Raw genomic sequence first — 108,486 nt, 5'->3', positions numbered from 1 at the left:
GCCTTGTGGTACACCAGTGTTGAGTGTGATGGTGTTGGAGCAGATGGAGCCTGATCGAACCTGCTGGGGTCTGTTGGTCAGAAAGTCCCTAATACAGTTGCAAGTTTTGGTGTTAATGCCCAGATCTACTAATTTGGCTATTAACTTGGATGAAATGATGGTGTTAAATGCTGAGCTGAAGATAACAAACAGCATACGTGTATAAGTGTTCTTATTGTCCAAGAGTGCAGCGCCATGGAAACTGCATCTTCTGTGCTCCTATTGCTGTGGTAGGCAAACTGGTGAGAGTCCAATGTGGGTGGCAGGGAGTCCTTCAGGTGAGCTAGGACCAGCCGTTCAAAGCACTTCATGACTGGGTGTCAGTGCTACAGGGCGGTAGTCATGCACAATGGAGGTGCATTTAAAGCAAGTGGGAACAACAAGCTGCTCAGCACATGCCCTGAGTACGCATCCAGGGATGTTGTCTGGTCCAGCATCTTTGTGTACGCTGATCCGGCTCAGTGCATTGCAGACATCTGTGGAGGAGAGTATTAGTGGAGGGTGGTCAGCCGAGGGTTTGAGCTTGGTGGCAGTTTCTCTGTTGTCTTTCTCAAAACGAGCATAAAAGTCATTAAGCTCATTCAAGAAGAGGACATCAGTGGCAGCGGGGGTGGAGTGGGAGGATTTGTAATCACTGATGGCCTGGATGCCTTGCCACATGCGTCGAGGGTCAGAGTTGGAAAAATGCTCCTCTATCTTCCACTTGTAGCAGTGCTTGGCCTCTTTGATGCCCCTCTTCAGGTTAGCTCTGGATGTGCTGTAGGCCTGTGCGTCACCTGATCTGAAGGCAGCATTGCATGCCTTCAACAGGAGGCGCACCTCCTTGTTCATTCATGGCTTCTGATTTGGGTATGTGATGATCTGTTTCTGAGTAGTAACACTGTCTATGGTGGTATTGATGTAATCTAGTACAGAGGAGGTGTAGCAATCAATGTCTGTGTGAGTGTCACTGGTGGCCTGAGATGCAAATGTGCTCTAGTCTGTGTGTTGAAACCTTTCCTGGAGTGCGAAATATGCTTCTTACCTTGATGGTTCTTACTGATGGCTTCACTCGATTGATGAGGGGTGCATATTTGGGGGTGATGAACAGAGAAAGGTAATCTGACTGTCCCATGTGGGGGAGGGGGGTTCACAATGTAAGCCCCAGCCATGTTTGTGTATACATGGCCTAAGGTTTTGTTCCCTCTGGTATGACAGGAAACATGCTGGTGAAATTTGGGGAGCATTGCCCAATTGAGTGATTAAAATCACCCGCAACAATAAACACAGCTTCAGGGTGAACAGTCTGTTATTTACTGATAGCCATATAAAGTTCTTTCATAGTTAGCTTAGCATCAGCATTGTTGGGAATGTAAGCTGCAGTTATAATGATGGAAGTGAACTCCCACGGTAGATAAAACGGTCTACATTTAACCATGAGAAACTCCAGGTTAGTTGAACAATGTCTCCCAACAATAACAGATTCGTGCACCAAGCTTTGTTGAAATAAATGCACAACCCATCGCCTCTGGTCTTATCGGAGCCATCTAATGTCCTATCTGCCCGGAGTGTGTGTCGTCCTGCTTGCTCAATAGCATTGTCCTCAATGACGCTGTGCAGCCATGTTTCCATGAAAATCATCACATTGAAGTTCAACAATTTCATGCTGTGAGTGATGGTGAGTCGAATCTCCTCCATTTTGTTCACCAGTGACCGAACATTAGCGAGAAAGATGCTGGGTAAAGATAGCCGGTAGCTTTCACTCCACCACGCTTGTTTACGGTCTCGATAACGCTTACGAGCACTTCCGCCCGGCCGGGTAGAATGAGCGGCCTCCGGTGTTCTGGCTATCTCAGGAAGGAGTTGCAGATTGCAAGTTGCAAGAAGCAATATCCAAAAGCTCATGTCGGGTGTACGATGTATAGGCACAGCTGTTCTGAACGAACAGACCCGAGATAAGCAGCAGAAATACCGCAAATTGCAGATTCTGGAGAGACCCTGAGCCTTAATGAACAAATGAGGATGATCTACTGTAAAAAACATCCCACCGTAACAATCAACAATGGCTGTTGTGGATAGCTGGAGGTAGGCCAGTGCACAACAAAAGCTCCGGGTTGATTCAGGTCTGAGTCAAACCTAACCCCTAGACCCAACCCTAAAGCCCTACACCTAACTCCCAACCCCTACAACTAACCCTAACCCTAATCTCTAACCCACTAGGACATGCTATAGAGAATAAATAAATAGATTACACAACCCTAAAAGTTCAAACATACATCATCATCAATCATAAAACATCTATTTCACACCTGCCCAGCCTAATCACCAAACAAGTGGTGGGAAGGATGGGTAGGTGAGCAGTAATATGCCCAGTCAGGCATAGGGAGATGACCTGCTCAGTCCAGCGGCTCTCTCTCGATCTGCTCTCCTTCACGTCCACTCTCATCTTTTAGGAGCAAATGATAGACAATAAATAAATAAATGAATGATTAAATAAACAAATAGATAAATAGGTAAATAGTTCAATAAATCAATAAATACAGAGTAGATAGTTAGTTTTTGAAATAATAAACTTCTGATTGGGCATGGGACACAAGCTGAGGCTTGATTGACCTGCGGCTGGCTGCCTCAGAGGAGTGTGTATAGTGACTAAAGGCCGAAACATGAATCTGAGGTACATTACTGAGGATGTGTCCTGAAATTCATAAAAAGACCATTTAATAACCTTAAACACCTTAAATAGGCTTATAATACTAAAATGAATTCTTAAAAATAAATAAATAAATAAGCAAACACACCTGGTCTAAAAAACGTTAAAACTTGTTAATATCAATATTGGAGACTGACCCACTCAATCCTGTGGCTCACCTTAAAAGCCCAGTGGGGACTCAAATAAAACAAAGTATCGCTGACAGAGAGATAGCAATGCAATAACATGTGCCAGCCGGTGCCTTGCCCTTGGCTCCCTGTACAACCACGCAGGCTAAACCCTGTGATGGGGGAATCATTGTATACTTCCAAAAACCTAACCCTAATTCATAACCCTAACCCTAAACTTAACCATAGTCCTAACATTAACCCTAGCCCTAACCAACCTAACCCTAACAAGCTTCTCAGCATTAGATAAAGATAGGATATTTCATCTGGTTTTGAAAAGATATGCAGCTGTGTATCATCAGCATAACAGTGGAAATTAATCCCATGCTTTCTAATGATGTTTCTCAAGGGAAGAATGTTAAATTGAACATTGAATGCAGAGGTCCTAAAACTGATCCTCGGGGGACCCCACAATTAACTAGTAATAAACTGGAGGATTCTTCCTTTACATCTACAAAATGGTATCGATCAGACCGGTAGGATCTAAGCCAACTTAAAGCCTGACCTTGAATACCTGTGTAATTTTTTAAGCGATCTAGAAGAATGTTGTGAGCTATAGTGTCCAATGCAGCACTGAGGTCAAGTAGAACTACAGTAATAGTGACATACAGTACAGTCTTGGTCCGAAGCTACAAGTCATTTGTAACTGTTTCTGTGCTATGATGGGGCCTGAAACCTGAATGAAAATCTTCAAAGATATTGTTTTGCTGTTAGAAGGAGCTCAGTTCAACAGGCACAACCTTTTCTAGTCTTTTAGACAAAAAGTTTAAAATGGGATTTGATAGTTCATTAGGATCTAAATTAGGTTTCTTAATGAAGGGACTTGAAGAATTTAGGGATGTGACCTAAAGATAACAAGGAGTTAATAGTATAAAGAAGACGCTCACCAGCTTTATGTAACACTTCTTTCAGTAATTTAGTTGGGATGGGGTCTAGTGAACAAGTTGTTGGATTAGCTGTAGTAATAAGCTTATCTAACGCTTCCTGTTCTGTACTTGTAAAGCAGTGTAGTTGTGAGTGTAGAGCTTTAGGTGAGACTGGGTCACAAGATGTTCTCTTGAACATCAACTATTTTGTTCCTGATGCTTTCAATTTTATCAGTGAAGAATCTCATAATGTCCTCACTACTGAACTGAGATGGAATAGTTTGTTCAGATCTCTGTTTTTTTGTTAATCTAGCCACTGTGCTAAATAAAAACCTGGGATAGTATTTGTTATTTTCTATGAGTTTGCTCAGGTGCTCAGAGCCCTAGCAGCTTTTAGAGACTGTCTATGGCTGGACATACTGTCCTTATAAGCAATTCTAATAATCTCTAATTTAGATTTTCTCCACTTTTGCTCAAGGTTACAGGTTGCTCTCTTGAGGGTGTTAATATGACCATTATACCATGGTGCAGGTGTTTTGTTTCTAACCTTCTTTAATCCGATGGATGCAACAGTGTCTAGTATGCTAGTAAAGATAGTGCCTATGCTGTTAGTCATTTCATCTAAATCATTTGCGATCAGGCTTTAGTGATCTGAATAATTTCGAGTCGATAATGTAGTGAGACTTTATAGCTTTTTTTTTTTAACATGAATAGTAAGAAAAAAAAGAACAAACACATATTACAAACTAAATACTTAAAAAAATAACCATTTTGTAGTAGGGGTATCCAATGAACAAACGCTGCGTCTGAAGAGTTCTAATGTAGTGTTTGCCATCAGATGTAGGGAGTGCCAAAAATTACACAACAGAGACAATGCAAGAGAGAAGAAAAGTAGAATGGAGGTGGATTAGAATATTGAATACTTTGGAACCTCTCGGCTTAAAGGTAGGGTCTCCGATATTTGAGAAATGCTTCAACTGAGTCGGGACCACAAGCTAAACAAAAATCAAAACAAACGTGTGGCCAATGAGCAGAAATGGGCGTGTCTTGTCGATATGGGCGGAGAGAGTGTTCAGTGCGCATATGTGACATTAGCAGAAAGTGGTTTTAGCATTGACATGGAGGATAAAACAAAGAAAGAAAGTGAAGAAAGGCTTACGCTAAGGCAAGAAGTAGGACGTGTTAATATAGGATCAGTTTTCCAGCGCTGGAGAGAACTGAAGGATCAGGAAGTTGGCCACATATTCACAGGTTGGAGTTTCCCGAGTCAATAACTCCTGAGCTAAACGCTGTTACTACACAAATAACACCTCTTTTCTATCGTAGTAATGTAGAGAGGCAGCTACAACCGCGTTTTGCTAATAACAGCGTTTAGCTCAGGAGTTATTGACCCCACCTTAAAATGAAATATAAATCAAAGAAATAAAATTTAACTACAAACTAGATCTGTCCATAGAATGGGTCCTGCACAAAGTTCCTCGCCCCCTACTGGTGAAGCATATGTATGATGTTAATGTTTATTAATGGATAAAGACTCTGGGAAAATGTCATTTTAATTAAGGAAGACCTAATATGGACCCATTGTTGTATTTATTATTTACTTATTTATATGGACTGTATTTTGCCATGACAAATTTTAATTTGGGGTTGATGATGTGAGGTTTTTCACTTTTAATGTGTGATGAGTCTTTAGCACTTAAACTAAAGTGATGAGGATACAACTTAAATACAATACTGATAGCACTTATAAAAAACAAACAAAAAGAAATTGGTCACTAACCGTAATGTGTCTGTGCATTTTAGCTTGTTTTTATTTATTTATTTATTTTATTTTCCCCCACAATATCTAAACTACTGTAGGATGTTGTATCCTTATTAGAACAATAATTGCATGACTAAATAACTTCTTTGACTACTACTAGTAGTATTATTACTACTATTTTAAAACAATAATCCATTTATCTTCACTTTAATCTGAAAATAAATAAATAATAACAACAACAACGATCACTTTAATTTGCCTCATGTTTCCCGTTTGAAAGCTGGAGCAAAATCATTTTTCGGTTTAATAATTTTTTACACCAGCTGTGAGATCAGGCAAAAAAGATCCCAAGGAGGCAGAGCAAAATAATAATAATAATATTAACAATAATAACAATAGTGAAAATAATAATTCATCAACAGTTTTTACAAAATTCCATTAGAAAGTATATGGAGCTACAATACTATCATGATAAGTGGTGGTGTGATTGTGTGTTGGAATAGTGAAAATAATAGGCCTTGTGAAGAGCTTATTTCCTCCAAAGAAGCACAAACATGACTTCCTTGGCTATATTAGAAAAAAAAAACTATCACAAGAAATGAAAAACAGAAGGTGTGTAGTTTAATGTATTTTATATAATGTTTTTTACATTTTTTTTTCTTGAGTGTGGAGAGGGATGAAATAGAGGTCTGTGCTCAGTGGAAATGTGGCAGCAGTCAGATCTTAAGGTGTCAAAATTGCCTGGAGCAAAATGAAGTAGAAGAAAGAAAAAAAGAAAGCAGAGATGGGTGGCCTCACACTGACAACTCGTCTTTTGTGGAAGACCAATGATTAAATGGTCACTAATAAATATAGATATATTCAATCAGTTTGTCATCTTGTAGTGATTGAGCCATTGTGGGACAAATAACGGTATATTTTATCTTATTTATAAACACAGCATTATCGGTATCTATACATGATTTTTTTTAAAGCTTACCCGTTATATATACAGCATGGAGTCATATGGATTAATTTTTTAATTATTATTATTATTATTTTTATGATTTTTTATTTTAATGATTGGAATATCACAGTGTAGTAGAGGTTGTTACAGTGCTCCATGTTTAATGTATTGTATATTGTGTAATAATTTATTTTACAGTATGTTATCTTTGTGTGTAGACTTTGCACTGTTTTAAAAAGCAGGGGAAAAAAGCTTTTTCATAAAAAGACTTTTATTCAATAAATTCTTTGTGTGTGTGTGTGTGTGTGTGTGTGTGTGTGTGTGTGTGTGTGTGTGTGTGCGCGCGTGCGCGTGTGTGCGCGTGCGTGCGTGCGTGTGCGTGTGCGTGTGTGTGCGCTTCACTGATATTTTATCAGCTGATCTTCGATTGGACCACAAAGGAAATAAGTCTTTGACACTTTTTTGTGTTAAATCGTGTATTTTAGTTTCTATTATTTTTTGACGTCATCATTCTCCACAAATCCCAGCCTTCAAGAACACCGATTTCCTTCAACATGTGTAAAGTGAAAGAGACTTTTATTTTGAAACATTTCCTCCCTCAATACTCTAAACCGGTACGGTTGCAGATTTCCGTCTGCTAATTCTAGCTGATTCACTGTAGACCTACTGAAGCTTAGCCCAAGTTCTGAGACGTTTTTGTAATAATACAGGTAACATTTTAAACTTATTTTTATTGTTGTTTCCTGTTATATTAACACTCAGTTTGTTGAGCTGTTTTAGTGGATTAAATTTTACTCCGATACTTTAGTACATCACAGCTAGTTACCGGTTAGCTAACATTCAGTGCCTTTGTTTTTAGCGAATTATAGAATATATAAAATATATATAGAACTATAGTTTACCCGCTTGACAAACAATAAAGCGCAGCTTAAATGTAAAATTCGTCGAGCATTCACTAGTCCAAAATTGTGTGTATATTTTAGAAAGAGTGTGTGTGTGTGTGTGTGTGTGTGTGTGTGTGTGTGTGTGTGTGTGTGTAAGAGAGAGTGTGTATATTTTATAAAGTGTGTGTAGCTAGTTTAGTGTATTAGGGCCTCGTGTACATTTAAACTTCTTTCCCACTAAATCAGATCATTTCTCCTGATGATGATGTTGATTATCTAATCTGTAGCTAATTAGCAGGTCATTTGTATGAACATTATTTATTCTCACTCTGATGTTTGTGTCTGTAGATTAAACATGGACCGGCTGCTGAGGCTTGGAGGTGGAATGCCTGGACTGGGACAGGTACGGTGTTCAAGTCAAGTGTTAACTGTAGTGTTAATGTTTTGCTCAGTCACTTGTCTGTCTGTCTGTCAGTCTGTCTGTCCGTCTGACTGACTATAACATTTAGCTGAATATTCTTTTATATAACTTTTATTTGTCACATACATAACCATACACTGTGTGACATGCAGTGAAATACTTTTTGACCGTCTGTCACACAAGTAGATTAAAATTGAATAGATAAAGAACATATTTTTTTTAATAAAAAATAGTAACCACAAAATAAAAATAGGTTACAAACTCTTACAAAAATAGAAATAGGATTATCTGTTAATTAATGTAGTTTTGATTAAAACAGCAATGCAGTTCTAAAAAATTAAAAAAACTAAAAAAAATTGTTTTTAGTTCATCTCTTTTTGTTTGTTAAGCGATGTTCTGTCTGACCTACACTTGTCGTTTCCTGGGAAGTCCGATTTAAGGATTACGTTCGTGAGCTGTTTTTAGTAAACAACCAAAAATCATTTTATTCAGCAGCATTTAAAACACCACACAGTTTCCTACATGAATCCGAAGGTGTTTGTTGATTTTCATTCTTTTAGTCCTTAGTAACATTCATGCTCCAGTCAGTTTGCTTGTTTGTTTCATTTATTTATTTATTTACTTACTTATGTTATTTGTTCAAACTGTTGTTTTTTTTTTCCCTCCCTTGTGCTGTCTTTATCTAAACAGATTACAAACCTAAACTGACTTGCATGTACGAAGGAACAACATGACGTCCGTTATTAATGTTATTCATCCTCGGCTGCTCTGGATCATGTCAAAATTTCAAGTTATTTTCATTTGCCAGTTTTCTGTTTAACCTTTTAACTTTTTGGCACTGCAGCCAGATTCTGCTATGATCACATTCGCGTTTCTTTTGCGATCCCTTCGAGCAGCTTCGACGTGTGAGGTCTTATTTTGCTTGTACATTATAAGCTCTGTTAGCGTTGCTTGTTCGGACCAAGGTTGCTTTGTGAGTCATATTTTAGTACCACATATAAAACTAACTCAAGTCTATTGCAAATCACACTGTCATGGAAGTAAGAAACCTGTATCATGTTTGAAGATAACTCTCAGATTTTGGCCACTTTTGCCTGATGTGTGAACGTAGCCCTAAAGACTCCTGACGTAAACATCAAATATTTGTCGAGTTCAGAATCAAGTGAGATCTGAGATGTTTCCAAATCCCTAGTGCAATCAAATCTTCCCTATGATCCACTTGTATGCCTTTCCTATTTGGAAAGCGTTCTAGGACAGAGTGTAGTCTTTTGAGTCTCTATTTATATTTGAAATCATTAAATGCTAATAACAGCAAACGGTAACATTATAGTAACGGTAACAGATCTAGAACGAAGGAAATGTAGAAAATGTTCTGCACTCTGCACATGCTAGTACGTTGAGCCATGTGATTAATGTGTGTAGAAATTGATATAATTTTTACCATTGAAAAAAAAATCCTTTCTTATGTATGCTGTAAGGGTTTTAAACTCTTTAATATTGTGAGATTTATTCCCCTCTTTTAAATCTGACAAGCGGTGCATGATATGTGAAGTGTCTGCTCCATATTAGTCAGTGTGAATTCTGTAATTAAACACCTTATCTGCCACAGTAGCAGTTATGAAGCACACAGATTCCCATATTTGACGTGACGTAAGATGTGCTATGTATCTAATTGTGCACAGGACCCAGAAAAGGTGCATTTGATGTTCTGCAAGTGCTAGACCTATATAATTTAATACCAGATTTATAAAGGCTGGTTTGTTCCTAACATTTTACTGTACTTAAGAAAGACAAAAGGAGAGTTTTGTAACAGGTATCAGTTACCACATATATATATATATATGGTATATATGGTATATATATATGGTAACTGATACCTGTTACAAAACTCTCCTTTTGTCTTTCTTAAGTACAGTAAAATGTTATAGTTTTTTATATATATATATGTATATATATATTAGTTTTCCCTGGGGGCTTCACAGTGACTTGGTTAGCATGTTTGCCTAGCACCCCCATGGTAGGGGTTCAGTTCCTATCTCCATTGTGTGTGTGTGTGTGGAGTTTGCATGTTCTTGCTATGCTTCAGGGTTTTCTCTCTGTTATCTTCTTTCCTCTGCAGTCCAACGAATTCCGTTAAAGATGGATTAAGTAGAGGAAGATTCATGTGGCTACAAATGTTTTTTTTTTGTTGTTGTTGTTTTTTTTGGTAATTCACTGTATCCTGCTAAAGCTAGTGCCAAAGATTGACGTGTTTGACATTATTCACATTGACTAACAAATGTCTTATATTTCTGGTTAGTTAACCTGGTCATTTGGGATGCAGCTAATATTTATTTATTTTTTTTACTTTATATGTAAGAATTTAGAAAAATAGCATCTTGCGTGTCTACATACTGCCTTATTAAAACCTGTTCATGTTCCCGAAACTCAGAATAACATTTATATAAAAAACACCTGATGTTAGTGGTCTCACTCTACTGTGATTATCTCTGACCGTTGATTACATTTGTCATGAATCGAGTGAAATACCATAACATATCAGTTTGAAAAGTTGCTCGAGAGCGCGTGTCTATGCTCTCATTCTCTTTTTACGGCCTGTGGTGTGGTTGTGCTTGGTGGGGAGGGAGAAATCTCCAAAACCCTCTCCAACTCTGCCAATTAACACCTCCAGTAACAGGCTGCCTCCCTCAGATTCACACCGCTCCCAGCCAGCCAGTTGGGGGGGGGGGGGGGGTCGTTGGGTAGGGGGAAGAGGAGGGGAGACTAACAGCTACTCTTATTTATTTATTTATTTCTCCCTTCCTCCCTGTTTCTACCCCTTTATTCTGTCTCAATATGCAATGAATCAGAGGTTAGGAAAGATTCTCAGTGATTTTTATTTATATATGTTTTAATTAAATGTAGATCCATGGGAATCTGTAGAGTATTTAGGATCTCCCAAAAATCAGGGTTCCTGACACACATTCACGCGCGCGCACACACACACGTTATTCTTAATCTCATTTTCAAACCAAGCCACGGTTAGCTGTATGATTTTCGAATTCACACATGTCCATATGGCCTTGCATGTTCATTGTAAGGAGCCAGGCCTGAGCGTGCCTCACAGCCCCTTTAATTGTCTCCTAGCAGCACTTTTGGTTAATAATATGCATCACATGATCTTCCGTTTTGACGAGGCATATGTCTCAAGCTTTCCTCTCTCTCTCTCTCTCTCTCTCTCTCTCTTTGTTCTCTTATTCTTATCCTCCACTCTCACTTTCACTATATGTGGTTCAGGCTCCTAAACCCCACCTTTTAAAAATGAATTTTGATTAGCCCCTGCTGACAGACAACACCACTCCAGGGTGTGAACGTTCACCGCACCTGCTGCGTTCTCTTTATAAATCTCCTCGCTATTCCACTGTGGTGCACTAAAAATGCAAACCCCCCACCACCACCAAAACACACCCCATCCCATGTCTTGTCATCATTAAAAATGTGTCGGTACAACAGAGTTTGTGTAAGAGGACAGCAAGTAGTGGCCCGAAAGTTTAAAAAGAGAACCTGCTGGTGATTGTGTAACTGATATGACTGCTCTAGACGTCACGTCTGGACGTGCCGGTCACACTCATTTTCACAAGTCATTAGCAGGTGTTTTTAGGGGTCTCATTAATGAAAGGCTAGCAGGCTAATTAATGCTGATTTCTTGCTGCTTGGGTTGGGGGCATGATTCGTTTATCTTTTTTTTTTGCAGTGTTAAATATGTTTTTTTTTTTTTGGTGAGAACAGCAGAAATTTCTGGAGCATTCTGGAGTTACCTAACCTGACACACCAAGGCTAAAACCCTCTGATTCAGGGAGTAACGAGGGGACTAGTCTTGGCCCTGTTTCGCCACAGTCTTGGCTGGCAGCACAGCGAATATGTGAGGTGTGGCAAAGAGGCACACGTCCAACTCGTGGTGCTTTTTTGAAAGGACTATTGAGGATCAACTATCCATCCGTCCATTTATCCGCCTGTTCACCCATGCATTGCCCCGGAGATTTGCTGATCGCCTTAATCTCTGTAATCCCCACAAGTGACCTTTGGTGCTGTTTTGTGTTTGATGCAGGGTCCTCCTACAGACGCCCCCGCTGTGGACACAGCTGAACAGGTGTACATCTCCTCTCTTGCCCTGCTTAAGGTAATTATACACACTCAGACACACAATTTAGGATCTGGAGCTTCTCCGCTTTGTCCATTTGACGTTATATCAGTTCCATAACATGAAAGGAAAAGGCCACCCAGAAACATTTAAAGCGTGTTTACATTTTATTTCCCTTTGACATGGTGCTGGTTACTAGCACTGATGCTGTAGGCATCACTGTTAATGTAGTTACAAAGAGAACATTCAGCAATCTCAGACATGAGGGGATAATTCAGGCTTCACTTCATAAGTAAGGTTGCTCAGAATTTTCAAGACTTTTCTTTTAATAGACAACAAATTTAACAAACAGACGTCTGAGCTGTTTGAGATTTATTGTAGGAGATGACGAGCACGATCAGGTTGCAGCTTTAGACCCTTATTTGTTTGATCAGAGTCCAGGTGAGCTGGAAAGACACATAGGGGCTTTTTACACCTGGGCACTTCCTGCGTGTTCTGTGATCCGATAGCTACCCGATGGTAAAAAGACCAGGTCTAAATTCCCTCCGAAACTTTTTGGAGACGGATATAAATCCGATGGTACAAACCCCTTCAGTAGGTGTTCTGGGATGCGATGAAACTGGACAGGTTTAAATGAATGTGGTTGTTCAAGCCACATACGTCAGCGCTATACTCCTCCCAAACGGAACTACGTCACTCGCAGGTTATCTTTCACCCAGGCATCTCGTCGGGGCTTAAAACGCGCTGCTGCCACCAGCGAAAACGCAACAAACAGTAAACGCTGTTTTTTGTAGCATTTTGTAGCATCTTCTTTTTGATCGCGTTCTGAAAACCGCATACACCAAAGTGTGTTCCGTTTCAATTACCCCGGAAATGAGGTACAATATATTTACATTTTGGGCGGGAGTAGAAAGATCGGATCGATATCCGATTCGCCGAGACGCGTTTATGTGGCCTAATGTAAATGGAACAAATCAGATAGCTATCGGATCAGAGACAACACATGAAGTGACCAGGTGTAAAAAGGCCCAATGACTGAGCACTTCTGCATCAGTCACTTCAGTTAGTTCAGTTCCCACTTTAACAAGGAATCAGATGGCATTGTGGGTAACGAGGAACACAGTAAACAAATCATACCAGTAAGAGTGTAATCTCAAAGATTAATCAATAACAAGAACTAAAAGAAACAAGGAAAAATCTTTTCTTCCAATTATTTAAAATTGTGTGTAGTTAATAATAATAATAATAATAATAATAATAATAATAATAATAATAATAAATAAAACCATGAAGGGGTAGACACACAAATTAGAACAGGAAATGTGAAAGGAGGAATTCAAGCTGGAAAATGAAGACCACTGTTGTGAGACTCTTCACTTCAGTCTCTGTGCTTTTGTTCTTCACTTGAAAGTGAAAAGTGAAATGAATAAGATCGGTTTAAACGAGTTCCTGTGTCGCATATCCCGTGTCCATTGGCAGATGCTGAAGCACGGCCGTGCTGGAGTGCCGATGGAGGTCATGGGACTGATGCTGGGCGAGTTTGTGGATGACTACACCGTACGTGTGATCGACGTGTTTGCCATGCCTCAGTCAGGCACAGTGAGTTTCTACACAACATTCGCACTCACCCACATACTCTCACCATGGCACAACTGCCAGCTCATAACATCGAAGTCAAGTTTAAGGTGTGAACAGTTTAGTAAATATTGTATATTTGCTGAAGACCACAATGCAGGCTTACCTGAAATTAGAACAATCACAATTTTAACCATATGTATTGTTTTTGAGTCATTTTTAGTCGTTTACACACTGCACTTTTGTGCTCCATTTTACATTTGTTTGTGGTTTTTTTCCTCACCATTCATGGAGGAGAAATGTAGCATATCTTTGTGTTTCATTAGTAAAGTGTTCTGCCAGTTCATGCATGCACTGATTCTTCTCTAGCAGCATGTCATTGTGTAATTAATGCATAATAACAAAATCAAAGCATATTTCTCCAGTGTGAACAAACTTAAACAGCATATTAGTGTTAATTTCGTCACCTGTTTTTAATTTAGTCTTAGTCTTGTGCCAAATGTCCTTGTTAGTTTTAGTCATATTTAGTCATTCACATATCTTTTTTTGTTAGTCAAGTTTTAGTCGACTAAAAGTCTTTTAATTTTAGTCTAGTTTTAGTCCAAAAAATAACACATTATTACTGAGATTGTTACTAATAAACATTTCAGTAAAAAAAGTTTCACACATATCTCAAACATTGGTTAAATGTCATAATTACCTGACAAAATACACTTGTTGAATGATTTTTGTTGAATGCAAATGTTAAACGTGTCCGGTTTTCAATTTCCGATTTAGGAGACACATTCACAAATGATGAACCAGTTCTGAAGAGTATTTTATTTTAACCCACACAATTCAAAACAGACTCCGACTGACAACTGAAGTTACAAAGGTTTTTAAAACTCTTTTGGTTGCCTTGTGTCTCGTGTTACTGTTCAAATCAGAAATAAAATAAATATACTCAGAAAAAACTGAAAAGAATAGGCCCACTTTACTGTTTGCTTAAAATACAACCTATTAACAGTCCGCGAATCACAAAAGTATCAGTGAGAAGTTGAGAACACTCGTTTAAACTGCACATCACATGTTTTACTTTATTGATACTGTTTTTAATCGTAATGTAAAGACCGGTCATCGGGACATAAGCTGTCATGTACAATAAAAGCGCCAGTGACAGGAAATTTACATAAACACCTGAGCCAAATTTAACACAAAAAACCTGCCTAGACGGTGGACTTGCGCTCAGGACTTTTTTTTTTTGTGCCGCATGTGGACGAATTCTTTCTACGCACACACTAAACAGCGCGAAGCCGCGAACTCGCTCTGAATATTTTTAAAGCTGATGAAAAAGCAGAGACAATTGTAGACGAAAATGAAGAGAGATTTTATCTTAGTTTTTATTTTATACAAAACATTTTCGTCCGGTCTTTTTTCGTCAACAATAATGCATGTTAATTTAGTCTTAGTCAGCGTTTTTGGACAGTGGTGCAGTCTTGTCATCGTCTCGTTTTAGTCATGAAAAAAAAAAAAGGTTGTTGAAGAACATATTCCGTCTCGTCTCGTCTGACGAAATTAACACTACAACATATGCTCGTGTTTATTAAAATAGAATGATCCGATACAGACCGTTGGTGCAATACGTTTACTTCCGCATAGAGAAAAAGCAGCTCAGAGCTTCATCAAATCAGTCCCGATGGTGTGAATTGTAAAGATTGACATGAACAAAAGGCTAATAAGATAATGGACTCATTTTTATTGCATCTGGACTTAAATGTGTGTAAAAGAACAGACTGCAGTTTTAAAGGATTTACTTCCAAATCAATATGGTTGTAAGACCTGATTAGGAATCATGTGTGTGTTTTTTACAGGCTTTGTGTGTAAGCATGTCCACACAATAACTCTAGTGCTGGGTAAATGTTAGGCAAAGCATATTTTTAGTTACTTAACTTAGGGTAGAATCGTGCATTTTACAAACTAACGCCGTGTTACATATTCTGCAGTGATATAAACCCAGCTTTATATAATCAAGAACGCTTTTATTTTTCACAACATTTAATAATAGAAATAATAAGTAGGCAGACTAAATTATATTAAAACTGTCAATATTCTACAATATATGTTTAAATTCATTAGAATTAAAAAGTAACACAATTTATTGAAATAAAAAATTTAAATTTAAAAGAAATGAATAATTTTTCGTACAAAGTTCCTTCCTCTTTCATCAACCTAGAGAAGATGAGAAATTGTGTCGACCTTAAAACATACAATGACTTTTTAATTAAAAAAATATATATTTCACAGCTGAAAACACCCACATGTCCACAGTAGTCAAGACTTTAGAACAACTGGAATCACGATGAACTTGTCTAGAAGAGGATGCAAATGTTTTTTTGCCCCCACACACACCGAGGTTGGATAGAGAGAAAAAAATGTCTCCAAGGATCACAGAGGTTTAAAGAAGACTGAAGCCTTTTTGCATCACCAAGACTCTAAAGCTATATAGACTCCACCTCCATGCCAACAAACAATCTTGAAGGTGCCAGGGTTCTCTGGTTAAATGGAGCATTTTGGTAGCAAAAGCACACAAGGCAGGTTTAGGTGTTTAAAATTTTTCAAAGTGTTCTCCAGAAACATCCCAGACCTATTTAAAAACCTGTAGTGTGTGTTTTATGCCTCTTTTCCACCAAAAAGAACCGGGTGCTGGTTCAGAGCTAGTGCTGGTGCTGGTTCAAAGTTGGTTCCACTGGCGAACCTTCTAAGAACTGGTTTGCCTTTCCAGCGGCTAGAGAGCATCACAGAGCCGAGTGTGACGTCACTGTATAAGTGTCACGTTACCCAGCGCAGCAACGTTAGCACAGCAGCGACAAACACAACAACAATGGCGGATGTTGCTTTATTGTTAATGCTCATGGCTTTGTGAACCTACATTAACATTCAAACGCGGCGAATCCAATGTGTATGTGCAGCTCCATGTAATCTGTATAAACGGAGGTTATAATTGAGAACGTACAGAACATACAGAAAAAAAGTTAGCCTTAGCATGTAGCTACCTACTATCATGTGTGCTGATAACTGATTATATTGCGGTACAGTAAAAGTGTATTAAACATTAGTATACTTAAGGTACATTGTCAAATGCGCTAACATTAGCCCCGCCCACAGCCCCTGACGCAAGTGGTTCTTAAGTCCAGACCAGCAACGTTTTGGTGCTACTTAAGAACCACTTTTCCTGGTTCAGAGCGAAACAGAAAGAACTGGTTCTAAATTAGGCTCCGAACCTGCACTCAAACTGCCTCGGTGGAAAAGGGGCAGAAGAGGAGAGGGCTTAGTGGTTAGGGTTAGCAAGGACCTAGAACCCTGCATGATGTGGAGTAATCCAAAACCAAGGAGTCATAAATTAATACATTCAGCTTTGGTTTTATTTTCATGGAATAGATTTATTGCAGTTACAGGGGAGAATTTGTTCACATTTTTTAGAACAAGGTGAACAATTTGAGACTTTCTTTCTTTCTTTCTTTCTTTCTTTTCTCTTTAATGAGGGTGGCAAAAATTCTTGATTATTAATGCTGATTGTGTCGACAGGGTGTGAGTGTGGAAGCTGTGGATCCTGTTTTTCAAGCAAAGATGTTGGACATGTTGAAGCAAACCGGAAGGTAAGATGAAACAAATGAAGAGTCACAGAAAATTAAGATAACTAATACAGATTTCTTACTAGGAGTATACGGCATGTTGGTGCTGCAACTCATGCCATATTTGTGTGTGTGTTGCAGGCCAGAGATGGTAGTAGGCTGGTACCACAGTCACCCAGGTTTTGGCTGTTGGCTGTCCGGTGTAGACATCAACACACAGCAGAGCTTTGAGGCGCTGTCTGAAAGGGCTGTGGCCGTGGTGGTGGACCCCATTCAGAGCGTCAAGGGAAAGGTACCTGTTAATACTCAATATTTTATGCATAGCTTAAAGAAGCAGTGTAGCACGCATGTATTCACACGTCCATTTGGACACTAATTAAGCCACAAGCATTGTAAATAAGGATTTTTGTCCTCTGTTGATCTGTGCTCGTTTCACTTTTCTTATTCATTCTTTCTTCTCTCCTGACCGTGTCCTGTACCCCCCCCCCCCCAACACTTTTAGTTTCACATGTATTAGTACATTTTGACTCGCCGTGTGTGTGTGTGTGCATGTGCGTGTGTGTCCCCGCATGCACATGTGTGTCTGTGTGAGGGAGAGCGAGCAAGAGAGATTTCCTGGCTGCAGGATTCAGTTCTATTAGCACCTTCTTTGAGCTGTATGAGGAAGTGTGAAGCAAATCTCTTCCTCTATACGGAGCATGTAGGGGGTCGTTGGGATAACAAATGGGGGATTCTGAAAAGGTTGGTGAGATTGGATTGGGACAAGAAGAAAGGAGATGCCCGCTGCACTCCTGCACACGCGGTATCTACAAAACCCCTGTTATTTTTGGGGAGATTAAATATACTTCATGCAGCAGACCAGATTACTGAACAAAGTCCAGTCATTTATTAGAAAATTTTATCCACTCAAGTTTACCTTAAAAATGGGGGTTTTTGTGTGTTGTTGTTTTTGAAAACTCATTAGTTATCCAGTGATTGGAGCAACACTTTCATTTCTTTTTGTGTCCCCTTATGCCCATTTAACCAATTGCTAATCTGAAATGTTAGCTGTCCAATTTGAAAGTGGGCCATGTCCTCGTTTGTCACAATTTAAACTTGTGTCCCTTCACACCTCTTGTGATTGGCTGTATGCAGTGGTGAAACGGTAGCAGTGCTGTGGGAATGAGGTGTGCTAATGGTATTATTGTAGAACAATACCAGCATTCGGTTTTCAAGCTGAAGGGTTTGGTGTAAACACCACAGAGAATTCAGCCTCTCTATGTGGTTTGCTCAAACAGGAGGCTCAACACGACAGCGCAGCGACAGCATGGCAGCCATGGCAGGCCAACATGCTGGATCCTCCGGCTCTATTTAAAACGCTCAGACTCACGACGCGAGCACAACTCTGCTGGTTTTCACAGAACTTCGCTAACGAGTCTCTTGGGCCAGGAGGTGTGGCTTTGTGCTCGCGCATCCGGTGACAGGATTGAGCCCTTTTTCTATTTAGTTTTCAGTGTGTCATCTGCTGTATTCTGGCTGGCTGTGAGTATTTTCACTTGAACTGTCTCATATTTCGAAGGGTACCTCTTATTTTACTAGATAGATTCCCAGGCAGGAGTTACAGTGCCAGCTGTATGTACTAACATACAGCAATGAAAACATACCGATGTGCTGGGGGTGTGGTCTGCAAGGGAGGGGATTGGGTCTTATTAAGGACATATGTTTTGTGGTAGATGCCACTTTACCAATATTTTCCCAATTTTTCCCATTTTACCAATAATATAAGTGTTCTGTACTTCACACCGGAGTAGGTTTAGAAATAGACCACATGGCCAGTGTACCAGGTTTTGAATACGTATACTGCTAACTTGGAGAGTTCAAGTAATGTGAGAAACACGTCCAGCAAACACCTGAGCCAACAGTTACCTAATTAAAAGTTATAACTAATTGTCTTCTGAAATAGAGGTCAAGTGTCAGGTCAGTATGGATGTACTGTACAGTCCGGTGACAATTTATAGGAAAAATAATCTGTTGTTCTGTGGAATAACTTTAGGTGGCATGGTTTTGCCGTCGATCTTCCTCGTACTGGATAAATATGTTGGCAGATTTGGCTTCTTTATACCATCAACCTAAAACTATATTCAGGGTTTGTTTGTTTTTTGTTTTTTATTTATTTTTATACAAATATAAAAGTACAACAAACAAGGAAAGTGCTAGTTCAAGTATTTCAGGAAGAAGTAGGTCTCCACTGGCCGTGTGAAGACATCCAGTGATTCAATTCAAGTTTATTTGTATAGCACTTTTTACAATAGACATTGTCTCAAAGCAGCTTTACAGAGCATAAACATAGAGCAGAAGGTAAACATAATTAATGATGAAGGAAATAACGAATAATAAAAGTAATAACGAATAATAAAAGTGACTCAGCTGTTCGGACGTCTAAGGGAAGTTCATTCTACCACCTCGGTGCCAGAACAGAAAAGAGTCTTGTAGTATACTTACCTCTTACCCTGAGCAATGGTGGGACCAGTTAGGGCAGTGCTGTAGATTTGAGGGTGCGGGGTGCAGTGCCAGGAGTGATGAGGGCTTTGAGGTAAGAGGAAGCTGGTCTGTTTTTGGCTTTGGTTTTTTTTTTATCTGATGCGTGCAGCTACCGGAAGCCAGTGGAGGGATCGCAGCAGTGTGGTGGTGTGGAGAACTTGGGCAGGTTGAAAACAAGTTGTGCATCTGCATTTTGGATAATTTGCAGAGGATTAATTGCATTCATGTGTAGATCTGACAGAGCGAGCTACAGTAGTCCAGTCTTGACATGACAAGAGAAGTTCCTGGGCAGCCTGTGTGGACAAAAATGGCTGAATCCTTCTGATGTTGTAGAGAAGAACCCAACATGAGCGAGTCACATTAGCAACATGCAAGGAAAAGAACAGTTGATTATCCAGGGTTACCCCAAGGTTGTGAGCTGTGACTGAAGGGGAGATCAGATCATCGTGTAGTGAAATTGAAAAATCTTGACCTGCGGATAAATCACCTGGATGATCGGCAGTTCCGTTTTGCTAGTATTGACTTTCAACCGATGAGACATCATCCACGATGATCTGTAAACCAGACATGTTGAGATCCAAAAAAAAGCCATGGCAACTGAGGGAGGGAAGGAGAATATTAGTTGAGTGTCATCAGAATAGCAGTGTTAAGAGAACCCATGTGAGGAAATAACTTCACCAAAAGCATGAACATACAGAGATAATAGGAAAGGACTAAGTACTGAGCCCTGTGGGACACCAGTGGAGAGTGGACCAGATGTCATCTTTATCCTAGAATAAAATGTTGTTTTTTTTTTCCTGGTGAGAGTGGTCTCTTCCAATATGACTCCACCCCCACTCCATCCACTGTGCATGAGGATTTGGAGAATGAGTGTGAAAATGACAAACCAAAAGCTTGGCGTTCACATTGGGAGATTTTAGCACTCTTCACAACCCTCATCAAAATGCCTGCTGTTGGAAAGGTTCCACAGATTTTTAAACTTTGTGCTAAGGTGCATTAAAGCTGTACTCATCTTTGAGGTAGCCCACAAGATTTAAAGTAGCCCTTTAAGATGTTTTCTTTTTTTTTACCCTGTAATTTCAGTCTTTTGTGGATACTCCAATTAAAGCTAACATTCTTCACATTAAACTTGAAGTTTAATTCAAGCTCAGTGTGATTAGGAGAAAATAGCATCACAATCTAAATACTCAACTTTGACCGTCCTAATTAGATAATGCCGTACTCCAAAGAAGCATTTCATTTGTCTTATTTATTTATTTATTTTTGTTGTTGTTGTCATGTCTTACTTATGGATAAAAACCCTATATGCATACATGTATAAATTCAGCAGTGCATTCACATCAAGTGCTTCTCACCAATAACATAGATGTGCGTCTGTACCCGTGTGTCTGTGTGTGTGCGAGTGCATGTGTGTTCAGCTAGCACAGAAATAGTTTCTCTCTCTCCAGCTAAAGTTTCAGCATGTGGCCATATAACTGTGTAACTGTTTTCCAACATCCCCGTCGGCAAACTTTAACATGAACAATTGCACCAGTGGGCGATGAGCATGTGCGTGCACCAGTGCATAGCCAGAGAGATTGAGAGACTTCCATCATGCTTTATTCTTTTGTAGACCCTGACACTTCTCCTCTTGGTGTCGTCGTCTAAACCTCATGAAATTACCGGAGGGCGCACAATGGTTCTGTCTGTGTACATGCACTTTGTAGTAAATAATGTTCTGTAATCTGATTTCTTTTCCCCCAGGTGGTTATTGATGCCTTCCGACTGATCAATGCTAATATGATGGTCTTGGGACATGAACCACGGCAGACGACTTCTAACCTGGGACACCTCAACAAGCCCTCCATTCAGGCACGTGCATAGATGAAGGCTAATTCAGCACTTTGTTTTAGAAAGCATGTGTGACAGCTTAGAAGTTTGGTTTGGTTTCCTTAGTGAAATGTTCACATTTTCTAAACTAAAGACTTATTATGCAATCTTGCAAATATTAGATTGATGTATGATATCTTAAAATTCAGATGTCACATTTATAAAACATGCTCTCACTGCATTGTTTAACTATTTGGACACAGTGATGTCTGATGGGTCTTCTGAGACTCCCACACACTAATGCCCATGTTATTCTGTGCTGGTACTTTTTTATGCTGACCCGATGTTTTTGCTTTGTTTCCTCAGGCTTTAATTCATGGACTGAACAGACATTACTACTCCATTACCATCAACTACAGGAAGAATGAGCTTGAACAAAAGGTTTCTAAACTCTTTAATCCCATAAAGTTGCTGGAAACGAAAACGTTATTCAACCTTTCCGGAGTGATCTGATCTCATGCTCAATTGTAATTCCTCCAGATGCTGTTGAATCTACATAAGAAGAGCTGGATGGAAGGTCTGACACTGCAGGACTACAGTGAACACTGCAAACTTAATGAGACCATTGTAAAAGAGATGCTTGAGCTGGCCAAGAATTACAACAAGGTAACGAGAAAACTGTTAGGTGAATTCTTTAGCAATTGCTATTTATGATGGAAGATAACATGTATGGTTTACCAACCAAAAGTACAACCAGACAACGGGTTCGTTCTATAGAGTCATACCATGATATGGCCAACCTGAAAATAAGTGTCCATGGCAATTTAAAACTTATACGTGAGCAATATTACAGTACATGAGCAAGAATGCAGTGATACTGAAGATCATTATGAATGTGATTCCCCACAGGCATCTACACTAACAGAGGTTAGTCAGGGTTAGTAGCACTTTAGTAACTGTTTCGAACTGGGAAGTGGTATTTTACATGGTGAAATCACACGAATGGAGTTGATGGAAGTCCCAACGCAGTTATAGGAAACATAAGCTGAAACATAGTTTAGGCACAGATATGCAAGTTTACTATCTATACAGTTCTTCAACACCGTTAACGTTGCTGTCTGTGATCCTTTAGGCTGTTGAAGAGGAAGACAAAATGACACCTGAGCAGCTGGCCATCAAGAATGTTGGCAAACAGGTTAGAAACATTTTCATTCATTAATTTTTCAGTCTTTCTCTCAAGTGTTTACTGTATATCACTGTAATTTTACATGTGCTTACACTGGTTTTTGGCTCCTTCCAAGACAGTGATTCTCCATTAATTAAATGTGATTTTTGTTTAAAAAAATATAATAATAAAATAATAAAGTTCTGTTATTCATCTCTATCTTTTTTCTTTTCCATAGGATCCCAAACGGCATTTGGAAGAGCATGTGGACGTACTGATGACCTCCAATATCGTGCAGTGCCTAGCTGCCATGCTAGATACTGTCGTGTTTCAGTAAATTGTCACTGTGCATAAACGTTAATATTCATTGTCTGTTGTCTTTTTAAGAAATAAACCCATACAAAATCCAGTTTTTTTTAAGTGTCTGGGTGTGTCTTAAGTCTACACGGTTATTTCCTTCTAAAGTACCACAAATCACATACAATTTCTGAATGCTGCATACCCTGCCTTTTGAACAAATGAAACATTATGACTTGCTGTTGGATCTATAGCTCCATCGTATATTTCTGTTGGTCCATATCAAAGTCAAACCAGAATCCGTTATATAGCAATATGTGCAATACAGAAATGTGGTGTTAGTCAAGTTAAATACCAAATATTAATTTCCAAAACCAGAAATAAGTCTGCCAGTTAAAGTTTGCTGATCTTCACATGCTCTGTAATTCTCTCTGATACAGCAAGTTATCACAGAAGTAATTAAACAAGCATTTAATCCATATGGTTTTCCATATGATCCTTCAAGTAGTTGTTGAAGAATGGTCGAAATATATGTATTAAACTTAGTTTCAACTATCAAACTGGTGTAAGTGATATCTGTAGCTGTAGCTTTGCCCTTATTTGTTATAATCTGCGTCACTCTTTACGTGCAAAAGTTCCAAAGAACTTGGCAGATTCCAATTAAATATTCAAGCCTTTGAAAGTAAGAAAATAAATAAACAAATCTCAGCGCAATGCTTTTGCACACTTCCCCAATTAGGGCACGGATCGACGTCAAGTTGCTATAATAAATCGAGCTGTGCTCGGTACAGCCGGCTCAGTGCAAGGCGCGCGCACTGCCTCTTCATTCACGAGGGAAAAAAAACAACCAAGAACTTTGGCTCGCTTCGAAGTAGCCGAGTGTATCAGCGTGATGCACCTGCAACACTGCACTTCGCCATCGGCCAGAAATGCTGCCAGTGACTTTCCAGACGAGTTGCTCACCGAGCACCACCCCGCGACGTCCTCCGGCGCCACCCCAGGGAACCACCCGGCTCTAACAAAACTCCCGGCCGAGCTGACCAGCGAAGAAGACAATAGAAGCGAGCGCAATACCTCCATTGGGTCCGACGCGCAGCGCACTTTGGATGGGAGCCACGTGGAGAAGCGAAACGCGCCTGAGACGAACCGAGTGCGCACGACGACCGCCACCATCTCCTCCTCGTCCACCGCGACCATGTTCTCATACGCGGCGCAACACGGACACACGCTAACGCCTTTCTCCATAACCAATCCGGGTCACTTCGTGGCACATCATACCGTCATTCCAAACGGGCCCTACGACGGAGTCTTGTCAGGTGCGCCTCGACAGAATTACTCAAGCGCCGGTTATCCTTACGCACAGGCTTACAGTCAGGCATATCAGAGTGGCGCGTTGTACCCGCTCTCTTCGGCGCACGCGGGACTCATGGCCGGCAAAGCACAAGTGTATCTTTGCAACCGTGCGCTGTGGCTCAAATTTCACCGGCACCAGACAGAGATGATCATCACCAAACAAGGGAGGTAAGGCTGGAATCTTTTTAAAATTAAATCATCAAACAAATTATTATTATTATTATTATTATTATTATTATTATTATTATTATTATTATTATTATTATTATTATGTTGTTGTTGTTGTTGTTGTTGTTGTTGTTTTTAGTATTATTTATTATGATTATGCCGAAGATTTTTAGAATATATAGTCTAATTAATGATTGCTCGCTATTTTTCTCTAGACGCATGTTTCCATTCCTTAGCTTCAACATTTCTGGACTTGACCCGACAGCTCATTATAATATTTTTGTGGATATTATTCTGGCCGATCCGAACCACTGGCGTTTCCAGGGAGGAAAGTGGGTTCCGTGCGGAAAAGCGGATACGAATGTAACAGGTAATGTTCTTGTTAAATAAACGCATCAGGTTGTATTAAGAGTATAAAAAATATTCCAGTAAAATTATTCCCAATTTCAAACTATGTTTATTTTCCCTATTAAGTTTATTTCCAATATACGTTTTTGTATTGTATTTAATGGCTAGATTGTATATTTGTAGGAAATAGAGTGTACATGCACCCGGACTCTCCAAACACAGGAGCGCACTGGATGCGTCAAGAGATTTCGTTCGGTAAACTGAAATTAACTAACAACAAAGGAGCTTCAAATAACAGTGGACAGGTAAATGTACAAAACGTTTACTGATTTCATTATTTGATTTAATTTAATGAACTTGGCGCGACTGAAACGTTGTTTCATTCTTAAATACCCGTAAAGTTAACAAAAAAGATTTTCTTTTTCTTTTCAAGCACCACTCTTCGTGCTAACTTCAATTATTTCGACTTTTACATTATGGTTAAGCCAGGGAGGAGGTTTCTAAACCTTTTTGGCACAAGTATTACGCCTAATTGGCGCTTGTTTGTAGTTTCCAGCCTCGCCGTCAACCTCTGGCGCCTTGTCAAGTGGCTGGGGATCACGCATGATGGATTTATTAACACTTCTATTCTTTTTTTTTTTTTTTTTTTTTACGGTTCGCCAAGATGGTCGTCCTCCAATCGCTCCATAAGTACCAGCCCCGAGTGCACTTGGTCGAAGTGAATGAAGACGGGACAGAAGACACCAGCCGGTCCGACCGCGTTCACACGTTCACCTTTCCGGAAACGCAGTTCATAGCTGTCACTGCATACCAGAACACGGATGTAAGGACAACTCTTCACATTGGTGTACTAATAGCGTACACATTCACACACAACACTGCCGTCACACTGTTATAATAAAAGGCCGGGCTTATTTTTGACATGTATTTTAGCAATGTGCGTTCAGTTGATGTAGCTTTAGTTCTGAATGTTTATGGAATTTTCCTCTTGAACGTTTTCCCCCTAATTTCATTGTATTTTATTGTATTTTATTTTATTTTAGATCACCCAGCTGAAAATCGATCATAATCCTTTTGCCAAAGGATTTCGGGATAATTATGACACGTGAGTACTCTCATTTTTATTATGACTGTTGCTTTTACTTTTACTCACACGCTGGATAAATACACACATACATACATTTAGATACAGCTTTGGATATATTTGTAGATTTACCAAAATGATCCATAAACTGGTCACATTTGACACTGACATTTGACATTTGGCATAAATATTTCTGTAATAAAAATGATGTAAACTATTTTACTCTTAATATTTTTTTTATTTCGTTTGCGTACATTTTTATTAATTGACTTCTTCCTATACACAGTTTCAGTGAAATATGAAAAGTTTATTTTCCTAAACGATTTATGTTCTAATAATATAGACTTTGTCTCTTATTAAATCAATCAACCAACCAACCAATCAACCAATCAACCAATCTATCTATCTATCTATCTATCTATCTATCTATCTATCTATCTATCTATCTATCTATCTATCTATCTATCTATCTATCTATCTAACTATCTATCTATCTATGTGTGCAGGATTTACACAGCCTGTGACACTGAGCGCCTTAGCCCGTCTTCCTCTGACTCCCAGCGCGCGCAGCTGATGTCGGCCCGGTACGCGGCTACCAGCTCCCTTCTCCAAGACCAGTTCGTCGGACATTATTCGGGTCCGGCGGGGAGCGTGGAGCGCGCGCTCTCTTTCACTAACAGCCTGGGGGGCTCGGAGCAACCTGAGGACAGATGGTTTAATAACAGATTAGATTTTCCCGCTTCGACTTACGAGGCAGCTGATCTGACTGGCAGCCTGCCCTCTTTGCTGCCCTACCCTGCCACCGCAGGGGTCAAAGGTCAGACGCTTTCCGCTAGCCCAACTTCTGGTCGCGCGCTTCCTGCCTACTGCGCCACGCAGGCCGGCTGGGAGCCGCGCGCTACGGGTCTGCCGAGCTGGATCACGGAGACCAATTTTGATCGCTCGTATTTGTCTGAAGACGGACTGAACGTGGAGAAGGACGAGACAGCACCGATAGTTTCCGAAACGAGCAAAGACAAGGACGCAGCGGATACAGGATGGACAGAAACACCTTCTTCGGTGAAATCCGTCGATTCAGGCGACTCGGGGATTTTTGAGCAGGCCAAAAGGAAGAGGATGTCGCCGCCCGTTTCGGAGGAGCCGTCACCGCTCAAAAGGGACCTCCATAACGCACACGACGGAGCCCGGAATATGAACTACTTCACTTTTTATTCTCAGAGTTAAACCAGAGACCTTGTGGCATGGATCATATTCACTTTATATTTTTGTTTAGGCCTATTTATTTATTTATTTGTTTGTTTGTTTGTTTGTTGAGGTCGGTGTCAGAAAAAATAAATCCTGATCAGGCGCAGTAGGCCATTTGTTTTCAGAAACCGTTGTGACTGAAGCCATAAATCTGTACGAGTCAAAATCGCTAACAGACGCTGATGAACCGTTTATATACATTTACTTAGGGTTAATAACTTAGGGTTAAATACATTTTGCTGTTGTGGCTGGAGGAGAATGATCTTGATCTTAAAAGGACTACGCCATGACACCATTTGATTTGCGTTTGTTGTCATAATTTGTAGAGAGCCAATGACAAAAAAAAAAAAACGCCGATTAAATAAAATCAGTGTTAATTAATTCAATGTAATCAGTGTCTATAGCGTAGACAGAGTAGTTTCAGGCTAATTAACCTTAACGTCCCTTGCAAAAAAAAAGTATATATATATTTATATTTATATATATATATATATATATATATATATATATATATATATATATATATATATATATATATACATAGCCTAATATGTACCCTACTAATTGGCTATTTAGTCTTATTAATTGTACTGTACTTAATGGACGTAATTAAATGCAGCATATTCAGTCAAGATATTCAGTCCGTTGTGGATGCCAAGTATTGTAATTGTCTATTTTTTCACTGCAGACTGTGCAGGATACAATTTCCCTGTCCATCAGAAGACTAAGTAGTAGTGGGTTATAGTCCTCCCCTAACTGGCGTAGAAAACACTTTCCAAATGACTATTAAAATGGGTCCTTATTGAATTGTAAACATCTGAATGTGCTTTAAACGTGAATTAAAAACGGAATGTCTTGTCGATTTTACTTTTTAAGTCTTTTTTATTTCCGTGCACGTTGATGTTAAATCAGGTGACTGCCATCTAGCGGCAGGTTGGAGTAAATGATGCATAGAGAAACGGGGTTAGATGGAGGCAAACGACGGGTCGTTCCTTGATATGAGAGGTTTATTGAATTTGAGAAACTGAATCATAATTTTGGTAATCTGAAAATATTTTGTGTCGGGATTAAAGCAATGTATACTACTATGAACAATGTTCAAACCAATTCTGTTATAGTGACCATTGGTAGTGCCATGATAATCTATTTAGCTTGCTACACAACAATTAAAAGCATTTTTAATTTTCGATTTTGAGATTTATCTAATGTTACTGGGGCACAGTGGACTTGCACCTTCAGGGATGGGGGCTGATTCCGTCTCTGCCTTGTGTGCATAGAGTCTGCATGCTCTCACTGAGCTTCCTGTGGATACTCCAGTTTCCTCCCCAAGTCTGTGTGTGTGAGAGATTGTGTGAGATTGTGCCCTGTGTTTTCTAGCACCCTGTCCATGGTGTTCCCACCTTGTGATCCAAGTCCCCTCAGATAGATGTAAGGTTCCTCGCAACTCTGGGTGGGATAAGCGGTGCAGCTAATGGATGGATGGAAACGTTCATATGATCATATAGCAAGGTAGGCAATACATTTTTCTACATTCAATTTTAAGCGATAGGCTATTAACCTCATAGTTCTACTGATATTGAGGTATAAGTGAATTTGAGGCATTTTTCAGTAAATAGATTAACTCCACCTTGGTGGCACATAGGCTACACTCTATATCAAAAATATGAACACCTGACATTGACACATATATTTCCTTTTGAGAAGCCTAAGGTATGGCATTAATATGGACTCCCCCTCCATTTTCTGTAACATCCACTCTTTTGGGAATTCTTCCCACTGGGTTTTGTAGCATCAGTGAGATCAGGCAATAATGCTGACGAAGGAAAATCCTTAACACACCATGTCTACATGTATGTCACTTTGTGCACAACAGCATTGTCATGCTGGAACAGGGTTTGTGTCTCTTAGTTCCAGTGAAAGGAGATCCTACAGAATACAAAGACATTCTATACAACTGTGTGTGTTCAATTTTGTGGCAAAATGTTTTGGGATTTTTGGTCATCCAAGACATTAACACACAAGTGTCAGGATTACATGAGCTACACTAGCCACAAGGTGGCGACAGAGTCGGTGTGTCACCAAATAATCCATAATCGTACAGAAGATGTGTTTATATATCCGTCTTCTAAAATGTTTTAATATATGTCTTTATGGCCACCAAATAAAATACAAAAGCCGTAGCTATTCTTTTCTTTCTTTCTTTCTTTCTTTCTTTCTTTCTTTCTTTCTTTCTTTCTTTCTTTCTTTCTTTCTTTCTTAGGATAATTGCAATCTGTTGTGTTGTGTGTTGTTGTGTCTTCTGAATGTAAACGCACATACTCCTAGAATAAGCTTGCACCTTATTCTACCTAATGACCAAATCCAGAGTCATGCAAAGGTTCCGCTTTAAACGTGTTGCATCTCGGTATAATACCCACGTGTTAAGCGAGATGCGTCACACGGGCGCAAGTTGCACGAGCAGGGAGCCACGGCGTGCGCGAGCAGGAAAAAGCGCGCGCGCTGTCTCGGAAAAAAAAAATCAGAGGTTGGACGACTAGCCAATGGGTTCAGTGTAAATGTGCAGCTGCTTCAAGCACATCGGTGTTTAACTCGATATATTTAAACACACAATACACATTCAGTGCACATTTCGGAAGCGAAAAGAATGGACGTAAAGGATCAAGGAGCGCAAATGGAGCCTCTTCTTCCGCCGGTAAGAAAGAAACGTTTACATCTGCGTTTTTACAGGAATAATAATAATAATAATAATAATAATAATAATAATAATAATAATAATAATAATAACATTGTTGCTTTTCTGGAGGATTTACAGTATGTCCTGATTATACAGCTTTAACAAAGCCTCAAACAAAAGAACGCGTTTCATTCATCTGTGTTTAATTCATTACTGAGCTATTGACTGATACAGACCTGATACACCTTTGTTCCTTGTCTTCTGTCATGCATACGTTAAGTATCCACATCCTCATTCACATCCTCATTCACATCCACATCCTCATCCACATCCTCATTCACATCCACATCCTCATTCACATTCACATTCACTTCCTCATCCTCATTCACGTTCACATCCTCATCCTCATTCACATTCACATCCTCATTCACATCCACATCCTCATCCACATCCACATCCTCATTCACATCCACATCCTCAACCACATCCTCATTCACATCCACATCCTCATTCACATCCTCATCCACATCCTCATTCACATCCACATCCTCATTCACATCCTCATCCACATCATCATTCACATCCACATTCTCATCCTCATTCACATTCACATCCTCATCCTCATTCACATTCACATCCACATCCTCATTCACATCCACATCCACTTCCATATCCTCATTCACATCCTCATCCTCATTCACATTCACATCCTCATTCACATCCACATCCTCATCCACATCCACATCCTCATTCACATCCACATCCTCAACCACATCCTCATTCACATCCACATCCTCATTCACATCCTCATCCACATCCTCATTCACATCCTCATACACATCCACATCCTCATTCACATTCACATTCACATCCTCATCCCCATTCACATCCCCATTCACATCCTCATTCACATCCATATTCTCATTCACATCCACATCCTCATTCACATCCTCATCCACATCCTCATCCACATCCACATCCTCATTCACATCCACATTCACATTCACATCCACATCCTCATTCACATCCTCATTCACATCCACATCCACATCGGGCCTTTTTACACCCGGTCACTGCATGTGTGTTCTCTGATCCGATTCCATTTACATTAGGCCACATAAATGCGTCTTGGCGAATCGGATGTCGATCCAATCTTTCTACTCCCGCCCAAAATGCAAATATATTTTACTTCATTTCCGTTTCTGGCGCGATGCACAACACTTGAGTCCCTTGCGAGTGACGTACTTCCGTTTGGGAAGAGTATAGCGCTGACGTATATGACTTGAACAACCACATTCATTTACACCTGTCCAGTTGCATCTGAAATGCGTCCCAGACCACCTCCTGAAGGGGTTCGAACCATCGGATTTATATCCGTATCGAAAACGTTTCAGAGGGCATTTAGACCAGGTCTTTTTACCATCGGATAGCTATCTGATCACAGAAAACACATGAAGTGACCAGGTGTAAAAAGCAACATCCAAATCCACATCCACACAGCTGCTTCCTGTCACATAGGCTTAAGATTAGTACGTGTGTAAAACAAGTGTCTAGGTTAAACAGCAGCCTGTAAGTTTAAACGTGTTTCCTTGAGTCTCCTCTGACATTAGAGTCTCATGTTGTCTTCCTGAATCTCTCTCCCATCATGGGTCTGGAAGAAGGTCAAATCAAACATGCAGTGATTTAACGAGTGCCAAGGCTCTCTAAGTCAACATGTTTAGCCCTGCCCATTTTCTGAAAACTATTACAGAATATTGCAAAATCATTATGAGACTCATGAGCATGTCTTTTGCACTGTAATTGTACTACTAGGGTATAGAAGCCACATTGCACACCTGCTGTAGTACATTTAGGACATATGGAGTTGGTGAAATCTCACAGGTTTTGTGTGAAAGGAAATCATCTCACTGCTTCACCATTACAGCCAAGAACAGGTACACTGTTTCACTCAGGGCTTCTGGACCAGTACTAACCATTGTCAACTCGCATGGCTTCTCTACAAAATGCCACTCTGGATACTAATGGTCCCATAAAATTTATGAAGCACTTGATCTGAGCTTGGTAGACAGAGACCTAATTTTTTTATGTGGTAACAGAAAAAGTCAGTTCCTGCTTAACAGGAATACTAATGCAGCCAAAGAGTGTGTTGTCTGTGAGAAACAAGAGCAGTAGGAGAACAGTGCAGTTACTACAAAATCTTTTAGATAAATCAACATGGCAGCATGTTTCCTTGTGGTTTGCTTGTAATGAATGAAAACGGCAACACAGTGCTGTCAATGGAAAAGCAGCTTTAGAGGTCTGTAGTGAGAAGCCCCTGTCAGCCAGCTGTCTAGAAATATGAAACTAATGATTCATTAATGAATACTTAGTCAGCTTGTCTGCTGCTTTTATTTTAGAAAACACATCCTTTTGGATTTTTTTAACAAGATCAACTAGGGTGAGTTGTGGGGTCTCCATGTGCAGCTGTTTAGTTATGTAATTAAAAAGATAGAGTTCCAGGCAGGGGGGGCACACCTGCCTCACACCTCCAGGGTTGGGGGTTCGATTCCTGCCTCCACCTTGTGTGTGTGGAGTTTGCATGTTCTCCCTGTGCCTCGGGTGTTTCCTCCGGGTACTCCGGTTTCCTCCCCCGGTCCAAAGACATGCATGGTAGGTTGATTGGCATCTCTGGAAAATTGTTCGTAGTGTGCGAGTGTGTGAGTGAATGAGAGTGTGTGTGTGCCCTGCGGTGGGTTGGCACTCCGTCCAGGGTGTATCCTCGATGCCCGATGACGCCTGAGATAGGCACAGGCTCCCCGTGACCCGAGAAGTTCGGATAAGCGGTAGGAAATGAGTGAATGAGTGAGAGTTCCGGGCAAACCGTATGCATAAATGTTTCACATGCAGTATACAAAAATATAGAGACTTTCAAAAGTGGAGGGCATAATCACTGAAGAGATGCTGAAGTTAGATTTATCTCACTCCCTTTAGTAATACCCTTTTCCTTGGATTGGGGTTCGTGGGGTGGTCTGGATATTGGTTTGGGATGTTTTTCTAGTTGACCAGATAGAAAATGTAATGTTGTCAATGCTTAAAGTCAAGCAGAGGAGGACAAATGGTGGATGGGGTTTGGAGGTGGTTTCATGGAACAGGAGATCCTGTCATGAACTGCCGAGACTGTTGATAACTCACATGACCTTAGACACATACAGCAGAGCCTGAGAGTCTGAAGCAGAGGTGTCCAATCCTGTCTTCAAATGGCCTTTGTTCGTGCAGCTTTTCATTCCAATCAAGCAGGAGCCACATCTGATTCCACCTAATTCATCAGTTGATCTAAGTTTTAGCTAGACCCAGGTGTGTTTTCTGCTTGTTTGGAATGAATAAGCCTGGACACCTTTGGATTAAGGAATTAATTGGTGAGTGTTTAAATGAAATCCAAGTGTATTTGACCCAGTCTCCATTTGAGTCTACAATTCCTTTGTTTATTGCAGAAGTATATTGAAGAAAATCTTCCTGGTTTATGGGTAGTAGGTATACATGAGTTAGCACTGAGTTCAAAAGATATCTATAAGAGAGCTTTAAAGGTTTTATTATGTAATGAATGCATGAGAGGTGGATTGTTACTCAAAGGAACATTGGAGGATCTGCCTGTTAGTTTGTTTAGCCTTTGTAAATGAGATCCTGTCAATTAGTTAATAGATTTGTTCATAATTGATGTGGAGCATATCCTATAAACACTAGCGGATGTGATGCCAGATCATTATAGGCCACTGTATACTGTACACACAGTCACACATTCATTCAGACCTATAGGCAATTTAGTGTACCATGTACACCTACACATTTATTGTTCAGAAGAGGTGCGAGGAAACCAGAGGACACCCAGAGAATGTGCAAAACTCTGTCATGACAGCATCTTGAGGTTGAACAGGGAATCCTGAGCTGTCTACATGTCTGGGACATGATCTGTTTTAGAAAACGTTGTTTTAATATAATGCATTATTAAGTGACAGAGACATGGTGACACAGCAGGTAGCGTAGCGTGTTACATAGACCCGGGCATATTACAGCCCCTGGGTCACATCCAGCCCTTTGGAAGTCTCTGTCCAGCCCGTGTGAATTCAGTGAGTAATTGGAAATCAAATGTAAATAAATGTACATCATGAACACAATACAACTGCATTGCTTTTATTTTGAAGGTTACTGCTACTTTTTTAACTTAGGCAAGTGTGTGTCTGCACACCTTCACAGTAATGTGTTGTACTCTCTGAGTTAGGTAAATATTTATCTACCGAAGTCAGATGTAAAGCCTTGTGTGAAATACAGATTGCTCTGTTTAAGGATCACAGTTTGACTGAAACACGCAGAGAAACACAAGACTGACGCACAGCATCGTCAGGATGGTCAGCGAAAGGGATGGCAGCCGGGAGGGAGGGAGGGATGTGTTCACGGGCACAATGAAATTTGTAAGTGACTGAAATTAAAATGGAACAGAAATTGGATTTTTTTTCATTCATACATTTTACATTCTCATATCATTCAACCAGACTTCAGTGCACTTGACAGACTGGATTTTTCTGACTGCACAAGAAAAAAACTGAAAAACATCAAGAACGCTTTTTTTTTTCTTTTTTTCTTTTTTTTTTTTACTGTAAATGAATTGCTGGTCTTTATCGCACTTATTTTCAGTATTGTTTTAAGTTTAAAAGTATGTTGCATTAAAAATAAAATAAAATAGTGATGCAATTATTGTTGTTTCTACTTTTTTTTATTGCTATATTTGACCTTCTCCACATTTTCATTGAGTTATTGTTACGTAGTCTAAAAGATGTAGCTAATCAAAGTGTTATAATTTAATGCTTTTCAGTGAGGCATTCTGTTTTGTTGGCTTGTTTGTCCATGCGACAAAATTCTCATCGGTGCAATATCTAAATGTTTGTAGCGTTTATAAGGGATTATATTGTAGCAGCAATTTTGCTGCAGCAAAATCGATCCAAAACGGGTCACATGGATTTTCTACAATAGCTTCTTATCTATTATATATATATATATATATATATATATATATATATATATATATATATATATATATATATATATATATATATAAAGGGTATGTCAGGCATACAAATCAAATTAGTAGCACAAAGGACTAGATTCCTCTGTGCTGAGCTCTGTGTGTTCTGTTATTACGGGTATCTGTTATTGGTCGAATTAAAATTATTCATGAGTCATTAATTGGCTCTGATGTGTGGAGTAACAAAATATTTCTGTACAATCTGCAGAGCTCACGGAAATATTACACACACACACACACACACACACCCAGTGTAAATGCACTCTGGGTAACGCACACTGAAGCTTTGATAAGTGAGAGAACAGTTTCACTTCACTGCACATCCTGTAGTAGGCACTGTTTCAGACTGCATGCATCATTAACACTTACAACTGGGCCAGGATTCAAGTTAAGAACATGTTGAAACATGTTAAAAGGGATGAAAATAGACATATATAAAACATTTGAACCAACTTTCAGGGTTAACTCATCCCATGTCTGCATATGTTCTGGTGACAAAGTGTGTATGTTGAGGAGTCAAGTAAAGTTCATTCATTCATTCATTCATTCATTCATTCATTTTCTACCGCTTATCCAAACTTCTCGGGTCACGTGGAGCCTGTGCCTGGCATCGAGGCAGGATACACCCTGGACGGAGTGCCAACCCATCACAGGGCACACACACACTCTCGTTCACACACACACACACTCAGACACTACGGATAATTTTCCAGAGATGCCAATCAACCTACCATGCATGTCTTTGGACCGGGGGAGGAAACCGGAGTACCCGGAGGAAACCCCCGAGGCACGGGGAGAACGTGCAAATTCCACACACACAAGACGGAGGCGGGAATCGAACCCCCAACCCTGGAGGTGTGAGGCGAACGTGCTAACCACTAAGCCACCATGTCCCCCCAAGTAAAGTTTTTCTGGTTAAATTAATCTGTGACTGAATGTAGAAGCTGCTTTGTTCTAAACACCATTTTTCATCATCTGTTCTGTGCATGAGTGTTGAGACCTGAGTACTGATGTGGTGTGGGGGGTCGGGGTGGGGTGGTGTAAAACGAGTCATGCAGGGTGAGCAATCTTTAATTTTTTTAATCTTTAGTTCAGAGAGGAAACTAGGAACCATCATGTTCCTATTTCTACTGTAATCAATTTGTTCCATGGATGTGCAGTTTTCTGACACATGGTACTGGGTTTTGGACTTAAGCCCTGCGTTTATACATCAAGCACAATCCCAGATTGAGTCATCTGAAAAGCATTAACCTTTATAATATAAAAACACAGACCAAATACATTGTGTGAGAATGTGTCTTTGCAAATCCTTCTGAGCTCCTTTAAATTCCCTCTGTGTCTTTTTGCAGGTTCAAAGCCCTGTGAGCAGCGAAGGGGTGAGTGTTCATACTGACCGTATCTGTGTCCGGCATGGTGCATGTTCAGTGTGCATGAGAGAATGGGCTTGTACGACTGCCGATTGATTTGGTTCACTGTATCACACCCGTGCTCTGCGGCTGGGCTTCAGTCGGATCGAAAATGCGGAGGTCACAGATATTTGCACAGTAACCATAGAGACAGATGTAAAATTGTCCTGATAATAATTATCTGTAGGGTTGCCAGACTGAGATGAAACCAGATAGATAGAGAGCGAGAAATAAGTGTCAGTCTAATACCAGTTTTAAACAAATGAAAAGTAACAACCTTTGTAAAATTATCCAATAAGCGTTTAAAGAAAGAAGACTGACGGTTAGTCTAACATTTATTGAGGGAATAGATACATACAATGGCTATATTTATCAAACATAAGCAAATGTATTTGCTCCAGAGTTTCCGTTCAATCTGTCTATTTTCACATAAAAATGTCTGAGTGAGGGATAAAAGATTGAGAGAGAGAGAGAGAGAGAGAGAGAGAGAGAGAGAGAGAGAGAGAGAGAGAGAGAGAGAGAGAGAGAGAGGAAGTGGGAGTGGTGTTATAATAGTGTTCGAGCAGGAGAGGTTGCAATTTTGGTCATTGGTAGAGCAAAGCTAGCCAAAGGCCCTGACAAACAGACGGCCACACAGGGGGAGTTTGAACTGCTCTTGTAGTCATGCTGATCTGGGATCTGTGTTAAAGATTTGCTCTTTTCTTTGTCACCCCAGCCCAAGGCTTTTAGTCATATTTACACATCAGTTATGTGCAGCTTTAAATATTAAAGTCATTATGAATAACTGATAATATTGTGCTGTGCCACAGCATTCTAAATAAGCATGTGCTACTTCTCTACATATCCCAGAGTGCAGTAGTTGTCTTTAAGGAGGATGCTAAGACATCAAGAAGGCACAAGGAGAGGAGACAGAGAGGAGGGAGCTTTGGTTTAGCACACACACACACACACACACACACACACACACACACACACACACACACACACACACACACACACACACACACAGAGAGAAACATTCATCAGACATACACACACACCAACAAAACACATGAGCTTAGGCTGCAGTCCACGCAGTCAGTGATGTCAATGCTTAAACGTCCCTCCTGATTGGTGGATGGAGGATTCTCGGGGGGGAAAAAAAAAACAGGCACACAGGCTGGAGATCACAGTCGGACGGGTTTGCTGTGCTGAAAGGCTTGTCTTGGCGTGAGGCTCGAGCCTGGTGAGGAGTGCCAAAGCACCAGCTCTGCCTGGAGTTCACCAGCCGCTGAAGCAGGCACCAGCGGGTACACAGCATGCAGCAGCGAGCCTCTGAGCGCAGCAGCTTTAACTGCCAGGTAGGACCAAAACCTCAGAGTTCCTCAGAACTGGTGGAAAAACTCTGACCAACTGACACAACTGCTGTGCCCTTGAGTGAGTTTATTTTTAATAGGTGGAAGATTGTGTACTAATGTGGTGCATCTAAGAGATTGGGCTGTATTGTTAGTTTAGTGTTAAATATGATAATATAGGATGACATATGCTAATGCATTCTGGGTATTAGGACAGGTTTATACAAATGTAACAGCTTAGCCAGAAACACAAGCTTTATTCAAAGCTTCCTTCTTTCACTCTGCTACTGTTTGTTTCTCCTCCCTCTGATGATCACCAGTCTGTGTCTTTCTTCTTCCTTCCTTCTGCCTGTCCTTTTCCATTTCCATACCACTTTGCTCTTGCTTGGTGAAAACATAACTGACAGATCGAGTACTTGATTCGTGCATTTACACATTGAGAAAGTTGGAGCTCCCAATTCCATGATCTTTAGACAAAAAAAACTAATAACAGACTAGACGATGCACATGTGCATGGATGAAACGACAGACAGAGATCAGAGCTTAAACAGCTTGTTACTGATTCATACATGGATGCTACGAGTTTCTATTCAGACATTAACAAGACAACATTGTTGATGTATGATTAAGTGTTGTGATTGTGCTGATTTGGCACAGTTTGAGTGTGTAAGCTTGACACATCGACACGTCATGCGTATGTGGCAGAGTGCTCCACCGTTGGCTCCATTAAAGGATACTGATGCTGAGCTCCTTATCGCCATGGCAACCAGGGCCATCTGTAGGGATCAGATCCAAGGCTTTCAGCCAATCACATGGCTTGGATCCTACCCCCTCCATTCCTGATAATCTCCTCCTTTTGCTTCATTTGGCTGAGGCTTCTGCACAATCACATAGTCCAGACGCCCGAAACACTCACACATTTACATGCTGTCACTTGTACACACACACACACACACACACACACACACACACACACACACACACACACACACACACACACACACACACACACACACACACACACACACACACGGAACAGATTTATGTAGGGGGAAAAACATTCAAATATGGACCGTGTTGCATTCTGTCACTGGTTATTTAGCTCTCCTTTCTGGGTTCTTCTGGTTTCTGCAATTTTAATTTGGCCTGATCATGATGCTGTCACTCATCTATGGAAATGAGCTTTTTGTACACATCAATCAGCCACACAATAATTTGCTCTGAATACTGCAGCACACAGAATTGGGTCACAAGGCTCATTTGTCCTAGAAAACCGCATAACAGTCCATGTTTCACTACCGAGAGATTAGTATGTAGGGACGGTGCACATGTATGAGAAAGAGAGAGACAGAGTTAGAAGGAGACTAAAGCTATTTTTTATTATTTATCACGCACACGAATACTAGACACAGACATAGATGCTGGCTAGATCTGTCTTTCTCAGGATTTAAAATATGTTGTCTTTGACTTTGTGAGCCTTTTTCTAAGATATGACATGTGTCATGGTATAAAAACACAAACAGCTGATTTGATATTATAACTTAACACCTAATCTTTATAGTTCACAAATGTAGAATTCCTAACTGAGGTATGCTGTAATGATCTGTAGTGTTGTGTAACTCTATACTGTTTCACGCCAAGCCACTGTAATGAGTCCTGACCTACAGTCATTAAGCCGTACTCTCTGTTCGACACAAAACGCCTATACACATTAAACTCTTATGATATAATAAAAGTCATTTAGCAGCTATAAATGAAGTCGAATTTTCATTAAGATTCCTGGTTAATTGTGAAGATGCCAATCTTGTGTTGAATAAAGCACTTAAATTCATATGCCTGCCATATTAGAAGCATTATATTGTATATATGTTTACACACAATGATCATTAGTCAGTAGTTTTTATGGTCCCTTGTGCTTGTGTACATGCCTGACTTCAGGGCCTGTTCTTAATGAGCCGACGGATGCTGATCTGGACCAGAGCATCACTGAACTACTCAACATTCTGAGGTGCAACTTAGTGGCCTTGGATGGATCGCAACATAATGTCCCAGAAGTGTTCTATTAGATTTAGGTCAGGCGGGCATGAGGGCCATGACCGCAATTATCATTGTGCACCAGGAGGAACCCAGTACCCTCTACACCAGTGTAGGTTCTATACTCTAATATACCCTAAGATACCTAATGGCAGTTAGGTTGATGTTGTCTAACCTGTAGAGGTATGTTTATCCCTCCATGGATATGCCTCCCCAGACCATCACTGACCAATCACATAACTGCTCATGCTGAACAATGTTAGAGGCAACATACAGTAATGTCCTTTCATATCTGTCACATGTGCACAGGGTGAACCTGCTCTTATCTGTGAAAAGCACATGGTGCCAGTGGCAGACCTGCTAATTCTGCTCTAAGTCAAATACCAATCAAGTCCTATGGTGCCGGACTGTAAGGAGAGGGCCCTTTAGAAAACGTCAAGCCCTCAGACCACCCTGATGAAGTCTGTTTCTGATTGTTTGGTCAGAGAAGTTCACACCAGTGGCCTGCTGGAGGTCATTTGGTAGGTCTATGGCACTGCTCATCCTGTACCTCATTACAGATACCAGTCCTGCTGATGGGTTAAGGACCTTCTACAACCCTGTTCAGCTCTTCTAGAGTAGCTGCCTGTCTACTGGAATCTCCTCCATGATCTTTGCTGGGAGACACAGCAAACCTTCTGGCAATAGCACGTACAGTATTGATGTGCCATCCTGGAAGGGTTGGACACCCTGTGCAATCTCTGTAGGGTCCAGGTATCACCTCATGCTACCAGTAGTGATACTGACCCTGGCCAAAATGCAAAACTAGTGAAAAAGTTAGTAAAGATCGGGAAGTAAAACATGACAGTGGCCTCCACTTGTAAAACCTTTCCTGTTTTGGCGGTCATCGTATTGTTGTCTCTGTTGTGTACCTGTTGTAATTGTATTAACTGATTAACAAGCTCCTCTGCTACTTAACTGACCAGATATCCCATGGTTTAATTGACTTGATCCTATATATATATATATATATATATATATTTAAATATATATATATATATATATATATATATATATATATATATATATATTTAAATATCTTTTATCATGAACACTGACCTTAACTGAGGCAAGTGAGACCTGCAATTCTTTGGATGTTGTTGTGGAGTTTTTTGTGACATCTTGGATGAGTCGTCTCTGTGCTCTTGAGGTAATTTTGGTCGGTCGGCTACTATTAGGAAGGTTCACCACTGATCCATGTTTTCACCATTTGTGTATAACGGCTCTCACTGTGGTTCACTGGAGTCCCAAAGCTTTAGAAATGGCTTTATAACCTTTTCCAGACTGATAGATCTCAATTATTTACTTACTTATTTGATCCTGAATTACTTTGGATCTCGACATGTTGTGTAGCTCTTGAGGATCTTTTGGAATACTCAAACCTGCCCACCTGGCACCAGCAACCACACCAAAGTCAGTGCTGATTGATGAAGAACTGAAGCTCTTGCCCTGTATCTGCATGTCTTTATGCATTGTGGGTCTGCTACATGATTGGCTGATTGGAATATTACATGAACTGTCTGTTATGACTCAGGTCACTGTACCTTACTGCTGCAGATGTTTAGTCTGTTTTGTAGGTTATGTATGCAAGAGATGGAGAAAGATATGCCTTCTATACAGAACCTTTGGGGAAAAAGAGCTTTTAAAACAGATGAGGCTGTATGGGTTGGTGTAGTGTGCATGCATATTTAATGTTACAATAGCATCAGAGCATGTAGCTTCTGTACATCCTGTGTCTTCAGCGCTACCAATTTAGATGAAAGGAAATTGATAGTATGAATAAAACAATATGAGCTTATGCTTTGACTTCTGGTTGTGTTTTTTGCATGGGACATTTAACAAACCTGTATCCACACTGCTGTCCTGCTGATATTTCCTTCATACAACAATGACCTTGAATATACAAGGCTGTGTGGTGGGTGTATGTTTTTCTGCACACTGATGAGTCTCTAAGCATTGTGAGTCTTTCCTTTATCAAAATGTAATGCTGTGGGGTCCTGGTAACATGATGTTGTGCGGTGCATGCTGGGTAGGACAAGAAAGGACAGAATGAGAGATGATAGAAAGGTTCTGCATGATGGAGAGGAACATGAGTGGCGGGAAAGTGTGAAGAAATGGAGGAAATATATAATATATGCTGGAGATAAGCCAAGGGTGCTTTCAGGTCTAATGTTACACTGTTTTACGGGAAGCTTCTTACTAATAGAATAATCAGACCCACAGAGTGTGTCATAAGTGTTTATTAAGCACTTGTGTGTTCGTGTTTGTGTGTGCTCATTGTTTAGTGCCAAACAGGTGTCTTCATTCTTAAACATAGATTTTTTTAAAGCTCTTTTGATGCTGTTTATGTATTAAAACAGCATACAGCACAGAGCGTGTCCTTCAAATCACCTCTGTGAGCTCAACTGAACGAGAGCTGAGGTCTCAGGCTGATGATGTCACTGACAGACTGGAAACGATTTCCCTAGGGTTTTTTTGGGTTAGGGTTAGGGCTATGTTTCCATGGAGATACCGGGTTCTCATTTATGGCTGTATCACAGACATGACAGCTCAAGGACCAGACATCTCAGCTGATACACAGTCAGAACAGTGTGAATCACATTAGCAACACTATGTTACAGCGACAATCTATTTTTCGATCCTTTGCAAATTGGTTCATAGATGGATTGGAGAAAAAAATTGGGACCACCACAAAAAAAAAAAACTCCAGCAGATATTTATGATCATTGACCGTCTTCCTACAGCGTTGCTTGAAAAACAAACAAATGCAGTGTGAAAAAAACACAGTGGTGTTTTTGTGTCCTGTCTATTTTTCTGACATTGACACAGATCACACAAATCTGTTGGTTTTTGTTAATATTCTGGTCCCAGTGTGTACATCTTCACTTCTAACACACACTGAAAAAAAGCTTACTACAAATGCATACATTGGTTCCATGTGAATGAACTAAGTAATATTAACACAATTTAAATTCAAATTCAATTTATTTGTATAGCACTTTTTACAATTCCCATTGTCTCCAAGCAGCTTTTCAGAAGTATAGAAACAAAAGAGAAAAAAAATAAAAATAAATGAATACATACATACATACATACAATTAAAGTTTCAAAGTAATTTAAAAATATTCATTTAAAATTTATAATACAGTGTATCTATCCTTATCACCAATGAGCAAGGAAATTCTTGCCAGGTTTCTCCGGGCGGCTCCATGCACAACAATCCCTTGCTGTTCCATGTTTTGGCCATTTGTGTATAACGGCTCTCACTGTGGTTCACTGGAGTCCCAAAGCTTTAGAAATGGCTTTATAACCTTTTCCAGACTGATAGATCTCAGTTACTTTCTTTCACATTTGTTCCTGCGTTTCTTTGGATCTCTGCATGTTGTGTAGCTCTTGAGGATCTTTTGTTCTACTTCACTTTGTCACTCAGGTCTTATTTAAGTGATTTCTTGATAGTGAACAGACGTGGCAGTAATCAGGCCCGGGTGTGGATAGAGAAATTAATCTCAGGTGTGATAAACCACAGTTATGTTTTAACAGGGGGGCAAATACTTTTTCACACAGGGCCATGTGGGTTTGGATTTTGTTTTCCTTTAATAATAAAAACCTTCATTTATAAACTGCATGTTGTCTTTACTTGTGTTATCTTTGACCAATTTTGTCATTTTTCTTGATGATCTGAAACATTAAAGTGTGACAAACATGTAAAAAAAATAAAAAAATCAGGAAGGGGGCCAACACTTTTTCACACCACTGTATAAAGTGAAAAGCAATGGGCCTAAAACAGAACCTTGCGGAACACCGAACATTACCATAGTTTAGAGTAATCAATATTTAGTATTGATCTGTCAAATAAGACCTGATCCAGGAGAGAGCTGTGCCTTTAACACCAACAACATGTTCTAGCTTATCAAGTAGAATAACATGGTATCAAAAGCTGTACTATGATCAAGCAAAACCAGCAAAGAGACACAACCCTAATCAAAGACCAGTAACAGGTCATTTAGCACTTTAACCAGCGCTGTCTCTGTGCTATGATGAGGCCTAAATCATGAACATTATTCCTATGTAGGTCTGAACATAACTGCTAAGCTACAACCTTTTCTAGGATCTTGGAGATAAAGGGAAGTTTGATATTGGCCTATAGTTGGACAGCTGGGTTGTGTCGAGGTCAGTTTCTTTAATCAAAGGTTCGATAACCGCTAGCTTAAAGATTTCGGCACCAAGCCAGTGCTAAGGGAGTAATTTATTATCTTTAAAATGGGTTGGATATCTACTGGTAATAACTGTTTAAAGAAATACATGGGTAAGGGATTCAGTATGCAGGCTGATAATTTTGAAGAAGAAATCTGTGACAATAAGTCAGTCTCTTGAAGGGGATCAAAACCACATCCTCTTGTTAATCCTCTCCTGAACCACAGACAACGTCAGAGGCGTCTTAGCTGGGCTCAGGAGAAGAATAACTGGACTGTCCGGTGGTCCAAAGTCCTCTTTTCAGATGAGAGCAGGTTTTGTATTTCATTTGGAAACCAAGGTCCTAGAGTCTGGAGGAAAGATGGAGAAGCTCATAGCCCAAGTTGCTTAAAGTCCAGTGTTAAGTTTCCACATTCTGTGATGATTTGGTGTACAATGTCATCTACTGCTGTTGGTCCACTATGTTTTTTTATAAAACCAAAGTCACTGCACCCATTTACCAAGAAATTTTAGAGCACTTCATGGTTGCTTCTGCTGAGCAGCTTTTTAAAGATGCTGATGTCATTTTCCAGCAGGATTTGGCACCTGCCCACATGCCAAAAGCACCAAAAGGTGGTTAAATGACCATTGTGTTGGTGTGTTTGTCTGGCCAGTAAACTCAGCAGACCTGAACCCTATAGAGAATCTTTATAATGTAATCTTTATAAATCTCTAATTTTTATGACAGCTTCCACAGTTTAACATGCAAACAGCTGAAGATAAAATCTCTGTCGGTGTGAACATAGCATTATGTGGTGGTATCTGATGATAACGAACGTACATATTAACATGATATGTATCAATTCTGGCTGTAAAAGAAAAATATTTTTAGAGGTAAATAATAATGTAATCATTTCTTTTTGGTGTTTGTGCTTGTGTGCATGCATTATGAGCTTGGTTTATGTTATTTTTATACAGGTCCTGTACAGTATATATACATGGATAAGTAAATTCACTAATCTCCTCACATACACGTATGTGTGTGGGTGTTTGTGCGCTTGTGTGTACGTGTGTGTGCACGGTTGTGTTTTTGTGCATGTGTGTGTGCAGAGAAATGATGAGGAGGCAGTGTTGGACAGAGGTGGGACTCGCTCCATGCTCAATACCAACTTTGAGAAAGAGGAGCTAGAAGGTAGAAATTAATAGTTCTTAAATTTTAATTTAAACTCTGTGTGTGTGTGTGTGTGTGTGTGTGTGTGTGTGTGTGTGTGTGTGTGTGTGTGTGTGTGTGTGTGTGTGTGTGTGTGTGATTTTTCTTACTGCTTTATCTCAGATGTATTTGGAATGTGTTGTGGTAGTCAGACAATCATAATTTCTCAACTTTTAAAAAAAAAATGTGTACCAGGAGACATCACTAGACATAATTTGCCATAAGCATGCATTGATCTTTATGACTGCTTTTTGTTGTAGGCCACCGTACGCTGTACATTGGGGTGCATGTCCCACTCGGTCGGAGGTCACACAGGCGACATCGTCACCATGGACACCGTCACAGGAAGAGGTCGAGAGAAAGAGACTCAGGAACTGATGATGGCAGAGAATCTCCATCGTACAGTAAGTGTGTGAGTGAGAATTCTGCACAAAATGAAAGGCTCGTTATGTTGCTTCTTCAAATCTCTTTTACCCCCCCACCAAATAAAAAAATCTCCCACCCCCCACAGCAGACACTCCATCTCAGAGGGTGCAGTTTTTGTTGGGGATGGAAGATGAGGATGAGGAGCACATTCCTCATGCACTCTTCACTGAACTGGATGAGATTTGTCTGAGAGAGGGAGAGGATGCCGAGTGGAAAGAGACTGCAAGGTACAACAATAAGCACACAAACACACACACACACACACAAGCGTGCATATACACACGCATACATGGACACACAGACACACGCTTGCAAGCATGCACACACACAACCACACACTTGCATACATACAGTATGCTTGCAAGCATGCACACACATGAATACGCACACAAACACACAGAAATACTATGAAGCTTAGAATTCTATGAGCTATATATAATTTCATGAGACATTGTTTTACTCTGAATGCTTTCTGTGGAAACGTTGCTAAATAAATGTCTCATGGAATTATATATAGCTCATAGAACTTTTAACGTCTGGCCTTCGCTTCAGAGCCCCAAATACCAGGCACCAGAACAGCTTCTTCCTCCAGGCAATTTACATCATGGACAGTGTAATGTTCCACCATTACTGTATGCAACAATAATGTGCAATAATCTTACATTTATTTGTTACCATCTCCATCTTAGTACATCTCTGCACTTCATTCTATTCTATTAAATCCTATCATCTATAGCACTGAGGACTGCACATACAGTGCAAAAATACAATTTATTTTTAAGTTTTTTTTTTTCTCTATTTGTATTTATTGTCTATGTTGTTGCTGTTGTCTCTGTGCACTGGAAGCATATGACACTAAAACAAATGCCTTGTATGTGCAAGCACACTTGGCAATAAAGCTGCTTCTGCTTCTGAAGACTGTTAGGGTAGATATTCAGTCTCACAACCTCACACTGCATTTATACTGTGAACATGTTTTATATATCAGATGTTAAATCTCACCATCTGTTCTGTTCTTTATTTTCGCTGCCTGTCTTTTCCACACTATGTGTATATTTAGCTGGATTTTGCGATTTTTTTTTTTTATTATTTATTTATTTATTTTTACATTATTGATGTTTGAGAATGCTTTTCTAATATAGTTTATCAGTACAGAGGTAAATGTTTTATATTAATGACTTACTTATGTATATGAATAATAGACGTGTGCGTTGCGGCTGGAGTTAATCCTCACCTGAGGATGGAGAAAATCCTGACAGATTTTTTTTTTCTCTTAGTGTAATTTGTGTAATCTAAAGTGAGTCATATTGCAGATTGATTTGTGTAATGAGCACATAGTACATTTTCTCCCCTCCCCATTTCCTATGGAAAATAAACAGAGTGGGGATTGATTTGCTTTGAACAATTGATCAGTGCAGTACGCTGGTTCCTGTGTGTCCGAGTACATCCTCTTTGATAAAAGCACAGTGGCCCAATGATCTGTTGTTACTCATATTTCACTGTGTGTTCACTGTGTTCCATTCACTTCTTCTTCACTTACACATTATTTTCATTATACTGTGTACTGTAGCATCGTGTACAGAGGAGGCAGGAAGTTTCATTCCGATGGACTGTAATATGCACCTTTACAAAGTGCTGAAGCTTTCCCCCAATTTTCTCCCTGATTTGGTCATCTGCCAATTGCTGCCCACTAGCCAGCGCTCCCCTATAACACGGTCACACAATTATTTATTTATTTATTGCCGTTGGGGACACGGTGGCTTAGTGGTTAGCATGTTCGCCTCAGACCTCCAGGGTTGGGGGTTTGATTCCCGCCTCCGCCTTGTGTGTGTGGCGTTTGCATGTTCTCCCCGTGCCTCGGGGGTTTCCTCCAGGTACTCCAGTTTCCTCCCCCGGTCCAAAGACATGCATGGTAGGTTGATTGGCATCTCTGGAAAATTGTCCGTAGTGTGTGAGTGTGTGATTGAATGAGAGTGTGTGTGTGTGTGTGTGTGTGTGCCCTGTGATGGGTTGGCACTCCGCCCAGGGTGTATCCTGCCTCGATGCCTGATGTCGCCTGAAATAGGCACAAGCTCCCTGTGACCCGAGAAGTTTGGATAAGCGGTAGAAAATGAATGAAAGATGCCGTTGATGATGATATTTTTTATTTGCTGTATTTATGACACTGCTAAATATATGGGACACTATGGACAACTTGCCTGATTATACTAACAGTGGACATTCAAAGACACTGCCACCTTTTCTAGTGTCTGTTCCTGTCTATATATGGTGTTCTTTTTGTCCGTTGCGTTGCAACAAGAGGAACAGGAGATGTTGAAAGAGAGGAAGCATCAAACTTAAAGCTTATCTGGCCTCCCGTGTGGATAATCTTGCCATTTGCTTTGAATAGAGGATACATGGAATATGGGAATTTTGACCTGTACTCTCAGAAGTACGGTTATCGTTAACTCAGAAAAGCTATTACAGACGGCGGATGTTCGATTTCATGTCCAGCCAAGTGATAAATAAGTTTGAACTCCTTTGATTTGACACAACAGTATCCGAGTATGATCCGAGGTATTAGCATGCCCACATACTAGACCTTATCATTTCACATAGTCTTCCTGTATCTGTCTCAGAAATAATTGATATTTGCATTTCGCACCACTTTCCTTTTATTTTTTGGATTTACTTCCTTTTTCTGTTATCAAATCTCCTGCTCCAGCCTGCAGCCACCGAACCATCACTTCCACCAACACTAGTTTCTACATACAGAACAAGTTAGGTTCTCCTCTGTGGATTTAATCTTCACTCTCTATTCCACCTGCTCAGGGAGTTTGGACCCCATTGCACCTTTCAATTTCAGACCTATGAAAGCCAAACCTGACCTTTAGCTTAATGATAGCACATGTTCCGTCAGTCTTAGTCTTTCTGACTACCATAATGGCTAAAAACCAAAAGATGCTAAATGAACGTACTTCTCAAGTACTTGATTGAAAGTAATTTCCATCAGCTTTAATCGTCCTAGGGTGTTATTTAATTCACTTCAGTCTGTTAAGAATCTGTCTTGTAATGTTCTGAAACATGTATCAAGGTCGACTTGTGATGAATTTCTCAATCATTTCGTTGACAAGTCTGTTCGTCTGTTAGGCAGAACATTTACACTACTTCTGATGCTCTTCTATTATGCCCATGTTTATGTTTAATATGTTTGAGCCAGAGTCAGTATCTCTCTTCTCTGAGGTGGTCCAGCGGTTATACACAACTAACTGTCCTTTGGACATTATTCCATCCAGTGTTGAAACAGGTTTTTAACATTGTGGGCCCGTGTCTCCTCTAGTTTATTAACAGCTGTCTTAGTTCAGGGTCTGTCCCAGATGTCTTTAACAATGCTATGGTCACACCTCTTCTCAAGAAATCCAGTCTTGATCCTGAAGTACTGTCTTACTTTAGACCAGTGTCTCAGTTATCTTTTTTTAATCTAAGGCTTTAGGAAAACGCTGTTTTTATCCAGTCACAGTACATATTCAAGAGGAATTCCAAGAGAACATGGCTTTAGAACAAGTCATAGCACTGGATACTCTCTTGAATACTGTCTACAGAATGACATTCTCTTGTCCCTGTGCTGCTCGTGATGTTGGATCTCATTGCAGCATTTGATAATGTTGACCACTCGATTCTCCTGAAGAGAATCAAGGTTCCGTACTGCAATGTTTCAGGTCACATTTAACAAACAGGACTTTCACTGTTTTGATAGGTGATCTCTTGTCCTCCCCAGCCCCTTTGACCTCTGGTGTTCCATTTTGGGCCCTGTTCTATTTTCTCTGTACAGTGCATGCTGCCACTAGGGTCAGTTTTTTTTCAAAGCACAATGTATTTCATTTCATTTGTATGCAGATGATTTACAAATGATTTGTGGAAAATTCTTTTGTTGCACTTGATTCCATCCTCAGATGTTTGCATGATATCAAACTCGGGTTGTCACAGAATGAGGATTAGAATGTATTCTGTTTGGCATCTCATTTTTCCCAGTTTAGATGCTGCTGGTCTGGAAGATGTTGATTGAAGATTATTGATACACTACTTATGCTATAGTCAATCAAGCTTGTCTGCATCATCTGCAAAATTCTGCAGTTCGTATGCTGAAAAATACTTGCAAACATGATGACATCACACCAATACTGCATTCCCTTCACTGGTTTCCGGTACAGTTCCAGAATCAGTTTGAATGTTGATGTTTGTTTTTAGTGCAATTAATGGCTTGGCACCTTCTTACCTACAGTATGTAAGAGAGTTAGGTTTTAACAAAAAAATTGAGTTTTACATTCCGCTGACCAAAACTCTTAAACTCTGGAATACCCTCCCCTCTGAGTTGCTTAATATCACTAACCTACCTTTAAATCCAAACTTAAGACTCACTTATTTAGAACGGCTTTTGGTTTATGATCATATTCTGGGTTTTGTGTATTTTATTGCCATTTGATTTGCCATCATATTGTAATAGGTGTTGTTTTGTCATTTATTTAAATGCTGTGAAGCACTTTGGTTCAACTGGATTGTTGTATGGTGCTATATAAATATATAAGTGATTGATTGATTGATTGATTGATTGATTGATTGATTGATTGATTGATTGATTGATTGATTGATTGATTGATTGATTGATTGATTGATTGATTGATTGAACAGCCTTCCAGGTGAAGGTGAATGATAACATTTTATTTCACATGAAACTTTTCAAATCAAAATCTCAGGGCAGCATAACACACTCAGACAAATGCACCATCTGTCATTTTCCTCGTACACAAACTCACAGATACCCCTGACTGATACACTGATTGACAGGGCAGAGTGAGTAATGCCGCACGTCACATTCGCAGCTCTCGTTGAGATTTGACGGCAATCCATGGAAAGCGTAAAACATTAAGTCATTGAAACCAACCAGTGCATGCTGGGAAATTAGAAGTCTCAATAATTATTCATGATCGTAAACAAAAAGACAGCTGTAATGACAGACATCCTGCGATGTGGTAAACAACAGATAAAAAGAAACAACACGAATAAAAAACAACTTGTGAATATAAAATTTAAAAATCAGGGCATCTAATACTGTGTGTCAGGGTTATGCCAATTATTTCTAAACTACATTACCCCATCATCCCTGCACATCACATGACCTGGCCACATCTCTCACTAGCACCAACACCTGTCCTTGTGTACATTCATTTTGTCTGCTATATGTTTGTTTTAATCCATTTCCTTCATTTTATCGTGTTATGTTGGTCTATGTAGGTGGCTGAAATTTGAGGAGGATGTGGAGGACGGAGGGGAGAGATGGAGTAAACCCTATGTAGCCACACTGTCTCTGCACAGCCTGTTTGAGCTGCGTAGCTGCATCCTCAATGGTATCGTCATGCTGGACATGAGAGCTAACTCGCTGGAAGAGATATCAGGTGTTGTAAACCGTTACAAGACTTCTTCCAATGGAAAAAGAAAAACACAATGATATTACTGTTTTATTCAGCTTGCTTTTGTCTCTTCTGAATGGACAGACATGGTTCTCGACCAGCACGAGATATCGGTCACAATCGGAGAGGAGGTGCGTAGGAAAATCCGCACTGCTCTTCTTAAACAGCACCACCATCAAAACCAGAAGAAACTGGCCAACCGCATCCCCATTGTCCGCTCGTTCGCTGACATTGGAAAGAAGCAGTCTGAGCCACACTCTATGGATAAAAACGGTACTAGTCCTCAGCTTAAGTCAACTAAATTCAGAAGGTGTTTATTTTGCTATAGAAAAGAGAGTGTACATGATCAGTGAGTCTGCTACAAGAACTGACAATTTTTGTCAATAGTACTACATTGATACAACTGATATTAATAATAATATTTTATTTATAAAGCACTTTAAAAACAGCCACAGCTGTAAACAATAAAATTAAGATAATAAATATGTAGTCAAATACTTATTCATTCATTCATTTTCTACCGCTTATCCGAACTTCTCGGGTCACGGGGAGCCTGTGCCTATCTCAGGCATCATTGGGCATCGAGGCAGGATACACCCTGGACGGAGTGCCAACACATCACAGGGCACACACGCACACTCTCATTCACACTCTCTCTCTCTCACACACACACACACACACACACACACACACACACACTACGGACAATTTTCCAGAGATGCCAATCAACCTACCATGCATGTCTTTGGACCGGGGGAGGAAACCGGAGTACCCGGAGGAAACCCCAGAGGCACGGGGAGAACATGCAAACTCCACACACACAAGGCGGAGGCGGGAATCGAACACCCAACCCTGGAGGTGTGAGGCAAACATGCTAACCACTAAGCCACCATGCCCACTGTACTCAAAACAGAAAAATATAATAAATCAACAACAAATACAATAAATGAACAAAAGCTATAGGACATAAGCAGGAATAAGAGATTAGACACTGCAGAAACAAAATGGAATAGAACAATCTATAGAAATAATTCGTGCCTATACAAAAGCCAGGAAATAAAAATGAGTTTCAAGTTTGGTTTTAAACATGGAGACTGTTGGCGACTGTCTAATGTGCGGAGGAGGCAGGTTGTTCCATAGCCTAAGGCCAGTTGCAGTGATGGCTTGGGCAGGACTGTAAAACAAATAAAAGATGGAGTAAGGCAAAGATTGATGTAATGTGGTAATTTTTCCTTTCTCCAGTTGCAGCATTTTGAACCAGCTGGAGATAAGAGAGACAATGAGACTGGTTTACACCAACATAAAGTGCATTTCAATACTCCAGCCAGGCATGGATTACCATCTCAAAGTGCTGCCTAGACATACACATAGACTATACAGGGAATGGAATAGAATCCTACTGTTTGAATTAGTCCTGATTTACAACTCCCACAGATGCGCTCTGACCCCCGACATGCCCCAGGACTGCCAAGCTACCACAGATTTGGCTAGTTAAGTACTCCGTGACTGCCAACCTTATTTACAATCTGCATTAAATTTTATACATTTCTACAAGAGTGTCAGAGTGCAGTGATAAAAACAGACCCAAATGCAGGATAGCCAAAAAAAAACAAACACAGACAAAACCAAAGACAACAAAAGACAAGGATTCCGTGGCACAGCTAAATAGAAAATGAGTGAGTGAGAGTGAGTGAGTGAATTACATCTGTGTAGCTGTGTAAGTAAAGTGCTATTATTTAATGGATATAATTTAAGCAGCTTCAGACCAAATTGTTCATCTGTATACACCAATCATCCATAACATTAAAACCATCTTCCTAATGTTGTGTAGATTGTACAGCATTTTGTTTTGATGATGATGTTTTTTTTTTTACAATCCTTCAGAAACTGATTTGTTCCTCACATTTGATGTCTCAATCTTGATTCTTATTTCTAATTATGGTTCACCAGGTATTTGGTGTGATTTTTTGGGATCATTTGAATGAGCAGTGTTCTTTGCTGTTCTCAGGTCAGATGGTGTCTCCTCATTCACAGCCATGCTGCACAGAAGGCCGAGGCGATGGCAGTCGAGAAAACAGTGCAGTAGACTTCAGTAAGGTAAAAGCCCTTTCTACACCCACACCGATTCTCAAGAGGAATGTCATATGAAACCCGAGACTGTGTGGAAACATAACCCAAGTGAAAACAGGAACTTGTCAGCGATATATGTAACTGCATCTTGTTTGCATTTTGCAGATAGATCTCCATTTTATGAAGAAGATCCCACCTGGAGCAGAGGCATCAAACATCCTGGTTGGAGAACTGGAGTTCCTGGAGAAGCCAGTGGTAGCGTTTGTGCGTCTTTCTCCAGCTGTGCTGCTCAATGGCCTGGCTGAAGTTCCAATTACAACTAGGTGTGGACCAGGAAGAACATGAAAACTCATACGAACACAAATATGAAGAAATGGGAGAAGTCACACTCTATACCAGAGGTGTCCAATCCTATTTGGAAAGAGCCATTTTGGGTGCAGGTTTTTATTCCAATCAAACAGGAGCCACACCTGAGTCTACTGAAAGCCATGATCTGATAAACTGATTAATTACTGTATTTGGAAATAGGTGTGTCTTTTCCTTGAATAGAATGAAAACCTGCAGATAAGATTGGACACCTTCGTTCTAAGAATACTGTATATATTTCTTGTCTTGAACCTTTAGAAATTAATTGACCTAAAATATTTGGGGACTATTGCTATAATCTCATTCAAACTGCTGTATATTTTATTCCTCTTTGTTGTTTCTACTGCATATTTGTGGTTATCTTCAGATTTCTGTTTATACTGCTGGGGCCGATGGGCAAAGGGCCTCAGTACCACGAGATTGGACGGTCCATTGCCACGTTAATGACGGATGAGGTGAGTGCCATTTCCCAACATTTCACCATCTTCCTCATTTGCCTTTGCATTAATTGTTCCATGTCTTTTCAAGGTGTTCCATGATGTGGCATATAAAGCGAAGGACCGTAGTGATTTGGTTGCTGGAATTGATGAGTTTCTGGACCAGGTGACAGTGCTACCTCCAGGAGAGTGGGACCCCACTATCAGAATAGAGCCACCCAAGAATGTGCCCTCTCAGGTAACACATAAAACATTCGCAAAGGTACGGTCTACACATCATTTTATAGAAAATGTAGGTCTTTTGGGGCAAACTGACTTAAAAGTTTAAAAGTTCAATAATACAAAAAGTAACTGTTGTGACATGAGATTTCTATATGGCATAATTTCAGTAATGAACATGGAATATGAATAAAGCATTGTGTTAGTTCAGGCAGGCCACGCAGTAAGCTGCATCAGCTGCTAATCAGCTGTCCACAAGGCGCACCAATCCAGCACGACTTCCGTAATTTCCCTCCTTTAAATCCTCGCCTTTGAGCGCACCTACGCATCACCGCTGCTGCGATCCAACACCCTCCTCCGTCCCCGACTCCTCCAGCTAGAACCTGTCGCCAGTGCCGATTAAATTCTTCACGTAAAAAATTCGCACAATTTCGGTCCTGATTCTGAGCTGTAATGGGGGGTCTATTCATTCCCCAGCGCTGCCTCCCCGCCCCGTCTGTGAACTGACTGAATAATGGTAGTATTATATATATATATATATCTATATATATATATAATATATATAATATATATATTATATATATATATATATACCGAGTCTCAAAGTGGCCTTTTTTCCCCATAGACTCCCATTATAAATTTCGGAGGTTTACAACTCTGCAAGCTTTCGAACTATCTACACCAAAGATGGCCAGCTCCTTTAGGGTGATACTCTGAACAAAGGTTTAAATTGGTGTATCGACTGGCCTTTCGGTTGTGCCGCAGCCCCGCCCACAAAATATGCAAAATCAAAAAACTTTTTACAACATGGACATGTGACATATCAAAACACTCAGAACAATGAGGGGAACTTCCTCAAGGGTATTCTGATGATGTCACATGATCTCACGTGATGTCATGTGGAAAAAAAAATCGCAAAACATGGGCATATGTTATATCAAAACAGTCAGCACAATGAGGAGAACTGCCTCACCTGTATTCTGGTCACATCATGTGACGTCACGTGAAAAAAATTAATTAGCACAACATGGACATGTGACATATCAAAACACTCAGCCCAATGTGGGGAACTTACTCAAGAGTATTCGGATGATGTCACATGCTCGTCTCCAATTACCTCTAAATGTTTTGGCACCCTAGCTTTCTGTCCATTTGCCTCCAAAAGTAACACTAACCCTTTTGTCCGTTCGCCTCCAAAAAGCACCAGCCTTTGCGAATACTTTGCCAAAGCCAACATCAAAGTTTGTCGCGACAAACTTTACAAATCTAGTTACATTTATGTTTACATTTACTGTATGGCATTTGGCAGAGTGTGTTACAGAAATGCTCTGAAGTCTGTATTAATGTACACATCCTGATACTGGTTCAGTGAGTTAGGGACTAAGATTATCATCAGTTTAAAACCTCTGCTGGGCAGAAAAATATATCTGAGTCAAGTAGATAGTACACAAAAGTCACAATCATGTAATACCAATAGGGAGTAGATTTAAGATAGAACAATTTAAAGCTCATAAACTTAGTCATTAGTTACAATTTGCATGGATTATTGTCCGTCTATAATTTCTAGTTTTTGTCCTACATCTGAAAGTACCTAAAAAAAAAACTATGCACAACTCAAAGTATGCAGTGAAATTCTGAATTCTGATTCCACTTATGGTTTCACTGTGAATGAATAGTGATCGAGGTTCATAAAATTGTTGTTCCTGCTCTATTTCTCTTATCTAGGAGAAAAGGAAAATTCCTCCCCTACCTAATGGAGTAACTGATCTGGGAGAGACAGAGGAACATGGAGGGCATGGAGGACCTGAATTACAGCGCACAGGAAAGTAAGTGTGTGTGTGTGCATGTTATTGTGGGGTGGATGGGTTTTGAGGTGGTTTACCAGCATTCTAGATGAGAATTCTCTGGTAAGATAAAACAACTCCAACTGTTCAGCTAAAATGATATGCAATACGAATGAAATAATTCGGAGAACATAGTCTGTGAAGCACTTCAGGAAAGATTAAGAACTAGAGACTTTCAATCATCACCTTGAAATATGTGCCAGGATTGGGTCTTCCAGCAGGACGTTGATCCAAAGCATGCCTAAGCAAAGTAAGAAAATAGCTTTAAGACAACAAAATATTGGAGTGGCCATCACAGGAGGCTCCCACAGAAGATTTGTGGATTGAACTGAAAAGCAGGACTGAACAAGCAGGGCACCAAATCTTTATTAGAATGACATAGAAGCATAGAAGCCTTTATTATCGCCACATATACATTACAGCACAGTGGAATTCTTTTCTTCACATACCCCAACTGACGAGGTTGGGGTCAGAGTGCAGGGGCAGCTATGATACAGCGCCCCTGGAGCAGGGAGGGTTGAGGACCTTGCTCAAGGGCCCAGCAGTGGCAGTTTGGCTGTGCTGGGCCTTGAACCCCGATCCTCCGAACAACAACCCGGAGCCTTAACCAGTTGTTGAAGCCACCACTGCCCCACATCTTAGTTATCAGAAGTAAATTAATGGATCTTCTGTAACAACTGACAATTATAGATTATAAATCATTGCCAGATAAAATAGTAAAATAGATAAAATGTCATCTACCTAGGAATCTAAGTTGCTTTATGTTCTGGGGCTAATGCTGTTTTGTTTCTACCAGGGTGGCATTTAGCTGCTGCCTGTTCTTTAGTCTATATCAGACCTTAAGTATTTTTCTGAGACATTAATTCTGAATAAACAAATATAAATGAAGTATTGAATGAATAATCAATTTAGTGTTAATGTTAGAGTTACTATAATACATGCAATGATGTATATCATTTTTCACTGTGGAAGGAATTGCTGATATATATAGGTTCTATCTGGTTCTTCAGGATTTTTGGAGGATTTGTCCTTGATGTAAAACGCAAATCTCATCACTACCTGTCTGACTACACTGATGCCATCAGCCTACAGTGTCTAGCCTCCTTCCTGTTCCTCTACTGTGCCTGCATGTCTCCTGTCATCACTTTTGGGGGCCTGTTGGGAGAGGCCACGGAGGGTCGAATAGTAAAAACACAATCTTCATTTGCTTTATTAGCACCCATGCCTATAGACAAAATGTAATTCACATTAATGATCTGTTTGTGTCTTTCAGAGTGCTATTGAGTCTTTGTTCGGTGCCTCTATGACTGGAATAGCATACTCTCTGTTTGCTGGGCAGCCTCTCACTATACTGGGCAGCACTGGTCCTGTTTTGGTGTTTGAGAAGATCCTCTTCAAATTCTGCAAGTGAGTAATGCTTATGTTTAATACCCGGCTTTAGGAATCAGAAAATTTTGGTTTTGTAATAAGGCAACATTCTCAAAATTTGCAAAGGAATAAACAATTTTTTAAATGTAATTGTTTATTTTCCATTTATGAAATCTTTTGCACAGTTGTAGTTTATCTTTAACTACAAATAGTTTTGTTAATGTGAGGTCAGGATCTAGTTAATCGTTGACTAGTATATGAGACATAAAAGTAATACATTTAATACATTTATATACCCCACTATTTCTAAGCAAACCTTTGCATGGATCATTTGTTATGGTTCATATTGTCATTCTGAGGAAAGGAACATCAATTTTAAATACCAGTATTAGGATAGAAACATTTTCAAGCCCTAATTGGGTGGTGTTGTTCAAAAGGAAACATTAAATTAATTTTGTCATGTATTTTCTCTGCCACTGTCCAAGTGCATTTTGTTTTGGTCCAAGTTTAATAAATTAATTATATAAGTGAGTGTCTTCATAAGTGTGTGTGCCCTGCGATGGGTTGGCACTCCGTCCAGGGTGTATCCTGCCTTGATGCCCGATGACGCCTGAGATAGGCACAGGCTCCCCGTGACCCGAGGTAGTTCAGATAAAGCGGTAGAAAATGAGTGAGTGAGTGAGTGAGTGAGAGAGTGTCTTCATAAGTGAAAATGTCCATATTGGACCCAATTGGCCATTGTGTCATTAATCCTCGGTGTCGTGTGACTCATTAGTGTTACAAGGTCTCATGTGTGAATGGGGAGCAGGTGTGTTAAATTTGGTGTTATCGCTCTCACTCTCTCATACTGGTAACTGGGAGCTCAACTTGGCACCTCATGGGAAAAAAAACTCTGAGGATCTGAAAAAAAGAATTGTTGCTCTACATAAAGATGTGCAGGCTGTCGAAGATGGCCAAGACCCTGAAACTGAGATGCAGGACGGTGTCCAAGACCATACAGTGGTTTAACAGGACAAATACAGAACAGAACAGAACAGGCCTCAGAACAGGCCTCGCCATGGACGACCAAAGAAGTTGAGTGCACGTGGTGAGCGTCATATCCAGAGGTGGTGTTTGGGAAACGTATGACGTTGACGTATGAATGCTGCCAGCATTGATGGTGTCAAGCCTGTGTGGCTGTAACCAGGTGCGGAGTACAAAGACAAGTGTGTCTTGGTTACAGTCAAGCATGGTGGTGGGAGTGTCATGGTTTGGTTCTGCATGAGTGCTGCTGGCACTGGGCAGCTACAGTTTATTGAGGGATCCATAAATGCCAACATGTACTGCAACATACTGAAGCAGAGCATGATCCCCTACCTTTGGAGACTGGGCCGCAGGGCTGTATTCCAACATGATAACGACCCCAAACACACCTCTAAGACAACCACTGCCTTGCTAAAGAAGCTGTGGGTAAAGGTGATGGACTGACCAAGCATGTCTCCAGACCTAAACCTTATTGAGCATCTCTGGGGCATCCTCAAACAGAAGGTGGAGGAGCGCAAGGTCTTGAACATCCACCAGCTCCGTGATGTCATCATGAAGGAGTGACAGATGACTCCAGTGGCAAACTGTGACACTCTGGTAAACTCCATGCCCAAGAGGGTCAAGGCAGTGCTGGAAAATAATGGTGGCCACACAAAATATTGACACTTTGGGCCCAATTTGGACATTTTCAGGTAGGGGTGTACTCACTTTGTGGCCAGAGTTTTAGACATTAATGCTGTGTGGGGTTATTTTCAGGGGACAGTACATTTACACTGTTATACAAGCTGTACAATCACTACTTTACATTGTAGCAAAGTGCCATTTTTTGTAACTAACCGAATAAAACCAAAGAAACCCGAGGTGAGGAGAAATCTATGCAGAGTTAACCCACTGAAGTCCGTTGGACCAGACAACATTCCTGGCTGGGTGATCAGGGAATGTGCAGAACGGCTAGTGGATGTTTTCACTGATATCAACATTTCCCTGAGCAAGGCTGTTGTTCCTACATGCCTCAAGACAACCACCATCATCCCCCTTGCCAAAGAAGTCTTTAGTTTCCTGCCTCAATGGATCTCAGTTTCCACCTTCACTGGATCCCGATGCCATTGCCACGACCCTTCATCTGGCCCATACCGACTTGGACATTTCCAGCATTTTGGCAGATGCTCTTATCCAGAGTGACTAACATTATCTCTTCTTTTTTTATACAACTGAGCAATTGAGGGTTAAGAGCCTTGCTCAGGGGCTCCAACAGTGGCAGCTTGGTGGAACAAGGATTGAACTCACAACCTTCCGTTTAGTAGCCCAACACCTTAACCACTAGGCTACCACATGCCCTACATATACATACATACATACATACATACATACATACATACATACACACACACACATACATACAGTTGTATGCAAAAGTTTAGGCACCCCTGACCATTTCCATGATTTTTATTTATAAATATTTGGGTGTCAGCAATTACATCTATCAAATAACTGAAGGACACTAGTAATATTTCAGTAGTAATATTTCAGTCGTGAAATGAGGTTTATTGTATTAACAGAAAATGTGCAATATGCGTCAAAACGAAATTAGATGGGCGTATAAATTTGGGCACCCCAACAGAAAAATCACATCAATATTTAGCAGAGCCTCCTTTAGCAGAAATAACAGCCTCTAGACGCTTCCTATAGCCTGTAAGGAGTGTCTGGATGAATGTATTTTGGACCATTCCTCCTTACATAACATCTCCAGTTCAGTTAGTTTTGATGGTTGCCGAGCACGGACAGCCCGCTTCTCATCACCCCACAGATGTACAATGATATTCAGGTCTGGGGACTGTGATGGCGACTGCAGAACATTGTACTTGTTCCTCTGCAGAAATGCCCCAGTAGATTGTGAGCAGTGTTTTGGGTCGTTGTCTTGTTGAAAGAACCAACTTCAACTTTGTGACCGATTCCTCAACGTTATTCTCAAGAATCTGCTGATATTGAGTGGAATATCACCATCCTTTGCCTCTCCAATATTTCATGTGGCCTGCCACTTCTGCCCTTAACAAGAACTGTGCCTGTGGTCTTCCATTTCCTCACTATGTTCCTTACAGTAGACACTGACAGCTAATACCTCTGCGATAACTTTTTGATAGATCAAAATAAAATTGCTGATCAAAACATGAAAATCATGGAAATTTTCAGGGGTTCCTAAACCTTTGCATAAGTCCTTAGCTCTGTTTTGTTTTATGTAGCACCATGGTCCTGGAGAAACATTGACTCATTTCACTATGTACTGCAGCAGCTATATATAACTGAAATGACAATAAAACCTTCTTGACTTGAGTTGAGATGGTAAGGATCTAAAGATCTCAAAACGAATGTGTAATCAGCCGTTCCACTGTCCAAAGATCATTTACAAGTGAAGAATATTGAAAACAACTGCCAACATGACCAGGTCAGGCCATCCAAGCAAATTCGCCCCAAAAGTAGATGACAAGATTTTGAAAGTAGTCTCCAAAAACACTAAAATATCATCATGGGATCTACAGCAAGCTCTTTAGATGTCAAAGTGCATGAATCTAAAATTAGAAAGAGACTGACCAACGTGAATTATCATGGGAGGTGTGGAAGGAGGAAACCTGTGCTGTCTACATTGAAGCTGAAGTGGAACTGGACCTTGAAACCTGACAATGACCTAAAGCAGTAAATCCACCAAGGGCTCACTGAAAAGTAAAATACTGAGAATTCAGAAACTGTTAGATGGCTATAAGAATCATCTCACTGTGGTTATTTCAGCCAAAGGGGGAAACATTAGCTATCAGGGCACAGGGTGTCCTAACTTTTTCCTCAGTTGAAATATTCATTTAGTTGATTTCTTTATTATTTACATTCAATTACATCTTTTTCATCTACAGGTACAAATTAAAACATGAACATGTTGACATTACTTTATAAAGAACTGAATATTTAAAGGGGCGTCCTAATTTTTTCACATAACTGTATGCATAATTATTATTATTATATAATAAATAATATAAGAATAATGATAGGTGCTGACCTGTCTTATCATTGATTTTGGGTCCCGATATTATTATTATTATTATTATTAGTAGTATTTGGTGAGCACAATTTTTGTAACATATATTAAAGCAAATAACACTTAATATTTGGTTACGTATCAAGTCAGCAATCCTCTGATGTCACCAAACTGTTGCATTCTTCTTTTAGGAAGATTATCCAAGCTTGTTCTGCAGTTTCATTTACAGTAATCCCTCGCCACTTAGTGGTTCATGTTTCGTGGTTCAAGTTTCGCGGCCTCGGTGCATCGCTGATTTTTCAAAAATATTCATCGAAAAATAAAAGTAAAAACGGTTTCCCAGGATGCCAGACAAAGAGAGAAACTCTCTCATAGGCTTTGTACATACCCACGGGCACTCAGACAAGGCACATGATTGGTTCCCGGCGTGAGATCTGAGCTGATTGGCTGCGCATCATGGCATCCTCTCCCAGCTTCTTCCCTTGTTGTATCTCGCCACTCTCGTTAACGCTGTCAACTGTGTCTCGCGTATTGTGTTTGTAATTAACTTTTCGTTAAGCCCTTACGATGCCTCCTAAGCGCCGTGCCTCTGCGAAAGATTCCTCTAGTGAGCCCAAGAGGAAGAGAACGATGATGACCAACAGTGAAAAGGTCAAACTTAGGGCCAATCCTACTTCGTGGATTTTCACTTATCGCGAGGGGTTCCGGTCCCCATTAACCGCGATAAATGAGGGATCACTGTAGCTCCTGTTTGTTTCTTCTAGTTCCTGCATGTTGAGGGTTTCTTCTGTCTCTTCTTCAGGAGGTGAACTGGATTAAGGCTGCTCAATTGGGTTAAGGTCTGGTAACTGCCTTGACCAGACAAAAATCACTTTTTTCCCCTTTGTTGCTAATGTGTTTTTGGTCATGATGCTGCATGATGCGTCTTTCCAATTAGATTGGATGCATTTTTCTGTAACTCAGAATGTTTCTGTAGACTTCCAAATTAATTTTGCTCCAACAATCATGAGTTACATCACCAATAAAGATTAATGAGAATGTTCCAGAAGATGCCATGCAAGCGTCTCATGACACAGGGTGACCTATTAATTAACAATCTATGTATTTGAGTGTATTTGGACAAGTCACACCTGTCAGTCACATGTTCCTATATTTTTGGACCGTACAGACTTATATCTTTAGGGTTAATATTTCTAAAGCTTAGTGATGTTTGTGTTTTTAAGGGAATATGGACTGTCCTACCTCTCCTTGCGTGTGTGTATCGGGCTTTGGACAGCTTTCTTCTGCCTGCTCCTTGTGGCCACAGATGCCAGTTCACTGGTGTGCTACATCACCCGTTTCACTGAGGAAGCCTTTGCTGCACTCATTTGCATCATTTTCATCTACGAAGCTCTGGAGAAACTAGTGCACCTGGGAGAAACATATCCTTTCAACATGCACAATGATCTCAACAAGCTCACCCAGTACTCGTAAGCGAGCACACACACACACACACAGAGGCAGACACACACAGGCAGGCAGACAGACAGACACAGGCAGGCAGACAGACACACAGGCAGGCAGACAGACACAGGCAGGCAGACAGACAGACAGACAGACAGACAGACAGACAGAGGCAGGCAGGCAGGCAGGCAGGCAGACAGACAGACAGACACACACACAGGCAGGCAGACACACACACACAGACAGACACACAGAGACACACACACAGACAGACACACAGAGAGACACACACACAGACACACAGAGACAGACACACAGAGACATACACACAGAGACAGACAGACACACACACACACAGGCAGACAGACAGACAGAGACACACACACAAACACACACACAGGCAGGCAGACAGACAGACACACACACAGGCAGACAGACAGACAGACACACACACACAGGCAGACAGACACACAGGCAGACAGACAGACAGAGACACACAAACACACACACACACACACACACACACACACAGGCAGACAGATACACACAGGCAGTCAGACAGACAGACAGACACACGCAGACAGACAGACAGACAGACATGAACGAACACGCAGACTACTTTATTGTCCTTTTTTTACTAGCACCACGATTCTCCTTTATATGACTTGTGTCTAAATGACAGTGATTCCTTTCAGCTGTGTGTGCACAGAGCCTAAAGACCCGAGCAACAACACCCTGCAATACTGGCAGGAAAAAAACATCACTAGCTCTGAGATTGACTGGTTAGGTCTGGATGTCAAGGTGAGAAAATGGGACTCATTCACATGTTCTCTGCCTTAATCATACTGGAAATATTTTGTTGTATGTGTGTATTCAAAAAACAAACAAACAAACAAACAAACAGTGATTCATGGTATCTTAAATCTGTAACCTAGTGATAATAACCAGTGTTAATATTCATTGATATGTTGATTCAGTGTGGAACTCATACAGCATAAAATGTAATGTTCAATAAATGATTTCATTTGTAATTAATGATGATAATAATAATTGTAATTAATTCACAATAAATATTTTTTCTATGGATCAGGACAGTCTGTAAACAAATCTTGTACTATACGTGACCAGAAGAAGCTTAAGTGAATCAGTAAATATTATTTAAAATATAATGACTAAAATGACCCTATAAATTAAGAGAGTTTTACAGCGGTGTGGTTGGATGCTTGGTGTTGTTTTGTGCTACAGAGCTGTGTGGAGCTCAGGGGTGAGTTCCAGGGCAGTGCATGTGGTCATCACGGGCCCTACATCCCCGATGTTGTCTTCTGGTGTGTCATCCTGTTCTTCTCCACAGTTGCCATGTCTTTCTTCCTCAAGGAATTCAAAACTAGCCGCTACTTCCCCACCAAGGCAAGTGTGTTTGTGTGTCACTAGTAGTTTTAGTGCAGTGTGGGAATATTTATGTGGATGTTTAAGTCTGTATCCTCACCTGTATCCTGCATGTGACTCCCTGCTACAGGTTAGGGCAATTATCAGTGACTTTGCAGTCTTCATCACTATCGTCACCATGGTGGGGATTGACTTTGCTCTGGGGGTTCCCTCTCCCAAACTGCAGGTCCCCAATGAATTTAAAGTGAGTCACCCAGTAATACAATGAAAAACATCACTAACTGGACTTTCTGCAATCACTGAGCTGTGTCTTGTGTAACTTCCTGTTAGACATCACTAATCGTATATATAAACATTGATGTATTTAGTTCTAAATCAATAAGTCTAGCTCTTAATAGTAAACACACACACACACACACACACACACACACACACGCATTAGCGTGATGTCTGATCTCCTGCCCCTTACAGCCTACCAGAGATGACCGCGGCTGGATCATCAGCCCTCTGGGACCAAACCCATGGTGGACAATCCTCATCGCCTTCATTCCTGCACTGCTGTGCACCATCCTCATCTTCATGGACCAGCAAATCACGGCTGTCATCATAAACAGGAAGGAGCACAAGCTGAAGGTAGAAAAAAGTCAAACAGCTCTATAACACATTGCTAATTAGGATGACTCTATTTAAAAAAAGAACTGCCATGTTTAATTGCTTTCTGTCTCGGCTACTAGGTGCTGGAGTATGTGGAGTATGGAGCATTATGTGTTTAGTGCATGTGTCTATCTGTGTGTCTTGACTTGAGATATTAACTCATCAGAACTTAGAACTGAGTCATGGTCACAGTGAAGTGAAATGTCTAGAATAGTTTTTTTTAAGAGCTTCATCCCTGTTTGATCAATATTTTGTAGGTACGTCAGTAATAGAAATCAGTAATAATGCGGGCTACGTAGTTAGCATATTTACTTCACACTTCCAGGGCTGGGAGTTTGATTCCCACCTTTGTCTACCAGGTACTTCTCTTTCTTCTCCTAGTCACTGTTGGCTGTGTGTGTGTGTGTGTGTGTGTGTGTGTGTGTGTGTGTGTGTGTGTGTGTGTGTGTGTGTGTGTGTGTGTGTGTGTGAGACTGTGTGAGACTGTGTGTCTGTCTGTGAGTGTGTGTGTGTGTGTGTCTGTCTGTTTGTGTGTGACTGTGTGTATGTGTGTCTCTGTGTGTGTGTCTCTGTGTGTGTCTGTCTGTTTGTGTGCGTGACTGTGTGTGTCTGTGTGTGTGTGTGTGTGTGTGTGTCTCTGTGTGTGTCTGTCTGTTTGTGTGTGTGACTGTGTGTGTCTGTGTGTGTGGTGTGTGTGACTGTGTGTGACTGTGTGTATGTGTGTGTATGTCTGTGTCTGTGTGTGTGTCTGTGTGTGTGACTGTGTGTGTGTGTCTGTATGTGTCTGTCTGTTTGTGTCTGTGTGTGTGTCTGTGTGTGTGACTGTGTGTGTGTGTCTGTATGTGTCTTTCTGTTTGTGTCTGTTTGTGTGTGTGTGTGAGACTCCTAAGGTGCCCCCTGCCTTGTGCCCCTTGGATAGACAGAAAACAGAGAGATGGAAATTAGTAATAAGATTTACTTTTTTTGCAAAATCCTTTCAGTTTGCTCTCTAAATATCCCATAATGTACCACAACAATAACAGCATTGATGCTAACTGTGTTCCCAATATGCTTGAGACATATTTTGAAGCCTCTCACCAAAAAAAAAAACAACCTCTCAGCCATTTTGCCTATAAATGTAAGTAGCATTGTTGCAGTTGTAGTTGCCACAGATTTCTTGAGTTTAACAACATTTAATTGAATTTTTGAATCTGTGATATCAAATCCATGTCTGATCTATGAGATTTATGACTTCTGTCATCATCTTTCATCAACATCTAAAATTTGAAAGTGTTCTTTTCAACTGCTAAAATTCTCTGTAGGTTTATCTGTACAGAGGTAAAAATGTCTGGCACTAAACAACAACACTATTCTGACTAATATTATATCAGATTTGTGGTGATTAAATTATTAATTTGTTTATACTGAATGAAAATGTCTGATAAACTGATTTCTATTCAACCGGCAGAATGGAAAGCCAGTATACTGGTAAAAATAATTAATTAATTAATTAATTCATTCATTCATTCATTCATTCATTCATTCATTTTCTACCGCTTATCCGAACTTCTCGGGTCACGGGGAGCCTGTGCCTATCTCAGGCATCATCGGGCATCGAGGCAGGATACACCCTGGACGGAGTGCCAACCCATCACAGGGCACACACACACACACACACACACACACACACACACACACACACACACACACACACACTCTCATTCACTCACACACTACGGACAATTTTCCAGAGATGCCAATCAACCTACCATGCATGTCTTTGGACCGGGGGAGGAAACCGGAGTACCCGGAGGAAACCCCCGAGGCACGGAGAGAACATGCAAACTCCACACACAAGGCGGAGGTGGGAATTGAACCCCCAACCCTGGAGGTGTGAGGTGAACGTGCTAACCACTGAGCCACCGTGCCCCCCATAAAAAGAATTAATTAACTAAAAAAATCTATTAGCAGGAAATGTTTTAATGATATGTAACAGAACAAGAAAATAATTACTGTATATAATGCACTTTAAATGACAGGAATGTCAGTGCTGACATTTTACAACAAGGGTCATACTCATTATACAGGACATAAAGTCATGATTGTCCTAATGTGTAATAAACCAGGGTCCTTATTAATGTCCTGAGTGAAGCTGAGTGAGACCCTGTACGTTAAACATGGGCTACTGATGAATGAGATTTTCATGCGCTTACTATTTTGTGTGTTTCTGCAGAAAAGCTGCGGCTATCACCTGGACCTGTTTGTGGTGGGTGTGATGCTTGGAGTGTGCTCAGTAATGGGGCTGCCATGGTTTGTGGCTGCCACCGTCCTCTCCATCACACATGTTAACAGCTTGAAGCTGGAGTCCGAGTGCTCGGCACCCGGAGAGCAGCCCAAGTTTCTGGGAATCAGAGAGCAGCGCTTCACAGGTCTCATGATCTTTGTCCTCATGGGATGCTCTGTATTCATGACTTCCGTCCTAAAGGTCAGTTACCTTTGACCTTTAATATGTAAATCCCATTACTGTCTTGTGTGACTGAATGTGTTTGTTTTCTCTGTAGTTCATCCCAATGCCTGTGTTATATGGAGTTTTCTTGTACATGGGGGCGTCGTCTCTCCGAGGCATTCAGGTAAATGTAACTCGTGCATGCAGAACAGTCACTTTTCACTTGTTCATAAAACACTGATGCGGTTTCTGTAGGTGTTGAGCTCTCGTCCCGATGAACTGTTTTTCTAATTAACAAAATGTATCAAATGAAGCAACACAAAAATACAATACACAATGAATTTGAAATCCAGCTACCCAAAGTCCCAACAAACCTGCCCGTGGTCTCTGGGTGGGATTGTGTTACTGAAGTCAAGAAGATTTTATTGTGATTCCAAACATATACTAATTCAGTACAGAGTAGTGACCTCAGAGCTACAAAAAACTGTTTAACTTCTTATTTTAATTTTCTTCTTATTTTAATTTTCTTCAACAAGTGTTATGTTGGGGGGCATGGTGGCTTAGTGTATATCACGTGTGCCTCACACCTCCAGGGTTGGGGGTTCGATTCCCGCCTCCGCCTTGTGTGTGTGGAGTTTGCATGTTCTCCCCGTGCCTCGGGGGTTTCCTCTGGGTACTCCGGTTTCCTCCCCCGGTCCAAAGATATGCATGGTAGGTTGATTGGCATCTCTGGAAAATTGTCCGTAGTGTGTGTGTGTGAGTGAATGAGAGTGTGTGTGTGCCCTGTGATGGGTTGGCACTCCGTCCAGGGTGTATCCTGTCTCGATGCCCGATGACGCCTGAGATAGGCACAGGCTCCCCGTGACCCGAGGTAGATTAAAGCGGTAGAAAATGAATGAATGAATGAAAGTGTTATGTTTAACTGTCCTTGTTGCTTTCTGAGATTTGCCTACTAAATCTCAGTGTATTGTATCCAAAAAAAAAAACCTTCACTGCCTTGTGGTTGCACCGGTGTGTTTCCTGTTCTGTTCACAGTTTTTTGACCGTCTGAAGTTGTTCGGTATGCCAACGAAACACCAGCCGGACTTCATCTACCTGAGACATGTTCCTCTGAGGAAGGTTCACCTCTTCACCATCATCCAGCTGAGCTGCCTTGTCCTCCTATGGGTCATCAAAACCTCCAGAGCCGCCATTGTTTTCCCCATGATGGTAAATCCAGCTCTTGTTTAGGTGTGAGAGCAGAGGAACCTGCGAAGACATGATGTTTGTTATGTTGTAAATGTGAGCCACTTTGTGTGCAGGTGTTGGCGTTAGTTTTCATCCGTAAGCTGCTGGACTTCATGTTCACAAAGAAGGATCTCAGCTGGCTCGACGACCTCATGCCTGAGAGCAAGAAGAAAAAACTGGAGGATGCACAGAAAGAGGTAGAACATTAGTCTATAGAATAACATCCATCAGTCCTTTCTTATGTGACTGGCTAATCTTTAAAACCTCTTACGGGTCGTGACCACTAGGGGATGACCCAGAAACAAGCTTCAATTCATCTTTAAAGCATCAAATCCTCTAAAAACACGAAAAAACCTATTTACCTAGTAAAGTTTATACTCTCAATATTTTTTTAAGCCCACACACAAAGCATAATATGATTCACAGCCTTCATACTATTAGAAAAAAATTTTGGACAAAACTGACCTAGGTGGTGCTAGACCGGTTTTTCCCTTACCTTTAGACGTGTCGCTTTCTTCACTGGGGTAATATATTCCAAAACAAATAATCCACAAAAATCCACACAGGTCCAAGGAACTGAAATCTGTAAGCCTTTTAATCCAAAACGCTGTGGTCGCGCCGCAAATATTCCGTTTGTGTTCCGAAAACTGGAAACAGTAGTGCGCCATCATCTTGTTTTGCCGCTCTAACTTCTCATTGGGGTATTCAAATTACGTCATATTTATAGCCCAGGGCCTAACGAATCAAACAAGCCCTCACTTGAGCCAATCGGTGCTTGTATGGCAGAGATAGACGGCTGAGAAGCCAATGATGTCATGACATCATTTTTGGGAACCCGCCTTTGACTGACAATTACTCCTTCCAATAGCAATGAAATGGGCCGGGACCCATACAGCTCTTTAGCCAATAAGCAGACGATTCCAACGATATGCAACATGCCGTGTCTTCTCTGCCAGGATCTGCGTGAAACAGCTACGCAGAAGAATTCTTGCGTAATCCTTGACCTTTTGTCACTCTCACAGCTCAGGTTGTCAAGTTACAGGCCTGTTTTCTCACCAGAGTAGTAGACAGTAGTAGACTGCTTGTTTTAGACTTTTAAACTGAGCATGCAGTCTTTTAATTCAAAGTTATATAGTAAACAAGTACACAAAAACGCTGCACCAGACGACCATGTCCGTAGAAAAATATTTTTATCAAAGCCATTTTTGGGTCTTTTGACTTGAATTTTTTTTTGGTGAAAGCCAAGACATGTGGCTATGACACTCAGTTGTTATTTGGTCCCTAACATGTTCCAGAAAAATAAGATTAATCAGTTTATCAGGTAAACAACCCAGGCGGAAATGAAAACCTTCCATTCTAGCCTCTGTAACTTTGTGCCAGTAAGGCCTAGAATCAATCTGAAACTAGTTTCTGAAAAAGAAGTTTCTTCTTTCCAATGAGCCCAGGCTCACCCCTGTGTATCAAATTATGTGGGAGCTGTACCACGTTTTGTTGGGTAAGTCATGTAGGCGAAAAACATGCAATAGGGGGCGAGATCCTTAGAGCTTTCAGGCTTAACATTAACTTTACAGTGCAAATGAATGAGCTGTTATTGTGGAAATGAACTTTTTTGATTTCATATTAGAGCAAAATCTAAGTATTTATGATCATTTGATTCAGTAAGTAAATGTTATTTCTGTAATTTGAATACAGCATTGTATCGAGTGATCATTTTTTTCTCCTACAGGAGAACCAAAGTGTGATGGTGGAGGATGAAGGAATTGTTCAGATGCCACTTGAAGGACATTACAAGTAAGCTAATGCTTTCATACTTCATTCAGGAAGAACTGTCAGGATTTGGCCTGGACTTTTTTTCTGTTTGGACACCAGGGGGACATTCTGGCAGGCTTTGTTTGTTTGTGTGATGTGCCTTTGTGTTTTTGCATCACGTGTGTTAGCTCCTTTACTTATCCTTCTCACCTCTGCACACATGTTCCTTGTGTTTTAATGATAGTCACCCCAATTTATACCATAAATTGTCCTTCTGTCAAGGAAAGGGGGAAAAGTTGAAACTATTCCTGACAGGAATATTTTCTTTAATATAAATTCTAATAAAAATCTTGCAAATGATTTGCAAACAAATTCATTTTTCTAATCTAAAATGAGTCAGGACTCATGTGTGTGTGTTTTTCCCTCTGTTGATGATCTTACACTGAATTTTAGTTTAATTGGAACAGAAATGGGCATAAGATCAACATTTACTTCCCCCGGTTCAAAGACATGCATGGTAGGTTGATTGGCATCTCTGGAGAATTGTCCGTAGTGTGTGTGTGTGTGTGTGTGTGTGTGTGTGTGTGTGTGTGTGTGTGTGTGTGTGTGTGTGTGTGTGTGTGTGTGTGTGTGTGTGTGTGTGTGTGTGTGTGTGTGTGTGTGTGTGTGTGAGTGAATGAGAGTGTGTTTGTGTGCCCTGTGATGGGTTGGCACTCCGTACAGGGTGTATCCTGCCTCGATGCCTGATGACGCCGGAGATAGGCACAGGCTCCCCGTGACCCGAGAAGTTAGGATAAAGTGGTAGAAAATGAATGAATGAATGAATGAATGAATGAATGAATGAATGAATGAATGAACTTAAACAGAAATACAGATTGTATACTTTCATATGAGTCATGAACCCCCACTGTGGAGTGAGACATGACAAAGACGTTCGATACTGAACATGAGCACAAATAAAACAGAAGCAAAATAATTTTTTTGACCTCTGTGGAAAAAAGCATTTCAAAAGAAAGTATGACTTGTTCTTTTAGTCACTGAAAAGGTTTTCTGTGTTATTTTAAGGGACGACCCATCCACAGTCAACATTTCAGACGAAATGACCAAGACGTCTTTTGGAAATATCTGGAAAAGCCTCAGTACTGACGACAGCAAAAACGATAAAAGTGCAAAAAGGTTTGAAGTTGTTCTATAATTCATTTCTATTCATTCTTCGTTGCAGTAAACATGAGAGTGTGAGTTAATCTCCAGCTGTATTGTAATGAAAAAGTCCCTGAGCCATAAATCCTCACACTGCCCCATAAAACACTTCATATATTCTCCTATTTAAAGAAAGAACCTTTCTCCTATTTTGACTGAATTTCTTATCCCATGTCACCCCTTAGCTCCCTCTCCTTACCTCCCAGCTGCTGACTTTCCAAAGGTAAGATTTTGTCCCCATCTAATCCTGCTCACATTAATGACAATCATATTTCCTATTTGTAAATATATATATAGGTCTCAGTGGATCCTGTGAACACTGTGCATGAGTCAGGAATATATGCTGTACAGTATATAATCTATAGACACCACACACACACACACACACACACACACACACACTCACACCTTGGGGCAATTTAGCACAGCTATTCCACTTGCATGCATTTTCACTTTGTTTACATGTAAAAAAAAAAAAAAAAAAGAAATGAATTATTGGTAATCTAATTTTGTTTATGCTTTGTTTCGACTTTTCATTTGCCTTCTTTATTTGTCTGACCTTCTCTTCATTTCTCTTTCTCTCTCACTGTAGATCTCCAGTGAAAGGAATCAGGAGTCCTAAGAAACCAGACACGGTGACGGACTGGAACGTTGACAGAGAGACGAGTTTGTGACGATGTTGCTTTTAAAAATAGAAAGAGAAATTTTGTGCCACTATAGTAAAGAACTAATCTATGTTTTACTGTAGCTCGCTGTGTGTAACACTGTGCACACTCCTTTCGACAATGTGTGTGTGTGTGTGTGTGTGTGTGTGTGTGTGTGTGTGTGTGTGTGTGTGTGTGTGTGTGTGTGTGTGAGCTGAAGGCCTGACAAAATGCGTGTTTGTAATTTTGTGTGAAATCCTTTTACAGGGTTAATAATATCTTGACTTTTAGGAGTTTTACATTTGCTTTTGTTTTAAACCCAGACGTATTTGTATGTTTTGCATTTTTATGGTAGCGTTTTAACCTTTTCAAACTTTTCAACCTTTTTTAATATCCTTGTCATACAGTATGAAATATACCAACTTCAGATATTACATGTATTTTCAACTCAACTTCACTGAACATAACGATGACAAAACATTTGGTGACGAATTAAAGAGAGAGAGATGACGTACAGTGCTGACGAACCGTCGGAAGCCTGTCAGATTCTCTACAACCACAATGGAGGCATGAACACAATTCTTATGACAGCTATTTCGTCACTAGGTGTTTTGATAACATTGGTACACAGTGCTGTCTCCACAAATGGACTGTGAAGGCTATAATATACAAGTTCCATTTTCATTCTCTTCAACCTAAGGATGTGGAAATTGTGGATTCATTTTGTAAAAGATCGTCAGCACGGAAACATTTCATCCTAAAGGAAATGAAAATAATTTGCAGTGAGCAGGGGGGGCATGGTGGCTTAGTGGTTAGCATGTTCGCGTCACACCTCCAGGGTTGTGGGTTCGATTCCCGCCTCCGCCTTGTCTGTGTGGAGTTTGCATGTTCTCCCCGTGCCTCGGGGGTTTCCTCCGGGTACTCCGGTTTCCTCCCCAAAGACATGCATGGTAGGTTGATTGGCATCTCTGGAAAATTGTCCGTAGTGTGTGTGTGAATGAGAGTGTGTGTGTGTGTGTGCCTCGATGCCCAATGACGCCTGAGATAGGCACAGGCTCCCCGTGACCCGAGAAGTTCGGATAAGCGGTAGAACATGAATGAATTTGCAGTGACTCTTTCGTTTTACCAGCAAAACCCTGCCACACGTTTTTCCTATACAGTAATTTGTCACCTGTCTGTCTATAATACTATAATTATGAAAGCAAATGAAATAAATATAGATCTATACAAATATTTTCTGACCTCAAATACTACGATATACTGTATGGAACCCAGTAATCCCAGTAATCCCAGTCCATGTTATTAATGTATATGTGTACACGTGTCTGAGCATTTCACTCAGCATACAAACACTTTGACATGTCGACACATTTCTTTGTAAAAACCTTCCTTAATAACGGCAACCGATATTTTTTAACGTATTTTATGGGCCGTCGTATCTTGTATAGTGTGAAATTCGTCTTCTTAGATTTACTCTCCAAAATACTGAACATGAAACCTTTACACGTGGAACATTCTACATAAGAGCTGATGATGTTACAAATGCCGAGTACTATATTTTGTTAAAATACCATAATGTTTAGTAATACATCTGTTTTTTTTTTCTCTGCTTTCTAACATTTATAACCATTGTGTCGTCACTAAGTGGAGATTCCTTGCAGGCAAAATACTGACAAGAGATAATGGCAATAATCCTTTTCAATAAGAGGGGCATTATACAGTATCATGTATTTACCAGAAACAAAATCACCTCAGACAAATGTTCTGGACATCCAGTTATGTATGTTGTTCATGTGTAATATGCAATAAATAACAGTGTTTATTTCATACGTAGGTAGGAATAAAAAATAAATGAAAGCGTGAATAATTCGACAGTGATGTGAACACCATGATGCTGTAATAACTTTTCCTTTTTTAAAAAGTTTCCATTTCTTTTTGCCTTTTTTTTTGTGTGTGTGTAAATACTGAACCTCACTTACAGATTTTTGCAGAGTGATAAATTCAGCATTGCTTAATTGAAGTTGATTCTATTTATGATGTTAATTGATGACTGTGTGTCATTACACCTGTGACACCTTCAGCAGATCCAGAAAGAGCAAATCATCATCTTTTAAGAGGGAAATTACAGTATGGACAGATTTTCTTTTCTTCACCATGCCACCGATATGTAACCACTGTATCATCCAAACACATTAAATATCTACAATTAAAATTTTAAAATGTCACATTTCCTCATTTTTTTCCTGTTAAAAGAGTAAAGTAAACGTCTTTGTGCCAAATGACTGAGTTTGAGCCTGATAGCTTGAAATCAGTCCTTATTTCAGGTTAGTAATTTTATACACTGATTCTAAACTATACACAAGAAAGTACACCCTCTTTTAATTATGTCGCTTTGTAGAAGCCAACATTCTGTTTTCCTATTTAAGCTTAGACAAAAATTTATAAATAGTAACTCCTCCTAGGGCTTTCGAGCCACATGCACCAAATTCAGATATGTTGTAGACGCTGGTCTGAAGTTTTATGCTCTTACTTTTGTAAGGGATCCGAGTACCGGTACTTCCGGTACCGGGTCTCAAAGTGGCCTAAACTCCCAGTATAAACTTTGGAGGTTTATAACAGCAAACTCGGCCAGCTCCTTTAGGGTGATACTCTGAACAAAGGTTTAAATTGGTGTATCGACTGGCCTTTTCGATTGTGCCGTAGCCCCGCCCCCAATATATGCAAAATCAAAAAACTTTTTACAACATGGACATGTGACATATCAAAACACTCAGAACAATGAGGGGAACTTCCTCACGGGTATTCGGATGACGTCATGTGACGTCACATGAAAAAAAAATTAGCACAACATGGACATGTGACATATCAAAACACTCAGCCCAATGTGGGGAACTTCCTCAAGAGTATTCGGATGAGGTCACATGCTCGTCTCCACTTGCCGACAAATGTTTGTCGCGACAAACTTTACAAATCTAGTTCTACATTTTTATTTATCACAAATATATAGTCCTTGCCAACATCTATAAAGAAACAAATAATAAAAAAAAGCACATTTCAATATGTAGTCATTTTTCTTTTCGATAAAAATAAACCAACAATCAGGTGGGAAAATATAAGTACACCCTTCAATCCAGTAACTCGTTTCTCTCACAGCGTTTTGACCCGCTCTTTATTACAAGGACACTCGTTGATAAATTGAGGGAATGGTTGATGGTTATGAGCTGGTGAAGTGTGCCATAATTAAGCGTAAATAATCTTAGCGTATAACCCAGAAGGTGTTGATTCATTTACTTTAACCGCATGGCTCTTGTTGTATATTATGATTTTTATCATTGTGCTAATTCTAGACTCTGTGAATCACACTCTGTGTAATTAAGTCACGTTACACTGTATGTAAGCCGTATTCAGCATTATGAACACATCTTTAGACAATCAGACACTTAATTGAGTCTCTGTGGACAAGCTTGTGCTGTATGTTTTCCCAGAGAAAGAAAGCATCAGTGCGTCGCTTTTAGCTCGAGTGTGTAAGGACAAAGTGACACTGAAGCAGTTTCTCAGCTCATTTTTCATGCATTAAATGACTGTGAAGCACAAGCACAACAAGTGGCCTGACAGAGAGACGGACTGCTCAGAATTAAATACTCAAATGCTTTTCTGCCAACCACAAATGTTCAAATGATTATTTGATTTATTTTTATACTATAAATATAACTAAAAAACTCAGCTCAGTCCAGTCTGGTCATGTTCCTTGCAGGTCTGCAGTTGTATATATGCAGTTGCTGCACACACACTTCTTCTTTAGGTGTGTGTGTGTGTGTGTGCGCGCGCGCGCGCGTGTGTGTGTGTGCGCGCGCGCGCGTGTGTGTGTGTGTGTGTGTGTGTGTGTGTGTGTGTGTGTGTGTGTGTGTGTGTTTGACTATTTGTGTGTGTCTGGGTGTGTTTGTGTGTTTCTCTCTGTGTGTGTGTGTGTGTGTGTGTGTGTGTGTGTGTGTGTGTGTGTGTGTGTGTGTGTGTGTGTGTGTGTGTGTGTTTGACTGTTTGTGTGTGTGTGTTTGTGTGTGTGTTTGACTGTTTGTGTGTGTGTTTGACTGTTTGTGTGTGTGTGTGTGTGTGTGTGTTTGACTATTTGTGTGTGTCTGGGTGTGTTTGTGTGTTTCTCTGTGTGTTTGTGTGTGTGTGTGTGTGTGTGTGTGTGTGTGTGTGTGTGTGTGTGTGTGTGTGTGTGTGTGTGTGTGTGTGTTTCTCTGTGTGTTTTGTGTGTGTGTGTGTGTGTGTTTGACTGTTTGTGTGTGTGTGTGTTTGTGTGTGTGTTTGACTGTTTGTGTGTGTGTTTGACTGTTTGTGTGTGTGTGTGTGTGTGTGTGTGTGTGTGTGTGTGTGTGTGTGTGTGTGTGTGTGTGTGTGTGTGTGTGTGTGTGTGTGTGTGTGTGTTTTGTTTCTTTCTTTATATGCACAGCGCTTGCCCTTTATTCTCCGGCAGGGGGCGATATACATCACAGCTGCTTAAACTATTTGTTCCACGAAGAAGAAATGTGGCACAGTGGAAACGTTATAAACAGCCAGAGATGAAGAAACATTATGGATTTTTGGTAAGATGGAAATCATATAAACTACATCACATTTCTGTCCCAGTGATTTAGACTGATTATTGTTTACTCTGGTGATGTTTTCTTCTCTCTCACAGATTAATTCACACGTTTAAAAACAGAAACTGATGATGGACTTCAGCAAAGAAACACAACAACAAACACAAGTTTGGCGTTTGGAGTTAAAGTAAGATCTTAGATTTGATCTCAGGAGACTTTAAAAACTGGCCTTTAGACCAAAGAGCTTCACTTTACTGCGTTGTAGCTTCTGGTTACTTCAGTGTCTCCTGGAGTGTAATGTAATAGATAAATGATGTAAAAAAGACTGACTCTGTTATTCCACTAGAGGCAGAATAGAGCTTCAGACTATGGGCTACAATCACAGACACTGAAGTTATTAGTTGTTAATGATGACCCTTAGTGCACATCTCACCCTCACACATTTAGGTGTTTAACAAACATAAAGTTTATAACACAATTTTCTACGATGTCTTTGAAATATGAAGGTTTTCAAACTGGTCGTTGACTGAATCCGATTTTTCCAGCTTCTTTTTTTTTCCACATTCACAAACGTGTATATATGATGAGAACAAATATTTTACAAATGAACATAGTTTTGGTTTTAAATTATTTTGGTGTCGTTATGTGTATTAAGGCGTCTCACCTCTTCTGTTTACAACAATGTTCTCCTGCAAAACAAATGTGCAGTTTACTTCCTGAACAAAGTCCCAGTGCAACTGAACGCACACCAAACCACCAGTGTGAAAGCTCCTTAAAAGAAACAATATGCCGTTACAATGAGAAACGATTACAATGCTTTTTTTATTTACTTATTCTTTTTAGTAATCAATGTAGGAAGAAAATATCCTTACCAATGTGGTCAAAAGCTGAGGATACCCTGGAAACTCTCAGGTTGACCAAAAACACATCAGGCCACACGCAGGGATCTGACAGTCCGCACGAGTCTTGTGCTGAAGGTCCACTGGATGGCTCGGGTTCTGAGGACTCTGTGGTGTCCGGCCCCAGCTCACCTTCTGCTGCCCATCATTCACTGAGATGCAGGGAGTGTGAGAGACTTTTCTCCAAAATGAGGAGACAAGAGCCTCCGAGAAAAAAACAACGAGACAAGAGTAAACATTTTACTGCCCATTTTTACAATGAATTCATGCAAACCTGGATTGATCAGAATAATTTGTGTCTAAAGATTTTGGTTAAGGAGACCCATCCTCTCTATTTCCTCTCAGATCCAGCCTCACTATCATGTGATGAATGGGTCCTTAATAAAACATGGCAGCCACAGAGACCGCAGCAATCCAGAGGGTTTGTGTGGTTTTTAAAAAAATTAGTAAAAATATATTTTTTTCAATATTGTGATGCTTACTAACTTAACTATGGTTTTTCCCTAGGAGGTTATGGGTGCACTTAAAACGCATCAGGTTGCAGGCTGCCAAGCAGTCAGACGATGGCATGACAAATAAAGCCTGGACTCTCTGCACCAGACCTCACGTGTTCCTGAAGAGGTTAGTCATATAGATTAGACCCGCAATAAGAAATATTCTTGTCTATTAACTGCTCTCTAATTCTGACTAGTATGTGACAGGATAAAAAAAAATACTGTTCTTTAAAAACATATTTTTTATATTTATAACTCATTTATTTGTTCTCTAACAGACAATAGTTTAAAATATTTGATAGGGCTTCCAATGAAATGGATATAATGATTAGGGGCTTTTTTAATTATAATTTCTAGGAACTTGTGCCGCTGCAAAAAGTTGCTTGGAAAGTCATGTAAAAGCAAAGCAAAGCCTCTGCATCAGCGGAGAAAACGAGCAAAACCTACACTGACTCTAAACAGACTGAACTATCAGAGGCGAAAGAAAAGGAAATCCACAGAGAATGATACATCGAAGCATCTGTCAGCGTCGACATCGGATCTCACAGGAACCTCGGAAGACGAACTTCCTAAAAATGATGTCACTCACCATGGAGGTTTTCAGAAGTTGGTGAAAGTTCCTATGAAACCATCTGTTAGTGATGTGAGAGGTGAGATTGATATACAGGGTAATTGCAGTGACCTGGAAGGAACTCGTAGGGTTCTGAAATTTGACACTTCACCTAACGGTGTGCTGGATGAAGAACCACAGAACACAAAGCACCACCTAGTACTTAAGAGCGCAGGAGGAAATTTAAAGGAAGGCCGAGCGGATTGTACAGTGCAAAACGGAGATCGCCACAGAAGACTACATGATGTTCTGGGTGAGGATTCAGATGCTTTTAGAACACCCACAGATCTCTACAGCACTGATTTGAAGATCAGAAGGAAGAGCAGGCCGTTGCGTTCGTTTGGTTCACGGAGAGACAGCTTCAGGACCATGTTAGCTGCACTTCAGCACGGTCAAAACCAGATTATTAAGGAGTCCCATCACTGATGCTTTTGCAGATTTTTTGTAATTTAGTGTTGTTCAGTCTACATGCCTCACATGCTACAGTATATTTGTTTTGCGTGACTTTGCATCACTTGTCAAATGTAGAAAATGTTAAGACTATTTAAAGGCTAGCATGAAGCACACAGTGTTTTGGGAGTCAGAATAGCAGTGGCTTTATATGAGTAGTTCAAAGTATTTTTGGTTTTATTGTATTTTTTGGTCATGTTTGATCAACTTCGGTTGTTTTAAAAATAATAATAATAATAAATCCTGTTTAATAGTTTGCCGCAGTTTCAACTCTGACCACAAGGTGGCGGGTGTAGCACATAAACCCGACAAGAACTATTCAGGTGTATTACAGACGTCAACATTGTCAACCTTATGTCAGGGTTTTTCCCTGGGTCAAAATTGGTCTTCAGTGGTGGCTGACCGACATGGTCATCCACACACAGCAAAGAGTACCCTAGTACCCACATGATCCGCAAGCCCAATATTGACAATAAATATTACATTTAAAATAAATACAAACAAACAGTTTGAGATTTTTTCTTATCCCATTTATTCATGAAAAAACGATCACTGTCAGGCTAGATAGTAAAAGAAAGCGATTACAACTTATTTTACATGTGAACATCATCGATACCAAAGTATATTTGAAATGTCAAAGGTATCACAATTTATCAGATGAACATTTAACTCGTCTCTGTTTATTAACACTGTAGAACCTTTTCACAAGAGCTCTGTAGTCGATTTCATCCTGATGGAGCCCTTCCACATCCACCTTGCAGCATACGTCTAAATGTTGGTCCTTTTTTTATTTTAGTATAATCATATCAATTAAAAAGTAGCATTAAAAACGTAGTGTTAAAATGTGTAATAGTGTAATTTTTTTAACCATATAAAATTTAATAAAACTAGCTAGATAGCAAAAGCTTGCTTTGTGCTTTGAACTAGTTTCATCTCACTCCAGTCTAACTTTAAATTAAATGATTTTATAGGTAATTTACTACACATTGTCATATACATAGTACTGTGGATTATTAAGGCTAAATTTTACTACACATTCTTGCTAAATGGGGTAATAACACTTACTTTCTCATTTCACATGTGTATGTTCTTCTAAGAAGTGATGATTTGTTATACACCGATTCAGACACTGACGCAGACCAATTGCTTTAACCATTCGTTATAATGAATCGGCTCAAAGGAGTCATTAGGTCGCGAATCGGACTTTAGCGGACGTGTTGTGTAGGAATCCTGGCTGTTAGGACATCGCGAAAGATTTGTCAACACACACACACACACACACACACACACACACACACACACACACACACACACACACACTCACTCTTCATAACTGGATAGTTTTTTTTTTCCGCGTTTATTTAAAGTTTTGTCAGCTGCCTGCATGTGCGGAATGCTTGTCACAAGTTGTAAGAGAAGATAAGGCAACTTTTTTTTTTTCTTTACTGCAATTCACACCCAGCGGTAATTCAGCAAAAATATCCTCCGAATGCACCACGTGAAACATGGATTCGGTTTTCCGACCTTTAGGATCAGTTGATTTTTATGAGAGAGCAAAGACAGGACTGAAGACTGAGAGTGCCCGGGCGGGGGGTGGGGGTGGGGCGCTGTGCTCGTTCTCTCCGTCAGTAGCCTGCTTCACTCACAAAACCCAATTACAGATCAAATAAGGCTTTGGCGGGACAAAAAATCGTTTTGGCGGCCGCCAAAATTTTTTTCAATGTAATAAAGACCCTGTATATTACTATTATATGCTTGCAATAATTCAGATTAGATGTGATGTCATCTTGTTACAAATAAACTGTTTTAAGAAGGAAGCTGTACATTCAGATGTATTAATTGATTGTCTGATAATTTGTTAAACAGTTTCCTGTTATGGACACATCATTACTCTCTCACTCTCTCTCTCTCTCTCTCTGTGTCTGTGTTTGTGTCTTTTATGTCTCTGTGTTTGTGTGTGTGTGTGTGTGTGTGTGTGTGTGTGTGTGTGTGTGTGTGTGTGTGTGTGTGTGTGTGTGTGTGTGTCTGTCTGTCTGTCTGTCTGTGTGTGTCTGTCTATGTCTGTGTCTGTTTGTCTTTGTCTATGTGTATGTCTGTCTTTGTCTGTCTGTCTGTCTGTGTCTGTCTTTATGTCAGTGTGTGTCTTTGTCTGTGTGTCTGTGTCTGTCTTTATGTCTATGTGTGTGTCTGTGAGTCTGTGTTTGTCTGTTTGTGTGTCTCTGTGTGTGTGTGTGTGTGTGTGTGTGTGTCTTTGTCTGTGTGTGTCTGTGTGTGTCTTTGTCTGTGTGTGTCTGTGTGTGTCATTGTCTGTGAGTCTGTGTGTGTCTTTGTGTGTGTCTGTGTATGTCTTTATGTCTCTGTGTGTGTCTGTGTTTGTCTTTATGTCTGTGTGTGTGTCTGTGTCTGTGTTTGTCTTTATGTGTGTGTGTGTGTGTGTGTGTGTGTGTGTGTGTGTGTGTGTGTGTGTGTGTGTGTGTGTGTGTGTGTGTGTGTGTGCGTGTTAGTCACGCTTGTAGGCAAACCTACAAAAACAAATAAATATATAGAACATACTGCACTTTACATCTCACACTTTAAGATAAATTATGATCTGCAGCCTGAACCAAACTAGATCTCATTACTATCTTATATATAATGAGTCACATGTGACGGTGACGATTATAATTTAATATATTTGTGACGGTGACAATAATAATTTAATATATTTTTATTTTGACGGTGAATCGAATCTTTATGAAGTAATAATGATAACTAATAATAATGAGTTCTTTGAGTCCTCGCTTGTGATTGGACGCAAACTATCCGAACGGGAAATCTGCGTCCAATCAGAAGCCGCGCGTGCTGCCCGGCGCGCGACACCTGCTCAGAGCGCTCGGGCCAGCTTTAAGCGCCGGAGCTCAAAGCGGGAGCGCGTGCGAGTTTAACGGCGACCGGCAGGTGAGAAGCTCTGAGGGGATTTATAGAGAACGCGCTGCGCTTCATCATGAACGGAGTTGACCAGTGAGTTCTAACCGTTATCATATATTCACGTGACTGTAAAACACGTGATGGAGGTCTTTAGGTTAAATGTGCATTTGTTTTGGAGAAGTTTGTCTTACACCGTTATTTACAGTCATACGAATCTTAACCTCATACAAAGCAAGGTTTCTGACTTAATGTGTGTGTGTGTGTGTGTGTGTGTGTGTGTGTGTGTGTGTGTGTGTGTGTGTGTGTGTGTGTGTGTGTGTGTGTGTTTATTGTGTGTGTGTGTGTGTGTGTGTGTGTGTGTGTGTGTGTGTGTGTGTGTGTGTGTGTGTGCGTGTGTTTAATGTCATGTAATCATGTAAGTTTTCTCTCTTTTCTTCCTGCCTTCCAGCCTGAAGAGCAGTTTAATCTGTGGACCTGTTATTTAATAACCATGTTCATGTTAAAAGCCATAAAGATGAAGCATCTCTCAGCTCTTCTGGTTTTGTGCTTGCACACGGTAAGATCATTTGTTATTTACATTTTATTTATTTGTTTTTTTGTTTGTTTGTATTCAATGTTAAATTGGGTAAAACTGCAAAATCCAAAAAAAAGTTAGTTTGATAATATTTATTATTTGTCAGATTAGATAAGTTTTTATCCTGTAATCAGCAGGTGTGTGTTTTTAGAGCACAATCCTACACGTCTGAGTGTTCCTCCGACACTCGATTTAACTAATCAGCTGTATAACAGATGCTGTGGGTGTTTGAGAGCAGGACAAGGTGTTCACCAGGAGATGGGAGTCTGTAAGCACATGATACGCCTGCTACACACTCATATACTTAACATGATGTCATTTCTACCAAGGATAACAGATTGTCTTGTTGACCCACCCTATAAAATGTGTGTAGTTTAATAACGTTTAATAAACGTTGCTGTTTCAATCGTGTGTAGACGAAGTCAGAAGAATCTGCGAACACATTGCATTGTTGTTATGGATTTATATATAATACTGATATTCACTAATATAAGTGAATGAGAGTGTGTGTGTGCCCTGCTATGGGTTGGCACTCCGTCCAGGGTGTATCCTGCCTCGATGCCCGATGACGCCTGAGATAGACACAGGCTCCCCGTGACCCGAGAAGTTCGGATAAGCGGTAGTAAATGAATGAATTAATTTAAAGTGAACAGTGCTGGCTTTCTGCATGTCAGAATAAATAAGATGCATTTTAGTCAGTCTTCACTGCTACTGTGTAATTAAATCCAGTGTGTCACTGCAATGTATTTAGTGTGGATTAAACCGACAGATAGCAGGTCGGTGGAATATGCAGAACTGCAGAATGCTGTATTTGTCTAATCCGTCTCCGGGAGAAATCCTTAATCCACCAATTTTACAAACCAAATTCTTTCTCACAGAGAAGCAAGTGCATGATTTTTTTCCCTACATTAATTTGAAATGGTACATAGTAAGGCCTAGACACAGGAAATGTTGTAGAGCTTTAGACCGTTAAATCACAAACGAGAATCAGCAGCGAGAACAGCCTGAGCTTAATCCTTTGTTTTTCTTTCAAATTCTTTGCACTTTATTTATCTTTAAACTGTAATAAAAAAAAATGTGCTTTCGTTGGATTACAGGCTCTAATCTCATGGTTTCTGAGTAGATTTCTTGATACTTTTCAGGGAAGTGCTTATGTTGGAGTAAAATAATATTTTGTCTTGCGATTTTAAAAAAAAAACCCATTCTTATTAGAGTTTCGGAATTTCGGAACGAGGGATTAGAGCTGACAAAATCTCAGTGTAATTGACTTGAATATTGGGTTTAACTTGGCCCAAAGGTTGAACTAATTATATAAAGTGCTAAAAGAATGAGTTTTCACTTCAAACCTAATACACCATCCACACCTTTGAAGTGTGCATGGATTTTGCACGGTCTCCCTGCGTTTCAGGGGTTTCCTCCCCAGTCCATTGGCAAGGCTGCTTTGAATCTTTAAAGCACCCGTAGATTGTGAATGGGTGTGTGTGAATATAAGTGTGCTTGCTTTCCCTTTACAGGTATGCTTGTTCCAAATGCTAACATTAACTTTGCATTCTCATTTCAGAGAAGAATGTCAGTGTGAGAAATGCTACTTAGTCTCTGGAAAAAACAGCATATTTAACTCTGAAGACAAATCAATGGGTTTGTAGGTGCTTTGTGAATTGTGGTGCCTTAGTGATTGATGGTGTGTGCAGTTCATCTCATACGTAGGCTCGGCATGCGAATATACAGAAGTGAAGGCAGAGATACCGCACTGCTGATGCCTAAGCTGTGGAAACTGCATACGGATTGATAAGTAGATTGCGTACGTACTGACTGATTTTGTAGTGGACAAATGCCTGGAACAGTGCTGTAACAAAAAAGTACCTCTACACATACAAGCATTCTTTGGTGTCGGTCGAGGTTCTCCACATTCTCCACACTCCATATTGTTCTGACTGGAGGAACTATCTAAATATATTGTTTCAGCATCGACCTGCTAACGTGACAGAAATTTTGGCCCATTGTGTATGGTAATTGGCAGTGATGACCCAATAACTGCTTAGGTCACCTCCATAACACAAATCTTACGTTGAAGAGCGAATTCCACCTCTCTACTGTTTAATTTTCCTTTTTTTTCCAAACCACATTTTTTTCAAATATGTAAATATAATCATTGAAAGATTCAGAGATCGATCACATTTCTCATCTGACAAAATCCTAATGATGTTCAGATTGTATTATTATCCTTCTACTCTGAATAAACAAATTGGACATTACAACCCATCATTACCTTTCAAAATTCAAGTTTAAATTTTATTTTTCACATACATAAACATACACGGGGGCACAGTGGCTTAGTGGTTAGCACGTTCGCCTCACACCTCCAGGGTTGGGGGTTAGATTCCCGCCTCCACCTCGTGTGTGTGGAGTTTACATATTCTCCCCGTGCCTCGGGGGTTTCCTCCGGGTACTCCGGTTTCCTCCCCCGGTCCAAAGACATGCATGGTAGGTTGATTGGCATCTCTGGAAAATTGTCCGTAGTGTGTGTGTGTGTGTGTGAGTGAATGAGAGTGTGTGTGTGCCCTGTGATGGGTTGGCACTCCGTCCAGGGTGTATCCTGCCTCGATGCCCGATGACGCCTGAGATAGGCACAGGCTAACCGTGACCCGAGAAGTTCAGATAAGCGGTAGAAAATGAATGAATGAATGAATGAATGAATGGATGAATGAATGAATGAATGAATAAACATACACTGTATGGGTTAGGGTTAACCCTGACATGCAGTGAAATGTGTTTCATGATTGTTCCTTATAGTGAGAAGTAAATACAATAAAACAGAATAATGGAGGAACAATAAAATGGGAACATAAATAGAGAAAATAAACATAGATCTGTGAATCTTGATATAAAAGATACAATAAGGATAAATAAAAAAGTATGAATAAAAACAGATCTGTACAATTTGTAATGAATGGGATGGGATGCGTATGAGTATGAAACATAAGTTAGATCTATGGTGTATACATGATAATGTGCAAAGTTTAAAGGTAAACTGACCAGTGCGAAAAGAGTCACAAAGTGATGTGTGCAATGTATAGTGTGTAGAAAGGTCTGTCTGAGGCAGTAGTGTCATGTGTATGTAGTGAGTTTATAGAGGCCTTGTTCTAGGTGTACTGTTGGTTGAAGTCTCAGATGGTCTGTGGGAAGAAGCTCCTACTCATTCTCTTTGTGTTTGCCTTCATGGAAAACAAATGCTTTTCTGATTGCAACAGAGAAAGGAGTCCATTGTTGGGATGGCTGAGGTCCTACACAATCTTCCTGGCTTTGGTCCAGCACTGCTTGATGTAGATAGACTCCAGGTCAGGGAGCTCAATGCAGATGGTTCAGCTGACCACACCGCCCTCTGCTGTCCATGTGAGGGCGGTGAGTGAGTGAATGAGTGACGTGACATACGGCTTAGTACGGTGACCCATACTCAGAATTCGTTCTCTGCATTTAACCCATCCAAAGTGCACACACACACACAGCAGTGAACACACACACACCGTGAACACACACCCGGAGCAATGGGCAGCCATTTATGCAGCGGCACCTGGGGAGAAGTTGGGGGGGTTCGGTGCCTTGCTCAAGGGAACCTCAGTCGTGGTATTGCTGGCCCGAGACTCGAACCCACAACCTTAGAGTTAAGAGTCAAACTCTCTAACCATTAGGCCACGACTTCCCCGGTGTGGTGAAGGTATGATGTCTTCTGTGGAGTGGTACAGTATGCAAACTGAAGGGGGTCTAGCGTTTCAGGCAGTGAGGAGGTTATGAAGTGCTTTGAAAGTCTAGTCAGCGACTTTATCACGACGGAGTTCAGGGCTACAGAGCGATAGTGATGCTGTCTGTTCCTGCTGCTTTCCTGGTTTTCACTTTCCTGAACACCTTCTTCACGTCATGCTCCAAGATCGTTTTCCTCTCCGACTTCCTCAGCATGCGCACTGCTATTAGCAAGCTCCAAACAAGCACCGTTCAATTCAGTTCAGTTCTGAAGTCTACTATCAACTCCTTTGTCTTGCTGATGTTAAGGAGGAGATTGTTCTCCTGACACCAAATCTTCAGATTTATAGACACTGAGGCAGGCAGGCTGGGGTTACTTGAGAACAGGAACTATGGTAGGCTGTTTAAAGCATGTGGGGATTGTAGACTGTTCAGTGGAGTTGTTGAATATCTAACTAAACACTGAGAGGCCCTGAGGACCCGCTTACGTATAAATGTTGTGACCACCGGCCGATGAGACTGCAACCAGGGGTAGGGCATCAGTATTGATAAAGTAGGTCGGGAGGAAGAGACAATCAGACTAGGAACTCAGAACAGAGCTCAGGAGTGGCATGTATAGCTCAGATTTCCCAAATGGTGGACATGATTTTGCCATGTAGCTGTCCTTAAACTGAGTGTACCAGTGGTCCAGTGTCCTCTCACCTCTGGTGGGGCAGGTGATGTGCTGGAAAAAATTTGGCACTGCGCGTTTGAGGCCGGATTGTTTCCCATGTGGTGGCCTTTTCCTCAGGATTTTACTTGGCGAGCTTGGGTCCGATCTAAACAACTGTAACTGTGTGAAAGTGAGTGGAATGTAGACGGTATTTCTGTCATCTTTGACAGAATTTAGATATATAAAGAAAAGTCTTCTTTGAAGAATTTGGATATATAAAGGAAAAGGTTCTGACAAACTACAAGAGCGCATTTAATGTAGGTAAGATTTCCCCTATTTCCTTAAAATCAATTTGAAAGAAAATACAATACAATCTTTCATTAGTTTCAGACATTCCTATTACAACTCCTAGTCCAACTCAAAATATCTCGAGCAATATGTAACGTTATATACAGTAAGATATACAGTATATACAGTTATATACAATCCAATGTACAGATGGGTAAAATTAGATAATAGGTTAATTAGCGGTCTTCTCGGGTCTAAAGAAATGTACCCGACCCGAAGTGACCAGAATCACTTTTTACCCGAACCCGACGTGCATAATTAGTTTTTTTAAAGAAAAACCTGGCCCGAGACAAACCCGAAAAAATTAGACCCGAGTCTGACCCGAGTCCGACCCGAATGTTGCATAACTCTACACTAAAGTAACCGCTACAGCGTGGATTCAAAATTGATTGACAGGTCTGTTTCAACGAAAATTAGCTCACCACCAGCCGCACGTCGCCAGCCACATGTCGCAACCGGTCTTGGCAAAAAGAGGAGAGGTTGGAAAAGGACTCGAGTCGATGCACACACACCAGATACAGTAGTTCTGGGTCTTCTCAGGTCCGTTCGGTAAAAACACATTCATTTTAAATTACCCGAGACCCAGTGCCGCTATTATTAGACCCGACCCGTGTCCGAGGTACACGTCAAACTTTTAGACCCAAACTTGCTCGGGTCTCGGGTTTAGAACACGAGCCATACCTTAAAAATCAGATTGAAAAAGAAAAAATTTTATCTGATCTATCCAAGACCACTTTAATTTCATCTTTCTTTCATCAATGACCTTTTCCCAGCCTTAGATATCATGCCCACAAACCATTGCCTGAACATCTGATGCATACAGTATGGCACACAAAATTGGAAACACTTCAGGAATTGTTTGATTGGTTGGACAATTCAGACCCCCTAATAATTATGTCTATTACATGACCAACCAGTCACAACACATGGTTTGTATATCTCCAGTTTTATATTAGTACAGTATGAATATGTGGCTGTCTCTTACCTTGTGAACTATTAAGTATCAGGTGCAAGTCCTGAAAAAGGTGATGTTGACTAAACATTACTAAACCTTAGCCACTTGGGCTGTTTGACACCAAACAGTAAATGCTGACTGACCAGGCTTCTCTGCCTAGTCAGTACATTTATACTTACAGTATTTGCGAGATGCTCTTATCCAGAGCGACTTAGATTTTTATTTCATTTTATACAACTGAGCAATAGCGGGTTAAGGGCCTTATTCATGGGCCCAGCAGTGGCAGCTTGGTGGTAATCAAACACCTTAACCACTAGGCTAGGTTGTCTCACATCAGCAAGGTGCAGTAGAGGCAGCAACAGCCCAGTTGTCTCACATCAGCAAGGCGCAGTAGAGGCAGCAATAGCCCAGGTGTCTCACATCAGCAAGGCGCAGTAGAGGCAGCAACAGCCCAGGTGTCTCACATCAGCCGGGTTAGAGGCAGAGAATGCATACTTCCTAAAATTAGGTTGCTTCCTGAGTCAGCATATGTGCTTCTCTTCTGTAGAAGTTAATCAGCACAAAAATTGATAGCACCACTGCTTAATCTCTAATAATGCCCAGGAAGCCCTCACCACACCACACCACACCACACCTAGAATATGGACCTTACGTGAGCCTCGGATCACCGATCGTTGTTGTGGTCTTTGGTAGTATGTTCACATTCTCAGGGAAAAGGCACTATGTTGCATAAGTGTGTGTACTATGTCTGTTTGTTTAGTCATGCATTCTGTCATATAGCATTTCTCCTAGGCAAATGTAGAGATCTTTCATTCTGCTTCATGTCAGTCTACCATCTTATTCTCTTTACTAAAGCAGTCGTTGATTTGTTTTGGAAAGTAATGAAGCCATAAGGTAACCATATTTTTTTCTCCTGTTTTGTGTCTAAAGGCCATATGTGATGCAGAGCCCACTGCAGCACTAGGACTTCTAGGATGGGGGGAAAGTACTAAAGATAAGAGCATTTCTCAGCATGGTTCACGCTCAGATCTCCTCAAACCCCTGTGGCTTTTCTCACACCTGTCTTTAAACAACGAAGCCCCCCAGCAACTTGCAGTACAAGACCTGTGGGCCTGGCTGTTTAATCGTACAGAAGAGAACGAACAGAGTCTGGCTAGAGCCAAGCGGCGTCCCATGGTCAAGACGGGCAAATTCAAGAAGATGTTCGGTTGGGGTGACTTCCATTCCCACATTAAGACAGTTAAGCTTAACCTCCTCATCACGGGCAAGATTGTTGACCATGGCAATGGCACGTTTAGTGTCTACTTCCGCCACAACTCCACAGGCTTTGGCAATGTGTCGGTGAGCTTGGTGCCACCCTCCAAGGTTGTCGACTTTGAGATCAGCCAACAGGAAACTCTGGATGTCCCCAAAGACACAAAGACCTTTAACTGCAGAGTGGAGTACGAGAAGACAGACCGGAGCAAGAGGACGTCCTTTTGCAACCACGACTCCACGACCAGGGAGTGCTTTCAGGAGCAGACGCAGAGCCACGTCTCCTGGCTCTGCTCCAAGCCCTTTAAAGTCATCTGCATCTACATTGACTTCTTCAGTGCTGACTACAAACTGCTGCAGAAGGTCTGCCCAGACTACAATTACCACAGTGATGCGCCTTATGCTTCATCGGGATAGAGCGCCAAGATTAATATGAGCAAAAATGTCTGTCGAGTTAAATTTGTCATCACAGCCCACATTTCTGTTACCTGCCTGTGCTGAGAGGGCAGAAGAAAGCTAACTGAGTTGATAGACATGCTGTGAACAAACCTCACTGAAGGTTTCATGATTATTTTAAGGAAAAGAATCTTAAAAAAAAATTATAAATGTACAAAACGAAACAAAGTTTCTTGTGAGCCACTTTTTACTAATGTCCCAATGTTCTGCATGTTCTGTCCAAAATGTAATAGTATTTGTAAACTCAACAGTATTTGCACACGCAGCCACTCATAGCTTCTCACACTGACATCATGAGTGAAACAACATTCATTCATTCACCTTGAACCATGATACCTTTACTAGATGATTAATAACAAAATAGATCCCTTTTTAATGGTGCATTATGACACCACCCCTTAAATGTGTTCAGTGTCTTCGTTGTATGCCAACAAACCAAGCTACAATGTGATTTGTTCTATAATCATAGTGAATTCCTGTCTTTTTGATTTCTGTACAATTCATTTTGAACATTAAAAACGTGTAAGATGCAAACAATTAAACCAAACTCTCTTCCTCATTATAGTTATATAGCTGATTTTATAAACACAGGCCTGGTTAGGGTTATGTAATGCACTGCTAAATCGGCTATGGAAGGAATGTATAGAGAAGCTAATGACATGAAGCTAATCACATGATTTCACAGCTAGACAATATGAAAAGCTTTAAAGCAGTACATCTCAAATACTGCAAAGATATAGAAAGGTTTCTGATTGAAAGGGGGTTTTCCCCTTCTACGATACTTCTGACTGATCTCCAACGATGCTGTTATTAACTAAATATATTTCTGTATTATTGTCTACATACGGTTCATTTCTACAGATGCTGTAATTGCAAGCAATTCATTTGAACCAGCAAACATTTTTTGATTATCTAAAGATTGTAGGGCGACGACAACACGACTTGACTGGATAATAAACAAGCAGAATCTAAAACATCTGACTCTTGGTTTGATCTGATTGACTATAAAGATCTAAGCTTATGATGAGTGAGCTGAAGACGGTCACTATTGAGTTTTGCTTTCTTCGTCCCATCTTCCTTTGGGTTTTTATCTGTTGGGATTAAACATGTTGATGGATCAACTACGGAAAAAAATTGCCCCTCGATGTGATGGATGGACTGAACGTGAGACAGGCTTTAAGTACTCTGCAGTTTATCCTGCTTAAGGAGAAACAAACTGAGAATGAATATTAAACTCTGGGACCGTGTTGGTATTTAATGTCCAAAAATAAGCAAAACTACTTGTGCTTTTTGTGTTTTAATTTCAAAGCAACAAATCAAAAGTTCTTTTAAACCACAATACATTTTCCAAACACAAAGAACTCTGCCGTTTCGTCGAGTAAGCAAAGCTGCTAATCATAGAAAATAAACTCCATACAACTAAAGTCAAAAATAAGTCTGTGTGAAAAGGAAAAAAATGGATTGTAAACAATATGATAAACAAATCTTCATATTTACCCAATAGTTGAGGAGGTGCAAAATATCCACATGTTCAGTTCTGCTTTCATGTAATACTCGTAATTACATACTCCAAAAGAATGCATCACATTTCACCAAGTATTCTAATGCAGAATCTCAGTTAATACTTCTGCCCATATTTACTCATGTTAAACACACTAGTAAACATTTCTGATAACAACATGTGGGCAACATCATCGGTTTTAAAAAGTCTCAGAGGAAACGATTTTGCACTTCATGTGTGGATCTCTTGTTGTTTTTCTTTTTCTGAAATCACACGTTATCCGTTTTTTCTTCCAAAATGTCAACATCACAGGCAGGGCTTTAACATTCTGGATGCCAGTTAATGTGCCCCTGTTGAAAACACTTCACAGACAAGGGATCTAAACATCACCTTAAAACTACGGTGTTATGGACGAGTTAGTGCAATCTGGACAGGCCTGGAGGGCGAGGACATGTCCTTTAAGGCCATTTATCAAATGACAGATCACTGAGCAGAGAGAAGCCAGCTCGGCCATTTTAAAGCTGGTTCCTTCTTCTCGCAGTGAGCAAAGAGCACTGTAAGCTAGTGCAGTCCTCCAGCTGGGCTTTAGTAAAGGAGGAGGGAGTGACAGGGTACGAGGGAATCAGGGCCGCTGCTGCATCTGTCTAAAGGGGGACATAGTGAAGGTCAAGACTGTTTAAGTCGTTTCCTGGGAAGGCCGAACGGAGGGCACTGGGCTGAGGCGAGGGCACGAAAGGCTTCAGCCACTAGGTGAGGATGGGATTGGATCATGGCCTTCCAGCCTGCGGTCTCCATTATGTCTGCTGCATGACTGAAGGGCAAGAAAGAAATGGGTGATTAAAGAAAAAGAAAAAAAACTAAAAAAAAAAAAAACAGTATTACACAGTATTTTTGAACTGTTTACAGAATGCATAACCCAAAACTGCTCCAAAAATTTCCTTCACACCTAAAACACAATTTAAAAACAAAAAGCTGTGTCAGAATAAAAATGGCTTAAGTCCAGGAGTGTGACATGGTCCCTTATCCATGCTCACTAATTACTGCTCCAGACACCCAGCGTGAGCTGAAGTACATCACCGAAGCATTTCCATTTCATCCTAGTTTAGTCAAGTTCAGTATAAACCGATTCAGTCTCAACAATTTAGTTCTACAGTCATTAATAATCTTTATTAGGGCTGGGCGATAAAACCATACTGATATTTAACAATAGACCTTTATTGCTAAGGATAGGGAAAAAACCCAAACATTCTAATATGTCACTTCAGAGTTTCTCTTTAATGAGTGAGTACACGCCCTGATAAAGGCCTGCGGTGGGGTTCGGTTGTGCCCTTGCCGTGTGACAGGAAATGAGTGCCGTGGGGTTCGAGTACGCCATCGCCATGTGGAAATGAGTGCTGTAACTGCCGGCGGTGAGGAGATTATAAATAAAAAATTGTCAGCAGTCTTTTTTTTTTTTTTGAATGAAAGCAAGCAAGTGTTGATTATTCTACATTTACACAGATTAAATACCATTTTATTTATTAAGTATGAATTTATTTAACACCATGTAAAAATATAACTTTTTTTGTTTTTGACTATTAAGGAGAACAATTTTAGTTTAATAAAAGAGTGCAAATTAAAAACACAGTAGTTCAATTAAAACTTTTTCTACTGGTCATTGTTTAAAAAGGCTAATAAAATGTCTATTATGGAATATCTCATATTGAGAGACTTTTTTTACTGAGCTGTATTACATGAATTATTTATGAATATAGATTAGAGTTTTATTTTCCCTCATATGCAATCACTTAGGAATTTAATTAGAAGAAGCGAAAGCAAATACGTTTTCTTTTCACATCCCAGCTTTGGAAGTGCTCCTGGGGTAGTGAGGGCTGGGGGCCTTGCTCAGGGGCCCAACGGTGGCAGACTGGCTGTGCTGGTCTGAGCCTTAAACCCACTTGAGCACCACTGCCCCTAAGGGAAGGCTCCATTCATAATTATGTTGCTGTTACTTTTAGAGAGGATCCTAATCAATATGATTCATTAGGATAACAGCAGGATAAATTAAATATTTTAATTGATATCTCTAGCTCTCAATCTCTTCCCAAAATTAGCCATATAATCCATCCCAGATTATGATCCACACCACATCATGCCTAGTTTGTTCAGCGATAAAGACAATACTGACACTTGATATTATAGATATATAGAGTAACGCAGCAGAACGCCCTCATACGTACTTGCTATTCCAGTTCTTCCCATCTTTACAGCCCAGTTGTCTTAATACGCTGCATCTGGAAAGGAGAAGTTTAGCGTTACAAAACATTTGCACTACTTACAGCATGGACGTAGCAACCACATAACATAACATGATAAGCATGACAACACTGTCAACATTATTTATATAAATATCTAAAAATATGGATATAAATGTACCTTTAACATAATTGGACAATAACTACCTTTGCTTATAAAAGGCACATTTCTTGATAAAAGCTGCATATTAAAAAGGTACAAAGACATGAATCCAGTACTAATGTATGCCGTTATCACAGATTTCAAAATATATGCAGTGTGTGTGTGTGTGAGTGAGTGTGTGATGCCCCTTTTCCACCGAGGCAGTTTGAGTGCAGGTTCGGAGCCTAATATAGAACCAGTTCTTTCTGTTTCGCTCTGAACCAGGAAAAGTGGTTCTTAAGTAGCACCAAAACGTTGCTGGTCTGGACTTAAGAACCGCTTGCGTCAGTGGCTGTGGGGCGGGGCTACTGTTAGCGCATTTGACAATGTACCTTAAGTATACTAATGTTTAATACACTTTTACTTTACTGCAATATGATCAGTTATCAGCACACATGATGGTAGGTAGCTACATGCTAAGGCTAACATTTTTCTGTGATAATGATAAAATAATGTTATGAACTTTATCGATTACAACCTCCGTTTATAAAGATTACACGGAGCTGCACGTAGACGTTGGATTCGCCGCGTTTGGATGTTAATGTAGGTTCACAAAGCCATGAGCATTAACAATAAAGCAACATCCGCCATTGTTGATGTGTTTGTCGCTCTCTGATGATGTGTCTGTGATGCTCTCTAGCCGCTGGAAAGGCAAACTAGTTATTAGAAGGTTCGCCAGTGGAACCAACTTTGAACCAGCACCAGCTCTGAACCAGCACCCGGTTCTTTTTGGTGGAAAAGAGGCATGTGTGTCTGTGTGTGTGTGTGTGTGTGTGCACGTGTGGCAGTGGAACAGAGCAAGCAAAAAGAAATAAATATAAGAAACAAGAGCAGACTTGCCTGTTGATAAAGTCTATGGCTTGTGTTTTGAGCTGTTCTGCACTGTGCAGATCTGCTAGAATGAGGATGTCTGCCACGTTCTCTACAGACAGACTGTTACACAAAGCCTCCTCACACATCACCTTCAATCTCTCCAAAGCGTACTGCACAAACGCAGAGAATAGCAGATAACTTTCCAACCAATGACTCATGCACTTCAGAAGATCTTATCAATTAGTAGCTGGTCTACAGTCACTGCTTCCTCACCTTGTCCGCTGCAGCTAACAGATGATCAGCCATCTTCTCCAGGTTTGGAGCTTTGTCTGTGTAGATAAAGACCATCATTTCTCTAAACACGTCCGGCTCCACGTCGCTGATGTCCACACGGTTCTGTGGGAGAAGTCGAGAAAATCAACTGTGAAAATAGCTCTGGATCATCAGAGATCTGTTCTGTAATCCTCTGGCAGTGTAATGTTAACAGGCACAGTAAAGACTTTATATACATCTATATATACACTTTGGAAAAATGCATTTTTGTAAATACGACTTTAAAGTCAGGGTCTCCGATTTTTAAGAAATGCTTCAGAAAGCTGAGTCGGGCCGATAAACAAAAATCAAAAGGAGCTGGAAGGCCATGATCCAATCCCATCCTCACCTAGTGGCTGAAGGAGCAGGAAGTTGGCCACATATTCACAGGTTGGAGTTTCCCGAGTCAATAACTCCTGAGCTAAACGCTGTTACTACACAAATAACACCTCTTTTCTATCGTAGTAATGTAGAGAGGCAGCTACAACCGTGTTTTGTGTAGTAACAGCGTTTAGCTCAGGAGTTATTGACTCGGGAAACTCCGACCTGTGAATATGTGGCCGACTTTACTTAAGACACCAAGGCGCTTTTTTCCTTCTCGATAGGTGAGTAACGTTGGTTTTGCTTTGTTACACAGAACTAATATATGCCTTTGTCCTTTACATGATTATGCTTGTGTGGCATTTTTGCTTGTTTGTTTATCTACAATCGTATTGTTCTTCCCTTCAGCTATGATAAAGACACGTTTCTTTCTGTTAGTTGCCTGGGTTACGTATGTATGTGTGAGCGGAGCTATCGATACAGGGGTGGGACCCGTTTGGGTTAGGGGCGTGTTTGTTTTGGTGATTTTACATGTCAACATTGGCTTTCAAAAATCGGAGACCCCACCTTTAACAAAAAAAAAAAAAGGGTACAGGCAGGGTTGGATTAAAGTTTGAGTCATTTTTGCAAAGGAAGAAAATAACCCTTACCTTCTTACTCTCTTCCATTTTGTGTTCAAACATGGCATTGAAAACCGGTGACCTCGCTGCAAAGCAAAGTTGAACCGATTAGCCGTCACAAATTCCAAACCCCAAAAATACAATTAGGTTTGTGTAAATGATCAGCCAACCTGCCAGGATGGATTTGTGTGCTTTAAACTCCTGTCCTCCCACAAACAGGCTACAGTCAGTGAACCTGGAACCTTCCCACAGGCTGCCCAGGTCATCAGCCAGCTGACACTCAGGCACCTTCAGCATGTTCATGTTGGACTGACCGGAGATGTTCACCGAGTCTTGCACCACACTCACCTTTGAGCAACAATTAGAATATAAAATTCAGTCATTAAAGAACAGCAGGATGTGTGTGTGTGTGTGTGTGTGTGTGTGTGTGTGTGTGTGTGTGTGTGTGTGTGTGTGTGTGTGTGTGTGAGAAAGCGTGAGTGAGAGCGAGTGCGAGTGAGTGTGTGTGTGTGTGTGTGCACATTAAATCGGGTTTTAAGGTTAATAAGAGTTTTGCTGTTCCACTGTTACTCATTACTGACTGCAGATCCCAGGGTCTCATCACTACTAAGAAATGAAGCCGTATAAATGCCTCCAGTCCCATTTCTTGTAACTGTGATGCACCTGTTCTCTACAGTACCATACAGAGAGCACAATACCTCACAGAAAAGTGTAAGCTTGTCATCTGGTAGAAGTCCATTCGCTTCATCAAGTAAGAAGTCACGCCTAATAAACTTTTTGAAGCCCCAATCCTTTCCCTGGACAAATCGATATGCTCTTTGACTTTCTAAAGAACGATAAAGAAAACATGATGATTAGCAACCACACACACACAAACACACACACAACTAACAGGGAGTAACAGATCATGTGGGGTTTCTCTCACCCATGGCTTTAGTTTCTTCTCTTTTGGCATTCAGCAGCGAAAACTTGAACTTTGCTCGCACTTCACTTTTTGGACAGTTTACAAGCAGTAAGTAGAGGGACAAATAATCTTTACTCTCATCATCTAGTCCTTTTGGATTTACTCTTAAACACCTACAGAAAGAAAAAAAAAAAGAGTCATGCAATATGAAAATTAGGGTTGGGGCAAGAGATTACATATGATTTAGTTATTTGCTCTATATTGTCTATAAATGGCTGTAAATAAAAATGAGGGAAAGGAACTTGAAGGGAAACAGTAGAGTGATAGAAAAGTGACCTCACCACTTCATTTTGTCATTGGGACCAGAAGAGAAGGTGGAACTTTTCAGCACTTCGCCCATCTCCTCTCTGCAGAAACTGAAGTTGTTTATGGTCCACATGTAGGAGAACTTCACTACTTTGACCTGCCAGGTAAGATATTTTCCGTATTAACGACAGACATTTCTTCAAAAACAGAAAATAGTTTCAGAAACAGAACCTAAAATAATCTGCTACCTAATAACTGACCAAACCGGCAAACTTCCTGATCATTCATTAGAAAGGTTGAGTAATATTTCGGCACAGCTGTGTTTGGATACACAGAGCTGCTTTATGGCTAAAACTTCATGGCTAACACGCAGTCGTTTAGTCTTTTACACTAATAATGTGCTGACAGACAGAAGCACGGCTTCCCTGTCTGACAGAACTGTTTCATCTGACTACAAACATAGCATTATCCCCCAGGCATTAGGATCTTAAACCAGGAGACACTTAGGATCTAGCACTGGACCTCTCTCTCCATCCCCATTGTTCTATGCACACACACACACACCCTTTTTTTTTGTACTGACACTTTAAAGGTGGGGTCTCTGATTTTTGAAAGCCAATGTTGACATTAGAAATCAACAAAACAAACACCTCCTTAACCCAAACGAGTCCCACCCCGTATTGATAGCTCCACCGACACACACAAATGTAACCCAGGCGACTAACAGAAAGAAACGTGTCTATCATAGCTGAAGGGAAGAACAATACGATTGTAGATAAACAAACAAGCAAAAATGACACACAAGCATAATCATGTAAAGGACAAAGGCATACATTAGTTCTGTGTAACAAAGCAAAACCAACGTTCCTTCTCGATTCCTCACCTATCGAGAAGGAAAAAAGTGCCTCGGCGTCTTAAGTAAAGTCGGCCACATATTCACAGGTCGGAGTTTCCCGAGTCAATAACTCCTGAGCTAAAGGCTGTTACTACACAAAACGCGGTTGTAGCTGCCTCTCTACATTACTACGATAGAAAAGAGGTGTTATTTGTGTAGTAACAGCGTTTAGCTCAGGAGTTATTGACTCGGGAAACTCCAACCTGTGAATATGTGGCCAACTTCCCGCTCCTTCAGTTCTCTCCAGCGCTGGAAAGCTGATCCTATATTAACACGTCCTACTTCTTGCCTTATCGTAAGCCTTTCTTCTCTTTCTTTCTTTGTTTTTATCCTCCATGTCAATGTTAAAACCGCTTTCTGCTAATGTCACACATGCGCACTGAACACACTCTCCACCGTTATTGACAAGACACTCCCCTTTCTGCTCATTGGCTACATGCTTGTTTTGATTTTTGTTTATTATTCGGCCTGACTCAGTTTTCTAAAGCATTTCCCAAAAATGGGAGACCCTGCCTTTAATTCTGGACTTGCACAGCAGATTGCCACTTTATACACTTTACACACACACACACACACACCATACTGCACCTGGACACTTTAAGGAGAATCTTTAAAAACCATACACATTTATGTATATACATTATTTCTCCTTTTATATTTTCATATTTTATATAGTTTTCTTATATAGTTTATACTTTTTTATTATTTGTTTTTTTTTATACTTTTTATTCTAATACCAGACAGTTGCATAAAGCATTTCACTGCATGCCCTACCCTGTAAGTATGTGTATGTGACAAATAACATTTGATTTGATTTGATTACAATGAGCAGGTTTGTTGTGTGGGACTGAGGCAGATTATTACGTCATATAATAATAATCTCCATTAGTAGAAAGCTTTAATACCTGATAACATGGTATCATAATATCACAGGAAGCTTCTCTTGGCTGTCACTGGATGTCTTCCATTAATGACTGGGTCTCTTCACCAAACACATGAATTTGGACTAATTTTCTTTTACTGCAAATTCATCCATTTTTTTTATTAAAAAAATCCCCAGACCAATGAAATATCATGAGGATGCGTTTAAGATTTTTAAGATGTTTAAGAGTGTTTTCCGCCTCCTAGTAAACACAATTTCACATTTGAGCATAAGGTTTTTGTTTTTTTTACACCTGGTCACTTCGTGTGTTGTCTCTGATCCGATAGCTATCTGATTTGTTAAAACTGTCCCATTTACATCAAGCCACATAAATGCGTCTCGGTGAATCGGATATCAATCTGATCTTTCTACACCCGCCCAAAATGCTAATATATTTTACCTCATTTCCAGGGTAATTCAAACGGAACACGCTTTCGTGTATGCGGTTGCTACAAAAAACAGCATTTACTGTTTGCTGCATTTTCGCTGGCGGCAGCAGTGCATTTTAAGACCCAAAGAGACACCTGGGTGAAAGATCGGAGCCAGCGCTGGTGGGAAAACATATTTGTTTAAGACACGATGCACGACTCGTGTCACCTGCGAGTGACGTACTTCCGTTTGGGAGGAGTATAGCGCTGACGTATGTGACTTGAACAACCACATTCATTTACACCTGTCCGGTTTCATCTGAAACGCGTCCCAGACCACCTCCTGAAGGGGTTTGTACCATCGGATTTATATCAGTCTCCAAAAAGTTTCGGAGGGAATGTAGACCTGGTCTTTTTACCATCGGGTAGCTATCTGATCACAGAAAACGCAGGAAGTGACCAGGTGTAAAAAGCCCCTTTTTTGCACCATGTGGCCAAATAATTATCACACCGGTAGGTTAAATCTCATTACAGATTTAGTCTTCTCTCCCACCCCCCACCCCCAAATCAAATCAAATTTTATGGTGTCACATACACACACATACAGAGTACGACATGCAGTGAAATGTTTTTTGGGTCTGTCTGGTATTCAAGCATACCCCCCTCTTCCCTCCCACCTGTGTGTAACACCAGCTCTCTGCCACAGGTCCTGAGGTCATCTCCCCTGGTGGGGGGGGTGTTGGGACCCGTGACATGGCCAGCTTTGTCCTCTCACTTCCCTTATGAAGCTTGACCTAAGCAAAAGAGAAAGTTATGCTACAACATGCAGGGGGAAAAAAATTAATGAAAAATTGAGAGCTCAAGACTAACATCAAGAAAACAGATTATTCCCAGCTGTAAGAAAAGCACTGTGGTACTTTTGTAAAAAAATCAGGAACGGATTAAAATCTGAATAAATCAGTCAATATAAAACAGTTACAAGTTACAGTGACTCACTGATTTATTTATTGTATTGATCCCTTACCTTGTGTTCGAAGGGGGAAGGGGTGCTCATGCCATCCCTAAGAGCATGCTAATAAAACAGGACTCTAGAGATTCAACAGTGCATGCTGAGTTCACAGTCCTCACAGCCCATCCTACACACACACACACACAAAGGTTAGTTATTTATTTGTGTGTGTATGTTTAACCCACAATCCTTACCTGAGGGATTCCCTTTCAGTGTTAACACCAACATTGGCATTACTAATTGTATTAAATGAGGACAATTTGCTAGGCAGATCAGCAGATTACTATCAGAGTATCCTGGGACGAGATCACACAAAAACTCTTTCTACCTGTTGTCACCTGGAAGCCCCGCCCCTTTCCTTACAGACTAACTAGACAAGCTAAAAAAAAAAAATCTATCTTCATATTATCCCTAAAATCTATGACAAATATATTTACCCAGATGTTATATTTAAGCAAACAGAAAAAAAAACAATTATTCAGTTAATAACATTTTCCATTGTCCAAAGCTTCTAATGATGAAAAATAAAAGGTTCACCTTTAAAAAGAAACAGAAATTACACACGGTTAAAAACAGTGTTAAAAAAAATCAGAATAATAAAAATATATGAAATGTCTAACAGTTGGAGGTTTCCCAGGAAGACGACGTATTAGAGAATAAGGGGTTTGTCCTGTAACTCTACACATAGCCGAGGCTTCTGGGGTCGTTACACTACATGCAACAGCATGTTTGGGGGGAAAACCAACAGTAGACCTACCACAGGACACAATAAGGGGTGGATTATCGACTGTCTGGGGCTATTTTGTGGTCTAGGATCTTTTGTAAAGATATATTAGGACATGAATATGCATGAGACAATAGTTTAAAGCCACAATATGAGATGTAGCAGGACATTTAGTCAACAAACAAACAAATACCATATCAGTATATTATACTGTAAAGAACAATTTCTGGGTTTTAGGACTTAATTACACATGCATCTTGTATGAGATTAAGCCAGTAATAAATCTTTCAACAAAAATAATGTTCTTAGAAAACCAGAGAACATCAAATCACACAATGGTTTATAACCCCGGTTTTGGATTCAAAATCTGACTAAACCGAGTAGTTTACATGAGCAACCACTGGCACAGGAAAGCATGAAATGTCTCCAATGTATGTCATCAAAATCTGTTAACACATGAGGAAGCATCAGTGTGATGAATCGGTCAGTGAATTGCCCCAGCAAATATTGCGTGTGCCATATTCTCAGATGGCTCTTGGATAAAAGTGCCTTGAAATAAAACAAATGCATCACCAGCATATGTATAGGATCAAAAGATTATTTTGCATGCATCATTAATTTTCAGTAAGGGTGCCAATAATTCTGTAGTTGACTGTAATTAGAATTCACTGAGTGAATATGGTCAAGTGTCACAGCCAGGCCTGCTCGATTTCTCTAGCTTAATCAAGTACATCAGATTAACATGGGGGAAATATTTAAAAAGTGTTTTCATTTCCAAGGCTCAAACTTCACTAGAGCACATTAAAGGTGGGGTCTGCGTTGTTTGAGAAATGCTTCAGAAGTCGGGATGACGAACAAAAAAAACACGCAGCCAATGAGCAGAGAGGGGAGTGTCTTGTCAATATGGGCGTAGAGAGTGTTCAGTGCGCGTGTGTGACATTAGCGGAAAGCGGTTTTAACATTGACATGGAGGATAAAAACAAAGAAAGAAAGAGAAGAAAGACTTACGATAAGGCAAGAAGTAGGACGTGTTAATATAGGATCAGCTTTCCAGCGCTGGAGAGAACTGAAGGAGCAGGAAGTTGGACACATTCACAGGTTGGAGTTTCCCGAGTCAATAACTCCTGAGCTAAACGCTGTTACTACACAAACAACACCTCTTTTCTATCGTAGTAATGTAGAGAGGCAGCTACAACCGCGTTTTGTGTAGTAACAGCGTTTAGCTCAGGAGTTATTGACTCGGGAAACTCCGACCTGTGAATATGTGGCCGACTTTACTTAAGACGCCGAGGCGCTTTTTTCCTTCTCGATAGGTGAGTAACGTTGGTTTTGCTTTGTTACACAGAACTAATATATGCCTTTGTCCTTTACATGATTATGCTTGTGTGTCATTTTTGCTTGTTTGCTTATCTACAATAGTATTGTTCTTCCCTTCAGCTATGATAAAGACACGTTTCATTCCAGTAGTTGCCTGGGTTGCATTTGTGTGTGTGGGCAGAGCTATCGATACAGAGGTGGGACCTGTTTGGGTTAGGGGCGTGTTTGTTTTGGTGATTTTATATGTCAACATTGGCTTTCAAACAACAGAGACCCCACCTTTAAGGTCTGTAATATCCAAATGCAGAACACTTGGAACAGTAGAGAATCTTTCAGCCTATGAAAATATCTTGAAAGGTTTAGCTCAATTATCCAGTAAATTACAAAGCATCCTAAAAAATGTGAAGAATGCTGGGCTTTTCTTGCCTCTGCTCGTGTTTTAGTGTTGAGGATTCCACAATCAGAAGAGATCTGGCAAAAATAAGATTCATGGGAGAGCAGCAAAGAGGATGGAAGAAAAGAGAGAGAGAAAAATAACACCACTAAGAATATAATAGATGCTTGTGTTTTTGGCACAGATAGCGTGGATGATATGCAAGCCATGTAGGAGAAGGTTCTGTGGTCACATGAGTCTCAAACACATGCCAGGACTCTTATTATGTCTGGTGGAAAGCAAACATTGTTCCACAGTGAAATCATCAACCTGCCCAAACCTGCTGGTGTGTCTACAGCAGTGTGACTCAAAATAAGGAACAGTGTACATTTCTGATCAAGGCAATGACAAAAACAAACTAAACATCCTCTAAAGAACAATATAGTACAGCGAAGCGAAGGACAGATGCTCTGTTATTAAGTCTTATGCCTATATTCAGGTTCTCTTTAGTTAAGGTTGAAAACCTCTAATGTGCCTGAACAGAGGAATCATGACCAGACCCTCACTTTCTGCAGTGCAATTAGAGAATGTTATAAGTTCATTAACTAACTAATACCAGACAATTATACACTGAACCAGTTACTGTTAAAAACCCTGCAAACTTTCAGATTCAGGCTGAATAAAGCCAACAGCAGGATAATGTCAGCTACTCAGAAAAGGCATTTGAGCTCCTTTAAAAGTTACTAATCTACATCCTTTGTAATAAATGTAGAAATAACTTGTATTTCCAAAAAAGCTATGAATCTGCACTCACATCCAGTCTGTATTAGCACTCTGTCAGCTTAGAAAAAAAAAACTTGTAAGAAGCTCCACAATTGCTGTGGTTTATATTAGGGATGTACCGATACTTTTTCTCTTCCGATCCGATTCCGGCATTTGCCAGTATCGGCCGATACCGATCCGATCCCTGTGTTCTTTTCTACCTTTAAAACTAAAGAATGCATACAACTCGCTAAGTTAAGATTTATTTGTTTCTGGCAAATAAATACAAAAATGCCCATATTACTGGATGATAAATGAAAACACAAGAAACCTTAAAAAAGTATTAATTCAGTAGCAGAACTTTTAACAGTTAGCGGTATAACAATCTAAACCATATATACTGCAATTATTAAATTTAATTACTTTCTGAAGAAAAGGCAAAATTTTAAAGTGAATCTTATATTAGAACTCAATGAAAGAATGTAAAATGTATTAAACAGTAAACCTCGCACCCAAATGAGCGACATGTTTAACGCGCTGAGGTAAATAGAAAGGACGCCTGCTAAACTTGGCTGTCTGTCACAGGTGGTTGTGCGACATTTCCTATAAAATTTATTATATTTATTTTCATTAATGTAATTTAATATACAAGTGTATTTTTCTTATAAGTTCAAGCAATAGTTAGTTAATTGACATTATTCAACCACCAAGGGCATGGGCGTTGGGAGTAAATAAAAAGTGGGCGTGTCCTGTCCCATACACATATATAATGGTTCCGACGCCCATGGATTTCAGGAAGCAGCAGCGTGGTCAATGTTGTAGGTAAAAAAGCAGAATGGAGTTTAATTTATTAGGGCATTCCTCAAGCGGAATGGATTCCACTGGCGGCGCTCTGAAAAGTGCAATACCCATGACCACAGGTATCGGATTTGGATCGGTCATGCACCCCCTATACCCCATCCACTCAAAATGCTTGGATCGGCACCGATACCGATCCAAAATATCGGATCGGTACATCCCTAGTATATATTTATAATCAGTGAATTGCACTTTCTGAGCTCAAACTCAAAGATTTAAGATGCAAGTTTGGTCTGTGACAAAGCTGTGACAGTGTAATGCTAGGTTATCTGTTTTAATCTGTTTGTTTAAGACCAAGAGTTTATATATAATAGATATTAAAAAAAAAAAAAACAACAACAAATGCAATGATCTCAATATTTAACATTTGAGTAACACATTTAACGGTTTCTTTTGTTAAAGCACTTGCAAATGACCAGGACGACATGGCTTACACATTACCAAAAAGAACAGGTGGAACTGCTCTGAAACTCTGAAACACACTCACCACATTTTGGTGTGCTGAAATTAATAAGAAGAGGCACCAAGATGAAGACCTGCAGACCACAACACTTGGCAGATGAGTGGAATTCTGGGAAAAGCCACTGCAACAGTATGGGAGTGAACCCTGTAATATAAACACAAAGCTACTAAAACTAGATCTTGCTAAAGTGTCTTTAGCTTTACATTAAGCATAAAAAAATTACCAAATATTTGTCCATTATATATAATATTACCATTAAACTTGACTCATTTCATTTAAATGTGTTTAGTGTGATTATATTAACGTTTTATTAAAAACACTTCCACTTTTATTTCACTGAAATTATCCTCAACATGAAAAGATGAGACAAAACCATCCTGAACACCCGGGTAATACTTGTATTATGTGGAACTGGAAGCTACCTGGAACACAGCTGAAGCCCAAAACAATTAACTAGATCAACAATTATTTCAAAAATCCACAGTTACAAAAACATGTGATGCAGAGACGATGGGCCAGCAGAGCTACAGCTACATGTAGGGAAAAGCACCTAGCAGACAGAGCTACATGTAGGGAAAAGCACCTAGCCAGCAGAGCTACATGTAGGGAAAAGCACCTAGCCAGCAGAGCTACAGCTACATGTGGGGAAAAGCACCTAGCAGACAGAGCTACATGTAGGGAAAAGCACCTAGCCAGCAGAGCTACAGCTACATGTGGGGAAAAGCACCTAGCCAGTAGAGCTATATGTAGAGAAAAGCACCTAGCCAACAGAGCTACAGCTACATGTAGGGAAAAGCACCTAGCCAGCAGAGCTATATGTAGAGAAAAGCACCTAGCCAACAGAGCTACATGTAGGGAAAAGCACCTAGCAGACAGAGCTACATGTATGGAAAAGCACCTAGCCAACAGAGCTACATGTATGGAAAAGCACCTAGCCAACAGAGCTACATGTATGGAAAAGCACCTAGCCAACAGAGCTACATGTATGGAAAAGCACCTAGCCAACAGAGCTACATGTATGGAAAAGCACTTAGCCAACAGAGCTACATGTATGGAAAAGCACTTAGCCAACAGAGCTACATGTATGGAAAAGCACTTAGCCAACAGAGCTACATGTATGGAAAAGCACCTAGCCAGCAGAGCTACATGCAGGGAAAAGCACCTAGCCAGCAGAGCTACATGCAGGGAAAAGCACCTAGCCAGCAGAGCTACATGCAGGGAAAAGCACCTAGCCAGCAGAGCTACATGCAGGGAAAAGCACCTAGCCAGCAGAGCTACATGCAGGGAAAAGCACCTAGCCAGCAGAGCTACATGCAGGGAAAAGCACCTAGCCAACAGAGCTACATGCAGGGAAAAGCACCTAGCCAACAGAGCTACATGCAGGGAAAAGCACCTAGCCAGCAGAGCTACAGCTACATGTAGGGAAAAGCACCTAGCCAGCAGAGCTACATGTAGGGAAAAGCAGCTAGCCAGGGGAGCTACAGCTACATGTAGGGAAAAGCAGCTAGCCAGGGGAGCTACAGCTACATGTAGGGAAAAGCACCTAGCCAGCAGAGCTACATGTAGGGAAAAGCACCTAGCCAACAGAGCTACAGCTACCTGTAGGGAAAAGCAGCTAGCCAACAGAGCTACATGTAGGGAAAAGCACCTAGCCAACAGAGCTACATGTAGGGAAAAGCACCTAGCCAACAGAGCTACCTGTAGGGAAAAGCAGCTAGCCAACAGAGCTACAGCTACCTGTAGGGAAAAGCAGCTAGCCAACAGAGCTACAGCTACATGTAGGGAAAAGCAGCTAGCCAACAGAGCTACAGCTACATGTAGGGAAAAGCAGCTAGCCAACAGAGCTACAGCTACCTGTAGGGAAAAGCAGCTAGCCAACAGAGCTACAGCTACATGTAGGGAAAAGCAGCTAGCCAACAGAGCTACAGCTACATGTAGGGAAAAGCAGCTAGCCAACAGCGCTACAGCTACATGTAGGGAAAAGCAGCTAGCCAGGGGAGCTACAGCTACATGTAGGGAAAAGCACTTAGCCAGCAGAGCTACAGCTACACGGCCTACATTTCATCCACGGCCCAAAACAAGTCATCTACAGAAGACAAAAGCGAACTACTCATTCCGACTTGCATAAAAGACAAAGTAAATGTCATGACAAGATCCAAAGCCGTTACCTTTTAATAAGAAACAACGCGATATCGCCTCTTTTTCTTTTAGTTTTATAATTAAACGGGAATGTTTTCTGTCTTTGTGTCGAACAACAGCGTCAAGATGAAAATGTTTTACAAACCTCTCAGATAATCCTCACAATTGGTGACGTTTTTATAAATAAACACATTCATCTATTTCTGCGGAAACAGGGGACTTTTGGTCCTTTTGTGTGATAACGAGGTGCTTTTCTGTCTCAACGCGAACACATAGCGGCGTCTGCAGTTCTACCGGAGAGCAGTGCGCATGCGCAGCAGGAGCAGAGCTCTCAGAACTTCCTCCTGAAACCGTCCCGCAAAATCACTACATAAATAAACTGTGTGCTAACTTTGTATAATACACATCGTGCTTAAATCCAAATAATCCCGTTTGACATTAGGTGATAATAAATTATATTCTGAGAACGTTTTGTACGTTGCTCGCGTTTTCCAGCTGAATCAGAAGGAAGTGTTTTGTTTCAGCTGAATATGAAACTATGTACTATAAGAGGAGATTAAAGTGTTAATTACATTCACACGGTAAAAAAAAAAAACACTAAAGAAAGTGAAATAAAAAATACAAACAGGATGCCAAAGTGTCACACTGAAAAAACACACAACCTCCAATCCAATGTTTTTGCTTGATTTCTTCAGTGAAACCTTATTAGACTGAAATGCTGACTGTATGTCAGAAGCTAATAAACAACCTGTAAAACAATCTGCTTCTGTATATTTCACTGTGAAACTTAACAGGCCTTTGGCCCTTTACATACACTCTCCATGACATGAATCTAGGACATTATATACCTCAGCGAGAGCATAACACTGTGTTATAACACAAAACAGTAGCTACAATAAACAAAAAACATGAGAGATGATTCAGGTTTAGTCTTTATACTGTGCCTTAGTCTTAACACTGTACATTAGACAGGAAAGAAGCGTTAGAAGTAAAAGTATTTCAGATGTTTGACCTTAAACCTGTTTGGACCAATTCCCAAATCTTATCAGTGGATCTACAGTTACATTCATAAGATATTGTACTAAAAGTATCTTGGGTAAAAACAGTATTCTGGCATGCTGTTATTGACCAGAAATTCTGAATGTCTAATAAACTTCTGTAAAAGACACACAGTGGCAAACCTTTTTACAGAATCGGACCTCTATGTAACCTGTACAAGACTCTGTACTATACATGTATTGCTAACAGACAGCAATGTAGTGCATGGAACAAAAGCTACAATAAATCTAAATGAAATGAAATCCCTGAGAATCAGATGTAATTCAATATGTTGATTTCTTAGCAGGAAAATCCTTGATTAGGTCGGTAATATCCACCTTTCTAAATTTTTTTTTTGTCATATTTTTTTAAAACTGACATGAGAGCAGTTATGTATATTATGATCTACATATTATTATCCAAACATAATAATACATGACATAAACCAATACAACAAACAATGTAATAATAAGCAAATCTAAGCACATAGATCAACAAGGTATATAAGAGCCAGAAGCAGAATTTTTTGGAAAT

The 108,486-nt window shown here is 40.3% G+C and overlaps 6 protein-coding genes across 10 annotated transcripts; 5 read left to right on the top strand and 1 right to left on the bottom strand.

The window, feature by feature from the left end:
- The first annotated feature begins 7,031 nt into the window (after positions 1–7,031).
- psmd14 (proteasome 26S subunit, non-ATPase 14) lies at positions 7,032–22,983 on the top strand. The gene is made up of 11 exons (XM_027171479.2): positions 7,032–7,179; positions 7,702–7,756; positions 11,862–11,933; positions 13,374–13,493; positions 17,034–17,104; positions 17,222–17,372; positions 21,344–21,451; positions 21,776–21,850; positions 21,950–22,075; positions 22,542–22,604; positions 22,813–22,983. The coding sequence occupies exons 2-11, from the start codon at positions 7,709–7,711 to the stop codon at positions 22,909–22,911; spliced, it is 933 nt and encodes a 310-aa protein (XP_027027280.1). The 5' UTR covers positions 7,032–7,179; positions 7,702–7,708; the 3' UTR covers positions 22,912–22,983.
- A 144-nt stretch (positions 22,984–23,127) lies between these two features.
- On the top strand, positions 23,128–27,532 carry LOC113658957 (T-box brain protein 1-like). Its single transcript, XM_027171478.2, has 6 exons — positions 23,128–24,392; positions 24,608–24,762; positions 24,924–25,045; positions 25,405–25,563; positions 25,784–25,845; positions 26,331–27,532. Exons 1-6 carry the CDS (start codon positions 23,764–23,766, stop codon positions 27,046–27,048), a joined length of 1,845 nt encoding a protein of 614 aa, XP_027027279.1. The 5' UTR covers positions 23,128–23,763; the 3' UTR covers positions 27,049–27,532.
- Positions 27,533–29,518: 1,986 nt separating this feature from the next.
- Positions 29,519–72,791, top strand: slc4a10a (solute carrier family 4 member 10a). Of its 4 annotated transcripts, none has more exons than XM_027171463.2 (27): positions 29,519–29,761; positions 36,149–36,175; positions 44,896–44,977; positions 45,256–45,399; positions 45,510–45,648; positions 50,693–50,853; positions 50,953–51,141; positions 52,877–52,965; positions 53,104–53,261; positions 53,672–53,759; positions 53,833–53,979; positions 55,686–55,786; positions 56,815–56,989; positions 57,078–57,211; positions 62,444–62,689; positions 63,359–63,464; positions 63,909–64,070; positions 64,180–64,293; positions 64,521–64,682; positions 66,916–67,167; positions 67,244–67,312; positions 68,164–68,337; positions 68,430–68,552; positions 70,082–70,146; positions 71,170–71,280; positions 71,490–71,527; positions 71,897–72,791. In XM_027171463.2, the coding sequence occupies exons 1-26, from the start codon at positions 29,714–29,716 to the stop codon at positions 71,515–71,517; spliced, it is 3,294 nt and encodes a 1,097-aa protein (XP_027027264.2). In that variant the 5' UTR covers positions 29,519–29,713; the 3' UTR covers positions 71,518–71,527; positions 71,897–72,791. The 4 variants fall into 4 exon arrangements, with proteins under 4 accessions (XP_027027264.2, XP_027027262.2, XP_027027266.2 ...); XM_027171461.2 differs by having other exon boundaries at positions 45,507–45,648; XM_027171465.2 differs by lacking the exon at positions 71,490–71,527 and having other exon boundaries at positions 45,507–45,648.
- A 3,588-nt stretch (positions 72,792–76,379) lies between these two features.
- si:ch211-227n13.3 lies at positions 76,380–79,243 on the top strand. Its single transcript, XM_027171466.2, has 6 exons — positions 76,380–76,537; positions 76,633–76,721; positions 77,378–77,664; positions 77,779–77,854; positions 77,941–78,054; positions 78,285–79,243. Exons 2-6 carry the CDS (start codon positions 76,663–76,665, stop codon positions 78,961–78,963), a joined length of 1,215 nt encoding a protein of 404 aa, XP_027027267.1. The 5' UTR covers positions 76,380–76,537; positions 76,633–76,662; the 3' UTR covers positions 78,964–79,243.
- Positions 79,244–81,858: 2,615 nt separating this feature from the next.
- Positions 81,859–90,405, top strand: nxph2b (neurexophilin 2b). Its single transcript, XM_047810054.1, has 3 exons — positions 81,859–81,924; positions 82,343–82,450; positions 89,092–90,405. Exons 2-3 carry the CDS (start codon positions 82,385–82,387, stop codon positions 89,830–89,832), a joined length of 807 nt encoding a protein of 268 aa, XP_047666010.1. The 5' UTR covers positions 81,859–81,924; positions 82,343–82,384; the 3' UTR covers positions 89,833–90,405.
- A 747-nt stretch (positions 90,406–91,152) lies between these two features.
- Positions 91,153–107,249, bottom strand: spoplb (speckle type BTB/POZ protein like b). Of its 2 annotated transcripts, none has more exons than XM_027171489.2 (13): positions 107,060–107,249; positions 104,800–104,919; positions 100,294–100,405; positions 99,947–100,063; positions 97,120–97,241; positions 96,800–96,951; positions 96,573–96,700; positions 96,045–96,222; positions 95,905–95,960; positions 94,895–95,017; positions 94,649–94,791; positions 93,592–93,645; positions 91,153–92,183 (listed from the first exon to the last, which is right to left on the bottom strand). In XM_027171489.2, the coding sequence occupies exons 3-13, from the start codon at positions 100,321–100,323 to the stop codon at positions 92,039–92,041; spliced, it is 1,248 nt and encodes a 415-aa protein (XP_027027290.1). In that variant the 5' UTR covers positions 100,324–100,405; positions 104,800–104,919; positions 107,060–107,249; the 3' UTR covers positions 91,153–92,038. The 2 variants fall into 2 exon arrangements, with proteins under 2 accessions (XP_027027290.1, XP_047666009.1); XM_047810053.1 differs by lacking the exon at positions 107,060–107,249 and adding an exon at positions 106,944–106,963.
- Positions 107,250–108,486: the final 1,237 nt, after the last annotated feature.

Source organism: Tachysurus fulvidraco, chromosome 2 (genome assembly GCF_022655615.1).
Source record: "Tachysurus fulvidraco isolate hzauxx_2018 chromosome 2, HZAU_PFXX_2.0, whole genome shotgun sequence".
NCBI classification, from domain to species: Eukaryota; Metazoa; Chordata; class Actinopteri; order Siluriformes; family Bagridae; genus Tachysurus; species Tachysurus fulvidraco.
The sequence above is the reverse complement of the archived record's forward strand: the minus strand, read 5'-3'. Positions and strand labels throughout refer to the sequence as shown.

What these genes read in the sequence shown, in the direction of transcription:
- nxph2b (XM_047810054.1), top strand. Translation starts at nt 82,385, where the DNA reads ATGTTCATGTTAAAAGCCATAAAGATGAAGCATCTCTCAGCTCTTCTG. An exon ending in TGGTTTTGTGCTTGCACACG is followed by an intron (nt 82,451 to 89,091) that starts GTAAGATCATTT and finishes TTGTGTCTAAAG; the next exon opens with GCCATATGTGATGCAGAGCC.
- spoplb (XM_027171489.2), bottom strand. Translation starts at nt 100,323, where the DNA reads ATGAGCACCCCTTCCCCCTTCGAACACAAG. An exon ending in AGAGCTGGTGTTACACACAG is followed by an intron (nt 97,242 to 99,946) that starts GTGGGAGGGAAG and finishes CTTACCTGGCAG; the next exon opens with GTCAAAGTAGTGAAGTTCTC. An exon ending in TGTTAGCTGCAGCGGACAAG is followed by an intron (nt 94,792 to 94,894) that starts GTGAGGAAGCAG and finishes GCGTTTGTGCAG; the next exon opens with TACGCTTTGGAGAGATTGAA.
- si:ch211-227n13.3 (XM_027171466.2), top strand. Translation starts at nt 76,663, where the DNA reads ATGATGGACTTCAGCAAAGAAACACAACAACAAACACAAGTTTGGCGT. An exon ending in AAAAAAACAACGAGACAAGA is followed by an intron (nt 77,665 to 77,778) that starts GTAAACATTTTA and finishes ATTTCCTCTCAG; the next exon opens with ATCCAGCCTCACTATCATGT. An exon ending in CCTCACGTGTTCCTGAAGAG is followed by an intron (nt 78,055 to 78,284) that starts GTTAGTCATATA and finishes TATAATTTCTAG; the next exon opens with GAACTTGTGCCGCTGCAAAA.
- psmd14 (XM_027171479.2), top strand. Translation starts at nt 7,709, where the DNA reads ATGGACCGGCTGCTGAGGCTTGGAGGTGGAATGCCTGGACTGGGACAG. An exon ending in GAATGCCTGGACTGGGACAG is followed by an intron (nt 7,757 to 11,861) that starts GTACGGTGTTCA and finishes TGTTTGATGCAG; the next exon opens with GGTCCTCCTACAGACGCCCC. An exon ending in CCATGCCTCAGTCAGGCACA is followed by an intron (nt 13,494 to 17,033) that starts GTGAGTTTCTAC and finishes TTGTGTCGACAG; the next exon opens with GGTGTGAGTGTGGAAGCTGT.
- LOC113658957 (XM_027171478.2), top strand. Translation starts at nt 23,764, where the DNA reads ATGCACCTGCAACACTGCACTTCGCCATCGGCCAGAAATGCTGCCAGT. An exon ending in ATCATCACCAAACAAGGGAG is followed by an intron (nt 24,393 to 24,607) that starts GTAAGGCTGGAA and finishes ATTTTTCTCTAG; the next exon opens with ACGCATGTTTCCATTCCTTA. An exon ending in CTGCATACCAGAACACGGAT is followed by an intron (nt 25,564 to 25,783) that starts GTAAGGACAACT and finishes ATTTTATTTTAG; the next exon opens with ATCACCCAGCTGAAAATCGA.
- slc4a10a (XM_027171465.2), top strand. Translation starts at nt 29,714, where the DNA reads ATGGACGTAAAGGATCAAGGAGCGCAAATGGAGCCTCTTCTTCCGCCG. An exon ending in AGGTCCCCAATGAATTTAAA is followed by an intron (nt 64,294 to 64,520) that starts GTGAGTCACCCA and finishes TGCCCCTTACAG; the next exon opens with CCTACCAGAGATGACCGCGG. An exon ending in CGTCTCTCCGAGGCATTCAG is followed by an intron (nt 67,313 to 68,163) that starts GTAAATGTAACT and finishes TTCTGTTCACAG; the next exon opens with TTTTTTGACCGTCTGAAGTT.